The 142,812-nt window shown below is 51.6% G+C and overlaps 1 protein-coding gene and 1 non-coding gene across 8 annotated transcripts; one reads left to right on the plus strand and one right to left on the minus strand.

Moving 5' to 3' along the window:
- Nucleotides 1–21,014: 21,014 nt before the first annotated feature.
- On the minus strand, nucleotides 21,015–111,049 carry SCN5A (sodium voltage-gated channel alpha subunit 5). Of its 7 annotated transcripts, none has more exons than XM_005901131.2 (27): nucleotides 110,737–111,049; nucleotides 107,949–108,067; nucleotides 99,096–99,185; nucleotides 97,642–97,770; nucleotides 90,783–90,874; nucleotides 87,367–87,606; nucleotides 85,916–85,979; nucleotides 84,616–84,757; nucleotides 83,927–84,124; nucleotides 82,683–82,862; nucleotides 81,691–82,062; nucleotides 76,046–76,178; nucleotides 74,864–75,102; nucleotides 64,343–64,516; nucleotides 62,684–63,040; nucleotides 57,134–57,574; nucleotides 55,592–55,750; nucleotides 52,628–52,748; nucleotides 51,612–51,766; nucleotides 41,502–41,675; nucleotides 37,608–37,730; nucleotides 35,253–35,534; nucleotides 32,565–32,618; nucleotides 31,823–31,960; nucleotides 31,085–31,189; nucleotides 29,452–29,722; nucleotides 21,015–23,616 (listed from the first exon to the last, which is right to left on the minus strand). In XM_005901131.2, the coding sequence occupies exons 1-27, from the start codon at nucleotides 111,007–111,009 to the stop codon at nucleotides 22,376–22,378; spliced, it is 6,066 nt and encodes a 2,021-aa protein (XP_005901193.2). In that variant the 5' UTR covers nucleotides 111,010–111,049; the 3' UTR covers nucleotides 21,015–22,375. The 7 variants fall into 7 exon arrangements, with proteins under 7 accessions (XP_005901193.2, XP_070216585.1, XP_070216588.1 ...); XM_070360484.1 differs by having other exon boundaries at nucleotides 55,592–55,753; XM_070360487.1 differs by lacking the exon at nucleotides 90,783–90,874 and adding an exon at nucleotides 91,003–91,094 and having other exon boundaries at nucleotides 29,542–29,722.
- Nucleotides 111,050–122,355: 11,306 nt separating this feature from the next.
- Nucleotides 122,356–122,462, plus strand: LOC138984816 (U6 spliceosomal RNA). Its single transcript, XR_011462100.1, has one exon. It is a non-coding gene; the product is annotated as a U6 spliceosomal RNA (small nuclear RNA).
- Nucleotides 122,463–142,812: the final 20,350 nt, after the last annotated feature.

A 142,812-nucleotide genomic window follows, 5' to 3' on the forward strand; every position in this document is an offset into this window, starting at 1 on the left:
CTAAATATTATATGAAAAGGATTGTTGCTGATTTACTGATACTAAAGACTTGGTTCATGTTAAGCCCTTGGTCCTTTGTTGAGGGCATCATTTGTGTCCAACTTGTTTTCTTCTGAAACCCTTTTGTCTACCTTGAACTGGTCTCATCTTGCTTAATTCTGTGTTTTCCCACAGGAAACTGTCCCTCTGCAGAGCTATCGTTTGTACCAAATGCAATTGCATTCCTGTCTTTTGAATGACATTTGCTACAAAAATAGCTCTTCACATAGGCCTTGCAGATTTCTAAGTTTTTTTTTTATTTTAACTAACGGCTCTTTGTGTCTTCAGAATTATTCTATGAGAGGGATGATTTGGGGATTGTTATTACCTGTTTTATGAATGAAAAAGGAGATACTGGTGGCTGTGATTTGCAACTTAGTGCAAAGCCTCAGGTCTCTGGGGTTTCAATCTGGTGAACCATTCTGCTTCAGTACCCTAGTTTCTAGAAACATTTTCTGAAAGTCTTCCAATTTTCCTGAAAGTGGGAAGAATTTGTTATGTAGATTGAGTTATCTGCAGAAAAGAGAGCTCTAAAATATTTCAGGTTTTTTTGGTAAGTTTTAAAATCAGGGAGGAAAAAGAGTTTTCTGAATTTCCAAGTAGGACTGGTTCCTACATTAGATAGATTAAAGATGTTTACTTCCTGTGAAAAAAGAGGACTGAATCAGAGAAGATAGTGAGTGACTAAGTGTTCATTTTTCTCTTTATTTCTGGGGATAGTATTTTATCCCTCTTAATTGAAATATTGTGAGAAGGTCATGGTGGAAGAGTCACACTTTGTGATTCCTGGTAGGAATTTCTATGTCTCCGAGATTTCTAAAAAGTAGTATTGGAGGTCCTTTAGCTATGTCAACAGTTTTAAAAAATCTAATAGAAATGGTTCATTTCCATGAGGTAAAGCAATGAATCTTGAGATGTCAAGCTTCTTTACTTTTGGGTGGAATTTAATGAACCTGATTATAAGCCCTGTTTGGCAACACATGGATATGAACAATTAATTATTTTTGAGAATTGTCATTTGTAGACGAAGAGTCCACGAGGAGAGAAAATATTCAAGTGGCTGGTCTCAAAGGCTTCTAGAATAGAATGGGAGTCTGAGGTTTGTGCCGCAGTGACAGAGGATGTCCACCAGGTGGCACCAAGGATTTGCCTATCCGTTGGCTCCCGGCTAGTTAATGCCTGGAATACCTGAAGCCCATTTAAACTTCTCCCTGCTACCCGCTCCCCGCTCCCCACCCCGCCCCCCACCCCCGCCCCCCGCCCCTGAGTTGTAAACCCTGCGCAGCTGCTGCCCTGCCCTCAGTTCTGGTTCCTGACTTCCTCTGCACCCACGACCTCAGCGCAGGCATTGATGCTCTATTGATACCTCACCACATTCTACCTGCAGTGAAAACTGTGGGTGTTGACTTCTCCCCGCCATGAGACGCTTCTTGAGAGCAGCGCGAGCTTTATTTACTTTCAGCCTTATTCCTTTAGTATTTCCAGCGTGCCGGGCACAGCGCCTCTGAGTTGCATTCTTGAGTGAACATCTCTTGGTGATCTGTGCGCTCGTTGTGCACCCCATCGGGTTCACTTCGGTGTGTTTTTTGGTCTGTGAGGAACACGCGTAAATGACTTGTTGGAGGGGGTCACGTAGGCTGTGCAGTTCCATAAACCTTACTGTAAACCCAACTTCCAGAACAGCTAGTTAGAGATCACTCCTCTGGGTGGGTCTTCCCCGCACCCCTGTGGTGGGTCATGGTGGGGCCCTCCCTGCGTGCTAGGCAGCAAATGGCCTGAGTCGTTGGGCTGTGCCGCGTGGGTAGGAGCTGGGGAAGGCAGAAGCGAACCCTCTCCGGCTCTGGTCCCTCTGTCTTATCTGGGCTCCCGGCGGGGCCTGCCCAAGCTGGCGGTTTGGGTCTGGAAGGGAGGCCTCTTAGAGGGCGGGCGGGCCTGGGAGGACCGGGGCCAGCACAGCATGCCGTTGTGGCATCGCGTCATTTTATTGGAGGCCATTAAGGAAATGGATGCTCACTTTTTCTTTTGCAGAAAACAGATAATGGCTCTTAGGCCAATTGGAAGGAAATCTGAACAGGTTTCCTAACAGTGTTACTTCATTATTACAGCCAGCCCGCACAGGCGACCAAGTTGTCTCCAGCTCTGGCTGCTTTGTTGTGTGGAGACCTTTCCAAAGTGTTAGATTTGATGACACATTCAGGAGTTGTGTGTTTGATGGCAGACGTGAGTGTGCAGAGCTCTGAGCAGACGGCGTTTACATTTACCTAATGTAATTTTAAAAATGAGCCGCAGTCTAGGTGACACTGGAGATAGCGATCCTGATGTGGTCTGTCTGGCTGCTTCTTGAAAGGCTGTTTAGCTCCCTAGTGAATTTGATAAACCGAGGCCGTATTTTTATTTCTAGTGATGGGAGTTCCCAAGCTGGCGGTTCTGACCTTTGAATGTTTAGAGCACCAGAAGTTCTGATTGTGAGACAAAGAGAAGGCCCTGGCTTTTCTTAAAAAACCCAGGGGACTTACCTGGCGGCCCAGTGGTTAAGACTCTGTGCTTCCAGTGCCGGGGGCACAGGTTCGACCCCTGAGCATGGTACCCACACGCCTCGTAGTGTGGCAAAACCCAAAACAAAACCAACCCAGGACTCACTCCTGGCATTCCTTTGTCCTACAAACAGAGCAGAGGATGGGACCCCTTCTCTTTGGGGTGACCTTACTTTAAAAACAATAAGAATTCCATGGTTAATGCTCATCTTCTCTGGGAATCTGTGTTTTGGTTTCTTATTACCTTTGGCAGGTGAATTTAAATCCGTTGGGATGCATGTCCCTTATCGTACAGGAAGGTGTTATGTTTTCTGTCTCCAAATCATGTATTTACTCAGCTTTCTTGGAACCCAATATTGTGTTTTCTGTAATTAGGACTTGAGTTGGTCTAACGCCTCTATGCATTATCCTGACCACGTGTTGTATATTTCTTTCTCGTTGCTCCTCTCGTGGACCCGCTGTTTCTCCTCTTCTGCCATGTAGAAGCCCCCAGAACCTGCATTTTCTGCTCACTTAGTGAGTCGTGTATACAAAGCTCATTGCTTTCCATGTGTTATCCCACAACTACCCTCTAAGGGAAACGGCACTGTCCTCATCTTACCCATGAGGAAGCTGAGGCTTGGAGAGCTTAAGTGTTTTGCCCAAAGTTCATCTTCCCAAAGAAGTAATCCACGAGGAACGAGGCACCCCACGTGGGGTATGTTGAAGTCATCTCTGACACAGAGGCTTTGACTCAGAAAGACGTTCTTCCGTGGGTGTCTGTGAGCCTGGGGCCCGCTTGGTGAGAGCGTCTGGTTTCTTGTCTGCCGTCCAGCCAGAGACTTGAATGTCCTCTGACTTGAACCCTCCTTAGTTCTTTGGGAAGAAACAGTCACAGGGGGACTTTCCTGGTGGTCCAGTGGTTAAGAATCTGCCTGCCAGTGAAGGGGACATGGATTCGATCCCTGGTCCAGGAGGATTCTGCAGACCTAGGAGCAACTAAGCCTGTGAGCCACAACTGTTGAGCCTGCGTGCTGCAGCTGCTGAGCCTGTGCCCCTGGAGCCGGCGCTCCACAGCAAGAGAAGCCGCCGCAATGAGAAGCCTGCGCACCGCAGGTGGGGGGCAGCCCCCACGCCCCAGCTAGAGAGAGCCCGCGTGGCAGCAAAGACCCAGTGCGGCAAAAGTAAATTAAAAACAAGAAACGGTCATTGAAGGTGAGAGGTCAGTGCTTTCCGGGGTTGATCAGAGTCCCTACTTGCCTTCAGAAATGTGGCTCTTCTAGTGACCAATCCATGCGTGTCGCTTGCTTTCCAGGTGGGCCTTTTGTTCCAGAGGTTGAGGAACCTAAGAAGGGTCTGTGCCTGCACAGTCACCAGCCCTCACCTTGGGCCTGTCTGTCTACCTGGATGGCATAGGATGGCTGGTTGGGCCAAAGACCCCAAAACTGTTAGCTCCGAGGGAAGCAGTGGCTGTGTTTCTGAGCCAAGTCTCTAGTTTGGGTTTACGTGGAATCCTTTCATGGGCTGTCATCAGGGTAGGAAGTAAAAATATCTTCAAATAGGATGTAGAGTGTAGGGACTTGTCTGTGTCCCATCACTGCTGTCGTTCCAAGTGGTATTACCAGAACAATTTTCATGGTGTTTTGTGTTTGTCTCGTTTGTCTCTAACAGAAATGCCAGGGCTTGAGATAAAGTTAAGATGGTAATGACTGGCCTGATTCTCCCAATCGTTAAAAAAGAAGGAAGCTGGTGGGGTCAGAACACCGCAGCCTGATGATAATGGCCTCTTCATCACACCGTTCCCCATTAGCTTGTGCCAGTCTTTTTTCTTCTCAGGGAGAAACAGCCAAAATGTCACTGTGACCAAACCCCCCACCCCCAGAAAAACACCTGTTACTTTCTCTCCTTGTTGGAGAGGGGACAGAGGGGTCTGGGTGTTTCTCCAGGAGCCCGAGGGTGGCTCTGGGGGGAGGTCTTACCACCCATCTTCGGAGGCGAGCCCCCGTCTGCTGTCCCCTGAGCCTGTCACTGCGCTGTCCCCTGACCTGAATTTCCAGCAAGTGTGTGGTTATCCCCGTACTGTTTCCACTCCCGCATCTCCACCTGGATGGTTGAGAATCTTGATTTTTAGATCAGTAAATTACAGTCCTTTTTAAAAGATTTTTTTTTTTTCTAATGTGGACCATTTTTAAAGTCTTTATTGAATTTGTTAGAACATTGTTTCTGTTTTAGTGTTTTGGCCACGAGGCACGTGGAATCTTAGCTCCCAACCAGGGGCTGAACACACACTCGCTGCCTTGGAAGGCCACTTCTTAACCACTGGGCCACCAGGGAAGTCAGTAAAGGGTCTTAACGTATTTTTAGTTCCTGTAAAAATGCTACCTGGTCATTGTGAAAAATAGAGATAACTACATATAATTTTAAAAAATGCAGTCTCCCAATCCTCATTTTTATATGTAAAAGCTTTGTTGGTGTATGACAGGTAATGCTTGAATTTTTATCTCAGCACTTCCGTTAAGGGTCAGAGGGTAAAGAATCTGCCTGCAATGTAGGAGACCCAGGTTCAATCCCTGGGTCAGGAAGATCCCCTGGAGTAGGAAATGGCAACCCACTCCAGTATTCTTGCCTGGAGAATCCCATGGACACGGAGCCTGATGAACTACGGTCCATAGAGTCACAAAGAGTTGGACACAACTGAGCTAACACCAAGACAGACTTTCCAGTGTAAGCACTGCATAGAGCTCAGGACGTTCCTCTGAATCGGATCACTTCCGCCTCCTCCTGTGGGACGTCTGAGAACTGGGGCTCAGACACAGCAGAGCCGTAGGCCAGGCGTCTCCACCTCACTACTGCCCTGAGCCGATCCCCGTCCAGCACTCCTCGGTCCTGTGAGTTTTTGGGCTCCTGTACCTGGGACTCTGCCTTCCGCCCCGATGTACCCAGGGAGCCCCTGGTGCTGCCGGGAAGAAGGACCAGGCTGGGGGCTCTGCTGCTGAGAGCCCGCCTGGGGGTGAGGGGCTCCCTACTCTCTCCACTCACAGTGACATCTTTATTTCGAGGCTTCGGGCTCTCTGGTCTGTGCACTGAGACTGTGTCACCAGTATCGTGTGGCAGGGGGACCTCACACAAGTGGCCAAGGTAGGATGGGCGTGCGAGCCCCTTAAACCCCTGCCAGCGCTTCTGGCCTCGGGCCTCGATCTTCCAACTGGAAACCTCCGTCCGTCCTTCAGGACTTAGACTGGAGCCCAGCAGGAGAGGCAGAGTGTGATCTGGAGGGAGTGGCTTCCTGCGGGGCCGGGTGCAGCCTGCAGCCCTGCTCTAGGAGTGACTGTAAGTGCCCACGGGCTCCCTGGCCTCATCCTCCTGAGCCCCTGTCGGTCACTGGTGTCAGCATGACACACCTCGAATTTCCCGTCAGTGCCTGTCCCCACCCAGGGCCTGCTGTTGTGTTGCCTGCTCACGCCCCCGTCCACCTTGTCTGCCCTTCCCCTTCATGGGCCCCTGGTCTCCTCCTCGAACCTCTGATTCATTCTGGTGGAGCTGGTGAGGGGTGGCCTCGTATCGGCTGTGGAGCTCCTGCTCTTGCCTGCCTCCAGCCTCCATCCGGCCGCTGTGCTGGATGTTGTCATGGAGACAACCTATCACGGGATGCCATAGGCATCCAGGGACCGACCCTTAGGTCAGAGGGCTGACAGATGCCCTGCACTCTATAATTTGGGGCAGAGGAAATGGGGTAGTTGGATGGGCTTTTCTTCTGTGCTCATGAACTTGACAGTTTGGCCAAGGGCCAGTCTACCCTGAGCGCACAGCACCTCTAGGGGTCACTGAGCTAATGCCACACTGCTGGGACCCGGCCCCAACACGGAGCTTCAGTCAGCAGGCTGGGTGGGATGGAGGGACCTCGTGTTTGGCTCACATCAGAGTAGCTCAGGAGGCTTAACTTTTCCTCCCAGTTTTATTTTGAATAATTTCAAGCCTTCGGAAAAGTTGAAAGTGCATTGAAAGCCCTCTCCCTCTATATTGCATCTCCTTTGTGTTCTTCTTTTCTTGAACTACCTAAAATTAACTCATTGTCTAAAAAAAAAGTAAGTTGTAGACATAGCACTTCACTTGTGTTGTTGTTTTTTATTTTTTAATTGAAGTATAGTTGATTTATAATGTTGTGTTAATTTCTGCTGTACGGCAAAGTGATTCAGTTTTATATATATATATATATATATGAAAAGTGAAAGTAAAGTCGCTCAGTCGTGTCCGACTCTTCGCAACCCCGTGGACTGTAGCCCACCAGGCTTCTCCATCTATGGGATTTTCCAGGCAAGAGTACTGGAGTGGGTTGCCATTTCCTTCTCCAGGGGATCTTCCCGACCCAGGGATTGAACCTGGGTCTCCCGCATTGTAGACAGACGCTTTACCGTCTGAGCCACCAGGGAAGTCTATATATATACACACACATCCTTTTTAAATATTCTTTTCTGGTATGGCTTTTCATAGGACATTGCGTATAGCTCTCTGTGCTATACAGTAGGGCCTTGTTTATCCACTCTCTATATAAAAGCTGACATCTGCTAAGTCTAACGTCCCACTCCATCCCTCCCTCAAAACCCTCTTCCTGGGAAACCGCAAGTCTGTACTCCGTCCGTGAGTCTGTTTCTTTTTCACAGTTCGTTTGTGTCATATTTTAGCTGCCACATGTAAATAATATCACGTGGTACTCGTCTTTCTCTTGGCCTCACTTAGTATGATAATCGCTAATGACATCCATGTTGCTGCGAGTGGCGTGGTTTCACACTTTGCTATGGCTGGATAATACTCCATTGGATATATGCACCACATCTTCTTTATCCATTCCTCTGTCCGTGGACATGTAAGTTGCTTCCATGCCTTCGTTATTGTGAATAATGCACAGCACTTCACTTTTTAATACTTCAGCCTGAATTACCCAGGGAAAAAAAGCCCCTATACCCAAAATAAGTATTATCCCCTCTAAGAACATTATCAAGAACTCAATATCATCTAATAACAATCTCAATGAGAGATTTTCCTGCATGTTCCCAAAATATTTGTTATACTTTTGAAGCATCAATTTCAATCCAGGTTCATATATTTTGTTGTTATGTCTAATCTCCCTATCTTGAATAGTCCACCTAGTGAGCTTCAAAAAATACAGTAAATTCTCCAAATCCATACTTGAAGAAGATTTTGATTCAGTATCTAAAGGTCTTCCCTGATGGCTCAGTGGTAAAGAATCTGCCTGCAATGCAGGAGACCTGGATTTGATACCTAGGTCAGGAAGATCCCCTGGAGGAGGGCACAGTGACCCACTCCAATATTCTTGCCTGGAGAAGTCCATGGACAGAGGCGCCTGGTGGGCTGTAGTCCATAGGGTCGCAAAGAGTCGGACACAACTGAAGCGACCTAGCACACACACTCGCACTCTGAAACAGGGAGGTGGCCCACTCACCTCGGTGCACACATGCATGTGAAGCTAAAATCTATTTTGTGAACAAGCAACACTGGTGATCCTGATGAGCATCCAGGGTTTGGAACCAGACTGGGCCCTCCTTTACTCCCACCCTCCCATTATGCACATGGCCGCTAGACAGGAGTGTTCTGGCAAGAAGAAGGTCTTTGAGCTTGACCTTGTGAGCATCCTGGTAGCTCAGCTGGTGAAAACTCCACCTGCAGTGCAGGAGACCATGGTTCGATCTCTGGGTCAGGAAGACCCCCTGGAGAAGGGATAGGCTACCCATTCTAGTATTCTTGGGCTTCCCTAGTAGCCCAGCTGATAAAGAATGTGCCTGCGATGTGGGAAACCTGGGTTCCATCCCTGGGTTGGGAAGATCCTGTGGAGAAGGGAAAGGCTACCCACTCCAGTATTCAGGCCTGGAGAATTCCATGGAAGGAGTTAATCAAGGCTGTATATTGTCACCCTGTTTATTTAACTTATATGCAGAGTACATCATGAAAAACCCTGGACTGGAAGAAGCACAAGCTGGAATCAAGATTGCCGGGAGAAATATCAATAACCTCAGATATGCAAATGACACCACCCTTATGGCAGAAAGTGAAGAGAAACTAAAAAGCCTCTTGATGAAAGTGAAAGTGGAGAGTGAAAAAGTTGGTTTAAAGCTCGACATTCAGAAAACGAAGATCATGGCATCCGGTCCCACCACTTCATGGGAAATAGATGGGGAAACAGTGGAAACAGTGTCAGACTTTATTTTTGGGGGCTCCAAAATCACTACAGATGGTGACTGCAGCCATGAAATTAAAAGACGCTTACTCCTTGGAAGGAAAGTTAAGACCAACCTAGATAGCATATTCAAAAGCAGAGACATTACTTTGCCAACAAAGGTTCGTCTAGTCAAGGCTATGGTTTTTCCTGTGGTCATGAATGGATGTGAGAGTTGGACTGTGAAGAAGGCTGAGCGCCGAAGAATTGATGCTTTTGAACTGTGGTGTTGGAGCAGACTCTTGAGAGTCCCTTGGACTGCAAGGAGATCCAACCAGTCCATTCTAAAGGAGATCAGCCCTGGGATTTCTTTGGAAGGAATGATGCTAAAGCTGAAACTCCAGTACTTTGGCCACCTCATGTGAAGAGTTGACTCATTGGGAAAGACTGATGCTGGGAGGGACTGGGGGCAGGAGGAGAAGGGGACGACAGAGGATGAGATGGCTGGATGGCATCACTGACTCGATGGACGTGAGTCTGAGTGAACTCTGGGAGTTGGTGATGGACAGGGAGGCCTGGCGTGCTGTGATTCATGGGGTCACAAAGAGTCGGACATGACTGAGCGACAGATCTGATCTGATCTGATAGTCCATGGGGTCGAAAAGAGCTGGACACGACTGAGCGACTTTGATTTTGTGAATATCAAGGAAGAACTTTCTCCTATGCCTTTGGGCCCCCAGGTGTCCAATTTTCTTTGTAGAAGAGCTTCATAACATTAAGACAAAACCTTCCTTGTAACTCTGCCTATCAATGACAGACCCTAACAGCTGTTCTGGGCTGCACAGACCTGGTGGGTACCCACTCTCACCTGATAGCCCTTTAGAGATGAGGAGCTCCTAGAGACATCTGTGCATCTCATGGGGATTCATGGATTTCAGACCCTTCAGCATTATTTCACATGCCCTCCCGGTGGACAGCCACATCTGGGGAAAGATTTTAGGGTGAGGTGATAGCAATGCTGAATCAAGTGAGGGGATTGACACCCTCCTTTTCTCACAATACCACTGGTTCATGTGGAACTCACTGTAACTGGCAGCTTCATGTCTTTTCCACATGATCTACCGTCACATCTCTTCCCGTCATGTGCTTACATAGTCAATTTTTGGAACACAAATGTGGCATTATACATATATATGCCCAACTGTTAAGATTCTATTTTCTTATAGTTCCTGCCCATCTTCAGGTGAGTTCTCATTCTTTATGATCCTGACTTGACCATCTGACATGTTAGCTACGTCTCCCAGCTCTAAGATCGCAGATTGGATAAACAAGCCTTCAACGTGTCCCTTGAAAACAGTGAAGCAGACAGAGCCAAGGAGGGTCCTTTTGGTAAAAATTTCATTTTACACAGCAATCTCCTTCACACACTCACCCAGCAAGTTTCATGTGATAATAATGGGCTCTGGTATTTTCAGAACTTCTGTTCATTTCTCTTCTATATCTTAAAAAAAACAAAATTAAACTAAATTGACTGCATAATGCAAAAACAGGTATTAATGATAATTTGCTGCTAGTAGTGAAGAGCCTGCCTGCCAATGCAGGAGACATAAGAGATGTGGGTTCGATTCCTGGGTCGAGAAGATTCCCTAGAGAAGGAAATGGCAACCCACTCCAGTATTCTTGATTCTTGACTGGAGAATCCCATGGACAGAGGAGCCTGTGGGCTACAGTCCATAGGGTTGCAAAGAGTCAGACACGACTGAAGTGACTTGGCACACACGCTCGCACTCTGAAACAGGGAGGTGGCCCACTCCGCTCTGGGTGCACACAGCATAGCTGGGTCAGTGCTTTGGACCCAGGGAGGCACACTTGGCTGCCCAACCGTCTTCCCCCCATCTAACATTTGACCTCCACCCCATAAGGCCAGCATCTGCCTCCAATGCAGGAGACCTGGGTTCCATCCCTGGGTTGGGAAGATCCCCTGGAGAAGGAAATGGTAACCCACTCCAGTATTCTTGCCTGGAGAATCCCATGGACAGAGAAGCCTGGTAGGCTACAGTCCACGGGGTCGCAGAGTTGGACATGACTGAGCGACTTCACTTTCCCTTTCCCTAAGGCCGTTGCAGTTATTTTACTTTGCTTCATAATCCAGTCATTCATCATTGACTCGCTTTAGCTCTCCAAGGCCTCTTAACTTCCTAGAGGCAGGCAGATTGTGGAGGTGGCTCTTTTCTGGGGCCTCTAGAGGGTTCTGTAAATAGCATGTGCCCAGGACTTGTTGTGGAGTTACCAGCAAGTTATCCTGCTTGATTCCCGGCGTGTTCCCTGTCCCTGGGAGGGAACCCAGGAAGGCTGGAGACTAGGACCTGGCTGGTGGGCCGATCCCCCTGCAGGAACCAGTTGGACCAGCTGACCGTGAGACCGGCCATGACAAAGGCTTCTCAGAGGGGACAGCAAAGCACGTGCGTTGGCCTTTAGGCTCCAGCCAGGGCCCAGGCTGTGTGCCAGTGGGCGGGCTGCTGTGTGCGGAGCAGAGCAGGGCCCTGTGTCTGGGATGTCTGGGTGCCCAGCACTGCTTCTGGCCGCTGCAGCTCTCAGGGCGCTCTCCCTGCTCACTCTTCATCAGGCTCTGCCAGGTCTGGTCCTGAAGCTGCCTTTCCCAGTGGGAGCTTGGGAGCAAGGGGGTGCCAGTGGGAGTGTGCTGAGCAGAGTTTTTGTGTGTTTGGCCCAGGGAGAAGCTGAGTTAATTTAGGTCTTCCAGCTGTGTGCAAGTGTGGAGCCCTGCCCTCTCCCCTGCCCCCAGCCAGGATCTTGGGATTATTTCCAACCTCTCCCTCCCCCAGCCTCAGTTCCTTGAAAAGCACAAGATGGACCACCCTCCCTCTGCTGATGCCAGGGCTCCTTTCTGCACAAATGTCTCCTAAGGCTGTGGGGGTAGGGACAGTGGCGGACAGGGGCCTTGAATTTGCCAGGCCTTCCCCATACCTGCAAGACCTTGGCCCAGTCAGGGGCCCACCTTAGCCCATGAGGTGAAGTGAAAGTCACCCAGTCATGTCCGACTCTTTGTGAGCCCATGGACTGTAGCCCACCAGACTTCTCTGTCCATGAGGATTCTCCAGGCAAGAAAACTTGTGTAGGTAGCCTTTCCCTTCTCCAGGGGAATCTTCCCATCCAGGGATTAAACCCAGATCTCCCACATTGCAGGCAGGTTCTTTAACATCTGAGCCACCAGGGAAGGCCATCAGGTAGGACACAGGTTTTCATTCCCACCACCTTTCATGATGGGCCCCTGACTTCTACCCCGGCCTCCTGATTTCTGGGCAGTGGGTCCCCTCTCACCTCTCTGCATCCCCCAGCCCCCAGCCCCCACACTGCAGAGGAGGCCTTCAACCTCTCGCCATCATTGCCATTCAGACACAGGCTGAGACCTTGGATCTTCTCCAAGGTCAGTGGAGTCCAGGACAATATGGCGTGTCTGTGTCCTCACTCCCCATATGAGGCTGAAACTTGAACGGCCTGGGTTCTTCAGGGACAAGCGTGCCCCTCACTGCTCCTTCACTGTGGCCCCAGGACCCTGCCTCCAGGGTCCCAGGCGGAGGCTCGAACCCTCACCTGCCCTGGTCCAGAGTCAGAGCCTAGCTCTGCTCCTTTGCCTGCTTGCAGTATGATTTCAGGTGAGTGAGATCTGCCTGGTCCCCTAGGTGGAACGAGGACCAGAAACCCTCCAGGGTCGCTCGGCAGCCAGTGTTCTGACTGTCCAGGGCAGGGCTCTGCTTCTCAAAGGCAGCCTGCAGAGGGGGCTTGGCGGGAGGCGGGTGGGGGCAGCCTGGAGGCCCCGGGGATGCACGGGCTGGGGGGCCTCAGAGGAGGTGCGAATGAGGGAGGCAGAGCAGGCCGGTGCGGACAGCTCTGTCCCAGCGCTATCTCCCGTCCCCGACACCCTCTCCACACCCGGGCGCCGATAAGCGGGTGTGAGCCATGGCCGCCATGTGACAGGCCCTTCAGCGGGGAGGGGATGGGGGTGTCCATCCACCGCTGAGCCTGGACGGCAGCGGCCTCCTCCCCCTCCCCTCGTCCCTGGCGGGCTGGACAGGCCTGGGCAGCCCCTCCCACCCCTGCCTGGAGACTGTCCTGGGCAGCGAGGCCCCGCCTGCTGGGTGCGGGGAGCAGACCTCCCTCCGTCCTTTCTGGCAGAAAGCCCAGGAGGACGGCCGCCCCTGCCCAACTGCTCCTGCAGTGACCTCATCCCCACACCCCATCTCCTGCAGTACGCATGGCCACCAGCTTTCAGTCATCCCCCACCCCCCTACCAGCTCTGACTTTGGGGCCAGCATTCCAAAGGGGCCTCCTCCTTTCCTCCATGGCCCCAGGCAGTGATCATCGCCAGCAGGCCAAGGCCAGAAACCCTTCACTTCCGGGTGGTGGGCCAGGGGTCAGGGAGGAAGAGAACCAGAGCTTGGAGCTCTCTGGATGGGGAATGGAAAGGCCAACCGTCTGGGCTAGAGGCTGCACGGACCCTCTGGGAAAGGGGGTCTTTGTCCCCTACGCCTAAGGCACTCAACTCGGAGCTTCCTCCTGCTTTCTCAGAGTCTTGCTGATATGTTCAGAGCTGGAGGTTGTTTTGATTCTCAGGCTGTGGCCTGCTGCATCCGGCAGCCTGTCCATGTGCATTCAGGCGTAAGAGTGTGGGGTCCTCTGTGCTCCCGTCCCTGGGTTCCGTTTTCAGCCTCTGCACGGCTTGTGCATCTTCAGGGCCCACAGTCTAAGGGTGCTTGGCGTCACATCCCAGCTCTGCCATCCTAACTGGTCTGGGCCTCAGTTTCCCCATCTCCATGACAACAGGGATGTTAGTATCGCATACATTGTAGGACTCTTGCAAATATCAAGTGAGTTACAAAGTATTTGGACAAGGCCTGGCATACAGCATGCACCATGGGGTTTTGGCCATTATTATCATTTGCGTAAATTTTACTTTAATTTCACTTATATCCTTTATGCTGAGTCACCAGTTATTTATGTTTTGCTCATTTATTTTGTAATTCTCTCTACATATACGTGTCTAGTATACTGTATATATAGTATATATGTATATATATAATGTATTATATATAGTATATTTAATATATTTTATACAATATGTATATACTACATATACAATATATTAGGTATATAATATACTATAAATAGTGTATATTTATACTGTATATATTCTATATATACAGTATATATTCTATATTGTAATATACTATGCACAGTACACACATTTCTTTATCTGAATCACTAGAGAGTAAGTTGAAGACATGATGCCTTTTTACTCCTAAATACTTGAGAGTATATTGATGAGGATAAGGATATTCTTTTGCAAAACCACAACACAGTTAACAAAACTAGAAAATGTGTTATTTAATCCTTAGGCTATATTCAAATTTCGTTCATTGTCTCAGTCTTATCTTCTATTTGTTTATTTATTCCTTTTCGAGTCACCTGTTGCATTTAGCTGCCATGTCCCTTTGATCTCCTTTAATCTGGAGGAATTCTTCAGCCTTTCCTTGTATTACTTGAACCTGATGTTTCTGAAGAGTTGAGGCCAGTTATTCTGTAGAATGCTGTTCCTCAAATGCTGTTTGCTGTTTCCTCGTGACTACTTTCAGGTTATGCGTTTTCGGTAAGATTACCACATAGGTTATGATGTGTCCCTCTGAGAATCACATGGGGAGCCATGCAATGTACATTTTCTCATTTGTTAGAAATGTTGTCTTCGATCAGTGGTTTAGGAGGTGAGCACCAAATTCGCCCTCCCCACTGTTAAATTAAGAAAGCTATAAAAAGCAATGGTTGGAGGATACTTTGAGACTATGTTGCTCATCAAACTTTTACATTAATTTTCATCCACTGATGATTTGTTACTCCCTTACTAACTGGCCCATCCAAACTGCCCGCTGTGTGTTTTGATGTGTATCTATCCGCCTAAGAACTCTCTTACTTTCCAGGATGGTCCAGGGCTCATCTTGTATTTTTTCTCTACTCTAACAGTGAATCAGCCGTTTCACCAAGGAATCCTCTTTCCTTTGAATGGAATGGTATTTGTAATCTTTGTAAACAGTATTTGTTTATGTGGCTGTGCTGGGTCTTAGTTGCAGCATGTGCACTCTTAGTTGGGTCATGTGGGACCTAGTTCCCTGACCAGGGATCAAACCCAGGCCCCCTGCATCGGGAGTTCAGAGTCTGAGCCTCTGGACCATCAGGGAAGTCCCCAGAATAGTATTTAGAAAGCAAGACTCGGGCGCTACATGAGCTCATTGATACCAGTGTATTATTGTTTCTAGTTGAGCATTTTATCGTCTGTTCATTTGGATGCAATGGTGGGAGCAACGCCAAACAAACAGCAGCTTGGAGATGGGAGGGGCAAGGTGGGCTGGATAGGGTCCCTCCCCTCTCTGGCTGGCTGAGTCCTCCCCGCCTTCTCTGTCCTTCTCTCCCTCTTCATCATGACCTCATGTCCTCTTTCTTAGTCAGAATTCCTCTGGAGATTCCAGCTGTGGGAACCTCTGAAACCAGCTCCCCAGCTACGTGTGTGATACCAGAGGCAGGCAACTGCGCGACCTTTGTGTGTGAACAGTCAAAGGCAAAGATAATTTACGAGAAAGTTTTTGCTGAGAACAATCTGGTGACAGGGTGATTGGGGAAGACACATTTGGAAGATTTCCACCTGGAAACATTCCTTCTTCCTGCACGAAAAGCACACAGCCTGTGCTGAGGTTAGGGCTGGGGTGCTATTGGAGGTCTGCTCTCCAGATAAGCCTCCGCCAGGCTCGGGAGACCAGCAGGAATGGTTATACGCCTAGCACAGCCCACTCGCCACGTCCACAGGGAGCAGGTAGAAAGAAAGTACCTGGAGTCCAGTGAAGGCCACTTGGCTGGCTTTGTTAGTTACGCAAACGTTGGGTGAGTGGGTCTCCCCAGTCCCCCACTTGAAGTTAGTTAACTGTTTTGAGACAAGATCCAAGGCTTCCTCTCTCTGAAATCTGAGGTATACAAAGCTGGCCTCTGGCGGAACTGCATCAGGTCACAGCAGGACCCAGTATCCACCTGCTGCTTCCTGAGACGGGAAGGGAAGGAGGCTGCGGTGGGGTGGAGTGGCCACAGTAAAGGCCCTGGGCCAGGGGCTTCTGAAACGAAATGACTGGGGAAGCAGAAGTCGGTGGTGGTGGCAGGGCTCCCCTGTGTTTCATGTGGGGAAGGCTGGCTTCAGGGTGGAGTGAGGCCACTTTTGGGAGGTGCTGAACTGGGCTTGTGCTCTTGACTGGAGACTGTGATTATTTATCCACAGAACTGTCCCCTAGAGAAGAGTCAAAGTGGGTTCACCCCTTCAGCTCTCCATGTCTTTGAGGAATGGTACTGCCTTCGGGTGGGCTTCCCAAGTGGCTCAGCAGTAGAGAATCTGCCGACAATGCAGGAGACGTGGGTTACGTGGGTTCAATCCCTGGATCGGGAAGATTCCCTGGAGAAGGAAATGGCAACCCACTCCAGTATTCTTGCCTGGGAAATCCCAGGGACAGAGGAACTGGCGGACTACAGTCCATGGGGTTGCAAAGAGTTGGACCTGACTTAGTGACTGAACAACATCAACGCCTTTTGGTAGCCTGGACCCTGCAAGGTATCCAGGTCTCCTCAACAGTGAAATGGCAGTGCTGTCAGACCTCAGCCCCTATTTCGTTTTATAAACAATTCAAGCAGAGAGTGAAGATCCTCAAAAAAAAAAAAAAAAAAAAAAAGAGAGGAACTGGATATGTCACTAAATTCTTGACTAGTTGATAGAAAACATTAAGTCCGTTCTCTGAGTGAGCTGGGGGCCACTGGGGTTCTGTGTGAAGCAGCAGCCTGAGCCAACAGCATGACTTTTGATAGACCCCTCTGGCTGCTGTGTTGAGAATGGTCTGGACCCAGGACCAAGCAGGAGGCCTTTGGGAAATTCCATGCGAGGCCATGGTGGCTCAGACCAGCAATGGCGGCCGTGCAGGTGTTGAGAAGTGGTCAGGCTTGGGATGCATTCTGAAGGCAGAGCCAACAGGATTTCCTGGGATTGGATGTGGAGTGAGAGAGAGAGAGAGAGGAGGCGGGAGGACGCCAGCTGGAACCGAGTAGCTGGATCTCCAGCCGGACACCCCCGTGGAGGCTGCTGACTGGTTTTGCCTGTCCCTTGGGGGCCTGTGGCTGAAGTCAGGACAGAGACCTGCGGTGGGGGGTGCGGAGGGGAGTGGAGGGGCTCGGCCTGCTCCTGGCTCTGGGGCTCAGGGCTGCACATACTGATTATTCCATTACCCCTCATTTATTGGCCTTATTGGCTTTTGTCATTTCCTCATTGTCTCCTGTCTGGAGGGAAGACTATAAACGTGATGGATTGATACAGGATACAGGAGGCCCAATTATCTCCATCGAGCCGGCCTCTCCTCTTGGTCAAGCCCTCCCTGCCCTCTTGTCCTTGTAGAACCTTCCTCAGCCCCGCACACAGAAGCAGCCTGGCCCCTGGCTGTCCAGGAAGTGCAGCCCGAGAGGGTGAGTGGCAGACAGATGGTCCCCAGGAGACATGGCTCCAAGAGCAAATCCTGGAGGCAGACTCAGCCCACGGCGGCCAGACACAGGACGGTGGGGCGGGAGGCCAGGATGGACCGCTGCCGCTCGCCCGCATCCGGGGAAGGGGGCTCTGCTGCAACTTGCATGCCTCTCTGGAACCCGAGCCGGCTCATGCCTCCACGGAGGCTGGGGTGATGGGCCTTTTCTCTCCGGCAGCAGGTGCCTGGCAGCTGACCGTGGATGCCAGCCCCGTGAGCTGGCATGGGAGGAAGTGCTTGTCAGAGTGGTGATTGTACGTGTTGGGCTTGGGCCGGCCCAGCCCCCTCCCCTGCCATTTACACTGACTTGGGACACCCACAGGAGAGAGGTGCCTCAGGTGGGGCCTCTTGGGATTCCCCGGACAGAGCTTGGCAGCTGCCAGGCTTTGAGTGTCATTTCTAAACCAAGTCCCTTGCCCCAACCTCTGGTCTGTCTGTCTCCCCCTATCCCGAGGATCGTGGTCCAGGGTGGTTGGGACAGGAAGCCTGAGGTTCAGTATTAGGATTTCAGGCATCTCCCTGTGAGCACATCTGCCCCCTCATCAACATGGACACTGGCTACTGTGCCTTGAGTGTACCCTGTGTGTGAATCTGCCCATGCCCCTCCATGTAGGTGACCTCCTTCCAGAAGAACAAGGAATGGAAGGTAGAAATGTGGCTGAGAAACAGGGCCAAGGGTCTCATAGGACAGAAAGGTAGGAAGGGTTCAAACGGAGGAGAGGGTCCAGGTGAACCCCGTGGACACTGAACAGCTGGGTTGATGGGGTGTCTCTTGTTTTAACGCTCCTGGGGTTCTATCTGTGTCGGGCACGGGCAGGGCTGGAGAGGGTGGTATGGGGGTGCTGGCTTGGCCTTCCCCAGCCCTTAGGGAGCACATACACAGAGGACAGTGTGCTGGAGGGGTGTACAGTCCCGGGGCACCCCCAGCCCATGAGAGGTGGCCTTTGGCATCTCCTGGCTCTCGGCCGCTGCCCACTCCATCTCCACCTGTAGGAGTGAGTGCCTGGCTGTCTCCCTGACCCTCCCAGCCTCTGGGCACCAAATCCCACGGCCGTCAGGGCTGAGGCGGAAGAGCGGCCGGCACGGGGCAGGGAGCTGCCAGGGCCACGGCCCCAGGGTGAGAGCTGACGTCTGTCCAGGAGCATCTCTGTCCCTGCCAAGGGCTGAGATCCCGGGCTGCATGCCTTCCCTCTGACACAGAAGCCGGCGTCCGTCCCTCATGGAGCCTGGACCCCTGCCTTGCCCCAGAGCGGCCGGGTGACAGCTGCGGTGGTGCAGTGACTGCAAGGCCCCCTCTTGCCTCCCTCTGGACCAGTCTGCACCTCTTCTGTTGGAGGGACAGGTGATTTACAGTGTTGCGTTAGTTTATTGTTTCAGGTGTACAGCAAAGTGATTCAGTTATACGTGTACATACATCCATTGTTTTTCAGATTCTTTGCTCGTATAGGTTAATATAGAGTATTGAGCAGAGTTCCTACGCTACAGCAGTTCCCTGTGGATAATCTATTTTATATATCGTAGTGTGCTGTGCCGAGTCACTCAGTCATGCCTGCCTCTTTGCGACCCTATGGACTGTAGCCCACCAGGCTCCTCTGTCCATGGGGATTCTCCAGGCAAGGATACTGGAGTGGGTTGCCATGGCCCTCCTCCAGGGGATCTTCCCAACCCAAGGATCAAACCCGGGTTCCCCACATTGCAGGTGGATTCTTTACCGTCTGAGCCACCAGCGAAGCCCAGTAGTCTGTATTAATCCTCAATTTATCCCTCCCCACCCCCACCTTTCCCCTTTGGTGACCATAAGTTTGTTTTCCAAGTGAGGACTGGGCCCCCCCGGGGCTGAGAAAACTCAGGTGGGCCAGTGACAGGGATCTGAGTGCGGCTCTGGGATCCGGGTGGAGGTCTGTAAGCCAGCTGCTCTGGCGGTGGCTGTGGAGCACAGTGCTGCCAGGGCCGGGCCGCAGGCCAGCGTGGGGGGGCAGAGGCAGCAGGCGGAGAGGGGCTGTGAGCCACCACAGCAGGGCTACTGGGGGAGCCCAGGGGCTTGGCAGGAAGAGGCTGAACGGACCCACGGGTACCCACGGGCAAAGAAGGGGTCATGGGGCTCCTGGAAGAGTACATCCCCAGGGCTGGGAGACCACTGGGAGAAGGCCCCACAAGCCTGAAGATGCTGCGTGGTGCCTGTCCAGCCACCCCATCTCTGACTGTCACGGGACTGGACATGCTCAGAAGGAAGCCAAGGTAGTGTTTACAACACAGGGCGGCTGAAGGCTGCTGTTTCACCAGGACTGAGTGGAAAAGCCCCAGGAAGCTAAGGTGGTATTTACAACACAGGGTGGCTGAAGGCTGCTGTTTCACCAGGACTGAGTGGAAAAGCCCCAGGAAGCTAAGGTGGTATTTACAACACAGGGTGGCTGAAGGCTGCTGTTTCACCAGGACTGAGTGGAAAAGCCCCAGGGCTGGCCTGGTTTTCATCTGGGGCCAAGGAAGTTATCTCCACTGAATAAAGTTGAAGGGGACAGGGAGAGGCAAAAACAAAGGCTGGATTTGATGACATTGGGGCCGTGTCTCTTCAGACACCATCTTTACAGGCATCTGTTCCCCCCCAAATATATGTGTGTGTGTGTGTGTGCGCAACTGAATTATTTTTCTGTACACCAGAAATGAACACAATATTATCAATTTGTAAATCAACTCTACTTAAAAAAAAATGGACAGAGTCCAGACCAGGTCATGTAAGCCATTTATTGGTTTGTTTTAAAAATATGTATCTTATTTATGCACGAAGTTTGGTGCGAAGTGCTTGGGTAGTTCCGACAACGGCTGGCACTTGGTGCTTGTCCCTCCCTCCTGTGTCCTCCCCTCCTGCTGGTCACTGTGCAGTTCTGGAAAAAAAGCAATGAGAGACACGCTAAAAGCTAAGGAGTTGGCTTCGCTCGGCCCTGCCCTTGGCCACACGGTCTGCAGTCAGTGGCCGGCCCTGGCACCTGCCTCGGGCTCCTGGGCTGTCCCCACACACACAACCCCGGTCTCCTTCCGGTCAGCTGGGCCTGCAGCCTGGCCGGCCTGCCCACTGCCTCCCCGCCCACGCAGGGTGCCAGGTGTTGCGGAGGGCATACACCTCTCCAAGCCTTGAGAGCACAGCACAGAGAGCTACAAAAATAAGATTTCCACTCAGAGAAGTGGTGCTGGGATAGTTAAAACCACGTCCCACGCCGACTTCCAGGGAACATGAGAGAAGGGAAAGCACTGGGGGCGGCGGGCGGCTGGGGCTGCCACCAAGGGAACTCGAGTGACAAGAAGAAACGTTAATACTTGACTCGCCGCTGGCGGTTCCCCCTCAGCTCCCCACGGCTCCCCCCGACGGCTCGGCGAGGTAGGTTAGGACAGCCAGCTTCTGGCTTCCGGGGCTGCCCCGAGAGGCGGCCTGTGAGGTGGCCGCCGGGTGGAGGGCGGCTTTGCTGGAGAGTGGACTTGGCAGCCGAGCCCCTGCCTGCACAGCCTCCACCAGCCACCACTGTCCCTCTCAGGGTGACAGTTCTCTACGTTGAAAGATTTGCATATGCTCAGTAGGATTGTCAGCAGCTGAAGAGGCCCTGTGGCGGGGTGGGGGGTGGGGTGGGGAGGGTGGTGGTAATTGGACTAGAAAAAAGTATTTTTCCCTGAAAAGGCCTGCTCACAAGACCCATGGGCAGCCTGGACCCTGCCCCAGGAGGTCCCGTGTGTGGTGTTCCCGGGACCCTGGGCTGAGCAGGGGGGCGCTGGTCCAGGGTCACTCGACTCCCTTTCCCAGGAGACCTGGGGTCCATTCCCCTCCTAGGGCCCTGGGACTGGGCTGAGCATCCTGCAGCCCCTTCCCTGCACAGGGCCTGGGCAGCCCTCCCCACTCCCCGTGCTTTCGCAGCTGGAGAGGAGCTGGGGTCCACATAGGCACCCCCTCAGCCCCGGGCAGAGGCAGAAAGGTCTGGAGAGAGAGCCTGGGTGATGACAGTAGATTCCATTCTCCAGGCGGGCTGGGGGGTACCATGCTGGGGGCTGTGGAGTGGGTTCTTCACCCCAACCCCATGGGCTCAGCCTTCTCTTCCTGGCCTGTGGGGCAGGGCCAGCCAGGCTGGACAGCGCGGACAAGCTGGGTGGCAGGACATATGTGCCTCCCTCAGGCCCTTCCCTTAATGTTAATACTCGAACAGAGGCCACGCTCTACAGGGAAGAAAGGCAACGTCAGTGCCAAGGACCAGCCCTGGGAGCCAGGCCACTCTCTTCTGGAAGCTTGTATTTATAGGCCTGACTCCAGGGTGGCCTGCATAAACATACAGGGGGGAAATGGGGCAATGAGTGAGCCCTGGCTGACAATAATCCCACCTGTGGGGGACTGGGGGGAAAGGCCGGTCACCTCGCTCGCCTCGGGGAGTCCAGGCCACATGTGGCTTGTGTCTGGCCTCTGTGAGTGTGAGAGTGTGCGCATGTGTGTATGGGAAGGGGTTCAGCCCTCCTGGCACCTCAGCCCAAGCGGCAGGGGACCCCCTTTCTGCCCCTAGGCAGTGAAGGCCCGTGGGACCCACACCGGATCTCACTTTTGCATTGACAGCAGAGCCGCAGCAGCTCCACAGACACTCTTGTTCAGAGTTAGGAAGAGGCAGTGTGAATCGCTGCCAATCCATCCATAAAAAAAAAAAAGTTCTTTGCTCAAGTAAAAAAATATCAAATATAATAAATTTATGAAAGCCCATTCACAACATACACAGTCTCGGTTTCGCATTTTGCCTCAGCAGCTGGGATGGAGGTGGTGGTCAGAGCCCCAGAGCGTTGCCGGACCAGACCCAGCCCCCAGGACTGGTAACCCCAGACAGACAGCTCGGCCAAGTGCTTCCAGCCATCAGCGCGGTGCACAGGACTCTGCCTTGTCGGTCCACGGGGCCGAGGCTCCTCTCTCACTCCCGAAGCCCAAAGCAAAGGTCGGACGGCCCAGCGGCTGCTGGGCTGGGGCTGCCTTTGGGTTTGCCGCGATGCTCTGCGCTGGCGCCCCCCTCCCTGGGCTGCGCTCACACGATTGACTCACGGTCCCTGTCGGGGGTTGGGGGGAAGTCGGCGAGATCCTCGCTTGGGCTGTAGTCAGACGCCCGCACCTGGGGGTTGTCGCTGGTGGCCCTGGTGACGCTGTCATAGGAGGGCGGGAAGGACGTGGAGGAGACGGAGGAGCTGGAGGGCGGGCCGGGGCGGCGGGAGAAGTTCTCGTTCATCATGTAGGCGATAAGGCCCTCCTGCTCGGGGGCGTCCTCCTCCGAGAGGCCGCTGCTGCCCGCCTGCTGGCGGTAGAGGAAGGAGGCGTGCTTGACGGAGCGCTGCAGCAGGTGCCGGCGGAAGGCCCGCTGGATGATCGTGGCCGACACCTCCTCGTGCTTCCGCCGCAGCGTGGTGGTGATGGGCTCGTAGGAGATCTTGGACGGGTTGGCCGCCATGAACTTCTCCTCCATCTGGATCTTCAGGGCGTCCATCTCCCCAGATTCGCCCAGGACCCTCTTGGTGAAGGCAAAGAGGATGTCCATGCAGTGGATGCGGTCTCCGCTCACCATGGGCAGGTCCATATTGATGAGGCTTATCTGGTTGGGCTTGGGGATCCGGAGTGGCTCTGACAGGGCGTCGGCGAAGTCAGACAGGGCCAAATACTCGATGAACTGGGTGGCCTCCGGGTCGAACTTCTCCCAGATCTCGTAGAACATGTCGAAGTCATCCTCACTCAGGGGCTCCGTGCTCTCCTCCGTGGCCACGCTGAAGTTCTCCAGGATGATGGCGATGTACATGTTGACCACAATGAGGAAGGAGATGATGATGTAGGTGGTGAAGAAGAGGATGCCCACCGCGGGGCTCCCGCAGTTGCCCCGGGAGCCGTTGCTGTTGGGCAGGTTGGGGTCGCAGTAGGGGGGCCCCGTGTTGAGGATGGGGCTGAGGAGCCCATCCCAGCCCGCCGACGTGGTGATCTGGAAGAGGCACAGCATGCTGTTGGCAAAGGTCTGGAAGTTGAACATGTCGTCGATGCCAGCCTCCCACTTGACGTAGGCGAAGTTGGCCATGCCGAAGATGGAGTAGATGAACATGACGAGGAAGAGCAGCAGCCCGATGTTGAAGAGCGCGGGCAGGGACATCATGAGGGCGAAGAGCAGCGTGCGGATGCCCTTGGCCCCGCGGATCAGCCTGAGGATGCGGCCGATGCGGGCCAGGCGGATGACGCGGAAGAGCGTCGGGGAGAAGAAGTACTTCTGGATGATGTCTGAGAGCACAGTGCCTGTGGGAAACAACGGAGACTGTGGCCACTGGTGGCATCACTGTCCTCCCTCCAGCCCAGCCTCGCTGGGAGGGGTCTCTGCACAAGCAAGGAGCCTGGGAGTGGAGGCCTGGGTCACCTGGGGCCTGTAAGGACCCTGCCTCCACCCACCTGAGTCTCCAATTCTGCATTTATGGTCCAGAAAAGGACCCACAGTTCCTGCATCCTTTGCAAAGTGCCTTCTCAGCCCTCCGCTCCTTAGTCTCCTGAGCCTACCTGCACATACGAGGCCCATTATCCAGACTGTGGTTCAGGGGCCTCAGCAGACCTGCTCAGCATCCCTGATAGCCTAGCTTGGACCAGAACTCTAGAACTTTTAGCTCCTTGCTGCTCAGAGTGTGGTCTGCGGACCAACAGCCTTGGGATTTCCGGGGCACTTATCAGAAATGCAGATCTCAGCTCTGCACCCACACCCCTTGTGTTTTAACAAGTCCAGGTGGTCCGTGTGCACACTGAAATACAAGAGGCACCGACCAGGCAATTGGCACACTCCTCACACCTCACCTGTCACAAGTCAGCCTCTCCGAGGTGCTTCCTGTGACCTTCCCACCCCTGCTAGCTGCCAGGCCTGCCCACTCTGTCTCTACTGACTACTCTGAGTTTGGAGTTTCAAGGAGCATGGATGTAAGTTATAGAAGAAAGAATGGAATATACTTGCCTTGTATTGGCCCAAGTGAACTTTCCAGACTTCTCATATATTAGGTTGGTGCAAAAGAAATGGTGGTTTTTGCATTGTTGAAATCTGCTGTTTGATATTGGAATACATTTTAAATAAATGTAGCTAGGTTCTACATCACTTTAGTGTGCATTTCTCGCTTTATGTTTTTGTTTTTTTGTTTTGCTAATGACTTATTACTTGCTGTTTATTTTATATTTATTTTAGACTATGGAGATGATGTTAGGCAAAAAACGAGTTTGAGCAATTTTCTTTTTTGAGTTCAAAATGGGTTGTAAAACAGCACAGATAACTTGCAACATCAACAACACATTTGGCCCAGGAGCTGATAACAAATGCACAGGGCAGGGGTGGTTCAAGGAGTTTTACAAAGGACACGAGAGCCTTGAAGATGAGGAGCACAGTGGCTGGCTATTGGAAGTTGACAACAACCAACTGAGAGGATCATTGAAGCTGATCCTCTTACATGAGAAGTTGCCAAAACTCAACGTTGACCATTCTACAGTCTTTCAGCATTTGAAGCAAATTGGAAAGGTGAAAAGGCTTGATAAGTGGGTACCTCTTAAGCTGACCGCAAATCAAAAAAAGCATCCTTTTGAAAAGTCATTTTCTCTTATTGTATGCAACAACAACGAGCCATTTCTTAATCAGATTGTGACATGCGATGAAAAGTGGATTATATACCATGACCAGTGATGACCAGCTCAGTGGCTGGAAAAAGAAGAAACTCCAAAGCACTCCTCCAAGCCAAACTTATACCAAAAAAGATCATGGTCACTGTTTGGAGGTCTGCTGCCCATCTGATCCACTACAGCTTTTGGAATCCCTGTGAAACCATTACCTATGAGAAGTATGCGCAGCTGATCGGCGAGATGCACTGAAAACTGCAGCACTGACAGCCAGCACTGCTCACCAGAAAGGCCCAGTGCTTCTCCGTGACACGTTCGACACACATTGAACAACCAACACTTCAGAATTCGAACGATTTGGGCTATGAAGTTTTGCCTCATCTGCCGTATTCACCTGACCTCTCGCCAACCCCTATCACTTCTTCAAGCATCTTGACAACTTTTTGCAGGGAAAACGCTTCCACAACCTGCAGGAAGCAGAAAATGCTTTCCAAGAGTTCATCGAATCCAAAAGCATGGATTTTTGTGCTATAGGAATAAACACTTATTGGCAAAAATGGGTTGATTGTAATGGCTCCTATGTTGATGAATAAAGATGTGTCTGAGCCTAGTAATAATGGTTTAGAATTCACGGTCCAAAACCGAATTACTTTTGTACCAACCTAATGATAATGTCACTCACGAACATGTGTCAAGTGTTCACTGTCAATAAAGCACTGGGCTGAGCAATTCACACATCCATTTACCCCTTCCAGTTACCCTAGGAGGGAAGCGGATACTATCATCCTCCTTTTCCAGAAGAGGAAACTGAGAGGTGAGGTAACTTATCCAAGTTGCCACCTAGTCAGTGAGAAGTGGGGATTTGACTCAGACGCTCTGGCTCCAAGTTGAGCTGTTAACCATGCCTCTCTGGTACACAAGCTCTGGAACCAGTAGTTCCTGAATATAGTCTACACTTCCTGGAATCTTGGAGACTGTCCCTCAGGGCTCCGTTCCAGCTCCTGACACCTGCTTTACAGAGAAGCTCCTCTCTAGCCCCACCAGGCATGGCCTCACCCTCATCCCTGCCTGAGACCTCCTGGAGCATTTCCTGAGCCCACTTCTAGCTTCTAAGCATCTGTGCATCACTATAGCCACAGCAGCCCCTCTCTTGGCCCCTGCCTTTCCCTCTGAGTCACTGAAGAGGCTATACATGGAAGAAAGATGAAAGCCAGTTATCCCATGGCAGAAGTCTGTGGGGGCAGGGTCCAGATTGGGCTCTGAACACAAGTGACAAAAGAAAGTACTGATAAATTGGACTTAAAACCTCTGTGCTCCAAGAGGTGACAACCAAGAAAGTGAAAAGACAACCTACAGAATGGGAGAAAACATCGCAAATCTTGTATCTGATAAGGGACTAGCCTCTGGAATATATAAAGAATTCTTACAACTCAATAAAAACACAAATACGTCAATTAAAAAATCAAGCAAAGGATTGGAACAGACATTCCTCCAAGATACTTCTCCTGTTATATACCAAGATATGCCAAGGAAAATGACCAATAAACATATGAACAGATGTTCATCATCATTAGTCATCAGGGAAATGCAAAGCAAAACCTCAATGAGATGTCACTCCATACCAGTTAGCAAGGCTGTAATTAAAATATACAGACAGGAACAAGTGTTGGTGAGGATACGGAGTAACTGCAACCCTCCTACACTGAATTTGGGGTTGTAACGTGGTGCGGTCACTTTGGAAAATAGTTTGGCAGTCCCTCAAAATTTTAGATTAGTGGCTGCCAGGGGGTGGCTGGCTGTGACTGTGAAAGTTGCTCAGTCATGTCCAGCTCTTTCCAACTCCATGGACTATACAGTCCATGGCATTCTCCAGGCCAGAATACTGGAGTGGGTAGCCTTTCCCTTCTCCAGGGGATCTTCACAACCCAGGGATTGAACCCAGGTCTCCTGCACTGTGGGCAGATTCTTTACCAGTTGAGCCACAAGGGAAGTCCAAGAATACTGGAGTGGGTAGCCTGTCCCTTCTCCAGTGGATCTACCCGACCCAGGGATTGAAGCAGGGTCTCCTGAATTGCAGGCGGATTCTTTACCAGCTGAGCTGCCAGAGGGCAGGGAGAGGGAAAATGGTGAGCTCAGTGGGTGCAGAGTCTCTCTTGGGGGTAAGGAAAATATTCTAAAATTAGAGCGTAATAATGGTTGCACAGGCATACACTCTCAACGTAAGACCAGAAACTATAAAACTCCTAGAGGAGAACATAGGCAAAACACTCTCTGACATACATCACAGCAGGATCCTCTATGACACACCTCCCAGAATATTGGAAATAAAAGCAAAAATAAACAAATGGGACCTAATTAACCTTAAAAGCTTCTGCACATCAAAGGAAACTATTAGCAAGGTGAAAAGACAGCCTTCAGAATGGGAAAAAATAATAGCAAATGAAGCAACAGACAAACAACTAATCTCAAAAATATATAAGCAACTCCTACAGCTCAACTCCAGAAAAATAAATGACCCAATCAAAAAATGGGCCAAAGAACTAAATAGACATTTCTCCAAAGAAGACATACAGATGGCTAACAAACACATGAAAAGATGCTCAACATCACTCATTATCAGAGAAATGCAAATCAAAACCACTATGAGGTACCATTTCACACCAGTCAGAATGGCTGCGATCCAAAAGTCTACAAATAATAAATGTTGGAGAGGGTGTGGAGAAAAGGGAACCCTCTTACACTGTTGGTGGAATGCAAACTAGTACAGCCACTATGGAGAACAGTGTGGAGATTCCTTAAAAACTGGAAATAGAACTGCCTTATGATCCAGCAATCCCACTGCTAGGCATACACACTGAGGAAACCAGAAGGGAAAGAGACACGTGTACCCCAATGTTCATCGCAGCACTGTTTATAATAGCCAGGACATGGAAGCAACCTAGATGTCCATCAGCAGATGAATGGATAAGAAAGCAGTGGTACATATACACAATGGAGTATTACTCAGCCATTAAAAAGAATACATTTGAATCAGTTCTAATGAGGTGGATGAAACTGGAGCCTATTATACAGAGTGAAGTAAGCCAGAAGGAAAAACATCAATACAGTATATTAACGCATATATATGGAATCTAGAAAGATGGTAACAATAACCCGGTGTATGAGACAGCAAAAGAGACACTGATGTATAGAACAGTCTTATGGACTCTGTGGGGGAGGGAGAGGGTGGGAAGATTTGGGAGAATGACATTGAAACATGTAAAATATCATGTAAGAAACGAGTTGCCAGTCCAGGTTCGATGCACGATACTGGATGCTTGGGGCTAGTGCACTGGGACGACCCAGAGGGATGGTATGGGGAGGGAGGAGGGAGGAGGGTTCAGAATGGGGAACACGTGTATACCTGTGGTGGATTCATTTTGATATTTGGCAAAACTAATACAATTATGTAAAGTTTAAAAATAAAATAAAATTAAAAAAAAAAGAAAGGGTGGGTTTTGTGTTATGTAAAGTATATCTTAATAAAACTGTTCTTTAAAGAAGGAATTTGGGCTCTGAGGTCAAACAGATATGGGCGTGTGCTCTGTTCTCAATGTTTCTGCCTCTCCCTAAATTCGTATGTTAAAATTACCCCTCTCAAAGATGATGGTATTTGGAAGTGGGGCCTTGGGAGGGGCTTAATTTCATGAGGGTGGAGCCCGAATGAATGGGCTTAGTGCCCTTATAGAAGAGGTTCAGGGAGCTCCCTAGCCCCTTCCAGTTTGCGAGGACACAGCAAGAAGGTGTGGGTTATGAACCGGGAAAAGGACCCTCAGCAGGAAACCCACCATGCGGCGCTTTCCTCTTGGACTTCCAGCACCCAGATCTGTGAGAAGTAGATTTCTGTTGTTTATGAGTTACCCAGTCTGCTACTTCTGTCGTATCAGCCTGAGTAGGCTATGTGTGATTCCTATCTCAGCTTCTCCCTAGCTGAACGATTTCCCTGCCTTGGTGCTGACTTTATATGGTGAATTGCATGAGGCAAGTGATGTCTGAGAAGCCTGGCACACACCAGGGTGTGCTCCGTGGTATGTGCAGGTGGCAATTCTCAACTCCAGAAGGTCCATCTCCAGGGTTAAACGTCTACTTCAGAGGGCCACCTGCCTCCCAACTCTGGAGACTCTTCCTTGGGCTTGAAGGCTTTCCTTTGGGAAGGCAGGGAACCCCCACAGGCCCCATTCCCTTTCCAAGACTCACCCTCAAAGTTCTCCAAACAGAGAGCTGTGTTCCAGGGTCTCAGGGAGGGTGGGACCAGGAGGGGGTGTTGGGTCCTCTACCAAGCTGGCCCCTTGGCCTGAGTGGCCTTCCCAGATGTGTGTGTGTGTGATTGTGGGGGGTGGGGGTAGGAAGGACTGTAGGGAGCGAAGAATTCAGGACGCTGGTGTACTTGGCATGGAGCACAGATCAGGGGCCAGGGGAGGCCTTCTCTGCCCAGCTGACGTGCATACCCACCTACGATGGAGAGGATGACAACCACGAAGTCGAAGATGTTCCAGCTGTTGGTGAAGTAATAGTGGCGCAGGGCAACCATCTTGAAGATACACTCGGCTGTGAAGATGCCCACGAACAGCAGGTTGATCTTGGCCAAGATGTTGACCTTCTCGGGGCTCTGGTCGTCTGTCTCCACCATCATGGTCACCATGTTTAAGCAGATGAGAAACATGATGGTGACGTCGAAGGCCTGCTTGGTCACAATGTCGAATATGAAGCCCTGGTACTTGTTCTGAAAGGAAGGGCAAAGGAAGGGCTCAGCAGGGGCCTCAGACAGGCTAGCAGGCCTCCTTTGCTGCCCCTCAGCTCAGACCACCCACCCTCCGACTCCACCCTCTGGGGCAGGGGCGTCCAGTGCTCACAGACTGCCACGGGGAGAGGAAAAAGGCAGGATGCTGGACAGTCTGGCTCCCTGCTGAAAGCTCCCTGGGCTTCCAGGCCCAGCCCCGGGCTCCTTGTCCCAGACACCATCTCTCATGGCGCCCCTTGTTCGTCAAGCTTCTCTTTTTGTTCCCACTGTCTGAAGGCTCAAGGTCAGATCTAATGTTCAGCTCTAGAAACTGTCTCAGCCCTCAGGTTAACAAAATTTCTCCATTCTTTCTGTGTGATTTATTTATTCCATTGAATCTGTATATGTGTCTTGAATTGCAAGATTATTTTGGGGAAAGTGTAAGTCGCTCAATCACGTCTGACTCTTTGCGACCTCATGAACTGTAGCCCGCCAGACTCCTCTGTCCATGGGATTCTCCAGGCAAGACTACTGGAATGGGTTGCCATGTTCTTCTCTAGGGGATATTCCCAACCCAGGGGTTGAACCCCGGTCTCCCGCATTGCAGGCAGATTCTTTACCATCTGATCCACCAGGGGAGCCCCATTTTGGGGAAGAGAGATGATTATAAACAATTGAAAACACACACACACTGCTAACCTAGACCAGAGCATGGAGAACAGGAAAGAGTCAGATGACATGGATGAATTGGATGCAAAAACTGGGGCTGCCACCTACAAGCTAATGATTTAGGTACCATCATCTGCATAACCTAGGCTGCCCTGGTGGCAGTCTGCAGGGTCACAAAGAGTCAGACATGACTGAGTGACTAACACTTTCACCTGAGTTACCTAAGTATTGCCCCCATCCTGCTCCAGTACACACACACACATACACACACATGGGTGTGTGTTGGCCTGATTTGGCCAAGGGAGTCAGCCTAGCAGAGCACTCAGCAGGCCCCACCCACCTGGGGACTCTATGGCTCAGGGAGTTACAAGGATGAGGTCACACAGGGTCTGCCTAGCCCTCCCTGGGGAAAGCCTGCAGTGCTATAGGGGAGGAGGGGCCTCACTCAGAGGTTCCTGTGGGAGGGGATCATCCCTGGGCTCCCACAGCTGTCTCATGCCTTCCCCTGTACCTCCATGAGACTGAGGCCCCTGTGCATGATTGGAGGTCCCTCCTTCCCTGGGCAGGCCAAAGGCCCCAGGTTGCACCAAAAGACTGTGAAGAGGTTCCGATAGCTGGTCTTGTGGTATGGGGGCTTCCCAGGGCCCTCTTTGGGCAGATCTTCCCCACGCCCACCGAATTGAGAGCCTGGCTCACCAGGGGCCGTGGGATGGGCTTCTGGGGCTTCTTGGAGCCCAGCTTCTTCATGGCGTTGTAGTACTTCTTCTGCTCCTCTGTCATGAAGATGTCCTGGCCCCCTAAGTGCAGAGACACAGGCACCAGCCTCATCTGGGGGTTCTCAGGGACCTCCTTGGTGAGGTTGCCAGGGTGGCCCTTCTCCTCACTGCCTCTCCTGGGGGAGAAAAGTATGCCTTATCCTACATCAGAGAGTCCCCCTCAACCACCACCCTGGACCTGCTTCTCCAGGGTGCCTTTCCCCATTCACCTTGAGCTCTCTCTGACTTTGGGACTTGCAAATGCAGCCCCGCCTCCATCCTCTCCCCTGCCCGGCTCAGCCACCCTGGAAGTTCCCTCTGCCCACCTGGCTTGCCTGCCACCCAATCGTAGCTTCTATGATGGAACTCTGGGAAGACCTAGGCCTCTGTGCAGTGGCTCCCCAGCCCCACCCCCATGATCCCTGATCATGGGCCAGGTGAATAGTCCCAACTCTCACCCCAGCTCCTCTCAGGAGCCTCATCTCTCAGACTAGGGGCCCCTTGTTACACACTTACGGGCCTAAGCAGGTCACATTATGGATACACCCCTCTCCCACCCCAGCCCGATGGGAGCTTAGTCCCCAACAGGAAGGAGGAATGGGGCCAGGAGCCAGAGAGGCTGCCCGGTGCCTGGCACCCAGCCCTGCCCTGCAGCCTGGTGGGCCCGTGCTCTACGTATCTTTTTCTTCTGCTGGTTGAAGTTGTCAATGATGACACCGATGAACAGGTTCAGGGTGAAGAAAGACCCAAAGATGATGAAGATGACAAAATAGATATACATGTAGAGGTTGTATTCCCACTGGGGCTGCTCCTCGTACTAGAGGGGAGAAAGCAGACAGGAGGTCAGGCAGGCAGGAACGGGGGATGGGCTGGCCGGGTGTGTCAGAGGAAGGTCACCACCCGGGGTGTGTGTCTGCGTGCGTATTGGCGTTGAGGAGGGTGGGTGGTGGCAGGTGAGGAGGGCAGGCACGCCGGGCTCAGCGCTGGCGCTGTGTTCCTGTGTGGCTCCCGCCCCTGGGCCACTGGGAGGTTTGAGTATATGGGGGTGTCTCGCAGCATTCAGCTGTCCATGTGATATGGTGGCTGGTGTATGTCTGTGGGGCGGGGACAGGACCACAGAGAAACTTGATTGGGTCTCTGTTGCTCCCACCCCACCCTCCAGAGGTAGAATTTTTGTTCAACTAAATTACAGTGAATGCAATTCACAAGATATCTGAGAATCTGGGGAGTCCCTGGGAGACCATACAGCCATGTCCCAGGGGAAGCCAAGGGCATTCCAGAGAGGCTCAACTCTGGGCTGACACAAGAGACCTGGCCCTTATGGGATGCAGACCCTGTTTCCGTGGCAGCTAAGCAGCTGGGAACCTTGGGTGCTTGGAACCTTGACTGATTCAAGGAGAGAGACCAGTGTGACAACCTACCCCCCTGGAGTCTACAGCTGCATACATGATGTCCATCCAGCCTTTAAATGTTGCCTGGAAGAAAGAGACAAGAGTAAGGAAATTTAATTCTGCATCTATGGAGCTACTCCGGGCTCCTATCTGGACAGATGGGACCAGGAAGTAACCTCCCACTAGAAGTAGGCAGCCTGCTCCACCCTTTCAGCGGTGTCCAAGTGGCTGGGCAGTTGGGGAAAGGCCTTCTTGTTCAGGGCTGAGGCGGAGGGGAAGCCAGCCAAGCAGACACTCCAGGAAGGTCACTTAGTGGGGGAATAAGCATTCTGATGTTGGCCAAGAGACTACCCTTCAGATCTGCATTCATTTCAGATTCTAAAATGACACAGAGGCCTACAGGGGTGTCAGGAACACAGAGCGGGCACTGGGGTTCCCTGCTCTGCTTTAAGGCCGGCCTCAGTGCTGACCTGGTCCTCTCTGTCATAAGCCTTGGGGCTTCTGCTCCACAGCTTTCCAAGGACATCCCTCAAGAATCCTAATGTTCCCTCACACTTAAGGGGGTCCTTTTGCTAGTGGTGTGTTGGCAAATGACTAACAACAAATGGCTTTCCAGAAGGAAAAATAAAAGCCCTGATTGGGCTTCCCTGGTGGCTCAGTGGTGAAGAATTCGCCTGCCAATGCAGGAGACACGGGTCCGATTCCTGACCCAGGAAGATCCCATATGCCGAGGAGCAACTAAGCCCGTTTGCCACAGCTATTGAACCTGTGCTCTAGAGCCCAGGAGCCACAGCTACGGAAGCCCTTGAACCCTAGAGGCTGTGCTCTGCAACAAGAGAAGCCGATGGGAAGCCCACACACGGCAACTAGAGAAAAACCCGGGCAGCAATGGAGACCCAGCACAGCCAAAAGTAAATACCATAAAATTATACATAAAAAAAAGCCCTGACTGTGTGTGCCAACTTCTCTGTGTAAACATTCCCATCACGGCCAAACTCAAGTTGCCAAAGTGTCGTTACTGAACTCAGTGCTGGGAAGAGATGCACAGGACCACAGCATTGCAGTGTTTCCATGGTATAACTATAATAGGCGTGTGTAACCTCAAGAGCATAGATGATAACAAGCGGTAATGGTAAGTTTTTATTTTGTTTCAATATCGTTGAGTTAATTACAAGTTTATAAATCTAATTTTTAATAATGGCTCACAGAATAGCGGAAAATATAACAACCGGCTCTTGCGAGTCCACACTCGCTGGTTCTGGCATGGCAGGAAAGAGGAGGCCGAACAGGACAGGGTCCTGGCGCCGGTTGCATGGATGGCCCCAGTCTGGGCTGCTAGGATGATTCAGAGCTGAGGGACATGCTTGGTGGTGAGACTGACTACCTAGCAGATCTCATTGGTATCCTTGGCACAATCCTATTGTGTCCTAAGCCTCTTCAGGGTGTAAACTGGTCTACACAGATTTCCTACATCTGAGAGTTTTTATGAGTCAGGGAGGGTGGATGGGAAACCAAAGCAGCCATAGAGAAGGCAACTGCTTCAGCTTCCTGTGCCATGGGGCCTCACCCGCACAGAGGCCTGGAGATGCGGTGGGACCTGCTGGGGACCACCCAAGGTTATGAAGTGCCCGTGACCGGATTCTTTCTAGCCACTGTGCGGGTGTGTCTGCAACGGCAGGCAGCTCTCAGACTACAACGGGGGCTTTCCTTCCAAGTGTTGACATTCAGAAGGGAAGGCTTTCTGGGTTGGGCTCTAATCCTGTTCCCCATGAAGTATTTCAGACACTCTGGAGCAAGCTACTCCTGGGATTTAAGAGATGGGTGGAGTTGCTTCCCTGGTGGCTCAGCAGTAAAGAACCCACCTGCCAATGCAGAAAATGTGCAGGAGGCTAAGATTTGATCCCTGGGTCAGGAAGATCCCCTGATGAAGGAAATGGCAACCCACTCCAGTAATCTTGCCTAGGAAATCCCATGGACAGAGGAGCCTGGTGGGCTACAGTCCACGGGGTCACAAAGAGTCGGACACGACTGAGCAACTAAACAACAAACAACAATGGAGGTGTGAGGGGAAGTGTGAGTTCCCCTCTGCTCAGCACTAGAGACAGGTGTCTGGGCTTTGCACTGGGACAAGAAGAAAAAGCTGCAGCTTTACGTGTTACAGTTCTGTTTGCGGTTCTGCTGTCAAGGCTATTTGTATGCTGTGCGTTAGAGTCACTGAAGCCATCGTCCTCACAAATCAATAGAAACTTTGGTAGGGCCGTGAGTGTTTGAACATCCTGCACATTAAAGATGAAAGTAAACATATTCTTTTAAACAAGGCAGGAGGAATCACCCCCTTGTATAACGAGGGGCGGCCAGAGTCACAATTTTGCTAACGGTTCAGTCCCTGGGTGTCTGTGGTCATTCACGTGCAACCTGTGCTATCGCACTGCCAAACTGACAGTGTGAGGAGTCAACCTGACTGCTGGCTGCAGAGCTGGGTAAAATGCCCCAGTGTGGAGTCCCACGCCATATTTGGAGAGTGTAGCATCTTCCTTAGAAAGGAACATCTGGCACCTTCCCAAACAGACAAGAAGTCTCTGGAGAATCCTGACCCTCTTGTGAGGATCCAGAGTGGCCCCGCTGTCCCCCTCCTGCCCACAGCCTCGGGGAAGGGACCTGTTGCTGGACAACCAGGGAAAGGAAGGCAGCCCCCCCACCGCCCGCCGCAGGACTCACCACCTGCAGAAGGGCCAGGTACCCGGCCCCCACGTTGTCAAAGTTGACCTTCACCTTGGTCCAGTACAATTCGCCAGTCACGTTGAAAGACTCACAGTCGCTCTTGTTGTTCACGATGGTATAGTTCAAGGGCAGGTCTCCCTCGGTCTGGTTGATGCATCTCCCAAACTTCCCCGCGAAGAGGTTCACGCCCATGATGCTGAAGATGAGCCAGAAGATGAGGCAGACGAGGAGGACGTTCATGATGGATGGGATGGCGCCCACCAGGGCGTTAACCACAACCTCAAGTGGGCAGAGAACAGACTCAGTTTCTGGGGGTGCTCAGAATGCACCCCCTTTGTAAGATGCCCCCCAAACCTACTGAACTCCCTGGGTGTAGGTCCTTGCGGGGGTACGGGTGGGGAACATTTCCTGTCAACAAGAAAGAACAGTCCATGGCTGGAAGCTCTGGTGGGCAGTGAGAGAGAGCACACGTGCCTTCTGCTCTGCATCCCACACTCACACAGCTCAGAGCCCTCTGTCTTATCCTTCATAGCACTGCCCGGAATCCATGACCTTCAAACTTAACTTTCAACACAGTCTCTGCTAGATAGTATGCCAGAAATCTGATGGGGAAGAAAGGGTCTCTGGAGACACATTATCTGGGCTGAGTTTCTGGTTCATTTTGGGGCTGCTGCTCCTGAGATGGATGGGTGTTCTCCCACAAAGCGTGCCCAGGGGCTCTCTGGGTGGTGCGTGTGGAGGGTGCTCAGGGCTGGCGGGGCGGTGTGCACGCACTGGGCCTCTGCCTGCTCCAGGGAGCGGCCCTCTGACCCTGTGGAGCCACAGCCCCGTGCTCTCTTCATTTAAATTCACAGCACCCAGGAGAGGCATCCTTGGCAAAAAGCACTGGGGACTTCACTCCAGGGAGGGACCTAGTCCCCAGCTGTCTGTGAGCCAGGAACATGTTTGCCACACAAACTGGAGGCGGAGCTGGCGTGGGGCTGTGTGGTGGGTATGGTGCCAGGACGGGTCATGCTGACACGTGCAGAGGAAGTGGGAGGGGGGTGCCCCTGGCCCAGCATGCAATGAACATGGGAACAGGGTGGAAACCAACTCTCGCACTTGCCTTTGGCTGGCTTTGTAGCCAGTAGCCACAGCAGAGGCGATCCTGGTAACTAGTGTCTCCCCCATGTCCCCGCGCCCCAGAACCAAGTGTTTTTTTCTCCCATTGGACATTTGGGAGCATCTAACTTAGGTCGGATTATTCACTTGTGAGTGGCTTCCCACCAGAAATAAGCAGTTTGTTTCTCCATGGATCAGGGATGTGGGTGAAGTTCAAAGCCATCAACCGAATGGGGCTGCAGAGTGGTGTCTTCTGGGTCAGTGAGAGACACACAGAGCTGTCTGCTAAAGTCACAACAGAACCATGCACATTTCGTACAAACAATAAAAAACTCAATAAAACTCATACTGTTATGCTGCTGCTGCTGCTAAGTCACTTCAGTCATGCCCGACTCTGTGCGACCCCATAGACAGCAGCCCACCAGGCTCCCCCGTCCCTGGGATTCTCCAGGCAAGAACACTGGAGTGGGTTGCCATTTCCTTCTCCAATGCATGAAAGTGAAAAGTGAAAGTGAAGTCGCTCAGTCGTGCCCGACTCTTCGCGACACCATGGACTGCAGCCTACCAGGCTCCTCCATCCATGGGATTTTCCAGGCAAGAGTACTGGAGTGGGTTGCCATTGTTATAAAAAACAATAAAATACTCAAACACATAGGCTTGTTTTCTTGCTATATATCACGGGTAATGTTTTTTCTTGCTGGGCTTTTAAATTTGCCTTAAATGTGCACATTCTTTGGTAGAACTTAGTGACTGGAAAAAAGGCAGAGCTCTCTGCACTTAGAAAATAGTGCCAAAGAGTTTACTAAGCAAATCAAACTGCTCTCTGATCGGTAGGACTACAACTGGCTGCTTGCTTGCTTGCTTTATCCTTACTAGCCCTGCCCTACTGCCCATCCTAGAGGGGAGGCAACCTGTGTCTGTCAGGAGGCGGGGGACACAGACGGGCACAAGGAGCCAGGGCACACAGACACAAGGCCCTATGGGAGAGCAGAAACTGAAGGGGCCCGGGCTGGCGGGGCTGGGCTGCAGCTGAGACACCCGTGGTCCAGCCCTTGCTTCCTTTCCTTTGTCCAGTGCTCTCTGGCCCTCGTGGAGCCCACAGGGCTGGGGCATCGGGCCTGGGGGGAGATTCTTACAGCTCTCCACCTCCGGGCACCTCTAAGCCCAGCCGTACCTCCTGGAGATCTCACACGTTTGCAGCAGGTCAGCAAGTGAGTCTGGGGGTCCCCTTTACGGAGCCACCCCTCTTACCCTCATGCCCTCAAATCGTGACAGGGCTCGCAGGGGTCTGAGCGCACGCAAGGTCCGCAGTGACTTGATGGGGCCCATCTCAGCAAAGCCCAGGGCGTTGGCCACCAGGCTGATCAGCGAGACCTGTGGGAGACAGGGCGGTGAGGCCATGAGGCCAGCTTGAGACTGGTAGCGGGGCTCTTGGCCTACCGAACTCAGGCTGGGTTCAGTGAGAGAGCCAGCAGGCCTCCCCGTGTCCAGGCTTTATGATTTCCGGCTGGATCGTCTTCACAGGCTGTCCTGTGCTGGGTCAGCCTTGCCCTGGCCCAAGAGGCTGGGGACAAGGCCAGGCGTGTCCCAGCTTTCAGGCCTTCACCACGGACGGGCCTGCGGTGTGCACTTCACACACATGTCTGTGATAGCTCCACTCACCCCAGGCCTTGGAATGCATCTCCCCATTCTACAGATGAGAAAATGGAGTTCCAAAGCCACCTGCTAGTGTGGAAGAGCAGGGCCACAAAGCCTGGGTGGCTTTAGGTCCCCGTGTGCTTTCCTTCAAATCAGATTCTTGGGCTGGCCCATCCCCTCCCCCAGAGTAAACTCTCTGGGGGAAGAAGGACCATCCTGAGTTGAATGAGAGCAGACAGACCATCCTGGGGCATTTCCTCAAGGCTGAACCTTGCAACATTCTATCATCTTCACGGAAGAGAGGCTCAGATGGAGCCCCTGTGGACTGCTCTCTGCTTCCTCTGCCCTGCCCCCACTGGGACATTTCTACCCCTCGGACTTTATCCTTCTAAAGCTCCATGGGCATCCAATCCCTTCTTATGTCACTGCTGGCCAGTGATCACAGGTTGGAAGTGGCCTCCTGCCTGACCTCGCTGGCTATCACCATTACCGCCATCCGGGCTCTGAGGGCAGCCTGGGGGTGGTGAGGGGCCATGGGGAGTGGGGGGTAGGTGTGACCCCCATAGCCTGCTCCAGGCTTGGAAGTGCAGGTTGGGAGAAGGCTGGGCAGAAGAGCTTGGAGGAGCTGCCTCCTCCAAGGACTCCCAGGATGGACTTCTGTGCTGCCCCGACTCACCCCTCGAGGATGCTGGTCCCCACTCTGGAGAGGACGAGGGGCCTCTCTCAGGGACCTGCTGCTGAGGCCAGGGTCCCAGGGACCAGGTCTGGCCAGGCTCCCTAGCTAGTCCCCAGCAGGCCGCCCTTGTCTGTTCCTTCCCAAGCTTGCCCCAACTTTCCACCTGATCTCAGCTGATGGCAGCTCCATCCTTCCAGCTGCCCAAGCCACAAGCCTTGGCATCATCCCTGCCTTCTCTGTCTCACACACCCGACATCCAACCCATCAGGATTTCCTGTTGGCTCTGCCTTCAAAATACCTCAGAAGACCAAATATTTCTCACCACTTCCACTGCCGCCATCCTGGCCAGGCCACCGTCATCTCTCCCCTGGATTACTGCCACGGCCTCCCAACCTTCCCCCTGCTTGCACTTCCCCTCCCCTGGACAGGGTGATCCTTTCATAATGGGTCAGATGATGTCATTCTTCTGTCCAAAGCCCTCCAGCACCTCCCATTTCATTCTAAATAAAGGCCCATGGCTTTTCAAAGGCTGCATGCGTTCTACCCCATGCAGTCTGGCCTCAACTCCTGCACTTCCCGTCCCCTCCTCTGCTCCAGCCACTCTGCGCTCCTTGTGGTTCCTCGTGTCCCAGGCACTCTCCCACCACAGGACCTGTGCACTGCTGCTCCAACCTCTGCTTGGAATGTTCTGCAGACGTCTGCCTGGCTAGCCCCAACTTCCTTCAAACATCACCACAGTTGGCCTACTTTCAGCCAGCTTGTTTAAGTTGTCATCTGGGTCTTCTCTTCTCTCTGAGTCCGGGCCCTCCTAATCCCCTTCCCTTTCCACTTCTTTTTCTCCATGTGTACATCACCAGGGTAATATATAAAGCCGGCTCATGTATTATGCTTCTGGTTCCCAGTCACCTTTCTCCACGCAGGCAGCGACTTTGTCTATTTTGTTCCCTGAGGTCCGCAGCGTCTGCTCTAGCACCTGCATATAGTAGATGCTCGGCAGTTTTTAAAAACTGCATGAATTGAACATGGAAACACCTTTCTCCAGATCTTGAGGCCTGAAGTACACCATTTCCATGGGGTGTGGGAATGGGGTCAGGGGGCACGGCCAGTGTCAGGAAAGCTGGATTCCAGCACTACTTCCTTCTTTTTCTTGGGCCAGGCCCTTCTCCGCTGGGACCCTCAGTTTTCCTCTCCACAGGCTGATTCTCCAATCTTGGGAATTTCAGGCCCTGAGGCCTGGCCTCAGCTAAGTTTTCCAAGGTGGCAGCGGGTGGGAGGCGGGTGGGAGGGTGTGGGCTTCCCCAGACATCTTTGCAGACTCTATCTGGCCTGCCCTGGGGAAGTCAGTCCCATGAAGCTGCAGGAACAGGTGGGTGAGGGGGCCAGGGCGGAGCTGCCAGGCTCCCAGGGCTTCCCACAGCCCCTTAGCAGGGAGGCCCCACGGTCCTTTCCGTCACCTCAGGGAGGCTCTGAGGGCCCCAGGCTATAAGCGCACCCAGAGCCCCTCCCTGACTGCCACCCCAGCACCCTTTACCCCAGCATTGACATCTTTTCAGCCGCTTGTGGTGGCTTGGAGTCACCTGTGAGGAGGCCCACCCATGAGGCTCTGTGTCCGCACGCGTACTCTAGCTCAGGGGGCCACTCAAGCTTGACCTCCCACCAAGGCCTGACCCTGGCCAGGTCCACTGGCCGTCGAGCCCCGCCTTGGGCCTCTGGGGCTGCTGTAAGGACTGAGCACAGGCCTAAGCTACAACTCTAGGAAGCACAGCCCCTGCAGGTGGGCAGAGCCTGATACCAAGCCCAGAAGCCATGGGCGTCTTCTGGAAAGCTTTTCCCAGCTTGCACATCCTGACCCACATTCTGTTGTGGGAGAAGCACCACAGCCAGATGGTAAGCCCTCACTTGGGCCCTTCGCCGTGTTCCCTCTGCCCTCAGGGAGCACAGATCCAAGGCTGCCCCGCACCCTGAGCCTCAATTCTCCCCCCGTCACCCTCTGGTTACTCTCCCACTTGACTGTACTCAGGAGCCCCGCAAGACCCCCAACTCACCCTGCTTGCACCCAACAAGGTTCCGGGGCCTGGGGAGCTGTGGGGAAGGGGCTGCATTCCATCTGCCCACCGGGTGCCCAGAGGACATGCCAGCCTCCTACCCCAGGCCCCTCTGGACACATCAGAGACTGGCACGGCCTGCCAGCTACCAGATGACCCAGGGAAGCTGGCCGGAACCCCTCACCCAGCCCATGTTCATGGCTTTCCTCCTCACAGGTGACTCCATCCCGACTCATCCTCCCGTTGTGGTACCTTCTACCTGAGCCAGGACGACCTCCCACCTGCCCAGCACCCCTTCCCCAACCCCATGCCCTCTGGCCTTTGGTTCACTTCATCCCCTCTCATGTGTAGACACGTAGGCTCTTAACTGGCCATGTGTGTAGTGGTCCTGACGGACACTTCACAAGGTGCCGTGGTGAGGGCTATAATACAGGCTCATCAGCACCCTACTTCTGGCAGTCCTGAGAGGGTGAGAACTCACTCCCGCCCTGGCTCACAGCCCTGCCAGGACTGTATGCACTGACCCCCACAGTGAGTCCAGTTTCTCCCAGGAGCAGGGCCTAGACTTCCCTGTGTCCCTGGCTGGGGGTTCTGATTGCCTCCCTTCTGTGACCTCAGACTCAGATCTCCTGCCCCTCCGCCTGCCTTGCAGCACAGCCAAGAGCCTCCACGTCAGCCTGTGGAACTCCCGCCACCTGTCCTGTCCTCCGATCCCTCAGCCTCAGTTCCTTCTCCCACTGGCAAAGGGCTCCCCCTCCCCTCTCTTCCCTCAGGGGCCACACTCACGTCCACGATGAGGAAATCAAGCCAGCACCAGGCGTTGGTGAAGTACTTCTTGAAGCCGTAGGCCACCCACTTGAGGAGCATCTCCAGCACGAAGACGTAGGTGAACATCTTGTCGGCGTACTCCAGCAGGACCTTGATGGTCTTCCGTTCCTCCAGGTAGATGTCCTCAAAGGCCTGCAGACCAGGGTGGGCAAGGCAGACATGGCGTCCTGACCCAGCCGGTCCCAGCCTACATGAGCCTTCATCCCTGACAGCATCCCTCCCCCAGGAGGCCAGGGCGGAGGAGGCTGCACAGTGGAGGGGCTTCCGCGGCATGCTCTCTGAGCCCCGTGGGCACCACTGCTGGGTCAGGAAATGGTGTTACGTGGTGTATGGACAACAAGGAAGAATGTGCAGTGAGAATGCTTCCACCTTCACTTTGAAGAGCAAGTCTCAGTTCAGGGCTAGTGCATCCATCATGAAGATCTCTCTAAAACAGCTCACAGCCTATTGTCGGAAACAGCACACATCTATCTCCCCCTGCCCACCCCACTGTGTTTTTACTGTCTTCACTTTGGGCACTTACCTACTTTTCATAGGAAACAATATTGGTTTCCAATGACAACAATCATTCAAAGTTGCCCTTTACAATAAATTTATTCAAACAAACAAAAAACCAGTGAGTGTTTATATTTAATGCAAAATTGCACAGAAGTGATAGTGAAGGCAGTCTGTAGATATGAAGATTAGGAAACACAGGACTAGACAAAGTCAGACCTTCTGCAATCGTCAGAATCTGGGAGTCAGTCTGTCTAACAAGCTAGCTGTTGGTCTTTCCCCACCTCCTCACTCCTGCCTCAACCCAAATCCCTGGGCTGAGAGAGACTCGAATGGCCTCTGCTGCCCTCTTCCAACTCCAGGCTTCCGATATGTATCTGCCCCTCCCCCAGGATGTGCTCTGAGGCTCCCAGTCTAGGCAACTGAACGCGTCACTGAGGGCCCTGGGGAGTGCCTCCGTCTTTCGCTCTGGGCCTCCCTGTGCGACTGCAGGGCCTCTGTGAGCTGCAGTGATCCAGGGGCCCAAGCCATCAGCAGTGCCCAAGGACGCACTGCCCAGGCGACACGTGGTTAACCTGGTCTGTGTAGGTGGGACAAAAGGATAATTCAGGTCCCCAGGTGGGGTTTGCGGATTCTTCAAGATAAAAAGCAGGCATTTTTTTTTCTGATTATAAAAATATGTGTCTTTGATAAAAAAATGAAATAATACAGAAATTATAAAAAAGAGAATAAACAACAATAACAACAACCTCCATCCCCACAAATAACCCAATCGAAAAATGGGCAGAAGACATAAATAGACATTTCTCCAAAGAAGACATACAGATGGCTAGCAAATACATGAAAATATGCTCAACATCACTCATTATTAGAGAAATGCAAATTAAAACTACAGTGAGGTACCACCTCACGCCAATCAGAATGGCCATCATTAAAAAGTGTACCAATAACAAATGCTGGAGAGAGTATGGAGAAAAGGAAACCATCCTACACGCTTGGTGGAACTGTAAGTTGGCGCAGCCACTGTGGAAAAGAATGCAGAGGTTCCTCAGAAAACCAAAAATAGAACTGTCATACGATCCAGCAATCCCACTCCTGGGCAAAGACCCAGACAAAACTCTAACTCAAAAAGGTAAATGTACCCTCTATGTTCATAGCAGCACTATTCACAACAGCCAAGACATGGAAACAAAAATGTCCATCAACAGACGAATGGATAAAGAAGATGTGGTGCATATTTACAATGGAATATTAGACCGAAAAAGGAATGAAATTGGGTCATTTGTAGTGATGTGGATGGACCTTAAGTCTGTCATACACAATGAAGTAAATCAGAAAAACAAATACCAAGTATTAACGATATATATGGAATCTAGAAAAATGGTGCAGGGCAATACTGTTTGTAGGGCAGTAACAGAGATGCAGACGTAGAGAATGGACATGTGGAAAAGGTGGTGGTGGGGACAAGGGAAGGGTGGAACAAACTGGGAGACATATACACATACATGGCATTGACATATATACATACATGGCATTGACATATACACATACATGGCATTGACATATACACATACATGGCATTGACATATATACATACATGGCATGGACATATATACACTACCATGTGTGAAACAGCTAGCCAAAGCAGTCTTAAGAAAGAAAAACAGCTGGTGCAATCAAGCTCCCTGACTTCAGCCTACATTACAAAGCTACAGAAATCAAAACAGTATGGTACTAGCACCACAAAAATAGGAATATAGACCAATAGAACAAGACAGCCCAGGAATAAGCTCACACACCTCTGGTCAATTAATCTACAACAAAAGAGGCAATACTATACAATGGAGAAAAGACAGTCTCTTCCATAAGTGATGCTGGGAAACTGGACAGCTACATGTCAAAGAACGAAATTTAGAACATTCTCTAACACGATACACAAAAATAAACTAAAAATGTATTAAATACCTAAATGTAAGATCAGATACTTTAAAACTTTTAGAGGAAAACATAGGCAGAACACTCTTTGACATAAATCGTGGCAATATATTTTTGGATCCACCTTTTAGAGTAATGAGAATAAAACAAAAACAAACAAATAGGACCTAATTATACACAAAAGGATTTGCACAGCAAAGGAAACCATAAACAAAGCCAAAAGGCAACCCACAGGATAGGAGAAAATATTTGCAAACAAAGTGACCAACAAGGGATTCATCTCCAAAATATACAAACAGCTCATTCAACTCAATATGCCCCCTGAAATAGACACTTCCAAACAAAGCACACATATGGCCAGAACGCACGTGAAAGGGTGCTCCACATCACTAATTATTAGAGTAACGCGAATAGAAACCACAGTGAAACCAGCATCAATCACCTCACACTGTTAGAATGGCCATTACCAAAAAGCCTACAAACGATAAATGCTGGAGAGGGTGTGGAAAAAAGGGAACCCTCCCACACTGTTGGTGGGAATATAAATTGGTACAACAACTATGTATTCAGTATTGAGGTTACTTAAAAAGTAAAAGCTAATCCAGCAATTCCACTCTTGGGCATATAGCTGAAGAAAACTATAATTTGAAAAGATGCAAGCACCCCGATGTTCACCACAGCACTATTTACAACAGCCAAGACATGGAAACGACCTAAATGTTAACTGACAGAGGAATACATATACACAATGGAATATTACTCAGCCATAAAAAAGAATAAAAATTCCATTTGCCTCATGGATGGGCCATGGAGATTATCACAGTAGGTTAAGGCAGAGAAAGACAAATATCATATGTTATCACTTAAATGTGGAATCTAAAAAAAAAAAAAAAAAATGATACAAATGAATTATTTATAAAACAGAAACAGATTCAGACACAAAAAACAAACTTATGGTTGCCAAAGGGAAAGGTAGGGGGGGTGCATAAATTAGGAGTTTGGGATTAACATGTACATACTATTCTATATAAAACAGATAATCAACAAGAACCAGCTGTATAGCACAGGGAACTCTACTCAATATTCTGTAATAAGCTATATGAGAAGAGAATCTGAAAAAGAATATGGATATATGTATATTTAGAGCTGAATCACTTTGCTGTACATCTGAAACTAACACAACATTGTAAATGAACTATATTCCAATATAAAATAAAAATTTAATTTAAAAAAGACTACAAAAAGTTAAAAACAAAAAGAATGAGGTACACATGTAAAAGAAAGTAAAAGAAAGCCCTTGCCTATTCCAAAGGCCAGAAAAAAATGACCTTTCTTTTCTATTTCTTTCCTTCTTGTTTCATTGTTTTGCATCATAATTTAAAAAATCTAATATATTTTGGTAAGGAGTAAATATCTATTTTAATATTTTTTCTAGAGTGACTCGTCAAGTTTCCTAACACTTTATTAAAGAACCCACTCTAAATCCACAGAGTAGAAGTCAACACTACAATCTGCTGCTGCTGCTGCTAAGTCACTTCAGTCGTGTTTGACTCTGTGCGACCCCATAGACGGCAGCCCACCAGGCTCCCCGTCCCTGAGATTCTCCAGGCAAGAACACTGGAGTGGGTTGCCATTTCCTTCTCCAATGCGTGAAAGTAAAAAGTGAAAGTGAAGTCGCTCAGTCGTGTCCAACCCTCAGTGACCCCATGGACTGCAGCCTACTAGGCTCCTCCATCCATGGGATTTTCCAGGCAAGAGTACTGGAGTGGGGTGCCATTGCCTTCTCTGATAATCTACTACACTTCTATATTTGCTTACGACTTCTGTGTGGTTCCATTGCTCTCCTGGTCGATTCCTGAATTAGTGTCACACAAATTTTCCTAGTCACTTTTCATAATTTTTAAGATACATTTAAACAACGTTTTGTCAAATTCCCTTTAAAATATTAGAAATTTATTACTGCATTGAGTTTATCAACTGTTTTAGGAACTAATTCAGTCTTTCTGCTCAAGGCTGGAGTATATTTGTAGTGTGTTTATCTGTTTGTCTTCCTTTACACTCCAAAGGAAAGTTTAATAGTTTTCTTCATGTATCTGTTATACATTTCATGTTATATTTATTCTCAGTTATTTTATGGTTACAATGCCTGGCATCTAAGGACTATTGGAGAAATGTTACTTGTGACTAAATGTTTCTATTACAACAGCAACAATTATTTGTACATTTGTTTTATAACTAGCCATATTATATGGCTATGCTATGCTATGCTAAGTCGCTTCAGTCGTGTCTGACTCTGTGCGACCCCACAGACGGAAGCCCACCAGGCTCCCCTGTCCCTGGGATTCTCCAGGCAAGAACACTGGAGTGGGTTGCCATTTCCTTCTCCAATGCATGAAAGTGAAAAGTGAAAAGTGAAAGTGAAGTCGCCTAGTCGTGTCCGACTCTTAGCGACCCCATGGACTGCAGCCTACCAGGCTCCTCCGTCCATGGGATTTTCCAGGCAAGAGTACTGGAGTGGGGTGCCATTGCCTTCTCGGATTATATGGCTATATATATTATATTATATTATACGGAGAAGGCAATGGCAATTCACTCTAGTACTCTTGCCTGGAGAATCCCAGGGACAGGGGAGCCTGGTGGGCTGCCGTCTATGGGGTCACACAGAGTCGGACACGACTGAAGCAACTTAGCAGCAGCAGCAGCATATTATATTATATATAATGGCTATACATATATATAATATTATATATTATATATAGCTATATATATTATATATTATATATAGCTATATATATTATATATATAATATATTATATTATATTATATGGCTAGTTATAAAACAAATGTACAAATAATTGTTGCTGTTGTAATAGAAACATTTAGTCACAAGTAACATTTCTCCAATAGTCCTTAGATGCCAGGCATTGTAACCATAAAATAACTGAGAATAAATATAACATGAAATGTATAATAGATATATGAAGAAAACTATTAAACTTTCCTTTGGAGTGTAAAGGAAGACAAACAGATAAACACACTACAAATATACTCGAGCCTTCGAAAAAGCAAGAGAGTTCCAGAAAAACATCTACTTCTGCTTTATTGACTATGCCAAAGCCTTTGACTGTGTGGATCACAATAAACTGTGGAAAATTCTGAAAGAGATAGGAATACCAGACCACCTGACCTGCCTCTTGAGAAACCTGTATGCAGGTCAGGAAGCAACAGTTAGAACTGGACATGGAACAACAGACTGGTTCCAAATAGGAAAAGGAGTACGCCAAGGCTGTATATTGTCATCCTGCTTATTTAACTTATATGCAGAGTACATCATGAGAAACGCTGGGCTGGAAGAAGCACAAGCTGGAATCAAGATTGCGAGGAGAAATATCAATAATCTCAGATATGCAGATGACACCATCCTTATGGCAGAAAGTGAAGAGGAACCAAAAAGCCTCTTGATGAAAGTGTAAGTGGAGAGTGAAAAAGTTGGCTTAAAGCTCAACATTCAGAAAACGAAGATCATGGCATCGGGTCTCATCACTTCATGGGAAACAGATGGGGAAACAGTGGAAACAGTGTCAGACTTTATTTTTTGGGCTCCAAAATCACTGCAGATGGTGACTGCAGCCATGAAATTAAAAGATGCTTACTCCTTGGAAGAAAAGTTATGATCAACCTAGATAGCATATTCAAAAGCAGAGGTCAACAAAGGTCCGTCTAGTCAAGGCTATGGTTTTTCCAGTGGTCATGTATGGATGTGACAGTTGGACTGTGAAGAAGGCTGAGCGCCGAAGAATTGATGCTTTTGAACTGTGGTGTTGGAGAAGACTCTCGAGAGTCCCTTGGACTGCAAGGAGATCCAACCAGTCCATTCTGAAGGAGATCAGCCCTGGGATTTCTTTAAAAGGAATGATGCTAAAGCTGAAACTCCAGTACTTTGGCCACCTGATGTGAAGAGTTGACTCATTGGAAAAGACCCTGATGCTGGGAGGGATTGGGGGCAGGAGGAGAAGGGGACGACAGAGGATGAGATGGCTGGATGGCATCACTGACTCAATGGACGTGAGTCTGGGTGAACTCCGGGAGTTGGTGATGGACAGGGGGGCCTGGCGTGCTGCGATTCATGGGGTCGCAAAGAGTCGGAGACGACTGAGGGACTGAACTGAACTGAATGAGTGTTAAATTTTCTCTAAGCAACCATTATCTACAAGTAATGATATGCTTGTATTATTTTAAACTCATTTTATACTTGATTCTATTAACTTCAGTTCTTCTATTTTCCTATTTTTATGCTGCATGTTTGGTTTTCTTGATTAACTGCACTGGCTAGTCCTTCAAAGTCATTATTAAATAATGAAAAACAGCTAAAAGGTAGTTAAATTATCTTTTTTTATCCTTGACTTTAATAAAATGTTTCTAGTGCTTTACTTACTACTAATGATGATGTAGAAGTTAACTTGAAATTAAGTTTTTCATTAAGTAAAGGAAATCTATTTTATTTCTATTTTTACCAAAGTTTTAAAAATCAAGCATTCACTGAGATAATTATATGGCTTTTCATCTTTGTCTGATTCATGTAAATAGATTTCCTAACAGGGCATCCTTCTGACTTTTTAGGATATACCTCGCTGTGACTCATTTAATCTTTTAAATATTTTACTGAATCATATTTGCATGTATTTTAATATTTTTGCATCACTACTCACAAGTATAGAGTATGAAAACTAGTGTGTTGTTTTACTTTTGGTAATACTTAAGGTTTTTAAAAATCAGCACTGTTAGCTTTCATAAAAATAATTTATAGATTTTCCATCTGTTTTTCATACTCCAGAAGATTTTTAAATAGAATTTAAATTATTTTCTTCCTTGAAAATATGAAAGAATCCACTCTTGGAGATGTAAGAGATTAGATAAGCTAGTGGTTTATTGATCACTTTAATTTCTCAAGGAATCAGCTTTGGAATTTTATCAATTTTACTGTTTATTTTCTAATTCATTAATTTGTGTTTTTATTATTTCCTTTGCTTTCTTTACAATTATTTTGTTGTTATATTTCTAATTTCTTGAGTTAATAAATTTATTCTTTCTATTTAACAAGGAAAATGTTTAAGTCTATGAATTTTAGTCATTACAGCTTTGGCTATATCCCACATAAAGTATTAGCAATATTGTTACTTTCTAGTTTCTTCACCTGCCCCAAGTCAAAGTTTTTTCTCTACCTCTATTTTTCCTTTCTTATTTTTTTAGATATCAGGAGGACAAAACTGGTTGAATCATAATCTTTGATGACACACCCCCATATTTGGTTCATGAATAGTTTCTTTACTTCTTTCAGTTCAGTCGCCCAGTCGTGTCTGACTCTTCGCGACCCCGTTGGACCTTCTTTTTTTATCTGAAGATTTTCACCTTGAGTTCAACATTTGTTTGTTTAACATTAACAAACAAAAGCACTTTGATTTTTGTTGTCCTTATTTACACTTTCCTGCTATATCTTACTATTTCACTTTTAATATTTCCGAGTCACAGAGTTTCAGGGTTGTACTTTGAGAACACACGGCTGTAGTTTTTTGTTTTTTTTCTGATCCACTTAGAATCCTTTCCTTTTAAAATGATGAATTTTATCCAATTACATTTATTAATAAAACACATGTCTGATCTTGTCTTTGCCATATTATTTTGTTTCCTGATTTAATGCTTCCTGGTTCCTTCTTTTCTCCATATCTTTTTTGCTGTAAAATCTGTGTTCTCAAAAGAAATTTTTTTTCCCTTCAGCAATTTCAAAGTGATACATAGTCTGCTTTCTGTTAAACAAGTTTATAACTTTAAATAACACACTCTGACTTATTTTTCTCAATATATCATTGATGTGGTTTTTTTTTTAACAGTGCTTGGCTGTCTACCCTGATGAGATTCACCATTTGCTTGCCAAAACACCTCCTCACTTATGCCAGGCTGAGCTTTTCCTCCACAGCCCAGACTAAATGGCTCTGGCTGCCCTTGTTTGTGGCTGTTTAAAAACAAAACTCGTTAACATATTGTCAAATCCTCCTTCTCTGAAGCCTACAGAGATTTGGCTCTAGCCGATGGTAAAACAGCATGTAGCCAGCAAGCAGCGGCTCCAGGCCCACTCTGGAACAGCGACAGGATAGTACAGGGTGGGCGGGAGGCCCAGAGGTTTAGAAGTGACAGCCGCAGTGTCTCCCGTGGCTGGCCCCAGAGGAGGCAGCATGTGGACTGTGTTAGTTGCTTGGTCGTGTCCGACTCTTTGCGACCCCATGGGCTGTAGCCCGCCAGGCTTCTCTATCCATGGAATTCTCCAGGCAAGAATACTGCAGTGGGTAGCCATACCCTTCTCCAGAGGAACTTCCCAACCCAGGGATCGAACCCTGGTCTCCTGCCTTGCAGGCAGATTCTTTACCATTTGAGCTACAGGGAAGTCTCAAAGGCAGCAGCAGCATGAGCTGGAGGCAAACAGCCTGGGATCAGAGTAGCCCTCTCACTCTCCCTATCTATAGTCCAAAGCACTCCTTGTTAGTTGCTCATTCATGGGGCTCTCATCTCCCCAACAATACTGGGTTCTTGCTCCTTCTGGGCTAGTGAAGTTTCTGTTTCCTCTGCCTTCTTGATCACCCCTCTCCCTGTTCACAAGTACCTTTCACAACTCTCTCCTTCTAGAAGGGCTCCAAGAGATGAGTAGGGTGCTTGGGAACCAGTTGGGGCATCTCCAGAGGCCCTCGCTGTTCCTCCTGGTCTCACCAAACCTCCCTGTTTTCCGTAGTCCAGCTCCATCTGCTTCCTCTAAGGAGTCTTCCTGATTGTTCTAGTTCCCCCTGACCTTCCATCACTCTGAATCACCTACTCCATTCTTTTTCTCCTCTCTCTGGAGCTGATCTCTGACTATCTCAAACCTGCTGAATCTAGTTTCCCCAACTAGACTAGGAGTCCCTGAGGCCAGAGCCGGGGTCTCTTCCTCCTATTGCCCCTCCACGCATCACAGGACCAGTAGATACAAGGAGAGCTTAGTAAAGATCTATTGAACAAATGGAAAGTCAAGACAAAGGACTTAGAATCTGACTCTCTGGGCTCAAATGCCACATCTGCTGCTTGTGAATGGTGGGGCTTTGGACAAGTTACTTAATGTTTCAACAAAGGGTTGCTATGGGGATTAAATGTGATAATGTGTGAACTACATAGCTTGGCCTCTAGCCCTAGAAGACATGGAAGGAGTGGAGCTACCAGTGTACGATAGCCTGCATTAACTGCACTGAACCAGTCTGATGGCATGTCTGATGCTGTGTGCAGGTGGGTATGTCACCAGGGCTTAGGTGTAGGTGGTTGGTGACCTGAGATTATGCCAGCTGTACACTGGGATCTGGGAAAATCACTTCCCTTTGTGGAACAAGGAAGCCTGGACAGATGACCTCTGCCATGATCCCTTTCTGCTCTGACCTCTGTATGTGCTGTGGGTGTTGACAGTTTGTGAGTTGGTCCTCATTTGGGGCCCTGGGGGGTTTCATTTTCAGCAGAGGGCTCTGCCCCAGTTTCTAACCTGGCTTTCCAGCTGGAGATGTCCTTTCTCTGCCTACCCCTTCTACTTCATGCCCCCCTGCCCACCCTCTACCCCCAGGAGGGTACCAGTGCGCCACTGCTGAGCAGGATCATGAAGATGATGAACGTCTCGAACCAGCTGTGCTCCACAATGCGGTAGCAGGTCTTGCGCAGCCTCCACCAGACCTTCCCGTGGGCCTGTGTGGTGTCCACGGTGCAGCAGGGACAGCGGCGGACACAGCCTGTGGGGGAGGGAGAGGGCTCAGACCCAGCCCGGCACCTGCGAACACCCACATCTGATAGCAGGAAGTTGGACACTTGAAAGGATGACTGAAAGTGGTTACAATGATGGATAATGAACTGGGCCACGTTGGGGGCGGGGCCACGGTGGGGGGTGACGACCATGTGAACTGCCCTCAGGAGGCTGCAGGCGGCAGGTACTCCATGCAGAGGGTGGATGGACTAGGCTACCAGTAAGTAGATGAAGGGCCTGGCAGGTCTGGGCCGGGCTCCAGCTTGTCCCGGGCTCACCCGGGCAACTCATCCCCTGGGGGAATGTTCCAGAATCCCCTGGGGTGCTCGGTCCCTGGACTTTCTCCATGTTTGCAGTTTCTGAGCCTTGGGAAGGGCAGACTTCTCACTGACAGTCCTAAAGGGTGTGCCACATGGAAGACAAACCCTCATTTTATCCCCGGCTGCCCTCCAAATATACCATGGATTCATAAAAGCTCCAGATGCTGTCACCAACATGGCCACATGTCACACCCACCTTGAATGTTTACAGAGGGCCTACTACGTGCCAAGCACTGTGCCACAGCCTGAGGGGATGGGGGAATTAGACCAGTCCCTGCTGCTATGGGGGCCCCCAGTCATACCACCACGCCACAAACGCAGCCGACCCACATCGGTCCAGCCAAACACATCTGAAGGCACACCTGCCGTAACTCACGTCACGGGCAGGTGGGGAGGCCCCCAGGGTCTTGAGGAATAGGGAAAGAATAACAGGCATCTGGGTCAGAGCGGGATGTGATACAGCAGCTGTGGGTCCTCCTGCCCCTCTGCGCAGGGCTGAGGCTGGGCCGTAGTGCCAGCCGGGGCCGTACCTTCAGTGAAGCAGTCCTCTGGATCTTTGACATCCTCTCCGAGGTCAGGGATCTGCTCCAGGAGGTCAGCAGTGTTGGTCATATCTGCCGTGCTCCCCTCAGAGTAACTGTCTTCGGGAAGCTGCAGGCAGGATTGTAAGGTGGGGAGGGTGAGCGCATGAGTGTGGGCTCTGTAGCAGCCTCCAGCCTGGGGCTCCCACAGTGGAGGTGCCTAGGCCATCCCCTCCACAGCACACCTGGGGAATCTGAGCCCAGTGGGGTGGGAACCTGCCACAAAGGTCATTGAGGCTGGGCCTTAGGGCCCCTGGATCTGTGATTCTGGGCTGCTGGTGTCTAGAGCAGGGGTGCAGGGGTGGGACAAGGGTTCTGGGAAAACCCCAGGAATGGGGAAGGCATCCAGGTGGAAGTGAAACAGGCATGAGGAGCAACAGGGACACACACTGGGATGTGGACACAGTGGCAGCCCAGCACACACGCAGGAAACAGGCAGGCCACGCCCAGAACAGTCAGCGCCAGGGTCAGAGGCACACACAGGCACCGGGTCAGACATGCAAAGAGCAGGCCAGGGACCCCAGCCCACATTTCTCACTCAGTTCATACGGGTGCCGGTGTGAGGCATACAGCCTAGAGCAAGAAGGTGCCGGAACTTTCCCTGCCTGGTCACGCGGGCTTCTGTGGCCCTGATCCCGCATAACCTGATGACGACGGGTATGTACCACTGCCCTAGGAGCACCTGTGTGTGTCACATGTGGGCACCTGTACAGGTGTGCTGTAGTTCTGCCCAGTTCCCCTCTTTGGGCCAGTGCACCTGTCTCCAGCTGCTGCGAATACTGTTTAGCCGACCCCGTCTCCAGAAAAGTGTCTTTAGCCAGGGACCTGCCATCCTTGGAAATAGCTTGGGGGTTACAACCCAAGTCCAGGGTGGCTGACACCCAGTGACTGACTGATATGGAAGAGACCCGGCTGAGGCTGGAGTCCAGCCAGCATAACATCTGGAGCTGCTTCTTTTGCCTTAGCCTGCTTTTCTCACTTCCTTATGGGTCTCTCCTGAGGGCACCTTCTCAATGAATCATTTGCACAGGAAGCCGGGCTCTGGCTCTGCCTCTGGGAATCCACCTTAATGACAAGTATGGCAGGGAAGAGGGTTCTGGGGAGGAGGGCAGCCTTCATTTGCTTCAGATCACATCTACAACACCCAGCTCAGTTGTCCACCTCATGCTGCTGAGGCTCCGCTCCTCTGAGGAGAGCTGGTTTGAGTTCTTGGGCAGCCTTGGCTCTCAAAGCTGCCTTCTTTTCTCTTCCTTCCACAACTCAGTCCACTGCTGTCTCAAAGTCCTCTTTAACCTTGAGACTGGCCGTAAGGAGTAACTGGATCCTGGTGAAAATGTAGAGAGTGCCCCTGCGTGCAGGGTGGCTTCTGTGGCTCTGAGGGTCGCGTCCTCACTCCAGCTTCGTTGTGCAGTGCTGAGCTGGGAAAGTCACAGTTGAGGGACTTTGTGTGCCTTTTCTTTTCAGACACTAGAGCTTTCACGTGTGACGACAAGTTCTCAGGATTTCCCGGGCAAGTGAGATGAGGAGTCCTTCTCCTAGGAAAGTCCCAGCCCACCTGGCTGTCTCCTCATTTCCACTGGGACTTGATCTGAAGAGGTGATGAAGGTACCAGACTTGCTCAAAGGTCAGCATTCCAGTACGGGAGCCCCTTCTGTCCATGACCTTCTGTCCCTCCCGTGTCTTCCTGTTCCCCCTGCCTTGGTGTATCAGACTGTCCAGGAGGACAAGTGTGACATGTACAGTCAGGGCAATGATTCCATTAGGCCCTTGTACTCCCAAACTGGCCGTGAAAACAAAGCTTCCCATGGGCCCATCCCATGAAAGGAACGAGACAAAGGAGAAATGTTGTCTTGGAGCAAGTCACAGCTGCCGGACTGAGGCTGAGGTCAGGCTGCAGGACAAGGGCCCTGGGCATGGTCTCTGAGCACATGACCTCCACCTTCCTGGGTGCTTGGCAGAGCAGGGGTGGCATGTAGCCAGTAGCGCCACAGTCCAGTTAGCTCAGGGGCTGCAAACCCAAATGCTTACGGGGCCAGGCAGGTGATGGAATGAAGGCAGGCAGGTGAGATCTGGCCAATCGCAGCATTCTGGCCAGTCAAGGAGGCGGTTACATTCTTCAGCAGGGAGGCTCTTCTTCCAATGTTTTTTTTCAAGAGAAGCCAGAATGCAGACTTTTTACAGAAAAGCCTCTGGATTTTAAATGTTGGTCATTGTTATTTTGTTGTTCAGTAGGTCAGTTGTGTCTGACTCTTTGTGACCCCATGGACTGCAGCACACCAGGCTTCCCTGTCCTTCACCATCTCCTGGAGCTTGCTCAAACTCATATCCATTGAGTCAGTGATGCCATCCAACCATCTCATCCTCTGTCATCCCCTTCTCCTGCCTTCAATCTTTCCCAGCATCAGGGTCTTTTCCAATGAGTCGGCTCTTCGTATCAGTGGCCAAAGTATTGGTAATGAGCTCAAATTAAAACTCTTTTGTGTCCAGAACAAATTCCCCTGACAGGCCTTGTATTCGCCGCCTCAGCTTCCATCCAGGTGAGAAGCGGCTAGTGGCTCGAGTGTTGAGAGCCTGTGCTCAGAGCTCCCCCAGTCCCCCAGGATGGGCTGACTCACAGGACAGACTTTTGCCAACAGGACCAAAGCACAGGAACCCAGTGAGGAAGGGGTGAACACGCAGGGGTTTGGGGTTAGTCCTGTGGCGTGCTCCTGGGGGGCTGCTTCCTAATTTCCGCATGGCTCTGGGCCCCAAGCCATCCCTTCCCTGTCTGGGGCCACTCCGCAAACAGGTCTCCCACACTGGCTGTGACAGCGGCTGTGGCTCCCACCAGAAGGTTGGTGTCTGGGGGCCTCTCACAGCCTCCAGCCCCAGCGGCAGTGCCCCATTGGCTTCGGGGACAAAGGTGTGCGTTACCTCACTGCACCCTGGGGCGGGGGCCTCTGCTCGCCGCTGCTGCCGCAAGTCTGCCTGAACCTCACTGGCCTCGGCCCCAGAGGAGGTGGTCTCCGACACCTGGCTCCAGACCCTCGGCTCTGGGAGGGCCTCTGGGCTGCCGGACGCCGGCTGGGATTCCTGCTGAAGAGACCCCCCCCAGCTTATGAGCTACCCAGCCAGTGTTTCTAGGATCCTGGCTCTGCTTCACTACTCTCTTCATGAGGCATCATCTCCCTGAAGACCCCTCCCTCAGGCATTCATTCTAAGGCTGACGAAAGCTCCTGAGAGGACCAGGCAAAGGGCCTAAAGCTAAACAAAGCCCCTGGCCTGGCTGGCACAAATCTCCCCTCCTCTCGCTTCTTGAAGGGTGTCAGTGCGCCATGATGCCCAGCTCCCAGGTGCTGGCAGCTCCACTTAGGAAGGACAGGCTTTCCCAGGAGTTCCCATGGCAGCTCAGCTTGCTTACACACACACACACCACACACACACACACACCACACACACACACACACGTCTCAGGGCCAACAGGCTCAAGAGAAGGAGAAGAGGAAAAGCAGGGACAGCCGGAATCCCACTCCTGTGCTGGAAGCATCCTGGAACTAATTCCAAGCCGCAGTTCTGGCAACACCAACCCTTCCCCTCCCCCAACTGACTCTGTGGCTGTCCTGCCGCCTGCCTGAAAGGGCAGGAGCTGGCCTCAGGGACCACAGGAAGGCAGGAGTTTGTGGAATCAAGCCTGGAGCCACAGATCAAATTCCGTGCAGGGGAGCAGCTGCTCTTCTCAGCCAGACCCACCCAGTGCAGGCCCCAGGGAGGTGGCCAGCGTGGGCCCAACGAAACTGAGACCCAGTCCTCACTGTCTGACCAAGGACCTTGGGACAAGCCACCTGAGCTGGGCTCAGGCCGTGAGAACACTGAGGGAGCCGGGGTGGGGGTGGGGTGTACAGTCCTTTTTGTTCAGACTCCAGTCCTAAGTGTTAAAAATAACAGGTTGGGAGATAAGATAGTGCTGTCTCTGACACCTGCCATCTTAGGGATGCTTATTTTTAAACCTTAGAATGAGATCTGGGCCTCGGGGGAGGGGAAGGGGCAGTGGCGGGGTCAGGAGGCCGCTCTCCCCCACTCACCAAGACATTCCGCCTTGTTAGTCTTGGAGGGGATAAGGTCAGGGTTGGGTCTGGGAGCCAGGCTTCCTGGCTCTGTCCTAGACCTGTGAGGAACTCCTAGCAAGTCTGTCTCTCTTGTCGTGCCTCGGTTTCCCTCTCTGAACAACTGGCTGCCTGTGTCCAGCCAGGGGATGAATGATAGACAGAGGTCCCTTGAAGATGCCCTCCTGGGCTGGGCTGGGGAGAGAGGGTTGACGGCTGGCCTCAGCATGCCTCCAAGAGGCTGGTTCTGGGGGGGTGACCTGTGTTCCCCCTCCAGGCCAATCCCTACTGGGGCAACTGCTCCAAGTGAAGCTGGGTCCCCTGGACAGGAGGTGGTGCTCATGCACACGAGGGCCAGGGTTTGGGGGCTCACCTGCTTGCTGGACTCTTCCTCTGTGCTTAGGCTGTTCTCCTCATCCTCCTCGGGGTCATCCGTGTCTGACTCGGCCACGGCGATGGGCACACACACAGGCTCAGCATCCCCAGGTGCGCCCTGACCTGGCCGCTGGCCTTCCTCAAACCGCGTCTCCTTGCGGGCTGGGGGCGCCTTCTCGCTCTCTGGTTGGGGTGGGGGGCTGGAGGTGGCGATACAGCCTGGCAGCTGGCCCTGGGAGGCGAGGGCCGCGGGCTTCTGAGGTGGCCGCTGCAGGAGCACGCAGCAGAAGTCCCAGGTGGTCCGCTTGATGAAGCGCAGGCCTCGCTGGATGCGGGCCAGAGCCAGCTGGAGGTTGTTCATCTCCCCATCCTCGTCGGGAGCTGTGAGGTTGTCTGCGCTGAAGGAGCTGAGCAGTAAAGCCAGGAAGAGGTTCAGGACCTGTGGAGACAACGCCAAGCCCTGGGCGCTCAGGACGGAGAACACTTGAGGAGGGCCAGAAGCAAAGAGTGCAAGGCTTGGACCGTGGGGCCTCATTCTAAGCTCTCACTCCCTTCAATATAAAGAGTTTAGCTCTAAAAGGAAAGGCGAGCTCTCATCCTGAGGTAGGAGATACACAGGCCCCGGACTGAGCAGCTGCAGCTGGTCTCCTGCTGATGCTTCGAGATGGGAGACCAGCGGGAGCGCTGGGTCCTGATTGGGTGTGTTCTCATGGGTTTCCCGGGCCAACACGTGTGCAGAGAAGGCCCTCAATCTAAGGGGAGGACAAAAGGAGTGAGAATAGGCCAGCTAGAATCCATCTTGGCTGAGAGATGCATGTCCACACTAGGAACAGATATGGAGATGACTGGCTAGAAAAAAACACAACAGTGGAAACTGCCCGATTTAAGCAACCTAAACTGCTCCCTCCTAACTTGCCTGTCTGCTCTTCCACATGTACTTTGCTTCTAATAAACGCTTTTATCTTTTTCACAGTCTTGGTCTCTTTGCTGAATCCTTTCTTCAAAGAAGAACCGAGGTCCTTCTTCCAGCTTTTCACCACCAGAATCAACCCCTCCTCCCAAGGGTTCAGATAGTCTGAATTGAGGGCGTGCAACACCAATGGGTGTTGGTGCACATTCTATGGGAGAACCGTGGGTTCCTCTGATGTCAAAGCCTGCAGATATTGCCATGCTGTCTTGGGAGTAATGGGGGGCCCTGTAGGCACGGCGAAGGCTTCCCTAGTGGCTCAGCAGTAAAGAACCCGCCTGCGGTACAGGAGACAGGGGTTCGATCTATGGGTTGGGAATATCCCGTAGAGGAGGGCATTGCAACCCACTCCAGTATTCTTGCGTGGAAAATCCCATGGACAGAGGAGCCTGGCGGGCTACAGTCCATGGGGTCGCAAAGAGTCAGACACGACTGAAGCAACTTAGCATGTACACAGCAGTCATGGTGAGCACAGGACTGCTCCCTGGGAAGTGGGATCCAAGCTGGGAGTACCAGGGAAAAGACAGCCTCCCACCCAGAAGCAACCCAGAGCATCCATTCATCGGCCCACCCATCCATCGCTCATCTGCTGTTGGGGACCTCCTGGGAAGGGGCCTGTGTGTCTGTTGGTGAAGGAGGGACAGTGATGTGCCTCTAAGTTCCCCACTGAAGCTAGTTCCCCACTCAAACATCTGGGGGCTCCTGCTGTGCAGCACACTCCACCAGTGTCCCCAGATGTTACTATGCTCCCCAGGTGAAGGACATGGGAACTGAGCACGGAAGAGGGCGATGGCAGGAGAAGAGGCCAGGTGGCAGCTCTGGGGACTGACTGCAGGGTCAAGCCACTGAGAGGGGGTTGCTGTGTCCAGGTGCTGAAGGGTGCTTGGGTGGGTGCTTGTAACACTATACAGCTGGGATGGAGTAGAGAGACCTGGGGCTGGTGCCAGGGGCCAGCCTTGGCTCCAATGCCCATACGCTGCAGGGAGTCAGAGGAGGGGCTGAGATCTCAGAGGGTCCAGAAGACACAGACTTACTATTATGGATTTGAGACCCCTAAGGAGGGGTTGCAAAATCCTCCTGTCTTTGGATGGTTCTTGACTACTGCTTGTTGCTAAGTGAAGTGAAGCGAAGTCACTCAGTCGTGTCCGACTCTTTGCGACCCCATGGACTGTAGCCTACCAGGCTCCTCTGTCCATGGACTGTAGCCTACCAGGCTCCTCTGTCCATGGGATTTTCCAGGCAATAGTCCTGGAGTGGACTGCCATTTCTTCTCCAGGGGATCTTCCCAACCCAGGGATAGAACCCGGGTCTCCCACATTGTAGACAGACGCTTTACCACTGAGCCACCAGGGAAGTCCATTAGCTTGTTGCTAAACCATCCTGCAAGTCTGAAGCTTTAGTTTTGGTTAAAAAAGCGAACTTCTGTTGAGTGACAAGGGACTGGGCTTGGGTCTTGGGGAGGGTAACTGAAGATGGCAGCGGGCTTGCTCCACACAGGGGGCAGACTGGCTCCCGGGCACCACCAGGCCGATGGGCTAGAGAAGCAACCTCCCCCACCTTGGGCTTGTTCTTCCCCCACAGCCACTCCCAGAAAGGAGTCCAGTCAGATGGGGGCCTCTACATCAGGGTGGTGTGTGAAGGTGGACACCCAATCTGAATCTTTCCTGCCCTGGCTTCTTACAAGCCCCTGAGACACGTCTGTCAGCAAGCTGGGAAGGAGAATTCTGACGAAGGCAGTGGGCAGGATTGGCGTGCCGGGCCTCAGAAACCTGCCTTTGGTTTCGGAAGTAACACTCATTCATGTGGACAGTATGGAAAGGTTAAGAAGTGGGCTCTCCTGTCCTATATCCACAGAGAGATGATCGCTTGTGACACCTGGCAGCCTTTTTTTTTTTTAATGCCATCACTGGAGGGGTGAGGCATGTGATGGGATTCAGAGCTGCTGTCTACACTGACCCCTGGCCAGGCCCCTGGCCTCTGTCCACACTGGCCTGGGCCTGACCTGCCTCTGTTCCTGGTAGCCCACCCTGGATACGCCCACCACAGCCCTTGCTCACGCCTGGCTTAATATCTGATCACCAGGCATCCAGGGCCAGGCTGGGGGTGGGGCAGGGGGTGCCTGGGCAGCTCTGCCCACAGAGTGTGCCAGGGCCTTCCTTGCCGCCGGCTTCGGAAGTTCGGCGGCTTCCGGTGCTTTCCCCGTCAATCACACGCTGCTGCTCCCTGGCCCCTGCCTGATCATCACTTCCCATTTCAATGGCAATCTTGCTTCCACCCACGCCCGGCAGCGGCCCAATTCCTGAGGCGGCCAGGGAGGGGTCTGCGTGGGCTGCGTTTGCTTCCCTCCTCCAGCAGCCTCTAATCTTCTCATCCCCAGGCAGATCCGCTTGGAAATCGCAGGCTGCGTGTGCGTGAGAGCAGCTCAGCGTGGCCCTGGGCTAAGAGCTCTGTGCACTCACATCCTCCTCGGAACACACAAGAGTCTGCTGGGCCGGGGGCTGAGTGAGGGGCACCCCGAGTGGCCGCGGCGTGTTTGAAGGGATGGGAGGGGGTTGCGGGGCCAGCCAAAGAAAGAGCTGGACTCCATGGGCACTGAGCACCCTGCTTCCTCTCTGAGCTCCATCCTTGGAGACCTAGGGAGATGGACCTCAACTCAGACTGAGCCCACCCTGGCCTGCTTAGGGCCTGTGGGAGGAGAAAGCAGCAGGTCTGAGAAGCGCTTAGGAATCTGCAGCCCATGGTACTCACATCACCCAAAGCCTCCCTGTGTGCTGTGGAGCCTGCAGTGCCCACACCAGAGGCAGCGGGAGCCAGACCCTGCAGCTGTGACGGTGGGACGTGTGTGGGCCCCTGTACACCCAGGAAGAAGGCTGCATGTCCACAGCGGACACTGACTTCTCCCTGAACCACTGACCCTCTCAACCTTGCTTCTTCCAAAGGCTCCATCTCTGGCATTTAGATTTTGATCTCTCTCAACTCCAAAAATTTCCCACGTTGTAAAGACACAAGGCAAGATGCACTCGCTCTGGGACAGACAGGTGACCAAGAGGGCAAAGACCTGGCTCCTTCTGACGGGGCAGCAGGGCCTCTCACCACAGCGACCCAGGGTGACATGCAGGGCTCCCTCAGGCCCCACCTCCTGGACCAGCACCTGCCTGCACCTGTGCTTTGCTTAACCTGCTTCTTCCCTCTCTAGCAGCGCTTGTCCATCAGGTCAGCAGCAAGTCCCCTCTACCAGAAAGGCCTCCTTGATTTCCCTAGCTGAAAGGGATCAGTACCCATGGTCTCCCCCTTAATGGCTCTGATCATTCTGACCAGCCTCATTCAGGCCTGTTTGAACTGTCCACCTGCTCACTCTCTCAAGGTAGCAAGGAAAGTCAGGGCCACATTCACCTCTGTATACCCAACAGCATCTGGCACAATATTTTGCATGTACCAGGGGCTCAGCAAATGTTTGTTAAGCTGAATTGAATCAGGTGATAAATCAGACAGTGAACAGCTAATAAAGTAATGAGTAGCTGAGCAAATAATTAATTAATGGATATAAACTGAACACATAAAGAATAAATAGGTAAATAGATAGGTAAATGAATGAATGAGCAAATAAAGAGTGATGTGGATGAATGGATAGCTTAATGAGTGATAACTGGCTGGATAAATGAGTAGATGGATGGGATTGACGAATGAATGAATAGATGAGCGGACTGATAGATGGATGTAGAGATGGATGAATGAGCAGAGGGATAGATGAGTGACTGGACAGATGAGTGATGGATGAGTGAATGGATGGATTCGTGGGTGAGTGAATGGATGTGTAGATAGATGGACAAATGGATGGATGAACAGGTGCACGTGTGTGTGAATAAATGGGGATTGATAGATGGATAGTTGATGGATAGATGAATGGATGGGTAAGAGAATGAGTAGATGGGGTTGATGGGTGGATGGCTGGGTGAGGGGATAGATAAATGGATAGGCAGATTGGTAACTTAATAGATTGATAGAGACAGACGTAGACAGATGGACGGGTGGGTTATTGATGAGTGGATAGATAGCTGGATAGGTAGAGTGGATGGATGAGTAGAGAGATGAAAAGAATGAATGGGTAATAGATACATGAATGGATGGGTAAATGGGTGAATGAATGAATATTGCTGTTGTTGTTCAGTTGCTAAGTCATGTCTGTCTTTTGTGACCACATGGGCTATAGCCCACCAGGCTCTCTGTCCATAGAATTTCCCAGGCAAGTATACTGGAGTGGGTTGCCATTTCCTTCTCCAGGGGATCCTTCCTACCCAGGGATCGATTGTGTGTCTCCTGCATTAGCAGGCAGATTCTTTACCACTGAGCCACCAAGGAAGCCCATGAATGAATGAATAGGTGGAAGGATGGGTAAACGAGTGAATGGATGGATGAGATTGATGGGTGGATGGGTGAGTTGATAGATGACTGACGGAGGGAGTGGATGGATGGAAGGAAGGGTAAGTGAATGGACAGATGGATGACTGGGTGGATGGGTAGCTAGGCAGATGAATGGACGGGTAGGTGAGAGAGTATGAGAGAGGCCTCTGGCCAACTTACCACGAGGTTACCAATGACCATAACAAGCAGGAAGACCAGCAGGCATAGTGACTGCCCAGACACCTCCATGCAGTCCCACATGGTCTCGATCCACTCTCCACAGAGGATGCGGAAGATGATGAGGAAGGCATGGAAGAAGTCCATCATGTGCCAGCGGGGCAGGAGGCCCGAGTCACTGATGCGGTGCCTCAGCTCTGAGTAGTTCTTGCCAAAGAGCTGCATGCCCACCACAGCGAAGATGAACACAATGATGGCCAGCACCAGCGTCAGGTTGCCTAGCGCGCCCACTGAGTTCCCAATGATCTTGATGAGTGTGTTCAGGGTGGGCCAGGACTTGGCCAGCTTGAAGACCCGAAGCTAGGGAGGGAGGGGTCCTTGTGAGGGCCTCTGGCTCCCACTGCCCATGGACACCCTCACGCCCCTAGCTCCTGCCTGAAAACCCAGGGCTCCCTTGGAGGTCACCAACACCTGTTTCTCCCCTTTTTCCAAGAGCACACATTACTGTTTCTCTCCAGAGCCTGAGGGTAGTTTTCACTGCACTCTGATCTGGGAGTCAGGCCGACAGCTCCAGACTCCTCTCCCCAACCACCCCTTCTAATTGTCCCTGCATCAGCCTGTTACTCACCTTGGTCTCACTTCTAGGAACCACCCAGTAGATTCCCCCATCATGGAATGTCCCTTTTCCAGACCTTTCCTCATCAGGGGTCCTTCCAGGCAGGCTCAAACCATCCCAGACTTGCCCAGTCAACTCTATACTTCCCTCCTCTCAGTCATCATAGAGAAAGGTAGCCAGTGCCTAGCATTTATTGAACACCTACTGTGTCAGGCCTTATGCTTGGATCAGCTAATTAGGAACTCCAAATAACTACATGAGGGTGGCACTGTTATTACCTTATTTGACAGATGAAGAGGCCTGGAGTAACTTGTCTAAATCCCTTGGATCTTGGCAGTGCAGTTGGGATTAGAATCCACAGCCTGGGCTTTCTCTTTTGCCCCAACCATTCTGCTTTCCTAGCCCAAGTTGAAGCCACCTCCTCCAGAAAGCCTTCCCTGACCTACTTCAGGCCCCATGCCTGGACCTCTGAGACAGTGTGAATGAACTCAGAGAATGGTCCACAGACTCATGGCTATGACATTATCTGAGACCTGCTGAATCCACATTGGAACTTTAGCAAGATTGCCAGGCAATTTGTCTGCACAGTAAAGTTTCAAAAATGCAGATTCTAAAACCAGCAGGTAGAGCCCCAGGTGAGCTGTCAGGAGACTTGGCTCCACCTGTTACCTGCCATGTGGCTTTGGAAAACTGTTTCACCTCTTTCAGACCTAGTCTCCTCATGTGTAGGATGGGAATGCAGTAACACTAGCTCCTCTCCTGAGATACTGTGAGGACTAAACGGGGCATGCTGAACCATAAAGGGCTTTGCAAATTATCAGGATGGATACTACCCCAAATGCCCCTCTGGAGGGAGGGATAGCTCCCCTGCCCACCTCTGTGTCCCCCACATTGCCCATACTAGCCTAGGCTGTACCTAGCGAATGGCTTCTGGGTGAACGTATGAAAGATCAGAGCAGGGGTGACTGAGTGATGGCCTCAGAGAGGGCATGCCTCAGTGGTCCCAGGCCCCCACCCACCCACCCCTGCCAGGCCCAGCCGGGTACCAGGCGGAAGGAGCGAAGCACCGACAGATTGCCCATGCGGGACAGGCCCAGCTCCATGAGGCTGAGGATGACGATGATGCTGTCAAAGATGTTCCAGCCCTGCTGGAAGTAGTAGTAGGGGTCCAAGGCAATGATCTTGAAGGTCATCTCTGCTGTGAAGATTCCTGTGAAGACCTGGGAAGGAGTGGGAATGAGGAGTTCCCAACATTTAGGCTGGAAAGAGCCTCTGGCAGCAGGGTCTCCCTACCTCCTGACTCTTGCTCCGGGAGGGTCCCCCTCCAGGGCTGCCAGCTCTGACTGTGCCCAGAATCCCAGTGGGTGCTTGCTCGGCCCTGGCCCACTTCCTTGGGGACACCTCCAACCCGATAACTCCAGCCAACTCTGCTGTTTCCCAGACATGACCCACCAGCCTGGGCCTCAAAAACAACCGAGCCCACTGACGGCTAAAGACTGACGGCTCTGGGAGGCACCTGGGATCAGGGGAGGCTGGGGTGGACCTCGACACCACCCAGCTCCAGACTTGTTCAAGCCCATGTTGCCACAGGAAATTTTCCCTGCTTCACACACACCAAATTCACACATTTCCACAAACACTCATGCTTCCACGGCTCAGCACCTTCGCCCATGCTGTTCCCACTTCCTCCCTGTCCATGTGATGACTTTTCTCAATGTAACAACAATCAGCCACCATTTCTTGAGGCTTGACTATGTGCCTAGAGCTGGGCTAGAATGCTTAGAATAAGTCATTTATTTTAACCTGCCTAACAACCCGGCAAGAAAAGTAGCATTAAGCCCATTTTACAGGTAAGGAAATTGAGGCACTGAGAAGTTAAGTAATATGCTTGGAGTCAAGTAGCTCATAAATTTGAGAACCAGGAGAAGAACATTATGGCAATGTTTTTAATAGGGACAAAAGAATGCCCATCACAAGGAAATGGTTAAACTATTTATGGCTCATCTGTACAGTAGAATATCCCACAACTATTTTTCTTACAGGAAAAAAAAAAAAAAAACGATGCTGTCGGAGAAGGAAATGGCAACCCACTCCAGTGTTCTTGCCTGGAGAATCCCAGGGACGGTGAGCATGGTGGGCTGATGTCTATGGGGCTGCACAGAGTCGGACATGACTGAAGCGACTTAGCAGCAGCAGCAGCAGATGTTTAATTAGTATGAAAGGACAGTCACAAGGTGTTATGTTTCAAAAGTAAGTTTATAATGTGTACAGTATGATCCCATTATAGACATAAGCCAAGGTTAGAGAGTTTTGTTGTTGTTCAGTCACTCAGTAGTGTCTGATTCTTTGCAACCCCATGAATGCAGCACGTCAGGCTTCCCTGTCCTTCACCATCTCCCAGACTTTGCTCAAACTCATGTCCATTGAATCAGTGATGCCATCCCACCATCTCATTCTCTGTCATCTGCTTCTCTTCCTGCTTTCAATCTTTCCCAGCATCAGGGTCTTTTCCAGTGAGTTGGCTCTTCATATCAGGTGGCCAAAGTATTGGAGCTTCTGCTTCAGCATCAGTTCTTATAATGAATATTCAGGGTTGATTTCCTTTAGAGTTGACTGGTTGGATCTCCTTGCTGTCCAAGGGTCTCTCAAAAGTCTTCTCCAGCACCACAGTTTGAAGGCCTCAATTCTTCAGCTCTCAGTCTTTTTTATTGTCCAGCTCTCACATCCTTACATGACTATTGGAAAAACCATAGCTTTGACTAGACAGACCTTTGCAGGCAAAATCTTCCCACTTCATCGGAAGCCACTATTAGGGCTCAGGGCTCTGTGAACCATCTGCTGGGAGTCAGGGGAGGTGGGTGCCCACACTCACAGCCTGTCTGTCAGATCCCAGTGAGCTTGTAAAACACGAAGAGCTGTTTGTATCTGAAGCCCCTGCTGGGGCTGGATATCTCAGCAGTCATAATAAATGAGGCCAAAGAGAACAATAACCACCCTCTCACCCACTTGACATCCTTGAACTCTAACTCTTATAAACAGCCTATGGAGTTATTATTCTCCCCATTTTACATATGAGGACACTCAAGGCTCAGAGAGATGGAGAAACTGGCCCAAGATTCCCCCAAGGCAGACCCAGCTCTGGAACCCAGGTCTGGCTGCTGTTCTCTGCACATCTTAAACTATCCAGCTTTGCTCTCATGCCCTTACAATGCCAGTGATGATCCCTGGTCCAATTCATTTCTTATTATAAATTTCTGGAAACGGAATTGCACAGTCAACAAGCACTTTCAGAGATTCTGACACCTGGGTGCTAAATGATCCTCAGAGATAGGTTTTAAGCAATTCCATGAACCACATGGGAAAACTGTTTTCCCCATAAAGATGCTAATTCCTGTCTCACTCACCTCTCCAGTCCAACAGGACAAAGGCTGTTTTTTATTGTTGTTTTGTTGGACATTTCTTCAATGTTTTAAATTTCTCCTTTTGTAAAGTTGCCTCTTCATATCCTTTACTTATTTTCCTGTTAGGGTGTTTGCCTTTTTTGGGGTGTTGTTCATAAATAAATGTACTTTATGCCTTGCAATAAACGCACTGTATACATTGCGATTTTCTTATAATATTGGTGCAAATACAGAAAAACAGACTAGAGCTACAGAATTAAGAACTCAGAAATAGGAAACGCATATTTGGAGACTTGATAAATAACAGAGATGGAATTTTAAATCAGGAAGAAAAGGACAGACTATTCAGTAAACGATGCTGAGAAGAATGGTTACCTCTATGGAGGAAAATGAGTTTAGATTCCTACCCCACACTATATTCATTAATTAGTTGCAGGGAAATGGATTCAATACCCAAATACAATAAACATTTAAACCTTCTAGAATAAAAATGGGGGGAAATATTTAAAATTTGGAGGTTGGGAAGGCTTTCTCTAACACCACAGAAAGTTTGTACCATGAAAGAAAAGATTGCTAAATTTACATACATTAAAATTTATATCTGTATAATAAGTGATGCGGTAAACACAGTGAAATCGCTACCACAAACTGGAAATTGAAGTTAGGAAAAGTATCTAACTGGAAAGACATGGAATCCAGAATATATACTGAATGCTTACACATCCGTACGGAGAAGAGGGACAACTCAGTGGCAAAAACACAACCACAAGAATGGATGGCGGAAATGACAGAAGAGGACCTTCAGATGGTTATAAACAAACGACACACAGAGAATGCAAATTAAATCAACACTGAGTTACTATTTCTCACCCATAAGAGAATCAAAAATAAACTTCTCTGTGTTGGCAACGACATGAAACAGTGGGAACTCACACTCTGTAAGAGCGTGGATTTGGTGCAGCCCTTTCAGGGAACAGTTGTACAGTATCTGGGAAGTCACAGCTGCGCATACCCCAAGCTGTAACAATGTCAGATATGTATAGTCTTAAGAAAGTCTCCCTGTCTGTGCAAGGAGGCACGTCCAAGGAAGCTCTCTTCGCTGCATCGTTAGTCACAGGAAGGGCTTCCCTGGTGGCTCAGATGGTAAAGCTAAGAAGCCTTGTAGGCTACAGTCCATGGGGTCGCAAAGAGTCGGACACGACTGAGTGACTGCACCTCACTTCTAGAGGAACATAGCCAAATACCTAACCGAGTCTTGCAGGTACCTATTTGGGCTTCCCTGGTGGCTCAGATGGTAAAGTGTCTGCCTGCAATGCGGGATACCCGGGTTCAGTCCCTGGGTTGAGAAGATCCCCTGGAGAAGGAAATGGCAACCCACTCTACAGAACTACATTGACTCCAAGGTAATTGCTATCATGCATGTTTCTAAGTATTTTTGCCTGGTTTTAAGGTTTATATAAAGGGGCCATGCCCTATGTATTCTTTTTTTTTGTAAGTTCCTTTTATTCTTCACATCATGTTTATGAGATTTATCCATATTGAAAGATATATATGCATTCCTTCTAATTGTGCATAGTGTTTCACCGCATGGAAATACCACAACATATTTTATACACGGGAGGGTAAGCTCTGGCTTCCCCAGGAGCTCAGCGATAAAGAATCCGCCTGCAATGTGGGAGACGCGGGTTTGAAACCTCGGTCGGGAAGACCCCCTGGAGGAGGGCACGGCAACCCACTCCAGTATTCTTGCCTGGAGAATCCCCATGGACAGAGGAGCCTGGCAGGCTACAGTCCATAGGGTCGCAGAAGAGTCGGACACGACTGAAGCAGCTTAGCATGCACACACACAGGGTAAGCTCCTCACCTAATTCCTTAATTTGTCTTGACAGACTTTACTTTTCCATATGAATTACAGGACTGCCTTGTCAAATCCCATGGGTAAAAAGTATGTTAGGATTTTTATCAGAATTACACCAAGCATCTGGGTGTAATTTGATCAGAACTGATATTTCTACAATATTCAGACTTTCATCCATGAAAATGGCATATTGCTGCACTAAATTAACTGTTTTTCAATGCTTTTATAATTTTTCATATCAAATTTATAATCTTCTGCTACGTTTATTCCTATATTCCTCAGTTTTTATTGCTATTGTGTTAACTTATAAATTCCTCTCTCCAAATGATCACTCATGGTGTCTTGGAGCAGAATTAATTTTAATATATTGAGCCTGTACCTACCAGCATTGCTGAACTCTCTTACTAGTTCTAATATTCCTTCTGTAGATTTTCTTGGATTATTTCTCTAGACAACAACATAATCTAGAAAATAACATTGGATCTGTTTTCCTTCCTTCTTCCTTCTTTTTCTTCTCTTACTACACTGATAAGGGCTCCAGTATAACTTGGACTGGAAGCAGGCAGACGGAAACAAAGCTCGAGCTGTGGTGCAGCTGTGTAAGCCACTAGCGAAGAGCACGGGCTCTAGAAACAAAAGGCTTGGATTTAATCTTGGGTCTTTCACTTCCTGGCTGTGTGACCACTCTGCCTGTTACCTTATCAGTAAAATGTTGTTTTTGTTTAATCGCTGCGTCGTGTCCGATTCTTTTGCGACCCCATGGACTGTATCCTGCCAGGCCCTCTGTCCATGGGATTTCCCAGGCAAGAATACTGGAGTGGGGCACCATTTTCTTCTCCAGGGGATCTTCCTGACCCAGGGATTGAACCCGTGTGCCCTGCATTGGCAGGCGGCTTCTTTACCACCGAGCCACTTGGGAAGCCCCATCAGTAAAATAGGGGTAATAATAATAGCATTTCCCTTACTGGTTGTTATAAAAAATTAGGTGTTCAACAAGTGTTAACTATGCTTATTAGAGTCTCTTTGTGTGTTAATTTTTTTTTCTCTTTTTAAAAAAAATTTTTTTTTCTAATTTTATTTTATTTTTAAACTTTACATAATTGTATTAGTTTTGCCAAATATCAAAATGAATCTGCCACAGGTATACATGTGTTCCCCATCCTGAACCCTCCTCCCTCCTCTCTCCCCATACCATCCCTCTGGGTCGTCCCAGTGCATTAGCCCCAAGCATCCAGTATCATGCATCGAACCTGGACTGGCAACTCGTTTCTTACATGATATTTTACATGTTTCAATGCCATTCTCCCAAATCTTCCCACCCTCTCCCTCTCCCACAGAGTCCATAAGACTGTTCTATACATATCAGTGTCTCTTTTGCTGTCTCGTACACCGGGTTATTGTTACCATCTTTCTAAATTCCATATATATGCGTCAGTATACTGTATTTATGTTTTTCCTTCTGGCTTACTTCACTCTGTATAATAGGCTCCAGTTTCATCCACCTCATTAGAACTGATTCAAATGTATTCTTTTTAATGGCTGAGTAATACTCCATTGTGTATATGTACCACTGCTTTCTTATCCATTCATCTGCTGATGGACATCTAGGTTGCTTTCATGTCCTGGCTATTATAAACAGTGCTGCGATGAACATTGGGGTACACGTGTCTCTTTCCCTTCTGGTTTCCTCAGTGTGTATGCCCAGCAGTGGGATTGCTGGATCATAAGGCAGTTCTATTTCCAGTTTTTTAAGGAATCTCCACACTGTTCTCCATAGTGGCTGTACTAGTTTGCATTCCCACCAACAGTGTAAGAGGTTCCCTTTTCTCCACACCCTCTCCAGCATTTATTATTTGTAGACTTTTGGATCGCAGCCATTCTGACTGGTGTGAAATGGTACCTCATAGTGGTTTTGATTTGCATTTCTCTGATAATGAGTGATGTTGAGCATCTTTTCATGTGTTTGTTAGCCATGTGTATGTCTTCTTTGGAGAAATGTCTATTTAGTTCTTTGGCCCATTTTTTGATTGGGTCATTTATTTTTCTGGAGTTGAGCTGTAGGAGTTGCTTGTATATTTTTGAGATTAGTTGTTTGTCAGTTGCTTCATTTGCTATTATTTTCTCCCATTCTGAAGGCTGTCTTTTCACCTTGCTAATAGTTTCCTTTGATGTGCAGAAGCTTTTAAGGTTAATTAGGTCCCATTTGTTTATTTTTGCTTTTATTTCCAATATTCTGGGAGGTGGGTCATAGAGGATCCTGCTGTGATATATGTCGGAGAGTGTCAGGGTTAGTAGAAGGAAAGAAATCTTAAAAATTAGAGCAGAAATAAATGCAAAAGAAACAAAAGAGACCATAGCAAAAATCAACAAAACTAAAAGCTGGTTCTTTGAAAGGATAAATAAAATTGACAAACCATTAGCCAGATTCATCAAGAAACAAAGGGAGAAAAATCAAATCAACAAAATTAGAAACGAAAATGGAGAGATCACAACAGACAACACAGAAATACAAAGGATCATAAGAGACTACTATCAACAATTATATGCCAATAAAATGGACAACGTGGAAGAAATGGACAAATTCTTAGAAAAGTACAACTTTCCAAAACCGGACCAGGAAGAAATAGAAAATCTTAACAGACCCATCACAAGCACGGAAATTGAAACTGTAATCAAAAATCTTCCAGCAAACAAAAGCCCCAGTCCAGACGGCTTCACAGCTGAATTCTACCAAAAATTTAGAGAAGAGCTAACACCTATCCTGCTCAAACTCTTCCAGAAAATTGCAGAGGAAGGTAAACTTCCAAACTCATTCTATGAGGCCACCATCACCCTAATACCAAAACCTGACAAAGATCCCACAAAAAAAAAACTACAGGCCAATATCACTGATGAACATAGATGCAAAAATCCTTAACAAAATTCGAGCAATCAGAATCCAACAACACATTAAAAGATCATACACCATGATCAAGTGGGCTTTATCCCAGGGATGCAAGGATTCTTCAATATCCGCAAATCAATCAATGTAATACACCACATTAACAAATTGAAAAATAAAAACCATATGATTATCTCAATAGATGCAGAGAAAGCCTTTGACAAAATTCAACATCCATTTATGATAAAAACTCTCCAGAAAGCAGGAATAGAAGGAACATACCTCAACATAATAAAAGCTATATATGACAAACCCACAGCAAACATTATCCTCAATGGTGAAAAATTGAAAGCATTTCCTCTAAAGTCAGGAACAAGACAAGGGTGCCCACTTTCACCATTACTATTCAACATAGTTTTGGAAGTTTTGGCCACAGCAATCAGAGCAGAAAAAGAAATAAAAGGAATCAAATTGGAAAAGAAGAAGTAAAACTCTCACTATTTGCAGATGACATGATCCTCTACATAGAAAACCCTAAAGATTCCACCAGAAAATTACTAGAAATAATCAATGACTATAGTAAAGTTGCAGGATATAAAATCAACATACAGAAATCCCTTGCATTCCTATACACTAATAATGAGAAAACAGAAAGAGAAATTAAGGAAACAATTCCATTCACCATTGCAATGGAAAGAATAAAATACTTAGGAATATATCTACCTAAAGAAACTAAAGACCTATATATAGAAAACTATAAAACACTGGTGAAAGAAATCAAAGAGGACACTAATAGATGGAGAAATATACCATGTTCATGGATTGGAAGAATCAATATAGTGAAAATGAGTATACTACCCAAAGCAATTTATAGCTTCAACGCAATCCCTATCAAGCTACCAACAGTATTCTTCACAGAGCTAGAACAAATAATTTCACAATTTGTATGGAAATACAAAAAACCTCGAATAGCCAAAGCGACCTTGAGAAAGAAGAATGGAACTGGAGGAATCAACCTACCTGACTTCAGGCTCTACTACAAAGCCACAGTTATCAAGACAGTATGGTACTGGCACAAAGACAGAAACATAGATCAATGGAATAAAATAGAAAGCCCAGAGATAAATCCACGCACATATGGACACCTTATCTGTGTGTTAATTTTTTAAGCAGGTTCCAGGAACAGTCAGGTATAAATTCAAACTCCAAATCTGTATAAAGCCAAATTCACAGACACAAGCTCCCAAGGCTCACTTTTTTTCAGCCCCTCTCTCCAGCCCTGACTGAGACTGACAACCTTCCTTCTTTATCATTTCCCAGGGCCAGCGTGTGAATTTTTTTTAGTTCACCACTGTATTGAATGTAGGGTCATATTCCTATGGGGCTACTCGGTTCCAAACCCTACTTGCACTGCCCCAAACACAAGTCTTGTCTCTGCATGATCACTGAAATCCAAGCCCCCCAAATTACTCGATCAGCACCCATCCCACCCTCTAAAGCAACTACAGAACGATTTCCCACATTTACTGCTACAGTTTTTAAGTCCCTCTTTGTTTTCGGCACTTGGGGATTTTTGTTCTGTTTCCTTTTCATGAACTTTGCTATGTGTGTCAAAGAATATTTGCTATATTTTGCCATAATTTGCTATAATTTTGCTATATTTTTAATTGTTTTGGAGTTGGAGACATCTCAGGTTTTCTTCTCCACAGTATTGCTAAAAGCAGGCATTTCATTTGCCTTTTACCTTTGTTTACATAATGGGCTAGTTAAATCTATCAATCTTCTCCTTTATGGAATTTGTCTTCAGCGACATGCTTAGAAAGGCTCTTTTCACACCAAGGTTATTTACCCATGCGTATTTTTGTGGTTTTGTTTCTTTACATTGAATATTTAAACCATCTAGAATATTAATATTAACTGCAAGACAATTAAAATCTTACATACTAACAATAAAGCTATCCAAACAGGAAAGAAGAGCTGTAATCCAACGACATGACCTATTACTAATAATCTAACCACAAGTTTAACACAATCACAATTCAATCACAACTTAGTGGTCCAGGGAAGCCACCTGTGCTCTTCATCACCTTGACGAATGGCTCCGTCCAACCCAATGGTCACATTCCATTAAAATTGCATTCAGCTGAAACCCTACATAACCACCACTTGCAGACCGACCAACACAAGGCCGGCACAATAGTGCAATGAGACTCTTACAGACTGAGAGCTAGCTTTTCCTTCTGTTTGTATACAGAAGGAAAGAAAAGTAGAACCACAGCAAAACAGACTCACATTTGTGAAAAAATGTCAACAGACCCTGTAGAGAATTACCTAGAGCTCTGGATATGGAAAGTAATAAGGGAAAATGATCTTCACACTCCACAGTGTAGGAGACCTGCCCGCCCGTGGGGGCCACTGTGGAGCTGGGACTGAGACAGACTGGGCTGGGTCTGCAAGAGGAGACAGCTTGGACTGAATGAGCCCTCTGCCCACTCAACCTCAGCAATGACCCCAGGAGCTCCTTCCAGAAGCCAGTGGGCTCTCTGCAGCTCTGCCCTGGGATCTGCTGCAGAAGGACCAGCAGGACCCTGTCCCCTGGGGTCAGGAGACAAGAGCCACACGCCAGCCCAGTATGTCACCTCTCTGGCCTCAGTTTTCCATGTTTAGGGTGAAGAGCTAGGACTTGATTTGGTGTCAAGAGAAAAAAATCAGAATTAGAACTGACACATTCTGACTTCCAGGGATAGTCTCTTCAACAACAACAACAAAGATAATAACCACAGCTATCATTTGAGTGCTTATTGTTTATCAAACTCTGAGCCAAGCACATTACACACATTATCTTATTCAATCCTCATTAGCTTCCTGAGTTTGATATTGTCATACTAATTTTACATTTATTACATTCAGCAAATACTTACTGTACCAATTACTGAGACTAAGTAATTTGCTTGAGGTCATATAGTAAGACTGAGTCAGAATTCAAATCTGTCTCTGTCTGATTTAGTCACTCACTCATTCACCCAGTCATCCATCCATCCATCTCTGTGTCCTTCCCTTCCTCCTTTCTCTCCATCCCACCATCCATCCATCCTTTCCCTAAGAGAACTGCCTCTTTTTGGCATATTCTCCTCCTCCATTACTGCCACGCCCCATGTCCCCACACATCAGGATCCCCTCAACTCACTTTTGTTTTCTAGCCTTTGGGCATCTTTATCCCTAACTCTCTTTCCCAAATACATCGCCCAGCTCCTTGAAAGCTGATCCTGAGGCTCCTACCAGAACGTCTTCCATAAAGATGCCTATCTTCAGAAGACCCTTTTGTGCTCTGAGTCCCTCCTCCCTCACCCACGAGGGCTGTGGCAGCTGGCCAAGAGCCCTTCACACCACAATGCCCATTTGAGAATTAGCTGCCAGCGGCACTTACCAGGTTTCCGACCTGCAGCATCTCCTCAAATTCGGTCGTCATGTTGTAGTGCTCCAGTGCCATGAAGAGCGTGTTAAGCACGATGCACATGGTGATGGTGAGGTCAGCAAATGGGTCCATGACCATGAACTTCACTTTCTGCTTAATGGACATCCACAGCGGGCAGCACTCCCAGATCAGGTAGTGCTGGGCAAAACGGATCCAGCACGGTGGACACCTGCGCTGAGACTCCTCCAGCTCTGGGGGCAGGGAGTGGGGAGAGCCAGTGAGCTGGCTTGTTTCTGTTGACTGTGTCACATAACTTTCCAGAAAAGCTGTATGACGTTCTCAGCAGATGACAGGGCTGCTGCATAACAGGGGGACAGAAAGCAGGCCAGGGAAGGCTAAGGGGAAGAGGGGCCTGTGTCCTGACTTCTTACTCTTGGAGTGTGGGAAAAGAGGGCCACAGGGACAGAAAGCCAGCATGGGTATGGGGAAAATGGGGACAAGACAGATAAGGACAGGTGTGGGCTCTCTGGAAACAACACTCCCACATAGATGTGGGGCCCCTCGGGGGAGGACAGGCAGAGACAACATCTGAGATGGGCAAGTGCAGATATAAGGACACTCAGGACCCAAGAGGTAGGAACAGATGTGGATATCTGGGACATGTCAGGAGAGACGTGGGGGTGGGGGTGGTGCCTGGGACAGGAGTCATATGGGGCAGGAGGGAACAAATCAGGGGGCTGGTACCAAGCTCAGGATGAATGAGATGTGGTGTTGCCTAAAGTGGGACTAGCTGAGACAGATGTGGGATGCTTGGACTAGCCTGGGCTAGATGGGGAATGATGGGGAATAGGCTAGAACAGGTATGTTTGGGGTGGGACGGCCCCAGCAGACCTGGGGATACTCGGCAGAGGACAGGATGAGACCAGTGATCACCTGGGATGGGGCAGGGCAGCTGCAAGGACATTTGGAAGAAACACAGGCATGACTCCTGAGGATGCCCAGGACAAAACAAGCTGGCACAGATGAAAAGACACTCAGGACAGGCGACAGAGACTGAAAAGTCTGGGACAGCTGTGGGGATGTCCAAGGCAGGCTCAGCAGCTAGGGCGAGCCTGGCTCCGGTCTGGGTAATGGTTCAGACCAGAAGCGGAGGGGTGGGGGAGGGCAGTGTTTGGATGACGCCGGGGTGCTGACCTTCCAGGGCACTGGTGAGGACGCTCACTGCACTGAGGGCTCGCTGCCGCTCTCCTGGCTCCTCGAAGCCGTCTACACACGGAGCCTGGGGCGTCAGCGTCTGGGGCCTGCCCGGCTCCTCCGATGGTGTGGTCTGGGTGTAACCGAGAGATCTGCATCAGCCTGGGGATGGACGGGGGTCCACCTGGACCTGGGGCAGGTGCCCCAGACTCAGGCTGGGGAGGTCCCAGGGGGCCACCATAGGGGTCTTGACGTGACACCGGGCTCTGCTCCCAGCTCCCTCCCAGTTAACACTTCCCCTCTCGCCAGTCGTTATCCCCTTTGTTTTCTTTTCCTGCACATCTCTCATTAGTGGTGATTCCTGGGTGGGAAACGACATGTACTGAGTTCTTTAACCAGATGCTCTCATATACATTAGTACATGTGAAAACGATCTGGGAGTCTTAATTGATCCCAACCTCCCTTGAGGCATGAGCATACAGAAGCTGAAAAAAAAATATGTACCATGCTCTAAGGTGACATTAATAGAAGCATAAAGCACAATGCTTTGACATAGCTAGTCGGAGCTTTTGTGGAGGTAACTTAGCTGTATCTACTAAGAAAATTTTCAGTTGGCTCTGAGTTCCTTGCCTAATAATTGAACTTCATAAATAATTATACACGTGCAATCAAAAATATGCAACGCCGCTCACTGCAGCACTGTCCCTAATACCATAAAGACAAAACAACTGATCAATAGGAAGAATGTTAAAATCAGTTATGGATACAATCCAACTCTGGCCTCTGACACAGACAGTAAGGAGAGCAAGGCTGTTGCATGAGTGTTCCCATGGGAGCACTTCCAGGACCGTTTGATGAGAAAACAGGAAAAAGATCTGGAAGATAACACACTAAATTGTTAAAGTGGCTGTATCCGGGGAGTGGGACTGTGTGGGGAGGGCAGGGCCTTTGACTTCTGCACAGTTAGATTTGTTTTCAACAAGCTTGCACCAATTTTGTAAGTAAAAGAACCAGGCCTGTGAATGGAGACAGCATGAGTCCTGATGAAAAGAGGGGCAAAACATACATTCCCTGGGCTTACTCAGAACCTCCCACAGAACCAAGCGGGGCCCACAGAGGCTTCATGTCGGCATGGCCATAGTCTGTGAGGCCAAGGTGGGGCTGATGAAGGCACTGGGCTCTTCAGCGTGCAAGAGTGAGGCACTATAATCTCTGTGGGTCAGAGGGAAGATGGGGGTCAGGGCCTGGGGTGGGGTAATACATTGATCTGGGCTCAAGTTAAGGTCAGCTTTTGTGATCCGTGGAATTGCCCTAAAGTGTTGCCTAGGGAGGTAGTGAGCTCCCAGTCAGGGAAGTCTTCAAGCAGAGGTGCCTGAGAGGGATACATAGCTGGTGGAGCAGTAGTACCCTGGGTCCAGTACATCCACAAATCAGGCCAGCTTAACTCACAAACATGTCTTAAATTTTCCCAACTTCTCTCTTCTACCACCTGTGATAGTTTGGGTTTTCATTCAGCAAATTTTACTCTTTCCTCTCCCACTGTGACTGAAGCAAAATTCCCTGTCCTGTTGGTGACACGCTTGCTTTTGGCCAAGGGAACGTCAGTGGACATGCTGTGAACAGAAGCTTTGATTGTCCTTGTGCCATTCACCTTGTGTTCCAGCAATCCTCCAGGAAAAGAGCTTCCCCAAGCAGCTGCCACCCTTTCGGCTCAGGACAAGCACAAGGGGAGCATCCCTGAGCCTAATCTATAGTATGGAGCCAGCCACGTGCAGTCTGAGGCACAGCTGCCTGGCCAAGGTCAACCTAGACCAGGCTAACCATGGTCAGCCTGCAGAGAGGTGAGCGTGAGTTCTCACTTGCTGTTAGCCGTTGGCTTTGGGGGTAGTTTGTTTCGCAGCAGTATTGTGGAAATGACTAGTACGCTGTTCTAGGGCATGCTCTCATCATCTCTTTTCCAAAAATACTACAACAGCCTCCTAACTGGCCTCTTCTCTCTCCTCTATTCTCTACACAGCTGAAAAAGATACCCTTGAAAAGTAAATCAGTTCCTGATAATCCTTTGAATAACAACTCTCCCCCGTCTTATTCATAGCACATCTAAACTTCTCTATAGCTTACAAGGCCCTGCACAGTCTAGACCCTAACTGCTCCAACTCATTTTCTATTCCTGGTTCCGCCACACCGAGCCCTGCCCAGCCCTCTCATCCCTTAAACATGTCAAGCTTATTTCCTTCAATGCCTTTACACTTTCCGTTCCCTCTGCCTAAAGCTCTATTCTTCGACATACGTGTGGCTGGCTCCCTAAAGTCTTCTACTGGCCAATTTTAATGTTACCTTCACGGGGAGGACTTCCCCGTGTATTCTAACTAATAGCTCCCCATTCCCAGCCCTCCCCCTAGCGACTTTCTATCACATGACCATTATTGGTCCCTAGAAATATTGATCAGTTTACTGTCTTCCTGACTATGATGCCAACTCCACGAGGTCAGAGCTCTTGTCTGTTCTGTCCATATCCTTGGTGCCTTAAACACTGGCTGGCATTCAACACAGAGGGTTGGTCCTGGGTAGATGTTGGATGGATGGATAAACACATGGCAGCCAGGGGCCTGGGTTAAACTCTAGCTCTGTCCTTGAGATGATGTGGGGGTGGGGGAGGAAGGAAGGAGATGAATCTATTCAAGGTGCCTCTAACACCCCCTCTGCCTTTGGGGCCAGGCACATATTCAGATATCAAGCAAAGCAAACCTTCACCCTCTGCTCCCAATTAAAGCCAGCTGTCGGTCGGGTCAGCTCTCTCCCTGTTGATGAAGCACCCACTATGTGCCCGACACTGTGCCTTTTTTTCAGACTAGAAATGGGCAGGAGTATCGCCAGGGGCCCGGCAGACACAGGGAAGGCCTCCTCAGGGGACGACAGCCCGCTAATCTCTTTAACTTTTCAAATAACCCCCTTGGCCTGCTAATCCCTTTAAGGTTACAAATGGGCCCCACCGAAGTGAGAATGGGTGAAGTCAGAGTTCCTGGTAATGAAGTGTTTGAACTTGGATTCCTCCCGACATGTGCAGTACAATGAGATGATTTTCTCCCTAATGAGATTAGGAAATTCTATTAGTGCTCCAGCTGCTGACCTGATTCCACAAGGCTGAGGCTCCAGGGCTGGACCTGCGGCCCTGGAAATCTGTGTTCCTGGGAAGTTGGACACCCCACCCTCCAAGTGATGGCCAGGGGCCTCCCCAGACCCACCCAGAAGCTATGGTCTCCCCCAGTGTGTTCCCAGGACCCTCTCCTTGACTCCCCACTCCAGAGCAGTGTGAGGGCCCCAGGCGCTTGGGGGGTGCTCCTGGAGTTGTCACACCTTCTTGCTCTCTAATAACAATAATAGCTAATAGTAATGATTCCTCGAACATGAGGCAAGTACTGGTCTAAGCACCAGACAGGTTTTAACTCTTTCAGTCCTTGCCACAACTTTTTTTTTTTAATGCTCTATGATTCCATTTATATAACATACAAAAAAACAGGCCAAATGAAATTCTGGTGTTAGACGCTGGGATAATGGTTAACTTTGGGTGGGAAGGAGGGAGGAAACTGGGAAGAGGGATGCTGGGGGAGCACCTGAGGTGCTGGCCAAGTTTTTACTTCTGCATCGGATGGTACATGCTTGGCTCACCACAACCTGCTGATGTGGATATTAATTTTATTTCTACTTAACAAGTGATGGGGTTTCCCTTGTAGCTCAGTCGGTAAAGAATCTGCCTGTAATGCAGGACAGCCCGGTTTGATTTCTGGATTGGGAAGATTCCCTGGAGGAGGAAATGGCAACCCACTCCAGTATTATTGCCTGGAGAATACCATGGACAGAGGAGCCTGGCAGGTTATAGTCCATGGGGTCGCAAGAGTCGGATACGACTTGCGACTAAACCATCACCACCAGCAGGTGAGGACACGGAGGCACAGAGAAATTCGTTAACCCGTGCAGAGTCCCACAGCTGCAGCACCTATCTGAGCTGGAGCAACAGTCTCTCTCTCCAGCCTGCCTCCACCTTTCTGCTCAGATTTCCCTGTCTTGTCCCGCTTCCTCAGAAAGTCTGCCCTTCTCCACCTCCTGCCGGCCTCAGGGTCTGAGCCGCACATTTGCCCTTCTCCTGGGTGGGCTGCTCCGAGGCCTTTGTTGGGGGACAGCGGTCAGCAAGGGCACTTGATGACCGGCTGGGCGGTCACCAGCCTGTCATGGGATCGGCTGACTGAGTGATCAAAGCTCTGACTAGCTCTAACTATCTGGCACCTCCATCCCCGTCACCTCTCTGACAGTCGCTCCAACACCTCTCCCCTTCACTCCCTGGTTTCCTGCACCCTGCCCTCATGGTGTGTCCTCCCATATGGGAGGCATGCTTCTGCCTCAGGGTCTTGGCACTTGCTGTTCTTTGGGCCTAGAACATGCTTCCCCTAGATGATGCAAAGACAGTCCGTTACTACGTCGTTATCACCACATCAACACATGTGTGCATGTCCTGAGTACTTTATGCACATTAGCCCTTCATCCTGACGTCAATCCTGAGGTGGGTATTTTATTTATTTTTGGCCAAACCGTGCAGCATGAGGACCTTAGTCCCCCCAGCAGGAACCAAACTCATTCCCCCTGCAATGGAAGCCTGCGGTCTTAACCACTGGACCACCGGGGAAGTCCCTGAGGTGGCTGTTTTAAATCCATTTTACAGGCAAGAGATCTGAGGCGCAGAGAAATAAAAGAACTTGCTCACAGCCATCCAGCTGGTAAGTGATAAGGCGAGATTCAAATCCAGTTTGTCTCTAGAATCTGAGTGCTAACCTGTCTGCCATAACCCCCTCCACTTGCCTCCATTAAGTTGTTGTTTTAATACCCTGCAGTAAGGAGGTTTCCCTTTCTCTCTTTCCTACTTTTGTTCTTCCATAATACTTAGAGTTTGGGTCAGTATTCCCCAACATTTACCGGTTTGTAAAGCTCTGAAATACTTCAAACTTGATGAGGTTCTTGTTGCCCAGAACCTAGGAAATGTCCCCTTGCCACTCTGGCCCTTCTCCAGACTGCCTAGGGTCCACAGCCCTCCCGGCCCACCCCGGGCACACACAGGGCCTCCAGAGCACCGGTCTTGCCACTGCAGTGTCTCAGTGCCTGGCTAGTTGCTAAATGTTTAACTCTCATCCCTGTTTATCACCATTATATGCACATATTCGTTCGTTTGTTGTTTAGTCGCTAAGTCATGTCCGACTCTTTCGCGACCCCATGGACTGTAGCCCACCAGGCTCCTCTGTCCATGGAATTGTCCAGGCAAGAACACTGGAGTGGGTTGCCATTTCCTCCTCCAAGGGATCTTCCCGACCCAGGTCTCCTGCTTTGGCAGGCAGATTCTTTACCACTGAGCCATCAGGGAAGCCCTGATATGCATATATATATTTTTTTTTTTTTCTTCTTTTTCTTTCTTGATTTGTGTCTGTCTGGAAAGTCTAGGAAGGAGAGATTTTTTTTTTTTTGGTAGGCTTATTTATCCTCGAGCCCAGCACACAGTAGGTGCTCAGTAAATACTTGGCAAGTACTTTTAGACCTGGCTGTGGTGAGCAGTCTGGGAGATGGCATGTGCCTGGTGCTGCGCCGTGGGGCGGGCTCACCGTGTCTGGGGGGCGCTCCAGCTTCATAGGGTGGAGGAGGTGACTCCCTGGGGAGGTGGCCTCGGGGTCTCCTGCCCCCAGCAAGGAGACCACCCCGTTACAGTCCACAGTGCTGTTCCTTTTGCCGTTGAGCACGTGGCCGGGAGTTGAGGTTCCGGGACTGGGCTGTCCCAGGGTACTAGGCCGCCGCAGGGGCCAAGGCACCAGCAGTGATGTGCGGTGGCTCTCACTGTCCCCGGCGGTGCTGTTTTCATCGTCCGCAAAATCTGTCTCGGAGCCCAGGTCCCGTCGGCGGAAGGTGAAAATGCTCCCGTGGCTGGAGCGCGGCTTCATGGAGGTCCTGCTGAGGCCATGGGTGATGCTGAAACGATTCTGAAGGCACGGAGAGAGGACATGGCTGGGACAGCGTTTCACGTGCTCCCGGCCTGTCACTCACGGTATCGGCCCCGGCTCAACTTGGAGCACTGAGGGCTTCTGTCTGCCACATAGGAACCGAGGGGGCTGAACTAGGGGTGCTCCGAGGAGGGGTGCAGATTACAGGCAATCCTGCATTTTCTGGGGTCTCTGCTCACCTGAGGCCTGGGCTCCTGGGGCTCTGAGACTGAAGCTCATATGGGAAAGAAGCAGCAGAAGGCTCCTGATGGTATAGACAGGCCTGGCCCGAGCAGGACCTCGGCAATCAGCCACATCCCTTGCTCATCTGGGCATGTCTGTGAGCTCCTACCAATCCACATGATGGGGGTGCCCCCAACTCCAGTGCTGGGACTTAGCTGAGGTTGGGGATACGCTAACACCCAAACCTACCCTATCCCTCTGCCCAGGGCTTCTCCACTCTAAGAGTGGCCATGGGAAACAGGAGGGACTGGGAGGGGGCTCAAGGAATATTTTCCTTGGGGAGCAACCATGGGGGCTCTGACAGCACTAGGCTTAGCATGATGGCTTTTGGATGCCAGATCCATCCTGAAAGGGGCAGAGCTGCAGCTGGGGGTTACCACTGCTCGGGGACCATCCTCTGAGTCAGACTTGGGGAACTTGTCGTCCCCACACTCTTCCGTCCCTGAAGACATTCGTTTTCTTCTCTTGCTCCTTCTCTCGTGGGTGGTTACTGGGGCCAATGGGGACATCTCCAAGGAGCTGCGGGACACGGTGTCCACACCCCTGATGGCGAGGGCCTGAAAAATGGTGGAAGAAGGGGTGTCATGGTCATGGAGACAGGGTGCAGACTCAAGCCAAGGTAGGCCAGGCAACTATCAGCACCTTGGTTTTCCCCAACAGTAAGTGCACTTGCCCACTCACCCCAAAAGGGGGGCATTATGGAGAGGTGTGCACAGACAGACCCAGGATGTTTCGAGAAACATCCAGATCCAGGGAGGAGGAGAGTAGTGGCGAAAGTGGACAGCTCATGAAAGAGTAGAGTGTTGGGCAGGTGCGACTGGGGGTGTTGATGAGCAGAAGTGACAGAACTAGAGGGCAGGGGATCTTCTAGAAGGTTTGGCTGGCCAAAATGGGTGCTGGAGGAGGTGGAATAGGGCAGTTTGTGGATGTCCTTGGCCTGGCTTCTAAAAGGTTTGTTCTGCAGTTAGCTGCCAGCACCCATGTGTGGGACTGTGGGGACAGCCACGGCAGCATTACCAGTCCTCATTTGCTGAGCCTGAGCCTTTGACCTTGGATCTTCCTATCCCAACAGAAGGTATCCCTTGACCAGGATAAACTATGTCTATGGACACAAGATTCTCTTTTACCCAGCATGCACTGGGCTCACAGTGACCGCTTTTAGCCTGGAGCCACCACCTTTATCCACCTGGCACCACTTCATCCGGAAGAGACCATGGTCATAGGGAAGAGCTTTCCCCCAGCAGGCACCATCCTCATAAGGCCCACCTTCACTCAGCAGGCACCACTTACACCCACCTCATGAACAGGCTCTGTCTTCACTCAGCAGCTAACAAATTTTTATTCAGCAGACACCACATTCACAGGAAATATCTATACCCACCAGACACTTGCTTTATCCAGCAGGTACCAGCTTTACCCAGCATGCATCACTTACAGCCACCAGCTGTACCCAACATGCATCATACCTCCAGACACTGGTTTTGCACAGCAGGTACCAGCTTTACCCAACATGCATCACACCCCCAGATACCAGTATGACCCAGCAGGTATCACGCTTGTAGGCACCCATGGTCAGGTGAAGGCTTGGTCTGGAGGTTCCTTGGCTGCACTGCTCACTCACCTCCTGCTCTTTCTTGAGCAACTCCATGGCTTCCTGGAATCGCTTTTCCTTCTCCTCTGTCTCTGCGATGGTGGCTTGGTTTTGCTCCTCGTAGGCCATGGCGACCACAGCCAGGATCAAGTTCACCAAGTAGAAGGAGCCCAGGAAGATGACCAGCATGAAGAAGATCATGTAGATCTTCCCTGCAGACCTCAGGGTCTGGAGGAGCAAGGGGGCAGAGGTCATCTTCACTGGGGCTCCATCTGGGTCATGGGCGTAAATTCCAAGTTGCCCAGCCTGGCTGTGCCAGGGGTTCAAACGGCCACAGCATGGAGAGGCAGTAGAACATGTCCCGCCTAAAGACAGAAGCATCTTAACCTACAGAGAGGGACCTACATACATCGAGCGGTGCCCCACTCGTGGGAGGAGGCAGAATGCTCCAGTTGACAGAGCAAGTATTGCATCACGTAGGGTGAACTAGCGTCCCACTCACAGAGCACAGAGTGTCTTATACAGAGGGCTGGGTCCTTGGTCACAACAGAAGGCAAGTTTCTCTGCCTGCTGAGCCCCGCCCCTCAAGAGCCCTCTGTCCCCACTCTGTTCTGGCCAGTGGGGAAGCTGCTGGGGCCGCCTGTAGCTAGTCACTTCTGCAGCCTGGGCCCTGCTGCTGGGCGCTCAGCCCATCCTGGCGGCCTTGCGCACCCACGTACCTGCTGGTAGAGGCGCTCCCAGCAGTCCTGCGTCATCAGTCGGAAGAGTGCGAGGAAGGCCCAGGCGAAGGAGTCGAAGCTGGTGTAGCCATGGTCAGGGTTCTCGCCTGCCTTCAGGCACCTGTAGCCCTCGGGACATGTCCTGTGGCCAGACGCACCAACTCTGTTCCACGCTGTGAGAGGGCCTCTGTCCCCGAGACTCTAGTTCCACACAGCGGGGTCCTGCCTTCCTGATTTTTCACACTGTGCCTCCCACCCGGGACAGGCTTCTCCTTTTCTCTTCATCTGTCTGCTGCCAGGCCTAAATCCAGCTCCCTCTGTCCACACGACATGCCATCCCAGCTGGTGTCTGCATTGCTTCTCCCCTCGCAGAGGAAGTGTCCAGGGCCTGGCTCAGGTTTCCTCCCTGCCTGCCCACCCCAGGGGAGCTGGGCACAGGGCAGACACTCAGGGGGAGCACTGAGGCTGAGCTGAATAGGCCAGACCCGGGCAAAAGCCAGACCATGGGGTTGCGGGACGACTCCGGGCTGTACAGACTGGGGCCCAGCCATGTCTGGAGGGGACAGTCTCTCTCCCAAAAGGGAGCACTGGGCTGGAGCCATGAGTGGACTGTGAGACAGGATGGGGACAAGGGAAACTTGGCAAGTAGGAGGATGCAACCAAGGGGCCTCTGCGCCTTGCTGATGTGCTAAATTAAGAAAAGAAGACTTTCTCTTTGGCAACAAGAAGGGCTCTGGAACTCCACAGTCAGACGAGCAGGCCTACCGCCCCACAGAGCACTCCCCTCGGTAAGCCTGTGTGGCCCTGCGGAGCAGTTACCCTGCCCGAGGTGCAGGCGCACACAGGGCCCCAGAAGATGCACGTGGCACCGGGGTCTCTGGGAGCCACACCCCGCTTGCCCTGGAGGAGAGTCTAGGCCACCAGGGGAGGCCATGCTTACTCTTAACCTGATGGACAGTTCAAGACAGAGAAAGCGAAGACTGGAGGGGGAGGGTGCCACCCTGGGGGGCTTTGGGAAGGGAATGGAGCCAGGGTTGGACTGGTGGGGGGCCCTGCGGTGCTTCCTGGGTCCTCTCTTCAGCATTCTGTCTGCCCTCCCTACAGAGGTGAGCCCCCTTCTCTTTCTTTACCTCTCCCGGCTGTCTCCCTGTGGGGGTGGGGGGAATCTTCCAGAGACCTGGCTGGGAAGAGAACCAGGGAAAGGTCTTGCTGTCCCTGGCATCAAGGGCATAAACAGAAAGCACTGGAAGGAGAGTCCCCTGGCTGGGTGAGGTGGCCCTGGGGGGTGGGTGGTACATACCCAGCGTCGGAGCTGTTCCCACACAGTAACACGTCAGAGGTGCCATTCTTGAGTAGGTAATTTTCTGGAAGAGAAGCATCTGATAAGGAGGGGCGTGTGGGGTCCAGACTCCTGGGGTTTCCAACTTACATCCTGGATGTGGGGAGGGGTACAGAGGCACCACTGGGTGTCTTCCGTCTGCTTCTCTGCTCCGGCCCTGACCTCTGCCCTCTGGCTAGGTTTGAGGCAATGCTGGCTGCTTCTCTGGCCTTCTGCTTGCTCCTCCTCAGACAGTCACCTGTCAGTGTCCCCAGTGGACTCAGGAAGTCCCCACAGGGAACTTCTACACCTGCTCCAATCACTCAGGGGCCAACCTCGGTCATGAGAGGCCACGAACTAGGAGGCAGGGGTCTGTTCAGACTGGGCTAAGGTTGGACCAGGTAAGACATGGGACACCAATCCCGTCGCCTCCACTCTGAGGCCATCTATCAGTCCCCCTCCCGCCCCACTACCTGCCTCGGTCTTAGGCAGCAGTTTTCCAAGACCAGCAGCATCAAGCATCAACTGGGAGAAAGGCAACTTTCCAGGGATACCAACTCAGAAACTCAGGAGGTGGGGCCCAGCAGTCTGTGTTTCCCGGAACCTTCCCAGTGACTCTTGCATGCATGAAAGTTTTGGAACTGCTGCTACATGGCCACAGCTGCATCACAAGCAGATTCACTCACAGAGTTTCCATCTATTTCATTTTTCCAAAGTGGACTGCTGGTGTAGGTTAGAGGCCTTGACTTCAGAATGGCCCTTGGGGCCCTTGTAGACGAGCACATGGCCTTGTACCACCATCTACCATCAACCTTTGGTCCAGACTGATGGCTCTAGACAAGGGGGGTTCTGGCCATCAGCCTGGAGGATGGAAGTGTAACCCACACGGCAGTGAGACAACCTGAGGGGCCCACATGGCTTTGCAGCATCACAGAGCTTGTCCTGGGCTGCACACGGATGGAATTAACATCCTGACAAGGATCACTGACCTCAAGTGACAAAGCCCATGCCAGGCAGTTGGGGTCTCCACTCTGAAGCCTCAAAAACTGTCCCAGCTCTGTTCCCCGACCCCTTCCCAAGAGAAAACCCTCCCCCTGCAGGCAGGCTGGTTTCTTCACCATTCCTGACCCTGCAAACGTGGTAACTGCTGTTCTCCTATCTATCTCTCCATCCTCCTGCTCTTCAAGGGTCATCTCCCCATGCAGCCTGAGAACTCAGTGCTAAGACTGCTCTTCTGCCGTCCTCTCTCCCGGAGCCCCAGAGGGCAGGGGCGGGGATCCCTGACACCCAGCCAGGTCTCTAGGGGGGCGGGTAGGGCTTGGATGTCCCCGGAAGGAGACCTGTATGGGAGATGCCCGGCCCTGGGTGGGAGATGCCCAGCTCTGGTGGGGGTGTCAGAACACTGCCAGGGGGCCACAGAGCCAAGTCGGCACCTGGGTCGTTGAGGTAGTCGTCCAGCGATGCCCAGATCAGGCCGTCGGCCTCCACGGAGGCATTGGTGCTGTTGGTGCCGTTGAGCACCGTGAAGTTGCGGACGCACTTGTGCCTCAGGTTGCCCATGAAGAGCTGAAGGCCGATGAGGGCGAAGACGCTGAGGCAGAAGACCGTGAGGACCATCACATCGGCCAGCTTCTTCACAGACTGGATCAGGGCCCCCACGATGGTCTTCAGGCCTGGGGGAGGCAGGCAGAGCGCGGGGTCACCTGTGGTGCCACACCCCCTGCCCCAGTGAGCAGGGGCCGGGCCTGAGGGGCGCTGGGCTGGGCGGGCGATCATGAGGTGTGGGCACAGGAGGGAGGCCTCTCTTGGGTTTTTCAGACCAAAGCTCCCCCCTTCCTCTGCTGCCGAGATTCTGTCCTGATCCCCTGCAGCGGGAGCCCAGCCTGGAGTGCCTCTGTGTGTCTTCAGAGGGGCCTCGTTCTCTTTGCTCTCCCATAGCCAGATACCTGATATAAGCACGGACAGTGCTGTTTCCTTGAAGGAGAAAACACTTGAAGCCTGTCCCTCTCTCACTGGTCCCTTTAAATGTGGTCCCTGGGAAGGAGACAGAGGGCCAGGCCCATTGCAGGGCAATGGAGAGCCTTGGCCTTGACCCTGAGATGGGAAGAGACACAGCCATTCTCAGCAGGGGAACGTGTAAGCCAGGCAGGTGTGTGTGGGGGTGTGGGATCCGGCAAGGCTGTGGTGGGGGATGTCCCAAGGAGCCTGTTCTGCCTCAGGTCACACTTTTTGGGAAAGGCTCAGGGGCGCCTGTTTTGTGTTTTCCTCCTCTGCCCTGTGCCCTGGGGACTCGTCCCCGTCCATCCTGCTCCCCAAAGCTGAAAGGCCTGATGTGTTAGTTGCACGGCCCGTTCCCTGCAGAAGCCAGCACGTGTGGACGCCTTTGGTGTGACACTTGGCTGCGGGCCTGTGGCAAGTTCACAAGTTCGAGCAGAGCATAGGCAGCGAGGGAGCTTTTCTGCCAGCAGCGGGGACTCACCCCCTCCACCCCTCCTCCCCAGCCCTCCATCAAAGCGGCCAGATCTCAGATTAAGCCCCATCCATCCATCGTCCAGCCGGTTAATGTGTTAGGAGCACCCGTGTGGCAGTGCCCATGACTCAGAGACAAGGAGGCAGCGATGGGCAAACACGGGAGAGGGGAGAGGAAGTCCTCCCCACAGTGCCAGCAACGCTGCTGCCAGCCCAGGGCTCGGAGGCACTCAGCGTCCTCTGGGAAATCGTCCTGGCAGATGTTGGCAACTGCCTGGGCAGTGAGTGGACCTCGCAGGGGTCTGGGCCCGGAGTAGTGGTGGTGGTGGTGATGGGATTCACGAGCCCTCTGTAGTCCGGGACTATGCTTCATTTCTAGCAGAGCTTCTGGGACCCTGTGGTGGGTGTCTGGTTCTCCTCGCCATGCCCACTGAAAGAGGCACGGGGAAGGGGGCAAAGTGAGCGGCAGTGGGCAGCAGCTCACATTTCCAAACTGGACTCTGCCTCCACAGCATCTTTGGCCTAAAGCACTCAGTTCAAGGCTCTGAACACCTCCTAGTCTATGGAGACAGTGTTCTTGGGGACAGTCAGTTGGCGACCCATCCCTTTAACCACTTCTCAGATTGATGAGAGTCCACTTCTGGCCAGGAGGATTCCAACCAGGGACAGGGGTTCTCTCTGAAAAGACCCAGGAAGGGATGGGTCCTGGCGGATCAAATGGGAAAGTCTCCCTCCACTGAAGCTCTAACAGGCTGGCTGTTAGAAACCAACCATTCCGATTCCTTTCCATTTTAAAGCAAAGGAGACTGAGGTCTGGAGAGAGCCACGGCTATTAAGCCTCAGCGCAGGGGACAGCTCCTCCAGGGAGACTTCCGTAATGCTGACCACAGCATTTTCCTGATGCTCACTTTCAGGAGCTGCTGTCTGGCAGCTTTGAAGAGATCCAGTGGGGCTGGGCTGGGAATGGCGGGCTCCCTCTCCTTTAACCCGAGACGGAGAAACAGTTTCCTGTCACCCTTTTGTAATAAAACAAACTGGGGCATGCCTTTTCTTAATGGCTCTGGTCAGTGTGCTTTCCTACCTTCGCCGGGTATGTGCTATAAAGTCCCCAGGGCCCTAGAGGACAGACCCTGAAGTATCTGAGGATGTGTGTGTACCAAGGCCAATGACACCTGTTACGACGGTGGGGTGGGGGAGGCTTCATGGGAGTTGGAGCAGCCTGTCCCACTCACTATGAGCTCTTAGCATGCCTGGGCCACTTGTGGGGAGTGTGGGGGCAAGTTGCTCCTGTGCTCAGCCCATGGTGGGATCAGAGCCAGAAAGAGCATTCTGAGGCTCAGTGTGAAGTCAGCATGAGTAGGGGCTCCCCTTATATGATAAATGAGCCCCACCAGGGGAGGCCGAACTTCAGGGAGCTCAGACCAGGGCCCCTGGCTCCCTGGAGGCAGCAACAGCCAAAAGCAGGCCAAGGGCCCAGGACCCATCTGCTTTCCAAATCAGGAGTGGATACCACCATCTGGTTCTGCCGTCTCTCCAGATCGGTGGCATACAAACTGTTTTCAGCTGCCTGCTCAAAAGAAGCACCTGCTCCAGTTCTGAGTGTGGACATGCTGGGAGGCGCCTCTGGGCTCTGACAGCGTCAGAAGTCTTAGAGAACGTTCCTAGATGGATGGGGTTGACTGGCTTTCTGGAGAGGCCACCGGGGCCTTAGCCGCTTTCCCGGGGACAATTGCCAACATGTTGTCAAGGAGAATTTCTTCCCGAGGCTACCATGCACGGTTTGCTAAACGTCTACCGCACGTGCAGCGAGGGCTGTTAGACGCCAAGGCCCGGCGGCGCCTGTCCACAGAGTACGCTCTGATCACAGAATGGGGCGCGAGTGCCAGCTGTGCGTGTATCACCCAGGGGGCTCAGGGCAGGGACGGGGCGCTCAGCCACCAAAGGCCACGCCCATGCTGTCTTTCTGGGCTCTGGGTGTGGTTTCCCTGCAAATAGCTCTTTTAGTGTCCTGATCGCAGGACGATGCTTCAAGGGGAAGCAACACACACATAAACTTTGACCTCTTCCGATGGTTGAGTTCAGTTTGGGAAAGCAATCACTGTCCTGGGGAGAATTTGGGTTCAACCCAGGACCTTCCATGGTGTACTCTGGGCCCCGGGGTCTGTGGTGCTGGGCTTTGCTGGGGTGGGTCTGGAGCCCCTTTGAAGCACCGAGGGGACAACCGTGTCCACTGCCGATAGCCCCCACATCCGAGCTCTGGGAAAGGTACTCTGGGGACAGGCACATTCGGGGGGACCTTCCCGAGGGTCGCCTTGGCCCCCAGGTGGCTGGAAAGGCCCGAGCGAACCCCTCCAGCCTTGGCGTTTAACCTGATTTTCACCTGAAATGACTGATATAGTTTTCAGGGCCCGGAGGACTCGGAAGGTACGTAAAGCTGAGACATTGCCCAGGTCCACAAATTCAGTGGTGTATCTGTAACAGGGGAAATTCACACACAAGAGTGACAACACACCAGGAGGACACACGTCGGGGCGGGGGTGGGGGAGACAGAGAGAGAGTCACTTGTAGCTGAGATCCGGGAGCAAAGCTGAGCATCTTACCTGGGATAACTGAAATAGTTTTTAGAGCTCTCAGGACTCTGAAAGTTCGAAGAGCCGACAAATTGCCTAGTTTTATATTTTCTGATACATACCTGCAGAATCAAACCACAGTTATTGGGAATTACAAAGCAGCAGCTCAGCCCACCCTCCCCGACCAGCCCTCTCTCTTCTCCCGCTCCCACGGGAAGGGCTGGGCATGACCCGCAGCCTCCCCCAGGTCTTTTTCCTGCTCTCATCCCTCCTGCCATGGGGACCTCAGCGAGGATGCCTTAAGAGTGTCCACAGGGCAAGCTCCCAGGCAACTCTCTTGGTGACGGCGCTAGGAGGCGGCTACTCTGCCACATGCTCCATGCCACTGGAGACTGACGCCTGGCCACATGGTGGGGTCTGGGGCTGGGGACATGGCCAAGAGGGAGACTCCATTTTCCAGGGGGAAAGTGATAAAGGAAGCAAGCGGCTGTCTGGCCCCAGTTGTGCCATGTGTCTTCTGCAGTGTCATGGCTCATGCCTTGAAGCTCTGACCTGTGGGACTCAGAAGCCCTAGAGACCACTGTAGAGGCATGGCTGGATGTCTGAAGTTAGTCTGCTTGCTCCTTCCAACCACAGATCTCTGTGCATGGGCTGGTTCAGGACTCCCTGAAGTCAGAAGGTGGCGGTGACCTGAGAACTCAGAGGAAGAAGACTTCCCAAGAGGATGCTTTGGAAGGCGAGATGGGAGGTTGCCCAGATAGTGAGCTCTTTGACTACAGGCAATGGCCAACAAAAGAAGAGGAAAAAAGCAGGTTGTGGAGTCCTAGGGATGTGCCAACCCCTCTCCCATGAGGCCACCTCTGTCTTGGTGTCCCCTTCCGATGGGTCTCCATGGGAGGAATCATCTTGGGAAGTAAGCAGCCCGCCTGGGGATATGTCCTGCTCAGGCCCGAGTAGTGTTTAGCTGGGCTGAGTGGCCATGGGCCCAACTTGGACAACAGATTCCATAGCCCCAGAAGGAAGGTGTCAGTCTCCGGGGGGCTGGGCCCACCCAAGCAGAGCACAAGGACATGCGTGGATGGGTCCCATGACCAGGCTGTCTGAGCATGGATGGATAGTGTGTGCCCGGGGCCGTCGGGAGAGTGGCAAGTGACTGGTGATATTTAATCAAAGGTTTCACATCCAAGGTGTCTGACATTTAACCGAAGGTGTCTGATGTTTGACAAAGAACAGCGGACTCTGGATGGCTCATGTGTAACCAAGTGTGTCCGACCCGGTGTCTGAGTGACATCAGCCCAGCGACGCTGGGTGAGTGTCGAGGGTGGGTTGACAGGGCTGATGGACTCACTCTGCCAGTCAGGGTGGCCCTCCAGGCCCTTCCACTCTGCTTAGAGCTTCTGCATGTGCCTTCAAGCTCTGGGGGTCTGCAGGGAGGGATGTGGCAGGCTGCGCCAGGGACTCAGTGTCCTGAGGTTGGTCGGGTCCGCCTGACCAGCGCTGACACCAGCTTCCTGTCCGTCCACTCACGGGCTCCTCCATCCTCATGGGGCTCTGTGGACCAAGCCTGCTCCCTCCTCACTCTCCATATCCCTTCAGGGATGGGAAGTCAGCAGACTCATTCTCAGTAGAGCTTTCCTTCTGTCTGTACCAGGTCCTTTCTATGGTGTGGTTTCCATTTCTTCCACTGGACTCACGGCAGCCTGCAAATCTTTCTTGGTTGCAATAGTCAGATACAGCCCTGGCTCCCGATGGGAGGTGAACATCACCTCATCTGTTGATTCGGTTGAAGCTCCCTCTCCACTTTGGATGGCTAGTCCACTTTCTGTGAGGGCTCTGACCCTCAGGCCTCAGAGGGTCGCACATTCTCCTCTCAGGCTTGGACTCTGTCCTGATGAGGTGTGGCCATGGGACTGTCAGGATGAACCTGCACCACTGCCAACGTCACTGTTACATGGAAGCCACCGTTCCGGCCTGCAGGTGGCTCTGGGTCCATTTTCTGCGGCTACTCCAGTGGGTGTGCCCCAGAACTGGGCTTTCTTGCTGAGGACACTGGCTTCAAGGCTGTGTCTCCTGGGTATAGGGAATGGGCAGAGAGCTGTGCCAGAGAGGGGGCCAACTCCTTCAGTCTCTTGTCCCTTCCAGACCCTGCCTGTTCCCTCGGGTCTCCAGGGAAGCCCTGCCCATGTCCTGCTTGGATTTAGCCAGTCTGTGCCCGTCCCAGTGTAGACCCTGCCTCCCCCACCCCCTAAGGGTCCCTAGCATCAGCAGTGCTTGCCCTCTAGTCAGCACCTGCTGGGCACAGGGAAGCCAAGACCCCAAGGGGTGTGCTCCCCATAGCCTTCAAGGCCAGTGGCGTGGCTGAGAATGGGGCGGGGCCAGCGGCCAAAATACTGAGGAGGAAGAAGCCTGGAAGGCGGGGTGCAGGGCAGGGTGAGGGCAAGGTGTGTCTGTGAGCACGTCTGTGACACGGGGGGCTATTGCCTCTTTTACTCGACCCAGAACCTGGTGCCTGACTACTTCCCATCTCGGGGCCCTAGACCCTCACCGAAGCCTCTTCTGGGGCCCTGGAGTACGGCAAGGCAGGAGAGACCCTATATCTAGCAAAGGGGCAGCTTCAACAGTGCCCCAGAGCCGGGTGGAGCAGAGATCTGTGCCGCCCAGATGCTCCATCGAGCCATTCTACTCTTTCTGCGGGGGCCGAGCCTCAGGGCAGGGGCAGACAGCTGGGGTGGGATCACGGGCCCTGACACAGAAAGAGCAGACGGTGGTGGGTGAGAGTTCTACCCCATCACACCAGCCCCAGTGCGAGAGGCTTTTGGAAGCTGAGGAGCCACGAGGAGGGCAGAGCCCGGCTTTGCTCCTGCTCAGCCCCCATCCGGTCAGGCGGCCCTCCCATTCCAGGCAGACGGCCCCTCCTGGGCTGCAAGGCAGAGGTACAGCCGGCACGTTAGCTGCTGCGGTGATTGCCACCCTCTCCTCTCTGCCCTCCCTGCCTTCCCTTCCAGGTTTGGTTTCCATAACAACCCCAGAAGGTGGGAGGCAGCTGGTAATGCCCAGCTGAAAGGGGGGCCACAGGAAGAGCTCCGGCTGGAGGGTTGCAAGTGGAGCCTGACAGGCTTCCTGGCACCCTCCTCTGACCCTCCACTCTAAAGTGGGTGGGACTGGGGATCAGGTGCAAGCCTAAGTCAGAAACATCAGATTAGGGGTGCTTCTCAAGGTTACGAGTTAGGAGACCTGGTTTGAGTCCCTGTGTTGCTGCTGATTCATCCTACAATTTGAGGCAAGGGGTAGGCTCTCTTTGAGCCTCAGTTTCTCCATCATCAAAACGGAGGGGAGGTGGGGGAATGTCAGTGAACAGAGCTTTCCTGCCACTCTGATTATTCTAGGAGCCCCACATTACTGAATCACTTTGGTTATAGCAGAATGCTTTTCACTGCATCACCACAGCAGTAATTCATTGTTTTCGCAAAGCAGGAGCACCGTCAATCGAAGTGCTGGGCCAGTCTAGCCCAGAGAGCAAATCTGGCATTCCAACGGGCCCGGCAGCTCCAGGGGAAGTGAGCGGGCCATTTCTTGTGAGACATTCAGAAACGTGGAAACAGTCTGGTCGCCGTGGAGGTTCGCTCTGCTTTTTCAGCCCAGGGTCAGTGTAGAATGAGGGCAGGAGGCCTTGGTGAGCAAGGCACTCCTGCTCTGCGATTCTGAATGAAGAGAGTAGTTTCCCTTGGGGTTCCGTGGAGGGGGTGGGCGCTGACCTGGATCCTCTCACGAGCCAGGACAGGAGGACTTCCTAAGAGCTAGATGGAGAGGACTCGGAGCACCGCCCAGAGCCACGGGCTGAAGACAAGGCAAAGCCTGGCTCCTGACATCAGACAAGGGGCCCAGGGTTCTGGGTGTGTTGTTGCAATAACCCAGTTCTCTGCTCAGGCTCCAGGATAGGAAGGTAGGGAAGGCTCAGGCAGACGCGGTACCCTCCTCCTGTGACTTCAGGCCCTCAGGGGTCTGTGGATCACCGCCCACCTCCCGCAGGGCACCTGAGAGCCTGGGCCTGGGGATCCTACTCCACTCTCATCAGTCGTGGCTCAGACACAGAGAACGCTACCTCCCTTCTCACACCTGGGACTCGCCTCCCAGCTCTGTGTTCTCAGTTGATGACCCTGCTTCTTACCACAGAGAAAACAGAAGCAATCAGGAGAGAAAGTCCTTCTCTCATCATCGGATCTATCAATCCACCCCCACTGCCCCTGGGAATTCTGTCTTCCCTGCTCTTATGGCCAACACTCCCCCCAGACCCTGGATTCCTGACCCCTCGGGGCCAGCTCAAGGGCTTTGGTCCTGCAGTTGGCCCCTTTCCACCATCACCAACTTGCCCTCTCTCCTGGATCGTTCCCATCAACCTGCACAGATGCTCCCTTCTTTAAGGGTTTTCCCTTCACCCATCCTCCCCTCTGATCACCATCCTACCTTGGGTCCTCTTTTAGAGTAAACCCCACAGACCAGATGGGTACACTTGCCCTGCTCCACTCTCTTCCCACCCTGCCTTGAGCCCTCTCTAATCAGCTGTGTCCCCCATCATGTCAAGGTCAAAGTCATCTGCCCTTTTTACGTTGTTGACTCCAACAGTGCAGCTCAGTTCTCACGAGCCTCCTTGTGGTTCCTTTCGAGTCACGTCCCCTCGCTGGCTTTCAGGACACTGCTCTCTCCTGGTTTTCCTCAGCCTTCCCCGGGGGTTCCTTCCAGTCTCTTTGCTCCATCCTCCTTCTTCCTGACTTCAGGATGTCGGAGCGTCCCAGGGTACAGTCCCCAGGCGGCTTCCCATCCCTGGCGACTCTCCCAGATGATCTCATCCGGTCTCCTGGCTTTAAATACCATCCGTATCCCGATGGCTTCTAAATTTATACCTCCGAGTGGACCTCTTTCCTGAACTCCAGGCTGGAAGATCCAGTTGCTGACTCGGTATCTCACCCTGGATGCTTTCAGACTTAATATATTCCACACCGGATATTCGAGTCTTCTCCTCCCTGCGTTCTCCAGGCCGACACATGGTCACACCGGCCACCCAGCTGCTCAAGCCAAGAGCTGCCTCGAGGCCTCCTGTCAGCCCTACTTTCAAACACCCCCAGGATCTGAGCATATCTCACACTTTCTCCACTGGAACCCTGGTCCCAGCCGCCACCCTCTCTCTCCTGGCCCCCAATACAGCCTCTGTGCTTACCCTTCCCCAGAGTCGCACCCACAGAGCAGCCAGGGCCACCTCCTCGAAGGTAAAGCAGAGTGCGTCCCTCCCTGCTTTTAACCCCCATCAGCTCTCATCACACTTGGCTCTTTTCTCGGCCTGTAGGTTTGAAGTCTGTCTCCCACAGCCCAGGGCTCTTGCCCTTGTTTGCTCTGTCTAGGCCTAAATCGACACTGGATTCCGGGTGACTGGTAGCCCCCTCCGAGCCTCGGTTTCCCCACCTATAAAAGGGTGGGCTGGAGTCAGCTGACCAGTATCGTGCCTAGAAATGGGGGCTCTGCTGCCTGTTCTGACCGGAAGACAGAGAGCACCCCATCATCAAGGTCCAGCCTCTCTCTTTCCCTCTCTCCTCCACTGCATAGCTGAGCTCAGAGCCACTCACATCTAAGGGCCAATAAAGACTTCGTCATGAACAGGCCGATTTAGTCAATCTGAGAAACCTAGAAAGCGGCAGCGGAACTGCACGTCGGATAACACCCAGCTCCACACCACCCCTTCACCAGCGGGGAAAGTGAGGCTCGAAAGGGCAGGGAGTATAACCCTCACCGGCTCTGCTGTTGCCAAGGTGCAGCACCCAGCCCTGCACCCACTGGGCTCTCCACACACATCAGTCTTTCGGAATGGGTTTGATGGCTAAGCCCCTGACCACGACTCCTGCATGACAGGCCTGCCCTGATCCCTCCAGCCTGCCAGAACCCAGCCTCCGTTGTCTGAGCTATCCAGAGCGGCATGCCTCAATCCAGCCCCTGGGCAAGAGGTCTCCTCCCAGGCAAGGAAGTGCGGCTTCAGCCGGTGGAGCAGCAGGCCTAGGGTCGCACTTGCTCACTGCGTCCCCGGCGTCAGTCTGCTCATCTGTAAACTGGAGATAAGGAACCTCAATCCCGTCTACCTCTCTGGCTGGTGTGAGGACCTAGTGGATCATATCGGTGACTAGGGGTCTCGCAATGTGCCAGACGTGGGGTCTGTGAATGGAGATTGAAGCCACGCCAGGGTGCCTGGCAGGAGCTCCTGGGGATGTCTGGCCACTCCTCTGGGCTCCTTTGATCTCTCTTCTGCAGTTTAAGTCACCTTGGAGTCCAGGTCACTTTTCATAGTGGTCCAGAGATTTCAGGTTGTAACACTGGTTTCCCTTGACGGAAAGCACAGAGGATGCGAAACCTGAATCTTAATGAAGCCCCTTGAGCACAAGGCTGCCACGGAGCCACAGATGAGCCAGTGGCCCTGAGCCCTAAGGAAGCCTGAGCTACCCTGAACCCGTCTCTCCCCACCAGGATGAGCCAAGGGCCTCCGTGCCGTCTTCCACCTCCACAGCAGGAAAGCGCGTTGCTCTGCAGCCACCTGTGGAGCTGGCGTGGCCTCAGCCTGGGGCCAGGAGTGGCGCCCTCGCCCCTCAGTGTGGCCTCTCCCAGAAAGCGCAGCCACAAGGTACTTACGCCATGATGATCACGCTGAAGTCCAGCCAGTTCCACGGGTCCCGAAGGAAGGTGAACGCGTGCAGGCAGAAGCCTCGAGCCAGAATCTTGACCAGAGACTCAAAGGTGTAGATGGCAGTGAAGGTGTACCTGGGGAGGAGAGATCAGCGGGGGGGTGAAGCCTGTAGGCCAGTTGGCATGAGCCCTGTGCATCTTTCCCCCTCGGCGAGGGCCCTCAGACCAGGCTCTCTGCAAAGCCCCCCGGGCAGAGCTGGAGTTGGGAGTTGGAGCTTTGTTCCAAAAACCTGGTCGGCTAATGCATCATCCCGTTTACTCAGCATCGTGCACAGGCCTCCCACATTCCCGTGTGAACTCTCTATCTTCTCTCAGTTGTCTTGATGTAAGAAGACCCTTCACCTGTCTCCTCACCGCAGCCCTGGGGGTTGAGGTACCCTCTGTGGCCACTGTCGGGCTGTCAGGACACTCAGAGCCATGGCCCCGCGCTTCTGTTTGTGGATTCTCAGTGGACAGCCTGGTCTATCGTCAACCACCTGTGGGTAGGTGGGTACAGGGGTCTGCCTTGGCTTTGAAAGCGGGTTGATGTTCTAACACCTGGGACTAGAAGACGGCTGTTCTCCGAGCTTGGGGCCAGCGGAGCAACCCCAAAGGCTCAGATGCCGGGGCTGCGGCCCACAGGGCCAGACGAGGAAAGGGCCACGGCCCTGCTGGTCTCCGGGTCTTAGCAGCTGGATGCGGAGCGCAGCGTCAGTGATGCTGCCGGGCCCTGTGTGAACGAGGCAAGCCACCTAGGGAAGAGAGGCTTCCCCAGCCTTTTGGTGGTCCCCTGAAAACAAGAGCCAAATGCACCAGGGGTGCTGGGTCCTCTTAGAGCCCATAGGGCAGGTACTTTCATCTGGGAAGGAAGAACCAGGCAGCTTTCTAAAACTGGTTATAGGAAGTAGGATCTAGGGAAAAGAGACAGCAGCGTGTGGTGCTGAGCTAGGGAGAGCCGGGGGCCCTTTCGCAGTGCCCACTCCCCCTAGCTGCACAGTTTGAAGGGGTTACTTCTCCAGTTCTCTCTCATCTGTCAAACGGGCCCAGCGGCCATACCTGCCCTACTGGGTTGTCGTGAGGGTCACGGGACATGATGCTTACAGTTCTAGGACAGTGCCTGGTGCGCACCAAGCGTTCATTCAATTATTAATTAGTATTGCCTCTGTGCATTCTCCAAAACCATCAGGTGGGTCAGGGAGAAAGCCCTCTTTTTGCCAACCCAGAGAGCTTCCTCTCCTGACGACACAAATCAAAGCACAAATTTGGCAGGACTGGAAGCAGCAAGAGAGGGAAGGGCTGGGCCAAGGGCGCCCCAGGTGGGTGAGTCGTGGGTCTCTGCTCATGTGACCTTGAGGCCAGGAGTCTCGAAAGGGAAAGGCAGAGGGGGCAGGGCCTGCTGGAGAGGCCCTGGGGATACTCACTCGACATATTTGGTCCAGGGCGGAGGGTCGTGCTGGGCCATGAACACGCAGTTGGTCAGAATGGTACACATGATGAGCATGCTGAAGAGCGTGGCGCAGTGTCAAGGAAGGTCGCCTGCAGGGGGCCAACCGGCCGCCACCACCAGCGGGCCCCACCCCTGGGCCCCACCCCACCAGGCCAAGGCTGCTAGGTGGACGAGACGAGGGCTCCCAGGAGACACACCGGGGCTCTGCCCAGTCCTTGCCAATCCCTCCCCTCTGAGGCTGCACACCTGCCCTGCTCCACGGCCTCTGACAGGGACCAGACCCTTGAATTTGAGCTATTAGCAGAGTCCTTTGTAGGGCCCATCCCAGAGGGATGGATGGAAGGAAGGAACCTCCCAGACCTCAGAGGTTTTTACCTTTATAAACGGCTGCTCAGAGGCCACTGTTTTGGGGGGAGGGAAGCCACGATGGCAGGGCTCTGAGTGCCCTCCTCCACTTCTATGGGAGTGGCCCAGGCTGACCTTTGAATCAGGACTTCTGCCAAAACCTATATGCCTTGTCAGGACACACTGTCCTGGGGGGAAGCAGGAGACGGGTTCTCTGGCTGTTGCTTCTTTTGCACAGGCTTTTCTCTCTTGGCCTCTGCTCCACCTGGTACCCTGCTTCTCTCCTTCAAGGAGCTCCTCAGGGTGGTCTGCCCTGACTCCTTGCTTATTGCATCCCCAGGGCACCGGGCACCCCTCTGTTAGCATGTCTGCCTCCCTGAATGACAGCTTCCCTCTGTTCCCACCAGAAGGGGAGCTCTTTAAATGCCACGACTGTGTCTTGGGCAGCCTTGGGCACTTGGCCTCGAACCGAACTGCTCCAGGCCTTGTCTGATCCCTGACTCCTTGGCTCCAAGTCCCAGACGCTGCTTCAGACTGGATGAAGCTCTGCCTGACCGCCATGGCCTCTCTCACCTCTACCAGGACTGCAGAGGAACAAAGGCCAGACCCTGGGCCTCCTGTGGGCGGGGACACCCTAGGGTCCCGGCCCAGAACAAGGACACTCTGCTGCCCTCAGGAATCCTCTCCCGAGTCTGACTGAGGAAACGGCTTCCCACCCCTGCAGCTGCTCCCACGGTCACCATCTTGCCATGGCATGGTCCTGCAGGGTGATTCACATGGACGCCCCAGGTGCTGCAGTAACTGAACTCCGGGGGCCTGCCTTTTCCCTCCCCATCACAGTTCCACCCTTTCCCATGGCCTGCCCAACCTCAGGCCCAATGCGGAGTCCAGTGCAGTCAGACTGGAGAGGGGGCTGAGCTAGCGTTTTGATTTCTGGAAGAGGGCTGGCCCAGCGGGGGAGAGAGGTGGGATGTCTTCCACACCTCCAGTGCTTCTTGGAGAGAATCCAGGGAATCAGGCAATAGCATGTTAGATCCAGCCTGCAGCTTTATAGCGAATTCTCCAATTTCTCATCTGAGATGACAGGGGTCAGATTTGGAGACCCTCACCCCTAGTTAAAACAGGGTTCAGTTCAGTTCAGTTACTCAGTTGTGTCCGATTCTTTGCGACCCCATGGACTGTAGAACATCAGGCTTCCTTGTCCATCACCAACTCCCGGAGCTTGCTCAAACTCATGTCCATTGAGTTGGTGATGCCATCCAACCATCTCATCCTCTGTCATCCCCTTCTCCTCCTGCTCTCAATCTTTCCCAGCATCAGGGTCTTTTCCAATGAGTCAGTTCTTCACATCAGGTGGCCAAAGTATTGGAGTTTCAGCTTCAGCATCAGTCCTTCCAATGAATATTCTGGACTGACTTCCTTTAGGATTGACTGGTTGGATCTCTTTGCAGTCCAAGGGACTCTCAAGAGTCTTCTTCAATATCACAGTTCAAAAGCATCAATTCTTTGGCACTCAGCTTTCTTTATAGTCCAACTCTCACATCCATACATGACCACTGGAAAGTCATATGACTACTGGAAAGCTGGTAGCTCAGCTCAGAGGCCAGAACTGCAAGGAGCCTTGATTTCTCCCCAGCTAGGGGGCACCTCCCAGACACTGGGGTCCTTCCCTCAGCTTGGTATCTGTCCCTCCCTCTGCCTGGGGGAGGGTCTCCACCACTGGGCCTAGCTCCTTCTCCAGCATTCAAGGGCAGATTAGATAACCATCTCAATAGCCCTTCTCCCCTACACACACACACACACACACACACACACACACACACACACATTCCTCACACCCTGGCTCCCTGCCAAGGCTTTCCTCACTGGGCAGGGAGTTAACAAGCTCCCTTAACCAGCCTTTGTTCATCCCCAAAGGTCCATTGCTTAACTGTCTACTGAGGATCAGATGACTCCTGAAATATGAAGGTAATGATGCTAACCGCAAGTATTTATTGAGCCCTTCCTAGGTGCCAGGCTCTGCTGTCTGCACCCATTGACTATTTCTCTCCTCCCAAGAATGCAGGAGGTGGAGACTTCTTCCCCATTCTAGAGATGAGGAGACTGAGGCACAAAGAGGTTACCTTGAAGGATACTCTAGTAGGTAGAGAAATGCCCCCCAGCAAAGACAATCACGTCCTAATCCCTGGAAACTATAACCGTTCATGTAGATGGCAAAGGGGACTTTGCAGATGTGATTGAATTAAGGATCGGGTGATTATCCTGGATTATCTGGGTGGGCCCAATGTCATCACAGGGTCCTTATAAAAGAGGACCAGCAGGCGTCAGCATGATGTTCGTGAGAAAGACTCCACCAGCTGTTGCTGACTTTGGAAATGGAAGGAGGCCAGAGCCGAGGATTTTCCGCAGCCCCTGGAAAACAGAAAAACCTAGAAAACGGATTCTGTCTGTGAACCTCCAGAAAGAACTTCGGCCCTGTGGATACCTTGTTTTTAGCCCAGTGAGATCTTTTTTGGACTTCTGACCTCCAGAACCATAAGACGACAAGTCTGCATTGTTTCAAGCTGCTAAGTCTCTGGTAATTTGTTGTAGCAGCTGCAAAAAATGACTGTGGGTCCAACCCTGGTCAATAGCAGAGCCCAGATCTGAGACCTGGCCGTCCTGATGCAGGCTCCACTCTGAACTCCGCTGCAGCCTCACCATCTCTGCACAATGACAGCAAAGTCCCCTGGTCCCTTCCCTCACCTCCAAACTGAAGGGCCTGTGGGAATCACATTGTTTCAGGCCCTCAGTCACCAAGTGGGAGTGCCATCCCACACTTGGACTCTGACACCCACAGGCACGCTGAAAACCATGGGGTGAAGAGCTCTGTAAAGTGTGTGCAGACAGCCACCCAGGAAGACGAACTGAATTATTTGTCATTTTTAAGAACCCACCTCACGTGAGCATAAGGGCGTGGCTCTGTGTGGGGGACAGGGAGACCTCCAAGCCATTGAACTGCTTCAAGATAGGAGATTATGAAAAATCAGACTGGTCTCCAGTGAGGCTGGGCAGGAAGGCTTCCTGGAGGAGGCATTCACATAGGCTCTGGAGGCTGGTTAGGGTTCCTCCAGCAAACAGCCCAGCTGGTCCTGGGGAAGCTCAGGACTAGAGAGATGCCTGTCTGAGGAACCGAGCCTCTCCCCGCTGTGGTCATAGCACTCACGGCTCTCATCAGCGTGGAGAAAAGGCTGGTTGGCAGACAGCAGCAGTGTGGACAGGCTGCCTTGGACCAGAGGACTCAGCTGGACACAGACAGAGGTGAACTGCAGTCTGACATCAAGACTTAGGGAAGAGCCAGAGCGGACAGCCCTTCTGAGCCCTGCCAGCCACGGCCTGCGCTGCACAGGGGGAAAGGAAAGGCGCCATCTGAATGAATTTTGGCTTCTCCAGACTCAGCAATGCCCTAGCGTGAGTTGCCGAGACTCCAGTCTCTGCCACTTGACTGCTCAAAACCCTGCCTGGCTCTCCAGTTCTTGAGGACGGCCCTGCCGTTACTCTCAGTCGTTGTTGGGTAGGTGTGTGAGCGTGTGACCTTTTCCTACATAGACTGAGCCTCTCGTCCACGTGACTCTGCCCAAGCATCCCTGAGTTCCCATGGAGCCACCACACAGCCAATACCAGAGAGAGAAGCCAGGCACGCTCCCGGCCGGAGCGCACCTGTTTGCGCTGCCTGGTGGCTGCAGGCCGATGGCTGGGCGGGTTTCGTGCGTGGGCAGCGGCAGAGGCCAGCTCTCCAGGGCTGAGCCGAGCCGAACATCTTCAATCCTGTCATGTCATTGTCCCTAAACACCCACTCCCAGCCTCGTAATTAAAATGCCAGCAAGGACTGCCAGCCTGGGTTGTGGGGAATGCCTGAAACTGGGGCCGCCTGTCTTCAGATGCTAAGGAGTCAAAAAACTCCCAATGAGAAGGGAATTAACAGTAGGCATATTTTCATATATTTGTTCTATTAAATGAACACACACACCACACACACACACACACACACACACACGGTTTGATTGCCCATTTGAATCTAGAAGAACGTGGGAGGATTTTGTGAACATATCCTGTGTACCCAGAAAGGCAAAATGCTGCTCGCCATGAATGTGCAGCGTCTCTGAATGTGACTGCAGTGGAATTTGGAGTTCTGTTGGTTTCTTTTATTTAATCCTGGCAGGAACACATTCTGCAGGATTATAACAAAAATACATCGGGAAAAAAAGTTCTCCATGCCCATATTTACTTTTTAGGCAACTTCCCAGGGACGCACTGCGAGCATGGAGCCCAGAGCAAAGCTGAACAGAGTTATCGTGCGCTTGCGAGCCGGTCCCTGGGAATGCCTGGATTGTCACAAGTGAGAGGAATTTCTTTCTGGAGAGCAGGGCCTGTGTTCCTGCCCGCTTTCAAGTAGTCTTTGTCCTTACTGCCCTTTCCAAAGGGCCTGGCACAAAACTTTGCACATTGGGGGCTGAGATGTTTGAATATCTGTAGAAATGTAAGCCAGAGAAAGCGATGGCACCCGACTCCCGTACTCTTGCCTGGAAAATCCCATGGACGGAGGAGCCTGGTAGGCTGCAGTCCATGGGGTCGCAAACAGTCGGAAACGACTGAGCGACTTCACTTTCAGTTTTTACTTTCATGCATTGGAGAAGGAAATGGCAACCCACTCCAGTGTTCTTGCCTGGAGAATCCCAGGGACGGCGGAACCTGGTGGGCTGCTGTCTATGGGGTCGCACAGAGTCGGACACAACTGAAGCGACTTAGCAGCAGCAGCAGCAGGAATGTAAGCAGATAATTAGCTTCAGTTTTGCAACATGAAAAAGTTACTAAAGATCTGTGGCACAGCAATGTCAGCATGACTGTTCTGGACACTTAAGAATGGTTAAGATGGTCAATTTTATATGTTTTATACCACACAAAATGTGTGTGTGTGCTCAATCACTTCAGTCCTGTCTGACTCTCTGTTACCCTATGGACTGTAGCCCACCAGGTTCCGCTGTCCATGAAGATTCTCCAGCCAAGAATACTGGAGTGGGTTGCCATTTCCTTCTCCAGGGGATCTTCCCAACCCAGGGATCGATCCCACATCTCCTGTGTCTCTTGCACTGCAGGGGATTCTTTACTGCTGAGCCACCAGGGAAGCCAGCGCACGTGTGTGTATACATATGTATATTCTGTGTTATTCTTAGTCACTCAGTCATGTCCGACTCTTTGTGACCCCATGGACTGTAGCCCACCAGGCTCCTCTGTCCTTGGGGATTCTCCAGCCAAGAATACTGGAGTGGGTTGCCATGCCCTCCTCCAGGGGATCTTCCCAACTCAGGGACTGAACCCAGGTCCCGCATTGTAGGTGGATTCTTAACCATCTGAGTCACCAGGGAAGCTCAAGAATACTGGAGTGAGTAGCTTATCCCTTCTCTAGGGTATCTTCCCCACCCAGGAATAGAATCAGGGTCTTTGGCATTGCAGGTGGATTCTTTACCAGCTGAGCTACCAGGGAAGCCTATCTATATATAGTCATATATCTCTATCTATCTATCTATCTATCTATACAGAGAGAGAGAGAGAGAGAGAGAGAGGAAACTTTTGTAATTCAAGACTTGAAATCTGTATGCTTTAGAAATGCATGGTGACTGCTGATTGGCATGGGACTCCTTCTTCATGATAAAAATGTTTTGGAATTAGAGAGTGGTAATGGTTGCACAGCCTTATGAATATACTGTACTGAATATAAGTGTACTGAACTGTACACTTAAAATGGTAAATTTTATGGTATGTGAATTTTATCTTGATTGAAAAATGCATGAAGAACTTGTAGATTTGAGGCCTCACACTGGTGGTTCTGGTCTGGAAGGGGCTAGGAGTCTTCATTTTTAGCAAACTTCCCTGGTGCCACTCAGACTGACATTTAGAAGTGACTGCCTTTGAGCAGTGAGTGCACAAATCATAGTTGTTGTTTATCGCTGTCGTGCCTGACCCTTTGCAACCCCATGGACTGTAGCCTGCCAGGCTCCTCCGTCCATGGGCTTTCCCAAGCAAGATTACTGGAAGTGAGTTGCCACTTCCCTCTCCAGGAGATCTTCCTGATCCAGGGATTGAACCCACATCTTCTGCACTGGCAGGCGGATTCTTTACCAGTGAGCCACCAGGGAAGCTACAAATCACGGAGACTTTCCTAAAACACAGGTTCTGGACCCGAGATTCAGTAGTTCCTGTAAGATCCTTGTGATGCTGCTGCTGATGATCAGCATACCCCACTTTGAGGGCAAGACCCAAGGACACAGAAGGGCTGCTCCCCAACCGCACAATCCAGGCCCCTCCTCTCCCTCAGTGCCTCCCGAGCCCGCTAGGGGGCGCTGTGGGAGGCCCGCCGTGCGCTTCCATCCCCGGGTAGCAGAGCATCAAGGAGCCTCCCAGAGCCATCAAGAGCCCAGCGCAGGGCCTCCCAGATGCTGAGCCTCTCCCTGGGGCAGCTGCCCTGGGAGACAAGGTCCACATCAGGGTCCTCAGGGCCGGTCCTGCCAGGCAGAACCAGCTCCTCGCAGCCTGAGAGCCACCACTTCTGGTGGCCCCTCTGGCCAGGCTGGGGACTCTGTTGGCCCTGCTCCCCCTGGCTCACCTGCCTCCCTGGCCTCAGCCGCCCCGTGGCCCAGCCTTGCAGGAACCCCGGGGCTGCAGGTGCATCCCCAGGGGCTGAGCTGACTGCTAAACAGAGCTGGTTGGTTAGATACCTGGAGGAGAAGCCCCAGGTGGGAGCCAGAGCGTGCTTTCAGTGAGGCCACGCCCTCGCAGTGAGTCCAGAGAGAGGCTCAGAGCAAGAAGAAGGCTGGCCTTTCCTCCTACTGCACTGCTCTCACCAGGCTATGCCCACACGCCAGCAAAATGACAACTCCTCATGTGGTTGTCTAATCACTCTTGGGCAGGGGGGTGGGGTGCTGTAAAATTCCCAAGGGGGCAAGGACAGGGACTTATCCAGTTTGATAAGCACCCCAGAGTGCCAGGCAAAGTGTGTAGCACCTACAGGGAGCTTGGGAATGGCTCAAAATTAAATCCAGAACCACCCATGCCTCACAAAGTAGGATGCAGCTGTGAATAGTAAGCTGCTCCATGAACACAGTCCCTCCCCACAGTGTCTGCCCACCTTGGAGACCACCCTTCTGATGCCACAGTTACGGCCTAAAAAGGGGGGAGCGGTGTTCCCTGGATGTACACGTCTCAGGATCCCCAGGAGACAGGTCAGAGCAAGCTGGAGGGGGCCAGAGAGCATCTGCATGCAGAAAACGAATGGGCCCTAAGGCCCTCTGAGTGGTCCCGGGTTTGGGATCAGCGCTGGGTCACAGGTGGGCAGACCATGGAGCCAGGAATGGGCACCTCTCATCCCTGCCTGGATAGGAAAGGCCCCCTGAGTAGTCAGCATTCGGTTACTCAGTTCCTCACTGGACAGCCATTTTCACCAAGCCTCCTGCCCTGCCCAGAGGCCTTGGCCTTCCAACCAGAAGGGGAACAGAGAGGAAACTTTAGGGAGCTCCCTTGGGCCCAACCTGCCAACCCCACAACTAATCACACTGCTGAGCCCAGCAGTGTTGATCAATTAACAGCCAAGCCAGCTGCAGCTAAAGCAAAGCTGCCCAGGCCCTCACGCTGAAACACAGGCACCTCTGACTCCATGGCCAGACACCCGCCCTCCCCAAGAGGCTCTGCATGTGGGATCCCTTTTCTGAAATCCAAAGAACAGCCATTTCCCTGTTCCATGCTCGGTCTGAATGGGATCCTTCTAGGACCCAAAGACCAGTACCCATCCCTCATCGCACCACAGCCCACCCATCGGTCTCCTCCACAGCCTGAAGCTTTTTCAGGCTGTGGTTTACATAATTTAATGCTAACCAGAGTTCTTTGAGATACTCTGAAACTGCAAACGTTTTGTCAACACCTAATCAAAAAGCAAGTGTTGCCTCCCTCGAAAGAGGCCCACGTATGACTAAACCAGAGGCCTCCTGATTGGGAAGCAGTTTCTCCTTGGCTGAGCCCTGGTGACCTGCCGGAGGTCCCTGCCAGTGGGTGGGGAGGTGCAGGGCATGGCAGGGCTGTGGGGGGGCTGCAATTCGAAGGGGACATGGGGAGCCAAGACCAGAATCAGGGGACACTGACCGGCCTCATTTCTTCTGCTTTCCTTGGTAGCTCAGCTTCTAGGACGCTTCTCTCCTGAAGAATCAGCTGAATCTCCCAAGTCTTCATGTGTCCACTATCCCCCAGGATCTTGTTAAAATGCAGATGCCGAATCGGCAGGTCTTGGGGTGGGGTCTGAGAGACTGATGTCCAATCGGCTCCCAGGTGACGACTGTGTGCTTGCTTGTTTGAGGACTGACCAGGAATCAACATCGCCCTTAGTCCTAAATGCCCTGTCCACCCTCTTCCCCTGGGTGGGGCCCACCCAGCAGGGATCGATCGCAAAGGATATGAATGCACCAAGATCTTCACAGCCACTCTCCGGATGGGGTGGAAGGGGCTGAGGACATGCAAGGCGTTGGTGGCGCTGAACCGGAAGATGGTCTTGCCTTTGTTCAGGACGATGAAGGTCTGCGGACAGAGAGCCACTTTAGGTAGGGTGGCAGCCCTAGGTCCTTATGGAGGAGCTCCTGGGGGGCAGGTGTGGGCTCAGAGGTCTAGAACTCTGGCAGAGGGGTAGGGTGAGAGGAAGAGGAGAGGGCCTGACAGAGTGGTGGGGGTACCAGGAGCTGGCAGGTGAGTGGATCCTCGTATGGTCACCCATGGCTGGGCTGGGACAAGAGCAAGTTCTGGGGATTGTCAGGTTGGGTAGATTTAGTTTCGTTTCAGTGAGAAGGGGCCTTTCATGATCCTAGCTGAGCTGTTATCATAGCAGAGGCCAGGACCCAGCTGATGCCCCCCTGGTTCCCCTCTCCCTCTGACCCCTCTGTGCTTCCCCACCGGGCCCACCGAAGACTGAGGGTGCGAAGAGGGAGCTGGGTCAGCAGGGACAACCAAAGAGGGATGAGGAAAATGCAGAACTCAGCCCAGGAGACAGAAACTTTCCCTGGGACCCTGTCTCCTAGAGTCCAGACAGATGGCAGCCCCAGCTGACACCAGAGGCCATGACCTGGTGTCTTCCTCACTAGGGTCATGTGTTGCCCAGGGTAAACCTGCTCTTCACGCTTCTGGAAGATTCTATCTACACAGCACAGTGAGGCATGGGAGTGGACAGTGGGTGTTGGAGGCTGCGCCATAGCACATGGAGTGGGCATCTGCGTCCAGTGCCGTCTTTGAGGACAGCAGTCCATCCCCGTTGGCTACAGCAGGCACTGCTGAGGTGGCAAGGCCTGGGGCTGGGCTTCTCCCAGGGCTGAGCTGGTGAGATAAGGTTCTATTTAATCTGGGCTAGGGAGACAAGCTGTCCAGAAAGATCGGGACTGAAAGTTCTGCTGTGGCACCTGCGTCACCCCATGGGGTTGCAGGCAGTGTGACCAGGGGTCAGCAAGGCAAGACAGGAGGTTAGAGACCAGAATCCTACCTGGGGCCACTGCTCAAGTGTCCCCGGTCACAGGGACAGGAGAGTGTCCCTGACTGCTCCCGGGCTGAGCTGCCACCAGCCCCCAAAGCCCAGCCCAGCTCTGGCCCACTCTCAGTTGGGTCCCTTTGCCATGACTCCAGTCTGCGAACTCCGACCCCATCACCACTTTGATGCACCACTCAAACCATGACTTGTCCCAGACGTGGCCTTAACCCCAGCCCTAATTCCAGCTCTGACCAGCCAGGACCTAGGCCCACCCACCCTGACTAATCCCAATATAGCTAGAGCCCTCACCTTCACCCAGCCTGAGTCACCTGAATTGGGGGGTGGGGAGTGAGGCCAAATTCACGGTCTCTTCGCCCACATGTGCGCATAGCCTGGGTGGGCTTGACCTCCACCCATGCACACGTGCGTGCACAGGGGGAGACAGCTGCGCATCACTCCCACTCGCAGACCCCTGGTCTCCTGGATGCAGTCTCAGCGCATAGTGACACACCGCTCAGGCGCCTGGTAACACTGACACACACTCAGGAACACCAGGTGCTGGCCCTGCCCTGGAAATGCCAGCCTGTCAGCCCTCAGTGCCTCCTCAGCCCGGGCACTGACAGCAGGGATGTGGGCAGGACCCGTCTTGCTTGGCACCCAGCCTTCTGGGGAGAGGCCTCCACCAAATTGAAACCCACCTTCCCCTGGCCATGTAGCCCAAAGTGTGGGCAGCTGGGGTGGGGACTCAGGCCTCTGCAGGAGCCCTGTGTGCCCGAGGTCTGGCCGGGTGCAGGCGGCACACGGTCCTGAGAGGTGAGGACAGCGCAGGGGCCCCAGATGGGGGAATTTATCTCCTGGGTAGAAATTCATGCTGGAGGAAGCTTGAGTTACCCCATCCAAGTGGCCAAAGGACTTCCCTGGTGGCTCTGACAGTAGAAGAATCTGCCTGCAGTGTGGGAGACCCAGGTTTAGTCCCTGGGTCGGGAAGATCCCCTGGAGAACAGAATGGCAACCCACTCTGGTATTCTTGCCTAGAGAATCCCATGGACAGAGGAACCTAGCGGGCTACAGTTGTGGAGTCGGACACGGCCGTGACTAAGACACACAAACAGTGGGCCAAAGTCCATTCCTCTCCCCACACTCTGAAGGGACAATGGCAGAGCCACCGGCTTCCCACTCCTTTCAGATTTCCCACGAGCCCTCACAGTCCCATCACCAGCCCACAAGGCCCAGATGCTGCCGCTGTGGCCCCCAAGCCGTGATGGCACAGCCAATGCCCAGCAAATTCTCTGGGGTGGGGGGCGGAGGCTACACGCTGTCCCTGCTTGGGGGAGGGATCCCATGCTGTGCTCTGGGTCCAAAACTCAACTCAGGACAGGACTCAGGGCCCGACTCTGACTGACATACACACCACAGGATCAGGAGTCCTCCAGGGGTGGAAATCTGACCACAGATTATCCCCTGAGTAGATGCTCCACCAGGAGGCAAGATTTCCAGAGTGGCTGCCTGCTCTTCCTTAACAGCACTGAACCATCTCAGGCTGCATAATTCTGGGCTTTTTTTCTGGAACTCCAAAGTTAAGGTGATTGGAATATAGATTACTAATGACTCACTTCCCCGAGGCCCAAGGGAGCCAGCCCCAAAGAGAGCCCCGTATGGAGGTGAGACCCTCTCCCTGTCTGCCTGGTCGACTGAGATGCTGCGGGGAGGCGGGGTGGGAGTGGGTGGCAGTCACCTTTTGAGTGCTATAGAAGGGGTCCAGGTCCTCCAGGGGCTCCCCGATGAGCTCTCGGGGTGGGTTGCCGTAGAGATCCGGCAGCTTTTTGGAGGCCTGCAGGTCCAGCTGGGGCCGGGGCGCCTCCTCCTCGGGCAGCCCGTCGCGGCTCTCCTGCGAGGCGGCCGAGCTCCGGGCCTGCTTCTCTGCCATGCGCTTCTCGATGGCTGCCAGAGACTCCCGGGTGAACCTGCGGAAGCTGCTGGTGCCCCGAGGTAACAGGAAGGCTGCCATCTTCTCATCCTGCTTCTGGGGCACAGGCTGTCCTCACGCTGCCTGAAGGGAAGCTGAAAGACACGCAGACATGGGGCTGAGGCTGCATCCGGGGCCAGGGGGCGGGGTGGTCAGACCTGGGGGGAGCGGCTGGGCCTGGTGGAGGAAGAACCCACATCCTTGCAGAGATGCCCCCCACCTCTCCAGAGGCATGCCCGGCAGATGCCGACCCGGGGAAACCCGGAATCCTCTGGGCTGCGGGGAATGCACGGGGATCTGCAGGAGGGGCACTTGTCCCTTCCCCATCCCAAGGAGCAACTTTGAAAGCAAGTACACACGAGAAACTGGGTCACCAGTGACCCTTCATTCTACCCTATTCAATACAAAAGGAAACCCTCACACCTGTGGGTTTCCTGACCAAGCCCACTTTGACACACTTCTCACAAGTGGTGCCCCCCCAACACCCTGGGCTGAGGGGGACACTCCACGGGAAGGGGCAGGAAAGGGGCTGGTCATCTTTTTATCCTAGATCTCTGGCAGGGCTGGTCCTGAACGCACGAGTGAGGGAATGAATGGTGACTACGTAGGTGAGGGGCAGGTGCATTAGAAGGTACCTGATGCTGCCCTTCCTCTCATTTGCCTCCTCTACAGGACACCCTAGGACCCTAAGAGGGTGATCAGAGGCCTCCCGGGCCAATGTACGAACTCTGGGCTTCTTTTCCAGGCAGCTCTCTGGCCTGAGTGGTGGGACCAGAGGGCGGGGGACAGTCTGTCTGGTCTTCCCACCGTGTACCTGTGCAGGGGAGGGTACCCAGACTTCACCTGGGGCACGGAGGTGCCAACATCTGGCAATGGCTGGGGCATCTGGATCTGCTGACCGAGGCCCAGGAAAGTCCTGCAGGTTTGGGGAAACAGCTGGGTAACAATTTGGCAGCTGCCATCCAGATGTTGGCAACCTGGCGTACACAGCTGCCTCAGAGGCCACCCCCCAGAGCATCTCAAGGAAATCCCCGAGGGAGACAGCCTTCCAGAGATGGGAAATGCTGACGGAGCATCCCAGACTCCCCCACGCCTCCACTCGCTCCCCTCCCCCTGAGTCTGAACAAACCCTGAGAGATAGCAGAACCAGAAAATGGTGACCCCGCCTCCGCTGGGACGTCCAGCCAGGCGCCCACGAGTGATGCCATACAGGGAGAATGTGGCCCCCAGTGGCCTCAGATGATCCAGGACCTGGTGTGAACAGGCTCTGACTCTGACACGGAGCCTGGAGAATGTGTGCCCGACTGCCCCACCAAAACAGGATGTGGTCAGCCCAGCTCCCCAGTGGGACACCTCAGCCAATGGGAGGGGAAGGCCGTGTTGCTAATTACCACATCAAACCCAGGCAGGGCCGGGCACCTGTTGGAGGTCTCTGCCAGGACAAAATCCCTTTCCGTCAAAGATCGGCTTGGCCTTGATCTGACTCCTGACACACGTCACTGCTGACCCCAACGAGCAGCCGCCACCCTGACCCCTGCGCATACCCCGCCGAGGGCTGGGGCCTCGAGCACCGCGAAGTAGGCACCTGGCCAGGTGACAGGTAAACAGTGAGCAAGCACAGCCAGGTCTCAAAAGGGCGCCCCTGGTGCCAGGGGCGCCATGGCGCGGAATGTGTGAAGGGAAGCCAGAGGAGAGAGGTCCCAGGACGCTGTCAGAGCCACCCGTGCTTCAGCCTCTTGCGCTTCTCTTTCCCTCCAGTAAAGTTAAAGGAACATCCTTGTTGAAAACAGCAGGTGAAGGAGTAGGTCTCCCTTTAATCAAAGGCTGTCCCTCTCTACCTCCATCTTTGCATGCACAAAGACAGGCAACTGTAATACTTATCACCAAATGTGAATGGTGATTTTTTTTCCCCCAGGCTGGGAATTCAGGTAATTTTAAACTTTCTTCTTTGTGCTCTTCTTCAGTTTTTGAATTATTTATGATGATTTTGTGTTACTTTTACAAATACAATAAACTCATTATTCTTTTTTTTTTTTTTTTTTAAAGAAGAAGCCAGCCTGGATGCCAGTAGCCCCTTCCTTGCAGGGCAATCCTCTTCACTCTGAGCAATCACTAGCCCCGTAAATCAGGAAACCTCCTCTTTTGCTTGGAATTATTTCCTAAAAATAGTGTTCTCTGTCTCACTGTATCCATCTGTGTCCATATGCCTGCAAGGTTTCTGGAGACACGTGGACGCCCATGGACCTACGGAGTCTTTACTGGTACATACCCATGCATGTGTGTGTGTGTGTGCGTGCAAGCCTGCACCTGCATATGCATCTGTTCCAGTAAAAGTGTTTGTAAAATGTGTACTGAAATCAACTTTTCATACAGATTGGTGCCCATATCCTAAGTGTACACACGTGGATGAATTTCCACAAACTGAACTCACCCAGTATCTAGCATCCAGGTTGGGAAATAGGTAATTTCCAGTTCCTCTGAAATAGGTAATTTCTAGTTCCCCTTCACTCCCCAACTGAATAACCATTCTTCTGACTGCTAACAGTCAGGAGACCAGCTCTGTCTCTGCAGTTCAGAGGCACCTAACAGACCTCTTGGAGTGATGGGAAAAAAATTCAGGGGAGGGGATTGCCTCTCATTCTCAAATTACCTACCTGAAATCTAACAAATTCTCTACCTGAAACTTAACATCTCCTTCCATTATGAATGTAGGCAGCAAAACGGAAGGGCCAGCATTACCGGTGACCAACAGAAATGCAGCTATTTCCCTGTCCCATGACAGGGGCTGCAATATCTCAAATGTCATTAATGCCATGGCTACTTTAAAACTGGGGCTTCCCAGGTGGTTCAGTGGTAAAGAATTCACCTGCAATGCAAGAGACGCGGGTTCGATTCCTGGGTCGGGAAGATCCCCTGGAGGAGGATATGGCAAATCCACTCCAGTATTCTTGCTTGGGCAATCCCATGGACAGTAAGCCTGATGGGCTACAGTCCATGGGGTTGCAAAGAGTCAGACACGACTGAGCAACTGAGCATGCACATGTATTAGAACCATTGTTAGATATTATCTAATAAAGTAATCATGAAGCCCCAACAATGGGGCCCTGGGTCCTGGGAAGGGTCTTTCCGCAGCTGGCTTCCAGCAGGGAACCAAACCCCTGGGGCTTGGTGGTTTGTGAAACCAGATTCCAGAGGAAGTTCCCGGCTCCCCAGCAGCAGGGCAGCTTCAGGTTCCAAAGTAAACCTGCCATGAGCGTGCTTTGTCTCTGGGTCCCCACAGGTGGCCCACTGTGGGCGGGTGGGATCCGTTTTCTCCCTTGTTCTCCGCTGCCTGCACCTGGCTCTGGCCCTGCCCTTCCCTCAGAAGCTCGGGGCCCACGCCCTGCTGAGGCTGAGGCTGAGACTAGCTGAGCCCTGGCTGCAAGCTTTCCAGTGACAGCGGGGTAAGGAGACGTCGGTGTAGATCTGAGGACACTCCAGACTCCATACCCTTCTGGCATAGGTGCACAGGCCCTCAGCTTTGTGGGAAGAACCCACCTCTGGCTGGGGAAGTACAGGGGGCCTCTGTCTCTCACAACTCCATCATGTGGGGGAGCCGGTCCCAGATTTGATTCAAAGATCACACAAAGATCATACTCTTCTAGATGCCAGCATTTCATGACTCTCACTCTCACCCAGGACAGCCTCTCCATCTGCACAACTTCTCCACTGGCAACAGTCTCTCCACCTGCACCAGTCTCTCTACTTGAACCAGTCTCTCCATTTTGGACTGCCAGGAGATCAAATCAGTCAATCCTAAAGGAAATCAATCCTGATATTCATTGGAAGGACTGAAGCCGAAGCTCCAATACTTTGGCCACCTTATGCAAAGAGCCGACTCAATTGGAAAAGACCCTGATGCTGGGAAAGACTGAAGGCAAGAGGAGAAGGGGATGACGACAAAGGATGAGATGGTTGGACGGCACCACCAAGTCAATGGACATGAGTTTGAGCAAACTCTGGGAGATGGTAAAGGACAGGGAGGCCTGCCTTGCTGTAGTTCACGGGTCTCAAAGAGTCGGACACGACTGAGCGGCTAAACAATAACAACTCCGTTTATACCAGCTTCTCCATTTGTACCAAATTCTCCATCTGCACCAGCATCTTCACCTGCCCTCTAGGCTGGGTCAGCTTCTTCCAGCTGATCCCTCTTCCTGGGCCAGTTTCCCCTGTTCTGTCACTTAAGCTCTAAGGAGCCCTTACTCCATCCTGTCCCAAGTCCATCAGTTGATTACCACATGCATCTCTCCCTAAGTTCTGCCGGCTCCTGCGAGTTCTTGGGAGCAAACGGTGAGCCCTCCTTTTCAAACCGGCTCCTCCTGACATCGTCTCCTCGGACACTGGCCACAATCCCCCAACTCCACCAAACATCAGACCTCCATCTCCACAGCCACTGCCCTGGGATGGGCTTCCTGGCTCCAACTGGGACTAGTCTTGAGCCCACTGCCACCGCCTCCTCCCTCGTTCCTTCCACCTGCCATGTGCGGCTCCCACCACTCCCTGGCTCAGACATTCCCAGCACTGCCGCTGGCCTGTGCTGGCCTGTGCTGGGCTGAGTCGCTGCAGGCTCCTCTCACTGCCCCACCTCCTCCAGGAGACCCTCTCTGACTGCCCCCGCCCACACTGACGTCCCTCCTCTGGGCCAGGAGGCTGAGGCCGCATCCCGTCCTGGATCCCTTTCTGGCCTCAGCTGCCCTCTGACAGTTGGTGGAGTGGGTCTGGTCTCCCCAGACATGTTGGAAACCTCTTCTGAGGACAAGGGTCCCTCCTCTGAGTCACTAGCCTGTAGGTACAGGAATTCACATCTGGGTGGAGATGCTGTAGGGGGAGAGTATTGACTGTTCACACCAGAAACTCGACCTCCCTAGACTGTCTCATCTTTTTACATCTTCCTGAAAGAAGATTTGCTGAATGCACAGGGCACACAGCTGGTGCTCAGTCAGTGGTGGTGGTTATGATGCCGGGACATGGGACACGACAGCCTGGCAGCCCGCGGTGCAGCCGCATAACGTCGAGGTGGAGGAGGGACACGCAGACATCCCGGGCATCAGCACTGAAATTCCTGAATCCCCAAATGCCCTTCAGTCCTGGGAAAATTAGGCCAGCTGGCCGTTCCCTGTGGTGAGGAGGGACCCGACTCCAGCCTAACCCCTCCTTGCAGCCCCTTCCTGCCCACGCTCCTCCCGGATCCTGAAGGCAGTTCCTGAGTCACTTCTGGCATTTTGGTCACCTTGGAATTGGAGCCTCTGGAACACAACAGGCAAAGAATATTCTTTGCCATGTAAATTTATGCAAAGCACTCTGTGGAAGTGGTTCCCTGGCTTCCTAGAAAATCTCCGCTGGCTTCCTTGGCTCTGGGCGCCTCCTTCCTGCCCTGCAGCCCAGGTGACCTCAGGCTGGAGCACCCATTGCCCTGGGCACTGGCTTCACCCCTGATCTACCCCTGCCCCCTCAGTCCCGGGGGCTCAGGGAGCTCAGGAAGTAGGAGCTCACTCCCCATAGGCAGAGGTAAGGGTACCAGGAGCCACTTCATTTCTTCCTTGAGGAGAATCCGTTGGAACTAATCAATACCTCAACACATAGACTCATTTTATTAACTGAATGACTCAGTGAACATTTAATCAGCACCCACTGTACACAGCCCTACAAATTATTTCTTAGAATACTCTTCTTCCTCAGATGATGGATTCCAAATCAACAGATGTAATGACAGGAAAGGGAGAAGAGTCACCAGCAAATAGACTGTGGTAGCTTGTAAGGATACTTCCACTGGGTATTGTTGAGACTGGCATGAGGAGATGCCCTGGGCCAGAGAACCCAGACTTGTGCCCAGGTCTGCTTGCCTCTCTGTCTCTGAAAGACTTGCAAGTCCAATGCGGGACAGCGGCAAAGTCAGGGCTGTGGCTCGGAAGCAAGACGGCCTGTGCGATCCTGGGTCCTGGCCACTTGTGTGTTCTTGGGCAACCATCAATTGATGGTTCTCTACCTCACTTTTCCCACAGGTAAAACAGGGTTAATAACAGTACCTATTTCATGGGGCTGTTCTGAGGCATAAGTATATTAACATTTGCACATGCTCAGCACATGTGTCATTTGCTATAATCATTGTGGTTATCGTTGCCATTCTTTTTTCTCTCAAGAAGTCCAGCTCAGAAGACCCTTCTCTGAAAAACCTTCTGGTGGCCCACACCTGTCCTCCCTGCCTGGCTGGTCCTTCCCTTCCCTGTGTTCCTGGCATACTGCATTCCCATATTTGGCTTTATCACAATTTGCTTCCACATCTGCCTCTCCCTCTCCCAAAGCACAGTCTGGCCCCCAAGAGGAGCCTATAAGGGCCTGGTGAATGAAGGAGTATATGCGTGAATGAACAAGTGCCAGCTTAACCTTCCTATTCCCCAGCCACTAACCACACCGTGACCTTGGACAATGTTATTACCACCCACCTCATCCTTTCTGGACCTCAGTTTCCCCAGCCATGAGCTGAGGTGGGTCAGCCCAGCAGCGTCACCTGCTAATTACCTGCCTGGGAGTAACTTCACACAACAATCCTAGGACGAAGGGAGGTTATTATGCCCATTTTACAGATGGGAGACCTGCTGCCACCATCCGTGGTGAAGCCAGGCCCGTGAGACTAACCACTGCACGACACTGCCTCCCGCCTCTGCCGGCACGGAGAGCAAGGAGGAAGGGTCAGGGTTACCTGCGGCCTGCCCCTCTGGACTGAGCATGTCTGTGATCCTGGCTCCAAAGCTAAGAGCCAGCCCATCAGCCTCCATGGAGGCTGATCCTCCTCCAGCGCAGCCCAGCTGGCCAGGACCACGCCCAGGCGCCCATGCACGGCCAGGGAGACCTGGCTGATTTCTGCCCCTGCCCAGAGTCGGCATTTTCTCTGACAGCAATTTTCTCTCCACCTCAGGCTTGTGGAGCTGCTTGGTACCAGGGCGAAGCCACCCCGACCCGAGGCTCGTGAGCACCTGGCATGTGGCTGGTGCCCGTCCAGATGTGCTGTTGTTACATCCACACCAGCGCGGAAAGCTGCTTGTCACGATAAAGAAAGCCAACTATTTCATTATTAACTTTAAAACATCGATTGCAACTTAAACTCATCATATTTTGCATATATGTACTGGGGGAAGTAAAACATATTAAAATTAATTTCACTTGTTTACTCTTGAAAATGTGGCTACTAGAACATTTTTAATTGCCTCTGGGACTTCGCATTTGTAGCTCGAATTATATCTCTATTGGGTGGCACTGTCTTAGAGTTCCAGCCACTGGACCCTAAACCCTTACAGAACTCCACCTGCTTCGGGGCTGGGCCTCTGGCTGGCCTGGGGGTGGGGGAGGGGAGGGAGCAGAAAATGAAGGGGAGGAGGGATGGAGGGGCGGGGGATGGGTGGGAAGCGAGCCATCCTCAGCGGACTAGAAAGTGGCCACCCGGGTTTCTGGTCTTGGCTGTGGGTGGCTGTGCTGGCTCCAGCCACAGGTTGGGATGGGAGGGGGCGGCGGGAAGGGGAGGGGTCAACAGCGTGTTTCGGGCCAGCCCTCCTGCCCAGGCAATTATCTGCACAGTCCTGGCTCTCCCAGGGTAACAGCTTGGACAAAGGCTCAGCGGGGGTGTCAGCTGGTGCTCGTGGCCTGTGCATTCAGGTCCCTGCTCCCAGATCAAAGGCACATTGGTACGTCCTTGTGCGCACAGGGGCTTCAGCTAACCGGCTCCCTGCAGGCTCCATTCCTTTGAGGCTGCACAGGCATTAACCCTGTCCACTCTGGAGCCGGGTCCTTGGGAAGTGGGGAGCCGTGTCACGAAGGGGCTTTCCTTCCCCAGCCGCCCTCCCAGCCCCCAGCAATCTGGGGAAGTCCTGCAGAATCATCCTCATCTCTCTCTGAGGTGAACACGCCCACCCCAGAAGCCGGGGATGCCCTCATTTACATGCATTTGCATCTCATTTATTCCAACACTCAGGCAGAAGCTGAGGCTAATTCAGCTGACAGCAAAACCTCACTGGCTTGCTCTGCTCAAGTGATTCCCCAGGCAGGGAAGAAAAGGGGATCCTTGAGACCAGGCCCCCTTCTGGACTGGGAGCTGTGGGCAGAGCTCAGGTCCAAAGGGGCACTTTGGAGCCAAGCCCTGGATTCAGCCCAAGCCTCCTGCCTTTTCGTCCGGCTTCCCCGCAGTAAGGGTGGGGCCTGGGGGCTAGGAAGTGGCAGGTCATCTCATCTGAGTGTTCCGTGGTGTTTCGGTGGCAGGTCAGAGGAAGTGCAAACCCTCCACTGGGCACACGGCACCCCCTCGCCCCAAGCTCAAGTCTCCTCCTCCCGCTCCCCTCCAATGCCCATGACTAAGGATCTATAATGTGCTGAGCAGCTCTGAGCTGTCAGTCAAGGCCCAGCACTGCCTCTGGCTCTGGGTCTCCTAGGTGGAGACCTGGATCATCCACTATTCAGAGACCAGAAGTTGGAGAGCTGGCTCAGTCACCCTGGGCACTTCGGCCCCAGACCCTGTGGCAGCTATACACACACAATACATACAGCCGGGCCAGAAAGGTGCCCCACTGTGGCTCAGGAAACGCCCTCCAGGCATAGAGGTGCCCCCGAGATAGCAATCAGCATCCCAAGTCTTTCTCTGACCCGGTTCCTTCCAACTCACTTTCATCAATCCCTGGGTCAAAAAAAGCCTCCACAGGGGAACTGTGTACAGATGCCATGGCAACCGAGGCATTTATGGGGGCACCTACTGTGTGCACTGAAGAAGACACAAATCCCCCAGAGAAACCTAGGAGTCCCCAGAGGGAGAAGCCAATCCACTAATCCACAAAGTTCACGCCACAAAACTGTCCAGAACACAGCAGAGCCAAATGTGCGACCCTTGAGTCTTAACACTCTTTTAAACTGAGGCATAATATACACCTAAAAATGCACAGATTTTAGGTGTACGGTTGGTTGAGTTTTAACAAATGTGTATATATGCCTGTGTAACTACTGGGGCTTCCCAGGTGGCGCTAGTGGTAAAGAATCTTTCTCCACCGCAGGAGACCTGGGTTTGATCCCTTGGTCAGGAAGATCTCTTGGAGAAGGAAATGGCAACCCACTCCAGGACTTTTGCCTGGAGAATCCCACGAACAGAGGAGCCTGGCGGGCTACAGTCTATAGAGTCATAAAGTCAGACACGACTGAAGAGAGTTAGCAGGCATGCTCATGTAACTACTACCCCAATTAAGATAGCTCCCCACTGTCCCTTTCCAGTCAACTTCTCTGACTTCTATCACTGCAGATTAGCTTTGCCTGTTCTAGAACCTCTCATACATGGAATCACAACGTATGGGCTCTTGTGTGTTGTGTTCTTGCTTAACATAATGCTTTTGAGACTTATACATTTTATTTGCTGGTGAGTGCCATTTAAATTTGGAGAAGGCAATGGCACCCCACTCCAGTACTTTTGCCTAGACAATCCCATGGACGGAGGAGCCTGGTAGGCTGCAGTCCGTGGGGTCGCTAGAGTCAGACACGACTGAGCGACTTCACTTTCACTTTTCACTTTCATGCATTGGAGAAGGAAATGGCAACCCACTCCAGTGTTCTTGCCTGGAGAATCCCAGGGACGGGGAAGCCTGGTGTGGCCGTCTATGGGTTCGCACAGAGTCGGACACGACTGAAGCGACTTAGCAGCAGTAGCAGCAGCAGCCATTTAAATTACTTGTGCAATTCACAGGAACACAAGTGACCCATCTGGGGACAAGTACTTAATTCAATCATAAAGCACAGGGCTGGAAGGGACCCGAAGTCCAGCCGTCTCTGGGGACGATCGGCCCCGGGGGATTCTTATGGAGTTTTTTTTTTTTCTTCTTCTTCCCTCAGACATTTCCCGAAATGGAAGCTCAGCAATTATACATATAATAGGCACCCAGGCCCAGCAAGCGAGTGGGGGCTTTCCCCTGCATTTCTAGTTTCATTATCAACTAGCTGTCGCTTTATGTAACTGGCAGTCTGCACTGCCCGTGACCCAGCACGGTGGCAGGGTTGGCACCGGAATGGGCTTCTGAGCTCCTGGGCCTTCCCCTGCTCAAGTCTGGCCATGGTGGGCAGGCCTCTGTTGCTTACCCTCTCTGTACCGCTACACCAGTTGGGTGTCCCATGGGTGGGGCCCTGGGCCCTAAAGGGAATGGGCCCAGGGCTGGGATTTTTCCCAGGAAGAGGCCCAGAAGCAGGCAGCAGTGCTGGGCAGCAGAGAGCAGGCACCTTGGCTCTTAGAGGCTCTCTGGACCACTTCCCTGCTCTCAGCCCAGGTCGATGAGGCTGGGGCTTTGATGGCCACGCGAGAGGTATTGACTGGGATGGGCTGGTCCCTCCCATGGCCTGATCTCCCCCTGCCCCCATCTTAGATCCTCCTGGGTACCTCCCAGTCCAGATGGAGGGATGCTAATGTAGCCTGAGAACTGAGTTGGTACTTCAAGCCAGATTACCCTGCCCCCCATCCTGCTGTCCCTATTAAAATTGCCTCCTGAGCCAGGTTCTTCCTTCACACAGGCCTTCGAGGAATCAATACCAGCCAGAAAGGTGTTTACTACCCTCCTGATGCCAGCAAGAGCCTTTCTACTGTTCAAAATCCATTCCCAGAAAGCCCGGGGACTGCCTGGGCAAGGCCTGGGTGGGGCCAGGGAGACACCGCTCTAGGCCTAGTGCCAGCTGCGTGCCCCTGTGACCTTGAGTCTAGGGGGCAACCAGCAGCGGCCCTGGCCTCCTGGGGCTCTCAGGAGGGAAGTGAATGCCCTTGGAGATGACGGGCAGTGGGATCTCCAAGTGGGTGAGGCATCTTCTCCAGCCCACACAGACTCCGGGAGAGTACCTTTGTCCTTCTACTCAGCTAATATCTCTGTGGGGACGTGACTTTCCACTGTCTCCCTGGGAGATTTAATCAGAAGAAATGAAGAGGAGAGAAAGAGAAAGAACTCCAGCCTCAGATCATAAAGATTCTTCCGAAAACAGGCTGAAAACTTGACCTGCTCTCTTTTGCCTCTCCAAATGCTGTGCGCTTTCCATGGCTGGGCTCCCATTCCACCTTCTCCAGGCAGCCTCCCCTGGCTGTTCCTGGCCACACTGACCTCCGGCTGGAGAGACTAAGCTCCCAACTCCAGCCTCGCATTTACTCCTGGGCAGACCTCTCTCTGGCTTGTGGGAGAACCGGGGAGGCCCTGAGGTCCTTTTCTGCTCTCCCAGAGTAGTAAACAGAGTGAGGAATGAACAAGAGATGGACAGGCTGTCCCACCAGACTCTGGTTTCGACAATCACAATGAAATATTCTGCTGGGCCTGGGGCACACCAGGTACTCCTCCAGAAAACAGAGTTGGAGTGCTTGCTTAGGCAGCACATATACTAAAATTGGAATGCTACAGAGAAAATTAGCATGGCCCCTGCCCAAGGATGACACCCAAATTCATGAAGCGTTCCTTTTTTTTTTTTTAGAAAACAGAGTTGGAGATGGATAGACTATGGACGTCCAAGCTCCCCACACCAAGGCTGTGGTGACTCTGCAGAGATGGGTGAAGCGGGCCTGCCAGGAGAGGTGATATCACTTTCAGAGTCCGTGAATCAGATGGCTCCAACACTCTGCCAGCTGTGGTGGCTGCCCCCAAAAAGCCTAGTCCTGGATTTCCTCCACCATTTAAGGGCCCCAGGTCCCAGGAATTGACTTGGGGTCTCTATAAATAGCACCCATCCCATATTGATCATCTTAAAAACACACAGTATGTTCCAGGCCCAGAGAGAGGAGAAAAGTCTAAATATAGTGTCATCCCCAGGAACTGCTGCCTGTCCGAGGTGAGTGGTATAAGCAGCACATAAGCAAAGGGGTGGTCTGAGGGGGCTGAGAACTGGGAGGGCAGGGGGTACAGACACAAGGGACCTCTCCATCCCCACACCAGTCCCTCTGCTCCAGCACAGCAGCCAACCCTGCTCAGAAGTTTGGTCCTGCCCCAGGCCTTTGCACTGGGAGTCTTCTCTTTACAAGACACTCTTGCCCCAGATCTCCTCGGGATTGCTTCTTTCGTGTTATTCAGGTCTCAGTTTAGTCTCCTCCTTCACGATGCCTTCCCTGACCAGCCTGTCTAGAGTCACTCCCATCTCTCCACCACCTCATCCTGTTTTATTTCCTTTATAGCACTGGTTGGGCTTCCCTGGTGGCTCAGATGGTAAAGAATCTGCCTGCAATGCAGGAGACCTGGGTTCGATCCTTGGGTTGGGAAGATCCCCTGGAAAAGGGAATGACTCCCCACTCCAGTATTCTCGCCTAGAGAATTCCACAGACAGAGGAGCCTGGCGGGCTCCATAGGGTCACAAAAAATCAGACACAACTGTACGACTAACCCATAGGATTGCAAAGAATTGGACACGACTGAGTGACTAACACACACACACAGCACTGGTCAAAATCTAAAATTCTCCTTGGTGTCTATTTGTTTCATGGCACCCAGCCTGTCTTTTCCAACAGTATGTAAATTTTATGAGAGCAGGTATTATATCTGAGTTGTACAGCTTCTAGAAGGTTCCCTGGCAGAGATTATGTGTTGGACACCCAAACCAGGTGCTCTCCAACCACCTAAGGCTGAATTCAGCCTCAGACCACCACCACAGGCAAGTCTGGGCTGGCAGAGGGCAGTGGGCATCGAAGCCCGGGCTCACTTTGAAGCCCCACCCTCCTGTGACTGTGCCTGCACCGTCCAGCCTCTCTCCACGGGCTGCCCTGGCTTCATCTTCTTGACCCTGTCTCCTTTGTGCATTTAGCCATAGGACTTTTGGCCCAGCCCCTCTACTTCTGGAAACCTGCTCTTGACAACCTCATCTTATCCCCCAGACATCAGCTTTCTGGAACGCTTTTCTCTCCTCAGAGCAAATCTTCCTCTTCTTCCTGCCCCTCGCCCCCAGCAGGAATCACAGTTCCTGCCATCAAAATCACCCTCTCAGAGCTGCATGGGCAGAGTCACTTCACCCTAGGCCTTCCTGACCAGCCCACTGGACAAACCAGAGCATCCGAGAACACCATGGGCACGCTTTCACCTTACAGATCTCCCGCCCTCCCTGGGAGGGAGAGGCATCTTCCCCATAAGCTCGCGCATGTGGACATACCGCACGGACACACGCCTGCCCGTCCACCCCAGGCCCTCCTACAGCACCCCCTTGAGCCCACCTCCCCCTGGCCAGCTCCCCTCTATCTCCTCCCTCTTAAACCATCAAACTCTTTGAAAGAGCTGTCTACACATGCTCTCTGCACGTCCTCACCTTCTGCTTGCTCCTTAACCTACTCCAGACTGAAATTCCATTCTCACCAATTCATTCATTCATTCATTCAACAACACACCCAGCACCACATTCGGTGGGTGTCAAGAGGGAAATTTCTGTGGTCAAGGTCACCAGCACACTCACAGTCGCTCAATCCAATGGACACTCATTTTAAAATTATGCATTCTTTTTCATCTATCCACGAGCTTCTCAGAATGTATCTTAACTCTCCCTGGCAGAATCAGGAGACTCCCGGGACATGTGCCCTCCGTGCTTTCTGTGACACCTCCCACTGCTGGCTCTCCTCCCACCTCTCTGACTGCTCCATCCCAGCCTCCTCTGCAGACTTCTCCAGCCTCAACTGTTGCAGTGTCTCAGGGCTCTCTGGACTCAACTCTTTTCTCCCACCCTCTTCTCCACATTAGGATTGCCCTGGTGCTTCCAAAACTACTGATGCCTGGGCCTCACCTCTAAGTCGAATGAACTAAAATTTCTGGGGGTGGAGCCTGGGCATAGATTGATTTTGTTTAAAAAGCTTTCAAAGTGATGCTAATATCATCAGGGTTGAGAACCACTGGTCTGCATTCTCACTGAACAAAATATAATTAATACTGCCATGGCCCCAATGACCAGCCTCTGCGGATGATTCAAAGTTTCTGCCTCCAGCCCAAATCTCCTTCCTAGACCCTCGACCTTTCCCTCCAACTGACTGTAGGGTGTTGGCATCTCCCTGGAAATACTACAGATTCAGATCAGGACCCTGAAACATTCATCACCTTCTCCTTGGTTCTACATCAAGCTGATCAACCCAGATTCCACTCGTCCATCCTCCCCTCACAGTGTGATACGGCAGCAGTGAACCTCACTAGTGAGCAACTGAAGCTAGGGGTGGGAGAGGGCATATCCCTTAACAGGGAAGGAAGTGGGACACCACAAGTTCTGTCGCCTGTGGTCATCTCCCTGTCCCTGTCCTTCAGCTGAAAAACTTTTGGCGGAGCCCATGGTCTGCACTGGACAGGTAGTACAATGCAAAGCTGTTAGACTGACACCTGGGCTCACACTCAAGTCCCGCTACTTGGTAGATGTGTGATGGTGCGCACGTTACTTAACCTTTCTGGGCCTTTAGTTTCACCATCTACAAATTGGTCCTTATTATGGTCTCTGCCTCCAGGGTTGATTCAACGATTCAGCAAGATGAGTCTTATAAAGTGCTTAGTGCTGTGCCTGGCTGGCAGAAAGCACTCAGTGAATGTTCGCTATTTTTAGTACCATTACTGAGGATAAATTCCCAATTCCTGAGCGGAGCTCACAAGGGCCCCCGTGACTGTGACCTTGGCTTTAGCTTCCACTCTTCTCTTCCTCATACCATGGGACCCGTCGGGTCACTGAACAATTGTACTGTTTCACATCTCTATGCTTTTGTACCTGCTAGACGTGATGGCTAGGCTGCACCTTCCCCACCTAGAAAACTCCTATTCATCCTTCAAAATCCAGCAGGAAAGTTATTTTTGTTAGATAGATACCCTTGACTTTCCTGGCCAAAGATAATCACTCCTCTTTTGAGTGGAGTGGGGATACACTTCTACGGCTGCACACTTTTCCAATAAGCTTCCCAAGGGTCAGCAGGAATCAGCTTCCTATGAAGAGAACCGAGACTGCTGTTTACCACTGTCCCATGTTGGCCCCAGAACTCCCTTCTCCTTGGATTCCCTAAACACCAGCTCTTGTGCTCCCCAATTCCCAGCCCTCTCTGGCACTCCCCACCACTACACCGAGTTCCATCTTCATGTTGAGTGAGTCAATCCTGGAAATCTTCCAGAGGACCTTCAAGCACCACAGAGTCACTACCAAGTCCCCCAAAGGCATAGCAGCTGGCTGTACCACACTGGGCTGAATGCTGGCTCTTGGCACCCCAGGGCCAGTTCCCTTTCTGCTCAGATTCTCTGGGATCAGTCCTAGGTCAATTCAGCTCTCAGAAAGTAGATCTCAAGGCATCTTCACCCTGAGTGGGGCCCCCAATCCACTGACTTCTCAGGTGACCTTGTATTAGTCCTTGACCCACTCTCAGCCTCAGTTTCTCCCCACCCTGGCATGACGTGGTGATGATGATAGGGTTGGATTAAAAATTCACTGAGGCTCATTTCAGCACAGGACTGGACATTCTGGTATAAAAGCTATGTTCCCGACTCTGGCAGTTCTCTGACCCGACCCGACCCTCACTCCTGTGACTGCAGCAATGCTTGAGCTATCAGCCCATGCCACTCTCAACCCACCTCCCAGCTCCATTACCGCCCACTCTCCTGCACCTGCCCAGTTCTAAGGGGGAAAGGCTGATGGCAGCAGTAGGGGCCTGGGCTTCTGATGGCGGGGCCTCTGCCACTCAGGGACCCTCTGGATCCTGAAGGGCTGTGGGAATCAGGGAGAGGGGAGACGTGCTGCTGCATGATGGGCTCATATGCAGCATCCACATGATGCTGTCTAAGCTGTCTGTGGAGGTGCCTGGGGTCTCAGCAGGATGGGAGGAGACAGCTGGGGGAATGGAATACCAGCCCAGAACCCCAAGAGGAGACTGATCCCATCACTCCCACTGGTCTTAAGCACTAAGGAGAGAAGATGACTCCTGCCACAACCTCGGCCATGGCTTCCGGATTCGGCTGTGCGCTGACCTCCAACAGGTGTTTGCAAGGCGGGCCTAAGGCCAGCGCCTGGTCCCCAGCATTCCCCTCACCACGAGCACTCTCCACATATCCAGCCCCCACAAGGTTAGGAACCTCTGCTTCCTCCCAGGGCTCCACCAAAGGCGATCAAATAACAAGTAGAAAACGGCCTTCGGTCAGGGCGCTTGGATCTGCCCCGTCAGAGCGAAGAGGGCAAAGAACTCGCCCGATCCCAGCGCACAGTCTCCCCTGGAGAGAGCCCACGGAGATCCCTCCGCAGCCAGGGCTCACAGAGACCAGATGTGTCCCCGTTAGGGCGTCAAGAGGGCACAGAGCTCTCTTTATGTTCGGAGCGCGCAGAGACAGGACACACGACATACATCTTTTCCTTTCGGGGTCCACAGAGATCTATCCCCGGTCAGGACACGCAGAGATCTCACCCCAGAGAGGACAGCCCCGGCGGACTGCTCTATAGGGCCCAGAGAAAGGAGGGTGCATGGCCCCTTCATTCCCAGCCCTGCTCGGTCAGTTCCCCCGCTCTCTGGAGTCACACTCACTGCGCTCCTAGTCGCTGTTCTGACCTTGGGGTCTCCGGCCTCCGGAATCCGGGTCCCAATCCCAGACCCTCCCCGAGTCTGCGCCAGGATCGGCCGGGAAGCCGGGGCCGCAGCTCCCCCTCCCCCGGCCCTCGACAGCGAACTGGGAAACCCGGAAGGAAAGGGAAGGGGAGGGGGCGCGCGCCGGCTAGAGACGCCCCCCTTCCCGGGGATACCCTCCAGCCAGGCTGCTCTGCGCCCCTTCCTCTCCCTCCCCTGCCCTCGGGGGCAGAGATGGGGGAGGGAGCCTGCCGGTGGACCCGGGGCTGGGGAGGGGGCGCGCAGGGGTTGGAGGCTCCAACCCTAGGGGAGGAAAGTTGGGCGGCGGCAGGCAGAGGGGATTCCGCCGGGCCGGGGCTGCTGGAGGAGGCGCTCGCTCACCTGCTGGTCCCCCGGCCCGGGTCCCGGGATGGGCGACAGCGGCTCGGCACGGACTGGCTCGGCGCGGGGCTCCGGGCACCGGGCGCAGGCTCAGCGGCCCCGGGGGCGCGATCCCCGCATCCCACGGGCGCCGCCGCCGTCTCGGCTCCGCCGCTCGGCTCGGGCTCCGGGGCTCGGCGGGCGGCGCGGGCTCGGGCTGGGGGCGGGGTCGGGGGCGGGCCCCGCCTGGGCTCGGCCTGGGGCTTGGGGCCCCAGGCTGGCTCCGCCCCAGAGCGACGCGCCCCGGACTCCGCACGTGGCGCTCCGCCCGCTCTCAGGGTGAAGTCCTGGGCACCCGCCGGGGCGCACACCCCCGCGTTGACCTGGGGGCGCCCCGCCACAGAAAGCGCCCCACGCGGACACGACAGACGCGCGCAGACCCGGCACACGCGGGGGTACACACATAGCCACCCGGAGACGCTTTCCTACAGCCACCTACGCCTACGCGGACAGGCAAACACCCTGGCACACGCGGGGTACACACTCACACATGCTCACTGACTCGGCGACCCTACCACAGCCCTCACCTCTGTGGACACGGACAAACACTGACATTCGCAGACACCTGCTCTCATAGACACACAGACACCCACACGGACACAGGCAGACACATCACTGACACACACAGATACCGAGGCAGACATACTGTGACAAACTCAGGGACACCTGCGTGACTCAGAGACACATATCCACTGACACACTGACACAGAGACACACGCATAGAAAACCACAGTCTCCTAGAGACACATGCACACACACAGCACAGAAGTCTGCACAATGGTGGACACTTTCATACTGACACATTGGTACTGACAGAAACACCCAGACCAGAAACAGCCAACACAACAGACACAACCAACACGGGGACACCCACACTGAAACATACACACTCACTTCACCCTGTTGATCTACAGGAAACTTACACCTTGACACACCCGTAGGCACTCACCTGCTGGCACTGGGACAGACTGTCTCTCACACACGGATGCAGAGACCCGCACAGTGACTGGTACAGTCATTCACACACACAGGCTGACCCACAGGGAGACATACCCGGGAACACACATCCTTCTTTAAAAGAAACAGGCCACCAGTTTTTGCCCACAGGCCAGAAACATCTTTGGAAGGGACGGGCTATTGCCCAGAGTCAACACAGGAGCACACACATAAAAACACACACAGAGATACACAGCCTTTGTCTTCTTCCCCAGCAGCCTTCTAATCTCTCCTGACATTTTTTTCAACGTTCCTAAATGTAAATAGCGCTTTCAGAGGGCACCCAGGTGCTGTGTTTGGCAGTTTGGAAGCTGTGACTTGCCTCTCCATTTTCGGGATCTTGGAGACATCACCAGGGGGCCATCCTCCATTTGGGACCTGGGTGTGGCGCTCCAGGGATCACTGGGTGCCTTACCTATATACTGAGGAGCTATCTGTCCCTACAGAAGGTCAGTCTGTAGGAAAGTTCAGGACACAGGACCCTTTCTGGCCAGGGGTCTGATAGGGTGGCTGGCGCCAGATAAACCACATTCCCGCCTCCTGCTTCTGGTCCCCTGATGGGTCTCAGGTAGGCCAGCATCTCCCACTAGCGGCCAGAGAGGGAAGTGCAGGCAATGTCAATTTTTAGCACCACCTGACCCCATGCCTCTTAGGTGGGAGGAGAGGGCAGCAGAACCTAGGTTCTCCCTGAGGTTTTCCACCAGGCTTCTGGAGCCCCAGAATGAAGATTCAAACTTGCAAACGAACTCGGGCCAAGAAGGAGACTCAGAACGGAGGCTGATGTGGGGGGCGGGGCGGGCTCAGAGAGACTCTGTGCTCCATCTACATCTAGCAGAGGTGGGCTTCTCACACTCCTTATGGTGGGCACCTGGATTTTGCTCACAGGAGAGGTATGCACCCCAGATTTAAACAAGGGCAAAGAAGCTCATTAGAAGGAGGAAGAAAAGCTCTGATTCGGTTCGGATTCAGAGATTCAGCAAACACATCTGGTGGTCTGAGAGTGGCGGCAGAGGGCAGGAAAGGTTAATGGACCAGAGACAGGGCACCTCCCACAAGGAGCCCTTGTCAAGATCTGGGAGACTCCCTTCTCTTTGCCAGACCCCATTTAATGAAAGCTGGAACATCCAAGGTTTTAAAAACTGTTGCCTTTTTTCTGCTCTTCCCCCTAGCTGAGGTTCACAGTTGGGTTAAGCGCTTTGTGCATCCACAGAGGATTCCTTTCCCTCCTGTATTACTTCCTTTTATTTCTCCTCCCTGCTACCACCACCTTGCTGTCAGCTCCCTCCCCACACAGGGGCCCTTCCTTATAGGCAGGTCTTTAAATATGTACACATCTTTGTAAAATATGCAGTATTGTTGTTTGTGCCTATGGATTTTCATATGTGTGTTTACTGCCCCAGCAATTTTGTTGTTGTTGTTTTACTTCTATTGAAACTACATATGGAAAAGTGCACAAATCCGAAGTGTTCAGTGCAAGAGTTGTTTAACCCTGTTAGTTGAACCCATCCCTATAGCCAGCACACAGGTCAAGAAACTAAACGGCAACGGCACCCAGACCTCCCCTTCCTGCCCTCTTCCTGTCACCAGCACTTCTCCCCTGGGATTAACTACTACATTCACAGCCAACTCCCTAGGTTAGTTTTGTCCAGTTCTGATATTTATTTAACTAGCATCAGATAGTACAAATGCTTGTGTCTGGTTCTTCTGATTAGGTTTGTGAGCCTCATCCCTGTGGCTGCTTGTAGTCATATATATAGTTCATTTGTCCTCATTGCATAGAGTTCCACTGTGTGAATACCCCACACTTTATTTATCTACCCTTTGGCTGACGGGCATTGGTGATTCTAGCTGGGGGTTACGACGACGAGCACTGCTATGACCGTGCCGGGATGTGAATTTCAGTGGCCATCTGTGTGCATTTCTGCCAGGGGCATACCCGGGAGTGGCGTTGCTGGGCCACGGGAGGGAGTGTGCTCACTTTTAGGAGGCACGGCCAAATAGTTTTCCAAAGTGGTTCTACCAACATACTCCACCAGTGGTGAATGTATAGAGAATTCTGGTTCATCTGCATCCTCTAGCACTTGGTATTTTTGTCTTTTTCATTTTAGCCACTTGAGTGGGTGGGAAGAGGTTTCATATTGTGGTTTTAATTGGCATTCCCCTGATGACTAATGAAACAGAGCGTTTTTCATGGTTTATTGGCCATTTGTGTGTATGTGCTTTCCATTTATATAAAATGGGCATTGTTCTAACTTTCATTCTTTTTCTTATGTTTCTCCCTTAGTGCTGTGATTTTGAGCTCTATCCATGTTTTGGTGTGGGCAGCTAGTTCTTGGCTTCTGATAGCTGCAGTGTTCTGTGTTATGCACCCACCAAGTTTTATTTATCCAGTCCCCTTGAGAGGGATGCTAGGTAGGGTTGAGGATGGAAGAGTAGTAACTGGCTTGTGTTTCTGTTGGCTTCATTCTGCTGATGCCTGAGGCGGGGTGGGGGGAGGTGAAGAAGCAAGCTGATTCAGGATTCAGAATCCACTGGCACTGAGCACCAGGCATCTTAGAAGGTGGAGGTGCAGGTTGGGGCTAAAAACAGGAGGTGTGGGGAAAACCGCACACAAAAACCCACAGCCCCAGGCAGATGCCTCCTCCCTACCTCCCCAAGCTAAGGGCCGGTCCTTCCCCATCTACTCGACTACCTCTGGCTCTGGGGGCGGGCATCTGGCAGGAGTGGGAAAACTTCCTGTGAGTAAAGGGATCTACTGAGAGCTCTGGTTCTCTCTGCAGGTGCCATAACTCTGGCAAAAGACTGAGGAATTCTGCGTTGAGAAAATGACCAGCCCAAGAGAAAAGACCTCTGATCCTGGGCACCTACCCAGTCTTGTCCACTGGAAGCCCTGCCGCCTGGGAGCTGTGCTCCCTCCACGTGCATTGCCATCTTATTTCTCCTTTGTCGGTCTCCCCTCTGGAGGCTGGACAAGCTGAGTATTTGCCTGTCCAATTTTCCCTGTAGCTGGGGCTGGCCACGTGATTCTTGAACGGCCTGGAGTCATAAGCAAAGCTTTGCTGGGGAAGGGCGGATTCTGGGAAAGCAGTTCCTCTCCTGATAAAAGAGGACAGGAACAGTGGGGTGAGCTGTCTTCCTTCTTCCCCTTCCTCCTGCCTTGAATGAGGGCACGATGCTTGGAGCTGATGAAGCCATCACGTGGCCATGCAGGGAAGGCCAGGAGATTTGGAGGGTTGGCCCCAATGACCATGATCCTCAGAGCCCCCCACTTCGTACTTTCTTTCACCCCTTGTGCAAACAGACGAAACCAGATTCTCTGTCATTTGCAACCAGGTTGTGTTGGATGGGGAGGAGTCTGGAAATCCGGGTGCTCTTAATACAAACTGTATACCAGCTCTCTTGTTTTTGGCCTCACCTCGCCTCCCCACTTCCAGAGGTACCCACTGTCTGAGTTCCAGAAATGTCCTGGGGTTTTGAGGTGGAGGAGTTCTTTGCACTCCTTGGCACACGTCCCTCGGTGGGCTCTTTGAATTCAACCTTCGCCGCTCTGAAGTCAGTTACCATTCAAACTTTCAACAAGTTGTCATCATATCTACTGTTGCTTCCTCTTCCAGACGTTTTGTCCTTGTAGGGAGGGTTTATGTCTTTTAAAATTGTTTCGGTATAATTTTAGTGAAATTTTAAGAGTTGTCTTCAGTCCACTATATTTTGAAGGAAGTCCTCCATATCAGTTTCTCCTCTAGGTAAGTTTAAGTAGCAATCACATGGTACCCTTGTGGGTTGTCAGTGTTCTCCTCGGAAGGGGCTTTGCTCATGGTCAAGGCCAAGGACACGTGTGCTAAGTCGCTCAGTCATGTCTGACACTTTGCATCTCCATGGACTGCAGCCCACCAGGCTCCTCTGTCCATGGGGATTCTCCAGGCAAGAATACTGGAGTGGCTTGCCGTTCCCTTCTCCAGGGGGTCTTCCCAACCCAGGGATCGAACCCAGGTCTACCACATTGCAGGGAGATTCTTTACCGTCTTAGCCACCAGGGAAGCCCAAGAATACAGGAGTGGGTAGCCTATCCCTTCTCCAGGGGATCTTCCTGATCCAGAAATCGAACTGGGGTCTCCTGCATTGCAGGCAGATTCTTTACCAGCTGAGCTACCAGGGGATGGTGACCTGATGCCCCCTTTATACCTAGATGAAGGACAGGCTAACACTTATTGAGGGACCATTGCCAGCTGGGACCTGCTGTGTCCTACATGCACCTTCAGCCCTAGTCACACCCAGCCCCTTACCTCTGCCAGCTCCCAGCACAAATGATGCCGGTCTTCAAATGAAGAGCCACCCCTTCCTCCAGACACTCGACTGCCATCTGCTGGAGAGTTGAGAGAAAATAGACGTAAATCTCTGATGGCTAAGAATGTGCATTTTGCCCCCAAATTGTGTGAAGCACAGCTGTATGTGGCTGACTGCTCCTGCCTTCACCTCGACCATCTCTTCCTCATAAACTGTCGTCCCTCACACATCAGCTCTGACCAGTGTAGTGAACTAGAGATCCAGGCTTGGAGGGTGGGAAGCTCAGATGGGATCAATTACTATTGTCCACGTGAACTCGGATGACACATATAACCTTTCCAGACTTTACTCATATACAGAGTGGAATAACTATATCCCCACCTGACTGAGTCGTTGAGAGGATCAAATGAAATAACACGTGAGAACTACAATAAATATTTTACAGGCTGAACTTGTTGGCATTTGTACTGACTGAAGCCTGTTCACCCTTTGCCTTCAGTTGGGTTCCCTAGAAACACTCTGAGATGGAGGTTTTCATGTATGAGGTTTCTAGGGAGCGGACTGGGGTTCAACGTCCGTGAGGATGTGAGGGAGCAGTGTTGGGCAGAGGAGACGTTGATCTCCAATGCAGCTGCAACAGAGGCTTCAGCCAAAGGCCACAGGAGACTCTGGAGCGGGGTGATCCCGTGAAGCTGTCCCCAGTTGAGACTGGGGAGAGTGAGCAACCTTTTCTACCTGAACTTCAGTCATCGGTGGTATCATGGTGAGGCAGCTCCTGCAAGGCAGGGGCAGTGCTCAGAGTGGGTGCAGCTTTGAGCTGTCAGCAGCCATACTCCTGGCAGCTGGAGGGATAACAGTACCTCGATCCGAAGAGGGGCTCTTGGCGGTTTTCCGCAGCATCCCCCTTCCCTGGGTCGTATATGTGGGGGAGGGTGTTGGTCTCAGCAGATGTGATATGGCAGGTGTTGGAAAAGAGCCAAAGATGGATTCTGTGCACAGAAGAACCATCCGGGGTCTGGATTTTGTAGAATAAGAAGCACTAGCCTGCTGTGGCCAGGGTCAGATCTCCCGGGCTTCATTTCTTCCACTCAGCTGCCCTTGCTCCCAGCTTCGCCTGTGTGAAGCATATTCCATAGGCGCATCCCAGGTCCACATAGGGCAGCCTGCTTCCTGTTCTGTCCCACTCCACAAAGGACACGTGGTCACCCCGAGTCCTGCCACCTTCGTGACTGTGACGTGGTTGCCCTGTGCCATAGCTTGTATCAGCACAGTCGTGGATTCGAGGAAGAGGTTCAGTAGGAGAGACTCGAGGCCGGGAACCAGAGTCTGGGCTCCTGAGTGCAGCCCACAGATGTGCTTGTGGGAGGGGATGTTGAGGGCAGTTCAGTGCGTCTGACAGTTTGTGGTGCTACAAATGTCTTTAGGGAGGACATGCACTGTCCTCTTTGGTTCCCACCATTTCTTTCTCTATCATGTTTTACGTTGTATTATGCATTATAATACAATATATAATACAATATTATAATATAATATATAATACAATACAAGAAGAGGGTTCTCCTCTTCTGGATGAGGGCCCAGCACCCCACGAGGACTCCGGAGCACCCCATGTGGTCACGTGAACGAGGATCAGAAGTAGGTGGGTGCTGATGGGAGGGATGGAAATTCTGGGCTCCAGGTAGGGAAGCGGTTCGGGGCAGGAATGGAATTGAGGCTGATGGAGGGTGAGGCTGGTTACAGGGGAGCTGGGGAGCTGTGCTCAGAGCTAGAGGCCCCCGCCAGATGGGCACCGTGCTTAGTCACAGAGCTCCTATCACAGTTTGATTTTTCTGCCTTCGTGAAGCATTTTTTATTGAAACGCATAACTTGAGTGAATCTCAAATGTGTCACGCTTGGTGAAGGGAGTCAGCCTCAAGAGGTTACATATACTGAAAGATTCCATCTATACGGCATTCTGGAGAAGGCAAAATTAAAAGAACAGGAAGCAGATGTGCGGTTGCCGGGGGCTGGTGTGGAGGGAGGTGTAACGTTGGAGGGCAGCACGAGGGAGGGAGCGTTTCAAGGTCTGGGTCGTGACCGTGGTGGTGGTTACACGACTCTGCACTTGACAGAAACTCAGAACTGTACACTAAAAAGGATGAGTTTTCCTGAATGTAAATTAAAATATAAATACAAAATTTAAAAAGAAAAAAGGAGGCATCTTTACCTTTTTGAACAGGAGTGGTATTTCCTTCAGGAATGTGTGAGTGTGTGGGTGTGGGTGCGGGTGTGTGTGGAAGAGAAAGAAGAGGTGTGTGTGGTTCTTGAAGAGACAATGGTCAGAGCCGCTGTTCCGAGCCCCAGAGAGCTGGAGAACAGGGTCTGTGGACTGCAGGCATTCAATCTCCACTGCTCTGTATGTGAGCTTGAACCGAAGGCTCTGGTTGCCCAGAAACAGGGGTTGTGGACTTTAAAACGAAAGCCTGGATTTTTTTTTTTTTGGTTTGTTTGTTGGTTCTTTTTTTTTTTTTTTTCCCCAGACACTTCCTCCCTAGTGCTGCCATGGTAGTGAGCAAGGGAGGGAGCCAGTGAGTGAGTCCTGGCTCCACACCTAGAGAACCTCTGAGCTTTCTCAGCTCCTGCCCCTCTCCAGCATCCACAGCGTCCTAAGAGTAAAAGCCTCACAGATACAGAAAGAGAATATGGGGTCAGCAGCCCCAATGACTCAAGCCCTGGTGCTGGGCAGACCAACTCCCAGAATCCTCTGGGCCTCAGTTTCCCCGTCTCTAAGACAAAAAGCCTGTGGGGATTATGATATTCTCTGACATTTCGCAAGAGTGCTGTAGCAATGAAGGAAGGAAGCCCACAAGGCCACAGGCACCCAAGGAAGGACTCTGTCCACACGCTGACATGTGTCCTGGGGCGCCATGGCTGGCAGATCACCCAACCCCCTCTCCCCCACCTCCACACTCCTGAGAGAAGAGGGTGAGCCAGGGTGCCCAGGCCTGACAAGAGACTTCAGAAGACTTTGTAGGGAAATTGGTTTTTTCACTGCAAGTCATTGCTTTGGGCCAGAAAATGCTCAGAACTGGCAGCAGCTGACAAAAGCCGCCTCTTGTCTGCGAGTATATCAGCTTTTGAAGAGATAAGAGGCAGGGGCTGGAGTGCAGGCTTCTCAAGAGAAGGCTGACAGGAGAACAGAGGAGCTGCCTCCCACTCTCGCCCGCTCATAGCATCGGGGCTGCGGGGCGGGGACATCAACCATGCCAGCTCCATCACTGCTCTCAAGGGAGGGGATGGTCCCGGGACAAGGAGTGGCCTGCCTCAGGCCTGCAAGTGGCAGTGGCTGTTGTTGCTGGGGTCCCTATGGGTGACTCTGGGGCCCTGGCATCTTCAATGTGCACCGTGGGAGTATGGAGCTGCTCTGGACTCGTAATTTCTGAGAGGTGCAGAGAACAGGATCCCTGAGGCCCCCATACTGGAAAGGAGTGTCAGGAACCAGATCAGCCTTGCTTCCCAGGGAGCTTGGCTTCAGCTTTTAGCTATCTGCATCTCCAAGCTGAAGCTAGAAGTCCTTATCACTTATTTAGATAGAGAGTAATTTAGTATAAAGATTGTTAATGAGGTATTAAGTTGTCAATTAGGTAACTGAAAAGGTGGAAAGAGAACCCTTTCCATGGTGGGTGGTGTGCCATTCCCTGAGGGTGCAGCCAAAGCGGTGTGCATAGTTAGAGTGGAGGACCAGAACCTAGAAGGGATTGTGTTCTTGTTAAAATTTAGTCACGTGGAAACACCTAGTCATGAGGGGGGCTGTGAGAAAATACATGTGGGCAACTTCCACTCATGCCTTCAGAAAGAAAGAATGCGCCCTCCCCTTTCCCACTTCCTACTGGCTAGAATATGGGTACAGCAGTGGGAGTCAGGAAAGCCCTCTTGAACCATGAGATAAAAGCTTCATGGTGAAGTTGTCAGAGTAGCTCAATAGAAGGATGGTTCTGGAGCTGCTTTTCAGTCCTAGACTTCTCATCTGGACTTTTATGTGACAGAGTAATGAACCTCTGACTGTCTAAGCCTCTGCTATAGGAGCCAATGCTATATTCAGTCCATATTAACTGATACAGAATAAAGCATTTGGCAAAACCCAACACCTATTCATGATACAACCTCTCACTCGGTTAGGAATAGAGGGAAACTTCCTCAACTTGAGAAAGAGAATCCATAAAAAACCTACAACTGAGATCATATTTAATGGTGAAAAACAGGATATTTTCCCTCTAAGACTGGGAAGCAAGGCAAGGATGACTATTCTCATCAGTCTTATTCACCATAGCCAGGCAAGAAGAAAAAGAAGTAAAAGCATACACATTAAAAAGAAAGAAAGCTCCCTATCTGCAGATAACATAATCTATTAGAAAATCCCAAGGAATCTGCAAAAGCAAACTCCTATAACTAACCGATGAGTTGAAGCAAGATCCCAGGATACAAGATCAACACACAAAATATAATTACATTTCTATATACTACCAGTGAGCTGAAATTAAAACACAACTATCATTATAATTACTCCAAGGAAAATGAAATACTTACATGTAAAGCTAGTAAAACATGTATAGGATCTAAATGCTAAAAATTATAACATGTGAATTTTAAAAATTCAGGAATATCTAAATAAATAGAGATACATACCATGTTAATGAATTGTAAGACTCATTATAGTGACTATGTCAATTCTTCCCAAATTAACCTACAGAGTTATTGCAATTTTTGTCAAAAATCTCAGCAATAGTTTTTGTAGACATTGACAAGTTTATTCTAAATTCTATATGGAAAGGCCCAGGATTTACAATAGCCAAAATAATTTTGAAAATAAAAAGTGGGAGGAATCACTCTCCTCAATGTTCAGGCTTACTACATATCCACAGCAATCAAGACAGTGGAGCACCGGTGAGGGGCTAAGCACAAAAATCCCTGGAATGGAAGACAGAACTCAGAAAAAACCCACACAAAATGTCCAGCTGATTTTTGACAGAGGTGCAAAAGCAATTCAATAGAGTAAGGATGAAAGTGAAGTGAAACTTGCTCAGTCATGTCTGACTCTTTGTGACCCCATGGACTATACAGTCCATGGAATTCTCCATGCCAGAGTACTGGAGTGGGGAGTCTTTCCCTTCTCCAGGGAATCTTCACAACCCAGGGATCAAACCCAGGTCTCCTGTTTTGCAGGCGGATTGCAGGGAAGCCCAAGACTTTTGAATAAGTGGTGTAGGAGCAACTGGATATCTCTAGGCAAAAATATGAACCGAAACCCAAACCTCAAAGTTAACTCGAAATAGATCACATACTTAAATGTAAATGTAAAACTAAAAAACTTTTAGAAAAATATGAAGGTGAAAGATTTCAGGACTTAAACCTGACATAAAAAACATGATCCATAAAAGGAAAACTTGGCCAATTGCATCTCACCAAAATTAAGAAACTTTTGCTCTGCAAAAGATACTGTTAAAAGTATGAAAAGACAAGCTGCAGTCAGGGATAAGATAGTTGCAGCTCACGTACCTGACAAAGGACTCCTATCTAGAATATACACAAAATTCTCTAATCTCAACAGTAACACTAACCCAAACAATAAAATTGAAAAATGGACCAAAGACATGAACAGATGTTTCACTGCAGAGGATTTACAGATGACAAATAAGGACATGAAAAGATGTTCAACACCCTCAACCACCAGGTAATGGGTCAATGAGGGTTTGCTTGTGGAATTGTCCTTTTCTGCTTTCCTCTTTATTTTAAAGTTAGAATAAAAATTAGCAAGAAAGAAATTCTATCCAAACCAAATAAATCAACAAACAAGAGTTAAGTGAGTGGCGTCTACACCGTTGTTCAGTCAAGTTTTGCCGTGAAGGAGAGCAGGGAGATGGGCAGGAGGAAGACCCAGGAGGAGGGGGAAGGAGGTGCGTGTGTCTTAAGGTGGGGGATAAAGAACATATTTGAAGGCTGATGGGAATGAAGACACTGACGATGAAGAAGGAGGGTGGATGAGGATGTATGTGGTCCGGAGCACAGACTGACTTTTGATTTCAGCAGAAACGTTTTTCCATTTTAGGAGGAGAGAACACAGAGAATACACTCACTGAGGCGGGTGAATTGGTCTATTTGCTGGTGGGAAGTTGTCTGATAACTTTATTCTTTCAATGAAGTGTAAAAGGATGTTAAATTGTAAGTGTTGATTGAGACACCAAAATATAATACATCAGACATGTTAAAGTAAGGTGCTAGAGCAAGATGCAAATTTTTGAAGAGATACTGACATGACTCTTAAAACCCCACCTACACTGCGGGTGCAGGAGGAAGGCTGTCAGGATGATGATGGAAGGGTTTTTCAAGGTCCAGGTGAGAAAGGGCCACCTGAATCCTGGGTGAGTCTTCCAGGATTCCTTGGGGCTGCTGCTGCTGCTGCTAAGTAGCTTCAGTCGTGTCCGACTCTGTGCGACCCCACGGACGGCAGCCCACCAGGCTCCACTGTCCCTGGGATTCTCCAGGCAAGAACACTGGAGTGGGTTGCCATTTCCTTCTCCAATGCATGAAAGTGAAAAGTGAAAGTGAAACCGCTCAGTCGTGTCCAACCCTCAGCGACCCCGTGGACTGCAGCCTTCCAGGCTCCTCCGTCCATGGGATTTTCCAGGTAAGAGTACTGGAGTGGGGTGCCATCGCCTTCTCCGTCCTTGGGGCTAGAGGAATCCTGAAACCATGGATCACCTATATATGCTATGAGATATGCTTTTTTTTCCCTGGAAGTCCTGCAACTACCCTAAAAGTTAAATGTATTGTTGAACAGACCTATGCCAACACTTCAGAGACAGAGGAGACAAGATGGCAGAGTAGAAGGATTTGAGCTTACTGTCTCTCTCGAAAACACCAAAATCACAACTAACTGCTGAACAGCTATTGACAAAAAAGACTTGAACCTACCAAAAAAGATATTATACATTCGAAGTTAAAGAAGAAGCCACAACGAGATGGTAAGATGGGAGCTTTTGGTATATAATCAAATTCCATATCCACGGTCTCCCACAAACTGGTAAGTAATTCTGTCACAGAGGTTCTCCCATAGGAGTGAGAGTTCTGAACCCCACGTCAGGCTCCCCAGCCTGGGGTCTGGCATAGGGAGGAGGAGCCCCCAGAGCATGTGGCTTTGAAGGCCAGCAGAGCTTGAGTGCAGGAGCTGCTCAGGACTGGGAGAAACAGAGACTCCACTGCTGGAGGGCACACACGAGATGCCACAGCACTGGGACTCGGGGCAGGGCAGTGACTCTGGAGGAGCCTGGGCCAGACTGACCTGCGTGTCTTGGTGGGTCTCCTGGGAAGGTGGGGGGCAGCTGTAGCTCTCACTGGGGGACTCACTATTCGCCTCAGCGAATAGTCCTCTCTGCAAGCTCTCCCGAAGGCTGCCCTTTTGGTGCCAAGACTTGACCCCACCCAATAGCCCGCAAGCTACGGTATTGGGACCTGTCAGGCCAAACAGCCAATGGGTGGAATGCAGGCCCACCCACCAGCAGCCAGTCTGCCCACAGCCACCTCTAAACACACACACCCCTTTACGTGGCCTTGCCCACCAGAAAGACAAACCCAGCTCTAGGGGACAGGCAACCGGCCCTCCCACCAGGAAGCCTGCACAAGCCCCTGGACCAACCCCACCCACCTGAGGGCAGACACCAGAAGTGAGAGGAGCTATAGCCCTGCAGCCTGCAGAACGGAGACCGCAAACACAGAAAGTTAGACACCGTAAAATATATATATTCAGAGGAAGGAACAAGGTGAAATCCAGAAGAAAACTAAGTGAAGTGGAGATAGGCAATCTGCCTGAAGGTGGAAGGATCTTTAAGGATGATTCTTGATGGGAGGGGCAAGAGTGGGCTGAGACAGTGTACAGAGACCCATGCCCACATCCACTGGCGAGGTATTGTGGGTGGGGTGCCTGCCTTTATATCTGAACCCTGTGAGGAGGATTTTAAGAGGCCAGCTTTGGGATCCTTGCAAATGGGAGATGCAGCAGTTGGTGTTTGCTCCTGCCTGGGACATTAATCAGCTAAAAGTGGGCTGTCCTAGCTGTTGGCAGAGAAGCTGAAGGAGAGGTGGCTTTGTTGTGATGGAGATGCCCTCCCAGAATTTGGCAGACTGTTTGTCAGACCTGTGACTGTTCCCAGGCATCAGATGTGGGGTATGAGAGAGAGAGAGAAAGAGAGTGAGTCTATGAATCTATCAGGGCCCCTCAGCAGACAGCACCTGGGGGTGGACCACCTCAGGGCTTCTCAGGGCTACAGAAGGAAGTGAGTAGGAGGATGAGCTGGAGGGGAGGGTATTACTCCAAACAAAGGACCTGCAGGTGAGAGATCTCCAGGAATCAGAGCTTTTATGAATTCACAAAAACTCCCAGAGAGTTATCTTTAAATGTTGGCTTGGCTCAGAAACGGGGAGAATCTTCCAGTGCCCTTCTCTCTCCAACCGTCAAACCCTGTTGGAATCAGAGACAGCACCTAGGAGAGCAGGAGGGAGAAAGCAATCAACACGACCAACACCCCTTCCCAGGAAGCCGGCAGCCTGCTGCAGCCCGCCTTAGCCAAGGAGGAGGGAGAGCCAGAACCTTGAATGAAGTTGGAAACTTTGGCTGTTACACAGGACTGACACGCTAAATACCATGTCAACTGGGGACTTAAAGTGACCAACGGACTTCTTATTACATAAGAGTAGTTAGAAAAGTTCTGGGATAATCCAAGATTTCATTCAGAAGTGTTACAACTTGTATCCCCAAGAGCAATAGGTGCTTGGAAAGATGTTCAATATCGTTAATAGTCAAGGAAATGCAAATCAAAACCACAATGAGATATCATCACACTCCTGTCAGAATGGCTGTCATCAAAAAGAACACAAAAATTGTTGGCGAGGATGTCGAGAAAAGGGGACTCTCGTACACTGTTGCTGGGGTTGTAAAGTGATGCAACCACTGTGGAAAACAGTACGGAGGTTTCTCAAAAAACTAAAAGTAGAACTCCTATATGACCCAGCAATTCCACTTCTAGGTATGTATGTGAAAAAGAAAAAACACATATTCAAAAACATGCATGTACTCAGTGTTCACAGCAACATTATTTACAAATGCCAAGATATGGGAGCAACCCAAGTCTCTATCAACAGGTGAATGGATAAAGAAGATGTGGTGTGTGTGTGAGCATGCACACACACACACACACGTACATTTGGACAACTACTCAGCCATAAGAAAAGGAATGAAATTTTCTCATTTGGAGCAACATGAAAGGTTATTATGCTATGTGAAAGAAGTCAGACAAAGACTGTGTAATATCTCTCATCTATGGAGTCTAAAAATTACAACAAATTAGTGAACCTAACAAAAAAGAAGCAGACTCACCAGATATAGAAAACAAACTCGTGGTTACCAGTAGAGAGAGCTAAGGGAAGAGGGGAAATATTAGGGTGGGGGATTAAGAGGTGCAAACTATTATGTATAAAATAAAGTATAAGGATATATTGTACAACACAGGGGATATAGGCAATATCTTATAGTAAATACAAATGGA

Source organism: Bos mutus, chromosome 22, assembly GCF_027580195.1.
Source record: "Bos mutus isolate GX-2022 chromosome 22, NWIPB_WYAK_1.1, whole genome shotgun sequence".
Lineage (NCBI taxonomy): Eukaryota > Metazoa > Chordata > Mammalia > Artiodactyla > Bovidae > Bos > Bos mutus.

Excerpts from the sequence above, each read along its gene's own strand:
- SCN5A (XM_070360484.1), bottom strand. The coding sequence starts at position 111,009 with ATGGCAGCCTTCCTGTTACCTCGGGGCACCAGCAGCTTCCGCAGGTTC. Across the intron at positions 90,875-97,641 it reads TTCAGCGTGATCATCATGGC|ATACACCACTGAATTTGTGG; the intron begins GTAAGTACCTTG and ends CCCCTGTTACAG. Across the intron at positions 23,617-29,451 it reads TGTCATCCTCTCCATCGTAG|GCACTGTGCTCTCAGACATC; the intron begins GTGGGTATGCAC and ends TGTTTCCCACAG.